General features: G+C 36.6%; 1 protein-coding gene across 2 annotated transcripts; it reads left to right on the plus strand.

The window, feature by feature from the left end:
* Positions 1–9,482: 9,482 nt before the first annotated feature.
* On the plus strand, positions 9,483–70,543 carry LOC121183957. 2 transcript variants are annotated; one of them, XR_005894244.1, is made up of 6 exons: positions 9,483–9,765; positions 15,063–15,184; positions 18,935–18,982; positions 61,668–61,873; positions 67,100–67,866; positions 67,969–70,543. XR_005894244.1 is itself a non-coding variant. In XM_041041304.1 (5 exons), exons 1-5 carry the CDS (start codon positions 9,708–9,710, stop codon positions 67,323–67,325), a joined length of 660 nt encoding a protein of 219 aa, XP_040897238.1. In that variant the 5' UTR covers positions 9,483–9,707; the 3' UTR covers positions 67,326–70,543. The 2 variants fall into 2 exon arrangements, 1 of the variants encoding a protein (XP_040897238.1); XM_041041304.1 differs by having other exon boundaries at positions 67,100–70,543.
* The last annotated feature ends 59,724 nt before the right edge of the window (positions 70,544–130,267 follow it).

Consider the following 130,267-nt stretch of genomic DNA (forward strand, 5'->3'; position numbering starts at 1 on the left):
TGGACTTCAGCTCGGCGTTCACCACCATCGTTCCAGAAATCCTGTCCTCCAAACTCTCCCAGCTCACTGTATCCTCCACCATCTGTCAGTGGATCACCAGCTTCCTGACAGGCAGGAAACAGCAGCTGAGGCTGAGGCTAACTGTTCGTATGCGTCTGGTATACGTCTGGTATACGAACAGTCAACACTGCTCCCCCTCAGGGATGTCCTCGCCCCACTACTCTTCTCCATCCCAAGGCCCAGCGGAGGGTGTTCTTTCCTCTGCAGCTGAGGAAGTATGATCTGCCACAGGAGCTGTTGAGCCAGTTCTACACTGCAGTCATCAAATCTGTCCTGTGGCTTTGGAGGAGCCACAAAACAGGACAAGATCAGACTGCAGAGAACAGTAAGGACAGAAGACGAAATCATGGCTGTTCCTCTGCAGCCAGGACCTGTGCTCTGCAAGAACCAGGAAATGGGCAGGAAAATTCATTTCAGATTCCTCACACCCTGGATTCAACCTTTTGCAGCTCCTCCCGTCTGGTTGGCACTACAGAAACCAAAACCACCAGACCCAGGAGCAGTTTCTTCCCTCATGCCATCACCCTCATAAACACCTGACCAGTATCACCTGCCATGACAGCAAGAGCTCTGTTGTTTGTTTGGCTGAACGACATGAAAAAGTGAAAACAAACTATGTGTGCCGAACAAGAGTAGGACAAAGGAAGTAAACAGTACATCCGGTGCAGAAAACAATGATCCCGTTCTCTGGTGTGACGTGTGAGCAGTCGGTGCACTCACAGTGTTTGGGCTGGAGCAGACGTTACGTCTGCGTGGACCCTCAGGCTCAATTTATGTCATGAGGAGATGCAGACATGTAAAGCATGACTTGGCCCTAATACACTAACATCCAGGACCCTGGTTTTTGAAATACTACACAGTGCATGCCCATCCTGAACAGAGCTTTGTATTAAGTAAATTGTGTGGTGAATAATAAGCTCCTTGGTTTTGGGAGTAAGTACTGCTGGTGATAGTAAGCTAACGCTAAGCTAACCAAACACACTGTTTAATCCTTTCCTTACACTTTTAGAAAAGCAGGATGCAGGTGTTTGGATCATGTGACTGACAGAACGAAACGTAACCAAGCGATTTCGAACAATTTGAATTCTTAGATCGTATGAATATGAATAATTTTAGTATTTGTTTTTGAATATTTAATATTTCTGTCTGAACCCTTTTGACCCCTGATGGCTATTGAAAGATATAAAAATGGGTTTCTAAGTTAAATATTCCAATAATATAAATTGAGTGGTGTTTGAATTTCAGCCTTAAGATACATTTTCTTTCTTATTCAGAAGATTCAAATTCTTATAGCCGTTTTTGCCTACATATCTGTGTAGTCCTGGCAGTGTGTGTGTGTGTGCGTGCGTGTGTGTGTATATATATGTATATATGTATATGTATATATATATACACACACACACACAACATAATGTTTTTGTTCCAATATTTTGTGGCAGTATTAAAAGTTATAGTAAACGAATGCAGCACATAAAGAGCTTTAGTTACTGGAGGTGAGACCATCTGGCAAGTCTGAAATAAATGACTTCATTCTCTAACTACCTGTTCACCAGTTTACCATTCTGCTCTATTTTACGACAGCTAATTAGGCAGGTTTTATAACCAGGTTTACTTAACTCTGTCATGCAAGGATAAATTACCATTTTGCACTTCTCACTTAATCATTCTAATTACCACAGGCAATTTATCAGGCTGTCTTCAGGGTATGAATAATTGGAAAGATTATTAGATGAGAGTATACGCTGTACATATCAGGATATACAGCGCGTGTTAGAATTTATCCTAAGTTTTGAGATTTGAGATTCTGATGGGGACAGAGAACGTTAATTTTTACAACAAAACAAAATACACTTCTTCATATTACAGTCAATAGCTTCACAGTCTAATGTGTCAGATGCAGCCATTTTACAGTTATTCACAGAGTCAGTCCTCCTTCACACAGATCATCAGCAACAGACAGAAGGCTCGCTGTTATGCAGGTTTACACATTTTAATGCTTGTGTGCATTGGGAATGTGTTTGGGAGGGGCTGGCCCTTTGCTGACTTTGTCCTGACATTCATTGCCACACTATATCAGCAGTGAAAGAGGGATGCATCAGACGCCCTCTCCACACAGATCAAAGAGGGGTGTGCCATGCTGCTGTGGGCTTACTTGAGAGACTACCGACATGAAAATACCACATCCCGGTCCTCAGTGGGGGGCCGGTCTATAATTGTGTCTTGTCAGACCTCCAAAGTCCCTCTCACAGCTTCGTACCTGACATTTTCCTCCAATGAATTTATTTTTCATTCTTTGGTATTTTGGCAGTGGTGCCACTTGTGACCAAATTTAGCTCTTTTCTCCCACCGTGTGTACTGTGAGCCAATGATAAAAGTGTGTGAAAATTCCACTTTGTATGAAAAAAGAATGTTCACCCCATCAGGAAAAGGTCACATCAAGCAGCTGATGAACGGCCAAATGCACCAGCATTGTAAGAGTTTATGATTCATTGGTTTATATGAAAAGATTTAGCGAGAATAGAAACTTCAGTGTAACTCTGAACACGAAGAGAGCAGCCACATCAGTGATTCATCTACAGAATCAGATTCACTATGAAGCCATTTTGTGTGAAGCAGGACGTCTATGTGGCAGATGTTTGTTTCAACTGCATCAATTTGAATAAAATATGAAATAGTGAAATAATTATCCACAACAAAGATTTCAAACTCTATTCACAATGATGGACATTTAACTGTTTAACATACATAACACAGGCATTAAGGTGGCAATGTAAGTATTTTAGTTTAAAGGTGCCATATGTTTTTTTTTTCCATAGCCAACGTTAGCATTAACAGCTCTCCACTCACCAAGAGCTTCAGCCATCTTTGGGTTTACAAGGCAAGAGTTTAGAATATTGGCCAGCGGCTTCCTCTTCATCCTATCATGGCGGATTGGGGGCAGACTGGAGCCCACAGTCACTATACAAAGTCATTAGGCACTGGTGCGTAAATTGCGTGCTGACGTACAGCAAACACAGTGTTTGGGTCAAATAATCACAGAACTGACCAAACAATATAATTTGAATTATTTCACCTTTATTGATGAAACAATGGGCCAGGTGGAGCTGAAGGACAGCCTTTAGCAATGATGAAATAATCTTTCAGAAATATTTCAATTTTACTTTGTACTATTGTTTATTTTATTCTTCTCTTATTTTTATTCCTCTCTAAAAGTCATTTCCTCTGACAGCATTTTTCAGACTTCAGTCTTTTTGATCTCATCATCTGTCACAGCTGTAATTCTTAGCTGTTTGGCAGATTTTCTCCCTGGTTCGTTTCTGCAGTAAAGATGTTGGGAGGCGCTATGAACTCATTTTCACTCGTCATTCATTTATTTTCTCTGTGGCAGCAAAACGTGTTTCACCAGCATTCAGAAGCTGCTGCAAGTTAAACTGGGCTCACGAAACACATTGACTAACTGTGAAAGACTAACTACCGCCAGACTAGAAAACATTTGCCAGCCTAGCAACACTAAGTATACAGACAACCCATAATGCAACACTCTGTAAAGGGCGAGTTACCCTTGTATTCTCTCCATTCAAAAAGAATATCTGATGTAATGAACATGAAATGAGTATAAGATGACCCCCCACACTTTTTCAAACCTAATTTACAGAGTAAATGCAGCCTTAAATTCAGGCCACAGGGTTATCCCTTCGCTCTCTTCTTCTTAGCCACTGCACCAAAATCTTAAAAGGGTAGGAGGATGTGAAATCATGTGCTGTAAGGCCCTACAAATTCAAATAGTACAAGCTGCTAAATGTACTCAAGCTGCTAAATGACCTCAGTCCAGTCTCATCTTTGTCCTTTTTTACTGTATAACAACAAAAATAACAGCACCTGACATACTGAAACTGAACTGTATGTCGCTAACTGTATCAACACCGTGATCATTTCATGCTGTAGCTTGTCTCAGACTATTCAGTGCTTCAGCCCTTACTTACTGTATTGCTCCTTGAAATCTCCCCGCGCTAACATGCTGTATGTTACTGAGAGGACTGAAGATTAGCATATGACATGACAGATTACATTAAATCATGTCTGCGCCGTACTTTATGACATTAGCCTCTTAGCCCAGGCATATAGATGCATGCAAATGCTCCCCCAAACCCTCTTATTTAAATCTGCTGCATGACATGGCACCTTTGATATGATTATTAGTCATCTAAGCGACTTGACTTCACCCTCATCTGATAGGAGATGTCAGCGAAGGTGAGAAATGATGGCCACTTTGAACGCAAACCTTGACAAGCTGCGGTGCAACGCTGAAAAGCAGACGTCTGACTGAAAATGTTTTCAACAAAGGATGTCCACGTAGGGACGTTTATCTAGATGATTTCCTCAGAAAATGTTTAGGGCTGTGGACGAAAAGCGTCACTGTCTCCTCAAATGTCTTAAAAGAAGAAAGTTGTTGAGAATGTGGTTGTTCTTTTCATGCTGCCCAACTCATTAGTAACAGAAGTCAGTCTGTCTCAGTCATAACTGATGCCCAGATGGCTCTCCAATCTGCCCCATGTAAGGAGTGAATCATCATAATCACACATAATCTGCTGTTTAACACATGCCTTTTGCTTCAATTTTTAAAAATTATGCACTAAAGTAATACATAAATCAAACTCTTCCTTTTTTAGATCCTGAAATGACACTCATCACGTGGACTGAAAGAGTTCAGCGTTCTTGATATTTAAAGCATGTTCCATTGTCAGTCACATCCAGTGTTTGCATATTGTGATACCCAGTCCTACGTCCTCGCTCTTTGGGGAGGTAGGGATTGTAGATACTTCTCTCCAATTATTCCCAGTGTCATTGGAGAAGCCCCCAACACCACTCGAGTGTCTTGTCTGTGCTCTGTGGTCTTTAATCTTAATTATAAAGCTATCATTACAGCATGAACCCTGGGCTGCCAACAGTGGAGCCCTGGGCTCATCTGCTCCGAATCAATCAAACTAAGTTCTGCACTGGAGGACTTTTTCTCTTTTTTCAGTCAGGTCATTTTGATTCTCCCTTATCTCATTTTCATAATTATGCTTGTCCCTTCTCTAATGGAGTGAAAATGCTCTACCTCCAGAAGCTTTACATGGTCAGGTCTGAATATTTAAACTGTGCTGCAACCTTGAACATCTGACCTTGCTTTAGCACTTTGTGACAGTGAATAATCCAAAAGATCAGAGCTGGTTCCCTGCAGTACTTGTTAACAAAGGCTTGTTAATAGAGGAGGATGAGACAGGAACAAAATAACTTCAGCAGTTTATTGTTTATGAGAAGGTGTTAGATATGGAGTTATGTGTCGGCGAAACGCCCTCATTCACACTCAAATTGTCAGCCTCTGCTGTAAATCAAAGCAGTTAAATTGGATGACAGAGAGAAAGTTGGCAGCAGTCAATGACAAATTCTCCCTATCTCAAACGCGGCTGACATCTTAAAGCTGTGATCAAGTGGAATGATCAAAGACATTCAGAGCTCCATTGAGAAGTAGGCTGCACTGTGTTTGTGGTGGGTGATGGTGTTGGTAGGTTCATAAAGTAAAACTGAAATCAAAATAAATCTTTTGCTAAATAAAAAAAAAAAAAAAATCAATAAATAAAAACTAAAAAAAGTAGTATATATACATCCTCCATCAAAATAGTAATTACAATATAGTAAAAATTCTTATTATTATTTTATTTTTTATTTTTGCTGTGGTAACGCCCCTACATCCTAGTTCTCCAAGTGTTGTAAAGTTTTTGCTTATGAATGACAGTGTTGGTACTGTAATTTTGTTGGTGCCATATTAGAGTTTGTAATATGACAGTTCTACCGTCACACAGGCAGCTAACTAGCTGGGCGCGAGGTTAGGGGATTACTCGCTGTTGTGACTTCAAGTCTGGTCATTTACCACAACTGAACCCATGAACCAGAGACAGTTAACGTTAGCTAGACTGAGTGCTGGTGCATATGGGCGTAAACAATCTCCACAGTCTGCCGGAGTGAAACTATGGAGCGCCTTTAAAAAAATGAGTAAAACTCTGAACTCACTTTTAAAATCTAGCAAGCTCGCAGCTTAAAATCAAGCTGTCTCCTGTTATTTTGATGTTAACTTGGCCAGCTAAAATAACAGGCTTCCACTTTCTCAATATGCTACAATAACTAGCTAGCCTTCCTCGTTAGCTGCCACTTTGCAAATGTGATTCAAACGTATGAGCAGGGCGGGTCCTCCCAAATGTTGAATGTTATAATAGACAGTTAATAACCAGCGCTACAGTATTTATGCTTGCTGAATACAGTATGATGTGCTCCAGTAGAAATGCACAGTGACAGTCGACAGTGTGTTTTCCAGAAATGCCAACGCTCAAATGTCAGTCAGCTGCTGCTGAAGGAAGCGTCCAGCCAGTGGCCTGAAGCTCAGACTCTGTTCCCATAAATATGTCCAGAGACGCTTTTGTACTCTTTTGATTGAAAATGTAAATATATAAACAATAGCTTCAGTATAATTACATTTCCTGTTCCCTTTTTACCAGAAGTGTGCATGTTACATATCTGTGAACCCAAGAAAAAAATGCTTTAATCAGTTCTGATGTTTGAAGACAGAATTTATGTGTGTGTGTGTATCCTCCTAGACTCTTGTCATAATTTTCATGAAAGATTCAATACCCAAATATCGAGTCACAGTTAAACAGATCAGTCTGTGAACTGACGAACTTTGAGTCTACAGTGGAGATACTCAAACCAAATCCTGCACAAAAAAAAGCTGTAAGTCACATCAGTTCATCATTAAAGGCGATGAAACAGATCAAAGAATAGATGAACTGAGCTTTTCAACTCTGAACAGGTGCTGCAGGTATGGTGCTGCTTCCCACTGTCCATGCCACCGAGTCACAGCACAAAGGGAAAAGAGCCTGACAAGTGAGCATGTGACAGAAGATTATACTGAGTTCACAGGTCAATTTCTTTAATGCCCAAAACCTTCAAAATACCTTTTACTGCTGTCTGAGAGACAGAGAATGCCTCAGTTTAATGCCGTAGAACCGAGGTCCTCATTGGTTTTAAAATATGCAAAGAAGTACATGCTAACATGAACCACTGCCTACATTATTTATCCTCCTGAAAAATGTTTTATCAGCACCAGGCCTGCTTTACTTTACTTTACTTTACTGTTAAATATTCAAATTAGGGCGGAACTGAACAATCTACCACTCAAAAGGGCTCTTTTACATTTGATTTTAAATTAAGCTCACAATTCTCATATGTTTGGTTAAAGATGATGTTTGGTTCATTGCAAATTCTGCAGATCTGCAATTTCTAAAGGAACAGCCGAAGGCTGAGCTATCTACAGAAATCGATATTTTGTTCATGTGACTCACATACAAGCAGGCAGTGATGATGAGCGATTAATCCAGTGATATGTTCAGTTTAGAGCAAAGAAAAGCTCAAACTAATGTTGATTGACAAAATAAAATACCTTTAAAATCCCTTGTTAGCGTCATGAAATCAAAACATGGTTATTCTGTAATATAATAACGTGAATTCTGAGATTACAATGTGATGTAAGGCGCACTTCACTGTATTTCATAAATTTAGTTCCACTTTGAGTAATTACTTCAGGATGTCAAGGCGTGAGTGTGAACTTGAAAATGCACTAAAGACAGTGTGTGAAAAAACATGTTTTTCACAGTAACAGCAGCATAAGGTCATAAACTAACAGATTCATCTCTCACCAGCGACTTTGTGTCCATCTCTTGGTTTTTGCTGGTTGATTCTTTCCCTGATGTGGATGTTATTTACATGGCAGGAGGTTTTAGAGGGAGAGGGAAAAGCTTTTACTGTGGTTTACATTGGCCATGTATCACTGGTCTTACTAAAAACTAAAGAGCTGTTCCTTGCTTTTTAGCACTCAGTCTTTTCCCCCGCTCTTTATTCCCTAACACCCATCACAAATTTGGTCTGGTATGTGACTGCTAATTTATCCTTTCAATGTATGATATCCTGTCATCTCCTCATTTGTCCCTGAGTGTTTCTAATCTGAGATAATCCCAGTCAAATCCTTTGATTGTGTGTTTGGACCTGATCCATCTCTGAAGAAGCAATTTAATGGGCTTCATGGCACTTGGTGTAAAGTCATTTATCTAGTGGATTGGATGTGAATGCTTGTTTTAATAAGTGCTCTTCATGAATAGTAGGAGACGTGCCATTTAATTAGGCAAAGTATAGACGCATTCCATCCCCTCAACTTCTCCAAGGATCTTTTTTTTTTTGTGGGGGGCGCTAGAGAAGAAGGTGGGAGGAGGTATGAGACTCCTCAGATTTTACATCTGTATAAAGAAAAACCTGTGAGATCTTGGTTTTATAATAGTTGTTATAAGAAGAAGGGGACAATATAAACACTGTCAGTGATAGAAACATTTCCTTGATAAGAAAATGTCAGTCTTTTGTTGCATTAACATTCATTGGTGACGTATTAACAACACATTCTGAAGCAAAGCAATTTTTAAGGAAATATATAGCAAAAACAAGCACAGCAGGGTTGGTGTACTCAGCTAAACACACCAATTGCTATTGTTTTGGTATCGAAAACCGAACAGACAGGTATGCAGTTTACAGCTTGAAATCCAACACTGGGTTTGATTTCTCCCAGAAGTAAATAAAAGCAGGCTTCTCATTTCTAGCTGATGACTGTCAGTATTATCGGCTGAAGTGACAGCTGTCGCAGGCAGATTCGATGAGCTATAGTTAGCTCATGTTAGCTAATCACCTACAGCTAACATTAAAAAAACATTTCACTGTAAAATACATTGTGCCTTTGATTGTGAAAGGTGCTAGTTTGAAAACAAAGTACAGGATTTGTTGATATTAATACTGATAAGACTGTTTATTTTTGTATGACTTATTTGTTGAAATGATCGATTGATTGCTTTGACGGGTTGCTGGGGGGCGTTGCTGGGGGAGCGTTGCTGAGGGGACGTGGAAACATAAATTGGTAAGGGGAAAAAATCAATGGCACAACTGTTATAGGGGAACTTATCTGTACTCAATCAATATTTAGAAAGATGTGTGGGGAAATTCCAAAATCTGCTCATCATTTCCCGGCAGTGAGTGTACATGATGGTTTGTTGCAACACAGAGTTGTTCACCACGTTACTCACACATTTTCAAACCTTGCCAAGCTTATACCATTTTCCCCTGAAGAAAGCAATGCATGATGTGTCTGAAATTAAAAAGACTCTACCTCTGTGCTGTGGTGCAATAACCACTTTCTCACCCACAACATCTATTTTTAGACAGTCTTTACTGAGACCAGAGAAAGCTCTCTGCCAACTTCTTTTTTTTTTGGCTTTTTGGCTTCCTGTTCTGACGTGCCCCAGTGTGCCGCCGTGATTGGCTGCTCACTTTCACAACTTCCTCAAAAACAGAAACACACAGCGATCAGCTGACAGCGAGTGCAGCAGTAGAAAGTGCAGTTATAAGGTTGTAAATTTGGGTTTTGACACACTGATTTGTCTCTAAGTGTTTGTATAACCCCAGCGAGAGAAAACAGAGGAATGTGAGCAGGAAGTGGGGGAAACTGCTGGTATCTGGAAGCACTCAGGAGTGGGTGGAAGAAGTCGTCTTTCAGCCACAGCACAGAGTAAAACATGAGCAGTGAGTACCAACCACTGTCTTCAGCAGAATCATGCAGGAGTTTATTGATAGGTACGTATGTTGCCCTAAAGTGTTATTTACTGTTTCATAAGTAACATGGAATTGATTTGTTCATACATGGTTGGTAGTTTTATCTGGACATGCCCAGTTTCTCTGCCACACAGATGTTACTGCACTGAGACCAGCGTTTGCATCTGTCAAACAAATTAGACTTCCTCTGAGGAACTGTGTTGGAACTTACTGGAACTAAAAACACTCGTATGTCAGAGTAGGACTTGAGAGTTGTTTACAGATCCTATGCTGACTTTCAGCAGGAGAAGGATTACTCCTGAGAGGGAGAGCGTCACTGCTGTTTTACAATATTCTCAGCTGCAAACTACAAACTCTGACTGTGTATCATAGTTTTCTGACAGCTGTGGTTTGAAATAATCGTGTTAAATTATTCTGTCATAAAACCGCAGTGCCGTTGTTTGCGAATGTTTTGGCCATATTATGTATTTTGAAAGTGAAAGTGAGAAGAAGCAAATACATGTCCTGCAGCAGCACAACATAAAAAACATGAGCCTCTCTGCAGTTGTTGATGCTCTGTTGCTTTCTATTTCCAAAACTTTAAAAAATAGAGAAAAAAAAACTGAATTTGTGGTATGTACAAAAATTACAGCAAAAAAAAAAAAAAACAGCAACAAAAGACCCGAGTTGAGTCCAACATGGACTGCTGACGACTGAAGACACACAGAATACAACAAACAAACAAACTCTGTTATCCATAAAACTGCTGCAAGGACAAAAACACTTAGAGATTATTTAACTGACTTCATAGCTGCTGTGCCTTTGCTGCATTACAGACTTACATGAAAGTAATGACATGCACATTTCATTACAGTACATACCTTATATTGAATACATGTGCATCTCTCTTCTTTCAATATCAATAAATTCACCCCTATTTTTAAAAGCTCTAACAGAGTCAGAGTGCCTGACGTCATCTGGCAAGTTCTTGTGAATTTTATCACCCACACACTGAAAGGATGTCGATCCATAACCAGATCTCTGAATTTTGAATATGCATAGTATCATACGTACGCCTTTCTCTGGTACGCCCAAACACCTGGAAATACTCAGAACCACTTTAACCATTTAATAAACTGCTCAATAACCTGTTTAAATCTCGTAATGATATTTACACATAATCCATCTGCATAGTAAGTAAGTACACATGCACATACATACATTTCTCAATATCACTAATATAAGAGATAATTATTTTAAATAAATTCATAATAACTGATGATTTTCACAAATGCAGCTTGTTGAAGTGAATGAATCTGTGCATTATCTGATGTCTGAGGGGAGTTAGGTTTGATTCATCGCTTCTTCTTTTAATTGTGGTCGTTACAAGCTCAAATCATCATTGTTGGAAAGTCCATCCTGTCCATCACACTAAAGTTGCAAGGACCTTAGTTTTTGTGGAGAAAGTTTCTTCTCTTTTGCATCTTGCACAAGGTCAGTTTCAAAAATGAATGATTTTTTTTTTCTTTGCCAAAACAGTATCTTTTAATAACCTGAGAACTTTTGGACTGATTTCCTTTTCTGAGACACCTGATAAATATGGGGCCAGACACATGAAGTGAATCCACTTTAAGCCATTGTCCCTTATTTGTTTTTCCCCTCTTCCTTTCATATCAGTCAAAAGATGAAGATAAATGTGGTGGATGAACAAACTGCAAACTTTTAGGCTTGGACAGAGTTGTGGGTGGTGGAAAGGTGCAGCTCAGTACCAGGCAGATGTCTGTAATATTCAGTCCTCATCATCTCTGCAGTCTCATTCTGTGACTTGGTCCATATAATAAACAGAAAAAGAAAAGGTGGATTTACACTGAGTACTAAAACACTAATCCCTGCTTCCGTGTAGAGGTGCTGTAGCCCATGTGCTTGGAAGTCGTGACAGCCGTGGTGTTTGCTTACCAGTCTCCCAACCCCCACCCAACCCCACCCCATCCCCCACACCCCCATTGTAGCCAGATGGCTGTCACACAGGCGGTTCCTCGCCCAGACCATGCTGATTTCCCATCATTCTTTTGTTAATGAGGTCGTTAGCAATGCAACAAACAATTAAATTATCCCAATCTGGCATTTTCCTCATAGGTTTACTGTATAGCATACTGTACATGAGATGAGATTGCTCAGTTTGACTGCTTCTGTTGAGATGATGGCTTCTATCCTTTTACCATTTTGTTCCTTATTATTCATGTCAGTGGTACTGTGCAGCAGTGGAAGTGAAAGCCATTTTCAGACAGTCAAGTAGTATAAACAGAGCTCTTGACAGGGTTGGTGTTGGTGTTCTCCTCTGTGATAGCAGGAGATCAGTGTCTCCAACTGACAAACTTTGTTTTAGTACATCCTCACCCTGTATGGAAACAACACAGCCCAGAGCTGCCGCTGCTGCTGCTGCTGCACAGAGGAAGTTTTGTTAGCTCTTAAATCGTGTAGAGGGGGTGACTTCAGCCAGTTAGTCGAGCGCTCACCTTCATGTGAAACGCTGCCGAACACTGACACCGCTGACAGTTAATTATGGGAGTCACAGATCACGCAGACCTGTCAGCTTGGCTACGATTGACATGCCGCATGTTTACATCTTTGTTGTAATGTTGTTTTCTAGTTATTTTCACAGCAGCAGTGCATCTGTTATTTAGCTCCAGAAGTGCCTCGGGGCTTGCCATAATGATTGTAAAAGCAGTACAGATTCGGGGGAATGAAATGTTAAAAATGACTTGTGGGTATAATTGGTGAACCTGCCATCACAGTAACTTTGGAAATATTTTTGGTCAGGCTGTTAAAACATGCAGACGGCCTGTTAGCTAGACTGTCATAGTCTATAGGAAAGTCTCTGCATGGCTTCATTATTTTCCTCAAACTCCTCCACACACAAAAATTATTTTGACAATGAGTGAAAGCCGTCTAAACCTGATATACTGTTAGACAGGCAGACGAAAAGGAAGCAAACATATACCTTCTGACACGCAGTGGTGTTTGGAGGTGGTTGGTGTCAGTGACAGGGTGGTAAAGCGAGCGGCCTCCAGACTCCACTCATTTACCAAAAAATGCCTGATTTTTAATTCAACCAAAAAAAGTGTTGAGAAAAAGAAGCTCATCTGGTTTCTCTGTTTTGTGGCTTGTCTCAGAGACATTAATGCAAGCAGAGAAATATGCCGGGTCAGTAATAAAACCTGCTTACACAGATTCTGAAGGGTTACATTAAAAACCTACCCTCTGATTAAAAGATTTTTCAGCTTAAGATAGATTTTCACCTGAAGCAATCCGGTTCATCGAGATCCCCCCAAAGAGACAGGAGCTTCTGAGGCAGCAGTTTATCCCGCATTCAGGCGAGCGCACACATGACAGCCAGCCCTCACTGCTGTCTCCCAGTGTTCTTATGGGATGAAACCAGCGAATCTGGCTCCCAGCTACTGTCCAGTATTTGGCGTCAAAGCTCCTGTTTGGGAATCAACACTGACGATGATATTGGTGAAGTTTACTGTTAATTTAAAGATGCTGGTTGCAGCACAAAGGAACATGAAACAATGGAGGGATCTTGTGGCTAACTCCAGCCTTGGGCTAAGACCACATCTGGCAGTTAGCACATGATGTATTCCACTGCTCACCTTTTATGTCCACTCCTGACTGAACCAGGACGGATCATGTTACTTCTTGACTAACTTGAGTTCAAAGCAGCTGTTGTAAGTTTTGATGGTAGAAAACGACGTGTTGTCATTAACAATTAACAGCTCCTGAGCTAATTCAGAGAAATGATGAAATGTTCTACAACAAATTGTAGAAAATCTTGAAACTGTAGTCGTCATGTTGGTGTGAGTGCACACACCTTCCTGTCTTTGTGTGTTAGACTGATGACCTGTCAGGAAAGTACCCTGCCCGTGGCCCAAGGCACACTGGGATATGTTTTATCCCCATGCAACCCCACACACGACACAGTGTGTGTAGACATTCTCATATTGTCCTGTTGCTGATAATGTTAATGGTCCTGTATCACTGATGCAAGTTTCATTCTGTTTAAATTCTTTTCACCAATAATTGTTCTAAAACACAGAGTAATAAAGGGCATGGTATGTGGCACTTAAAGCTGCACTGATGAATCTTTTGATTTTAACAAAGGGTCAAACTCACAGATAATTATCACCCAACTCTGCAGTTCTTCTCAGCTCAGCGGAGCATTTTAGCATCTTTCAGCTCTTCGTTTCAGTTTTTCTCAGTTTCACTTATGTGGTCACAGGTCATCAGAAACGGATGTCACTGTGAGTCACCGGGCGTCTGCTGCATGTGGAGCTGCTTAATGCAACTTGTAGTCCAACAGTGTAACGAAGCATCGTAGACGTGTGAACTTCCAGTGCAGTGTAAAACAGATTGGCCCATGTATGACTGCTGAACGGCTGATACAGGAGGACAGCATTTACTTTACTGTGCCATCTGTCTGTAACAGGCAGTGTTTCCTATATTCTCTCTAGCTTATCGAGAACAATTCAAAATTCCAGTGTAAGAGATCAGGTTATTTGATAAAGACCCGTCAATTTAATCTTCAATCAGTCCCTAAATGCTTTTTTATGGCAAAGCAGTGAAAATTTAAGCCATGTTGTCCTGTGGTATCTGGTCAGTGGAAATTAAGTCTGATAAATTTCTCTGACATTTTGACAGCCGATGTGTAAAATTACCCCGTAAAGCTTTACAGATTAGCAGAAAGTAGAAAGTGGTTTTTGCCAAAGACAGTATTTTTGGAATCCCTGATGTTTTTTTGTCATGGCTTGTGATATGTCTGCAGAGTAAAAGACATCATTGTGTTCTGAGGTAACAAAATGGCATATGACTCCGGACAAATGATGGCAGGGTTAGCGACGGAAACATAAATAATGAAGAAGATTCAGGCAGGCTAAAGTAACAATCAGATAGAGTGTAGAATTTTATTTCTCATTATCAGTCTCACATCTGCACTGTTGTGTTTACTGTCTTGTCGGGAATGTCAACCTGTTCCAATTACTTTTAAAGCCCAGATTCACTTTGCCACGCTCCCACTGGGAACAAAATAAAGGTCTAATGCTCAAGGGAGCGGTACAGTGTGTGCTGAATGCTGCAATAGGAAATAAGTTGCAGTGTAAGTGGGAATATTTGCAAAAGTCTTTCTCAAAAGAAAATACAGTGATACTAAGATCAACCCTGAGTCAGCTAACAATGTCCTCACCAGCAAGGAATCTTAATGTGAATCAGGGATTAGCCTTTGATGTGATGTGAAATCAGTGCTAAACCATTCATAACCTCTATCTTCTCCTCTTCTTCTGCAGAGACACCAGAGTGCTTTATATGCAGGGATGTTGAACTTCAAGCCAGTGACCCACTGAGGAATTTCTGTGACTGCAAGAATTTACTTGCCCATCACGTGTGTCTGTCCACATGGATCCAGAGGGTAAGAAAGACTCTCCATGTAGGGAACCTTGATATTTTGAATTTCTAGCTGTTTTTCCTCGTCAGCCATTTGTCAAAATGTGAAGGGGGGAAAAGTCTGTGTTGGATTTCTAACAGTGAATAAATGTGTTTGCTGTGGGAGCGTTCCTTATTGAGACAAAATGTTGCTGTTTGCCTCAAGGTAATGAGCTACCTTTCAAATAGCAATACCAATTAGTTTTAATGAGGGCTGCTAACAATGATAACACGTCATCATTATACAGATGAAACACAGAGGCTGAAACAGTGAGAAGTGCCTCATAATGGACTGGCAGAAATCCAGAGAGCTATCATGCACCTGACACCTGTCACCTACTGCAAAATAATTCATTAACATCTGTAGTACTCCTTGAACCAGCAGTTGTACTGACGCCGGCGTCGCTGCTGTGGTGCTTTCACACCTCCCAAAAAGATCACTAACACAGTTCTCTTAGTTAATGAAACGTACATTTCTGTAGGTGGCACACATTTCTTTCTGTGCAGTCATGGTCCTTATTGCTGCTCATGCTAATTACTCCACCACCATTAATTCCCAGCAACCGCTGCTGCTACTAGAACAGTAAAACTGTATAATTACCTCTGTACACTGAAGCATTTTCCCAGGAATAAAAAGCAAGAGTAAGCGAAAGTAAGTGAAGACGTGTGTTGATGTGAAAATGAAAATGAAAGTACAGACTTTAACGCCACAGCTGCTATTTTTCATATAATAAACTTCCTCCTTATGGACAGATCTTATATTAATATACAGTTCATTTCTGAATACATTTCAGTTCAAATGTGTTGTTTTAGCTTGTTGTGGCTTTCTGCCCCATGTTACACAGAAGAAGTATCTGATGCGGTCATGAGCATAATCTGGGTTTGGCTTTTACCAGATAGGGAGGATTTAACAAAGAGACAGTCCAGTTGCATTGTGGGAAATGTAGGCTCCAATGTAGGGAGATTGATCCATTCTAGGGACGAAGTCAGGATGTCGCAGAATCTGCTGCAGAAATTGTGAGCATTTTGTTTTAAATCTGTTGTTTTAATTCAACCAGCTTTATGGAAGAGCAACATTAAAACACTCACCTAAAGATCCAGAGAGCAGACTGTGCACTTCTTTACAATATCTGCACTCATGATTTGTCAGAATGTCCTGCTTCCCAGCGAGGTACACACACAGTGCAGCTCTCAACAGTAACATCTAGATCTAATTCAGAATACACGTCGTATATATGTAAATAGAAATGTATATATAAATGAGTGACTTAGTTATTATCACATGCAATCACTGTATATTGATCAAAGATAAATGTGTGTGTGCTGTTGAAAGGTTTGCTGTGGTGCTGTCCGCTCCTGTGAGCTTTGGGTCTCTTTGGAAACTCCACAAGTGGTAGACAACATGCTACAGCAGACCTTTCATCTGCACCACCCAGCTGTCAGAGTGAAGAGCCACTTCCATTAAGTGTGTGTCTTCCCACTATACAATTATATACAGACTCACACGCTCAGGCTCATGAAGCAGACACACACTGTGAGTGTGTGCTGATGCTACGCGACTACTTTAGTTTTTGTGTGTGAGAGAAGCAGACAGAGGGAAAAAGAGAGAGAGAGAGCGTGCGACCTTTTAGAGTGCTCAGGGTGGGGAGCCCCTTTCTCTTTTACGGAACAGAAATCAGCAATTGACCTGTCACTTTTGCTCTGATAGCCATCTCTGGAAAGCAGGTCATGCACATATGTCTAAAGTGCCTCTTAACCGCATTTTATGAAGCCAGAAAATGTAATCCAATAATGATTTGACTTGCAAGAGAGAAAGCCAGCCAGCTGGGAGTGATAGCATGCACTGTTACCACTCCTGAAAGCAGAGGAACAAAAAAAAGGGCAAATTCCAAGTCCTTATTTAATTTCTCGCACAACAGTATGACGCTGATGTTGTCACTAAACAGTAGGAAGGCTGAATTCAAACACAACAAAACAGCACTGACATTCATTTCCACAACTGTTGACACATACTTCAGCGTGTTTGCAGCAGAGGAATATCTGAATGATTATCATCTGCACCGAGGCAAACCATACGCTATCTGTATTTAGACTGCCTCATTTGTGCCCCCCTCCCATCCTTCCCCATTCAGGTTCCCAAAGACAAATAGCATGGCACAAAACTAATTAGTAACCAGGAACTAGTTAGGAGATGCCCTTTGAAAAACATGTCCTGAGGCAGGATTTAAATATAGGGACAGAGTCAGTGACTGAGTGTGCCTAGGAGATCCCGGCCTCCAGGCGCGGCAGCACTTTGACCCCTGACCCTCATTATAGGGAGTGCATTCCTAGAGGGGTGAAACCCCTCGCAGCACAAAGTACAAGGGCATGGGAGGACTGTATGGCTCGTACCGCACCAGCCGAGTGCGGCCTGGTGTGTCTCACTACAACCCAACAACAGGCTTGAGAAAATACAGAGCAAGGATGCAGGCTTTTGGAAAGTAATGGAATACACTCACTATCCCAACAGATAAATACATTTTTCATTATTAAACATCTGGTTTCACTCTATTGAAGTTAATGGAAATGGAATTCTGGGAGAAAAAAAAAAGCTCTTCAGGATTTGTCATCCCATCCATCTGAAATTGAATCCATAGTAGTTAGAGGAAGAAAAAGAAGTGAGAAGAGGAGCAATGAAAATGCTAACACCTTGCTAGCTGAACATTGCATTGATTCAGTAGAAGGTGAGGCATTGACCAAGATGTGAACAGATGAAAAACATAATGAAAGGATACGTTTAAATGCTGGCGTGTATTAGGTGTATGTTTCTTATATGTGACATATATGTGTGTGTGTGTGTGTGTGTTTATGTCAGCAAGCATGTCCTCGACTGTGTGTGCATGCCTATATATCCCTTTGATTACACACACACACACACACACACACACACACACACACACACTTACCCTGTCTCTCTCTCATGGGTTGATAATTCTCATCATTGCAAACAGACTTGGTTTACATTCATTAGTTCAACACTCACAGCAATCAGGCCACGGTGCCAGGGGCAATGGTCCTCTTTATAAAATCACATTGCCTAATAGCAGTGTTCTATAATTATATGCCATTAACATCTATCAAAATGTGCTCCTACATGCCATGCATATTAGCAGTGGATTTGGCACTTAGTGTTTGTACAAATGCTTTTCTTGTTATTAGCATCTTCAGTTAGTTAGAACCAGCTGGAAGATTATTGCCAGCATGTTATTTTTGTTTCATGTGCTGTTCTGTGATGTGAAGTGGTGCATTTAGTGTATGCGTTAAAACAACATCCAGTTCTGTGTGTTTAACAGAACTGGATCTGCGGTGGCCCCGAGCTGGAAAAGACATCGGACAAAACACAACAACATCTTAAGAAACACAACAATGTGAAATGTTGTGTTTTCTGTTTTGTTGAGTTTGATGAAATTATGTTGTGTTTCCCGTTTTTTTATTGTGTTTTGTCCAGTGTTGTTGTGTTTTACACCTCAGGCCCACTGTATTTATACAGGATCGTAGCACTGTAATTAAATTAGCATTATTATGCATAACGCACTTTCGCCTTAAAAATTTCCAAACAAACATAATTAGTTTATTGATCAAAACACAAACAAATGACTTCTCACATGCGTCTCGTTGTGCACTAAGTCCAGCTTTAGATCTGTTGTTTTGATGCTTCACTGTCACTAAAGTTCTTTAAAATATTGTTTCCTTGCAGGGATGTGGGAGTGAAGACAGGCTGCGATGCATTATCTGCAAAGCCAAGGTAAGTGTATTGATGTGTGTGTGTTTTGAGCGGGGGTATTATACAAACTCAATGAGACATTTGATGATGTCTCATTCTTTTAATCTGTACTGTGTGAAATGTAGGTAGCGAGCATTTAAACAAACACCGTTTAAGTCATTAAACAGTGGCTGCATCTCACAGAGCAGATTTAAACAGAGCAGATCCATAATACTAATGAGCAATCAGGTCTTTGTTTTGCTCTGTGATTTAGCTGATTTGCCAGCAGTTGTGTTTCTTATGAGCTGTAAGCTGTCTTTTATTCCTTATTATTGCGGCAGAACACTCGCTGTGGAAAAGGAGGGAGAAACATTACAATATTTGGCAAAGGATACAAGCCATGTAATGACAAAATCTGTATTCATTTCATGAGCAGAAATTAATCACGCTTTCCTGTGGTACATTCCTAATGCAAATTTTCCATCAACACATTGTGTCTTGTGTTTGTGAGTTTATTCGTATGAAATGGTGGGGCTGATGTGTCACCACAGATGGGGTTGCATGCTGGATAAGGTGGCCACATTACTAACCATCTCAGATTAGGAAGTATACTGCTGATGTGTTGTATGTATTCATGCTTGCGCTGTGGGTCAAAGCATCACGAGCATCACAAGCTGTCTGCTGAGTGTTTTATTCATTGTTTGTTCTGCAGTGACGGGTTGAACATGTGATCTCTGCTGTCTGCTCTTGCGTGTATGTATAGGGACGGATCCACTCTGTGGAAGAAAATGTCACAGTAACTCTGACAACGACCTTTCAGGATTTTAGGATATTTTAAACATGAAATCATGCACAGGCACACAGAATCACACACGATTGAAAGTTCAGTGAAACAGTGTGTGGGAGGTTTCCACTCACTGTTTTTACTCATCTAGGACTTTGTGTTTGTCTCCGTTTGGGGTCAAAGAACAATTGGTCCTGAGATGTGATGCTTTGGAACCAACAGGTTGATGATGGTGAGGCTTTTAAGGTCCAGGTGTTAAAGCTGAACTAAACTTTTAATTCTTCTCAGTTTTTTGTTTTAGGAAATATAATGAGACCGTGGGTGTTGTGCATATTTTTTTCATTTTTCTAAAGTGGATAAAACTGTTTTTGGACATATTTGTGGAAACAGCATTTAAGATCCAAGCTTTGTGGTGGGTGTTTCCCGTGGCAGCAGCTGACTGACATCTGAGAGCCCAGCTTGCTAGGAGACGTGCTTTCGGGGTGTGCACGGACTGGAGGTCGTCATAATTATGTCGGCAGCTCCCATACACTCAGTGTTGTGTTCGTCCTTCTTTACATGAAGGAGGGGGTCTAACTGTCCCACTTTCATGCGTCCAGTTGTCACGATAGCAAATGACCAGACTGTCAAAACTCACAGCAACGTGATTTCAGCTCCCCCATATTTCACAGTGTGCTTCAGTGACATGGAGTAATGTACCCTGTTCCTGTGGAGCTGTTGCAATTTAAGTGATTTTATGAACTTTTAGTGCCCACCCACACAGATATTGCCCCAGTCAAATTAAAGTACCAGCACCACTGGTCCAACAACAATTCACACCCCCTGGAGAACACTAACGTGGGCGCTGTGATTGTAGAAATATACATAAAACTTATTTTTTTTACAAGTAAAAGCAAATTTTGTGGACATACTTTTGTTCTGTTTTCTTAGCAAAAAATTTAAATAAATAAAGATCAGTAAAGATCTTAGATATTATACTGTCACTATTGTACTATCAAATACTCTGCATTGAATCAGAGCTAAGATAACCCTAATGATTCTGTGCCGTACTGATTTTCTGTACCAAATTGAGGTCCCCATGACATGTCAGTGGAGGTTGTGGAAACACTACCAGAAGCTGTCATGCTCACCTGCACACTGTCCCCCGACTGGAATAATGTAAGTCAGTGTTGTTTAAAAAAGAAACCATTTTCATTTTCTCCTGACTCCCTGACAGTATTTGGCTGCAGGCAAACACATTTTTTTAGGTGTTACAACCATCTCTGCTCTTCTTTTATCTATGAGAGGACATTTCTTGCACTTTTGCAGCATCTCCAACTGACTGTTGCACTTGTCTTCGTCCATTATACCGATGGCATCATCATCAATTATTAATGGTGAGCAGTAAATGTCTGAGAGACATCCCACTTTGAGACGGAATCGCCATGAACAGGGCTTAGTGGCAGGACTGGTGACTGCTGCGAGTGGCAGCTGTGCCATTTAGAGAATGATTGTTGGGAAGCTTCTACTGTATATTAATATGAACTCTGCTACAGTAAGTTAATGCATCAGTATAATAACATTTTAATGTCTGCAGTGGCACGACCATTTAATATTTGTCCACAGAGAGATGTATATGTAGATCAGCAATGACTGTAATGATGATAGTGATAATCATTTGGTCCTGCGCTGCTATCACTCTGTAATGCATTACTGCAATCACCCTTGGTTAACATTAAGAGGCTCCAGCCATTAAGACTTTAAGCTAGCAGAGCTCATCATACACTTTCCAGTTCAATGTGCTGGCCATTTCATTTTTCTAGTTTTTCAGTTTTTCTTTTTTGTTGTTGTTTTGTTGTTGACGATGATGATGCTGCTTTTACTTGCATGTTGTTTTCCCTTTTTGCAATGGGGTCTCAAATGTGGGCCATTTGTATGAGTTATGCTAATTTGTTGGGGCAATGAATGCATTAATTTCATTAGCACATGGCCTCAAAGCAATAATTACCAGAGTAGGTGTGTCACAAGCAATCATGTTAAAATTTGCCAGTTAATTATTAAGATTTTGTTCTGAGGGACCTGGATTTGACATGAGTCGCCGAGGGAAAAAAAAAGAGAGGAGAAAGTTAATGCATTCCAGTGGCCGAGGCAAGGTGCTTGTTGTGAGGGTGGCTGTGGCGTTGTGGGCCTACTGGCACGATTTTTGCATGTTGACAGCTCACATTCTGGACTAATTACCGCAAATAGCAAAGGGCTAGCTGGTGCTCGGTCAATCCAGGAGGGTGTAATTATAAAGAAAAGGGGTCCAGAGCTGCCTAATGGCCTCTGCTCCCTTTGACTGGAGTCCGGTGGAGAAGATGTTGGTGGGGAGCTGTGAAGGAGGAAGAGATTCACAGCTCCCTTCTTTGGCCCTGATTAGCCCTTGTCCGACAGAGAGCTGGGGTCAGGGGGACAGACTGTGTGTCTAATAATGCACACTTAATAAAAAATAGTGAATCTTGGTAGCAGGAGGGGTTTTTCGGCTGATAACTGCAGGAGCCTTATTGGTATAATCGAGAACTGTTTCAAAAGACAGAGGATGCTTTATCCGTCCTGCTGCTGGTGTGCTGCTTCACATCTACAGTAGTTGTCTGGTAGTGAATTTTAATTTTAATTTTCCTGACAGAACACAAGGCTTTATAACAGTAAGTAATGTTGCAAGTCAGAAAATCAGTTTGATTTGTGAGCATGCAAACAGTATATGGCATGTCCTGCTAACGTGAGTGTGTGTGGTGGTGGGTCGAGCTGACAGGTCAAGTTTTGAATCCATTGTATGGAAAAGGAAAGCACTCCAGTCTTACTTGTTCATCACTTGAAAATAATAATGTGTATCTGAAATGGTAGATTATATGTTGCTTAAAGATATGAACACCCTTGGACACAAGCAGTTAACTGTTGATGTAAGTTAACTTTATATGTAATGACTTTATGTCATTTTCTATGGCAACCACTACAAAGCAGATGTTGACAAGGACCGGACCATTTGGAAAAAGTACTTGTAGCAGTGCATCATCAGTGAATACTGGAATTTCTGCTGCAAGCAAAAATGTTATTCTGAGTGGTCTCTGACCACACTGCAATTTCACTGTTTCAAAGTAAAGTATCAAGTAGTGGCACCCAAATGCATGTTTATACTCAGAGAATTTTAAAATAGAGACACAATATACACACACCCACAACCCCCCCCCCCCCCCCCCCCCCCCCCCCACACACACACACACAAACACATTTCTCTGTGATTTTCTTGCGTAGCCAAACCCCAGGCACTACAGCCTCAAAATTCCATTATGCAGCAGGCCTGATTTTAAACACACTGAAAAGGATCTGGAAAAATATCTTTTATCTAATTTGTCTCTAGTAAATGAGTCAATGCACTGTCTTTGCTGGTGTTTACACACAATATAAAAGTAAAGTAATGTGCGACCCAGCATGAATGTACCAAGGCAAGATGTGAGGACGTGGAGCACATCAGGTTAAAAAACACTATACCTTTAACACTATAGACCAAATGCAGGCACAAGTTACATTTTCTAAATAATTTATATTTTTGGTGTCACTGAAATTATTAAAGTAAATGTAAGTTTCTATGTTTCATTAAAAATAAAATGCATTTTTTGCATTGCAAAAAAAAAAGAAAGAAAGAAAAACGATTTATTGTGCTATATATGGCACAGTGTTTGATTTTACAGATTGTGTGCTGATTTTGTGGATTATGTCTTGGCTTTAAATAAATTAACAGAAAGGGCTTTTTGAGGCCAGTCGACTGTTCAAATCTTAAAAGAAGAAGTCAGTTCAGACAGAGCAGCACTCTAACCTGAAATCTTGGTTTCTACTCTACTTTCACTCAAATTAAAATCCTGACACAATTTCCGAACCTTCCCCGCCCCGTGTCTCTCAAGTGTCTCCTTATAGGTGCTGGCATTTCCACTCCCATCCCCCTCTTTGAAAAAGAAAAAAAAATGTTAATCATCACTTGATTTCATATGGAAAGCAGATTATCCGTCGATTTTGATGAATGCAGCAGCTGCCAGACTCTTCATTTGACTAAAAGCAGGACATTCTGCCGAGGCCTCTCGTATGTCACTAAGCCTCTGTCAGGACAGCACTGTGACAGGAGATGACACATGAAAGGAATTCCTCCTCATGGCTTTCCCAGGACAATGGAACATGGCCTTGAGGTAGTACATGTGTTTGTGTGAATGTGTGTATGCGGGCATGTGCACATTGCTTGGTAGAGAACCACTTCAGTTCAACAATGGACACACGACTGCAGAAAGTTGTTTTCTCACCATAAATTAAAATTTAAAATTTAAAATTAGTTGTTTTTTTCTGTTATTGTGAGTAAGTTTCCAGATGGCAAAACTCTTTTTGGATGGATTTTCAGAAAGCCTCTGGGTGGGTGTTTCCAATGGCAATGGTTGACTGACATTTGGAGCCAGGGTTGCTAGGAGACGAGTGCTGATACAAGCCCATGTAGCATTGGTTATGAACCTTTAGCAAGTCGCCGGTCCGTTTGCAGCCTTCAGTATTCATTAGGACCCATCATGCTGTTAAGTTCACAGTCTGCACAGAAAGTGGAAGCTACTTAGTGGGCTTGTTAGCTAAGTAGCTAACAAGCACGTACATCAGACTGAAAATCCCACAAACATGTTTGTATACCACTCAGTAAAACGGGCGCTAGCAAACAAGGCTAACCAACTTGAACACAGTGAAAGTTCCCATTGGAAAGTGGAAGCAGGTTAGCCTAGCTTGCTACTGTTAGCGTTGTAACTTTTGCTAACTCTGCTAAGTCATGCTCAGTACTGCGTTCATTACGTTCATACATACAAAGGAGGAGGTTTACCTCGTGCTAGGTGTCTCTCCTTCATGGGTCCAGCTGATGGCAGCTGACCAGACTGTCTACTGTCTAACAGCAACACATAGTCCTATCATGAACTGCAATGTCCCCGATTTGAGTCCAGCTGTGGACCTTTGTTGCATCTTCTTTCCCTCATTTCCAGTTGTCTCTCTACTGAAACTTTGTAATGAAGGCATAAAATGATCGTCCCAGCCCGAGAAACAGATTTAACAACAGTAAAATAAAAAAAAAGAAGAACCCACCACAGACAGATATTCTGATTTCATAGCAAAAATTATCTTTCATTTCATTTCATTTCATTTTAATTTTCATTCTATAGTCAGGGTTGAATGTAGCGTCTGTAGCTATTTGGTGTGAATTCTAAGCTAAATTTTGGCTGAAATTTCCGTCTGGTTGAGAGTGAAGAGTCACAGGGTCAGCAGACAAACAAAAAAAAAAAAAACTACAGCAACTGGTTTGGTTGGATAAGGTTGTGAAGATTTAATTTGCATCATAGCATGATCAGTCTGTAGCTTTTATTCCCAGCAAGGACTTGGGCTCTTGGTAATTTCAGTCATTTTATTTAACCTTTATGCCCTCCTTTCCCTTCCTGCCATCCGTCCCCAAGCACAATTCATTTGAGTTCCTGTTCGGGAGGGTCCTGAGGCTGATTCAATTAAGTTCTCCTTTAATTGGCTTTCAGGCATCTAAACTGAAACTGATGGAGAATTAATAACAGCTCCAGTTGGTCTCCAAACTGTTTGCAACCAAGGAAACATCCTCCCCAAAATGGAGGCAGTCAGTCCCAGTTTTCCATGTGTTTTCCATGTGTGTTTTGGTAGTGCAATAATACAGCTGTGAGGAAAACGTGGTCACAGTTACTGTGTGGTCCCCGCTCTTGGTATGCAGTTCATCTCTTTGTCAACACCCTTAGACATTTGGTGCAAACTTTGCACCCACAAAAACACAGCAGAGGCCAAAGACATCTCCACACAAGACAGAATATGTGACTGTTCCTTCTTTTGCTATAAGATGCATGTGGTTTTAAGATGTTTACTGCTGCTCAAACCCATCAAATCTATCAATTAGTGATGAAAGATTAACACATTCTATGCATTCCAGTTGCAGTATGTTCTCTCTTATTTGTTCTGCACATGTACAAATTAACCATAAGCAAAAAAAGAGCTATTTTTTCTGTCTGACAAGTAAATCTCTGTGGGTATGGCTCACTCTTTGTCCAGAGAAAGAGAAATCATTTGCAGATGCATTACTGTTTAGGTAGCTAACAAAACACGAGTTGTGAAATGGCAGGAAATGATGGCTGCTAAAATTAAGGTTTGAAGTTCACATATCATTAACAGCCATGAAATCAACTTTTCCTCTGACTATACTCTCCCCCCAGAGTCTGCCTTTGTCTTCAAACAGCGCCAAAGCAATCATTATGCTCAGACATAATGCACCATAATGACAGTAATTTCAGTATCAAATTTTCAAATGTTAGGCCTTAATTCATTGTGGTTAAGTAGCTTAGTTGTAATTCACATTTTCTACCCTTCTTAGCAGAGTGCTCCAGGAATGAGACGTCTAAAGAAGGACAGGCGAGCACCGCATGCAGGAACGTTTGAAAGCCTGTGTTCATTTAACTTAATTTACTGTCTCAAATACATGAGGTCTGAGTAACATTCAGGGTTTATTAGCAGCAAAACAAAAGAAAAATCATTCTGTCATGTTTTTGTTTACATCTTTTAGAGTGGTATCAGATTTATCTATTTTTAAATAATTTTAGCCAACTTCTTAATGTGCACAGTAGGTCAGCACATGGCAAGAAGCAGCTTCGTAAACCCTTAAGTACAGGATCATTTCCAAACAGACCTGCAGTTTAGATTTCTCTAAAGCCACAAAATGTCACAGGTTCAGCTTCTCAAATGTGACGACTTTGTTTCTTTAGTTTTCTATGATGACCAGCTCTGGGTTTGGAAGTGTTAGTCAGACAAAGCAAAACATCTGAAAATGTCTCTGTGGACTCTGAGAGATTATAAGTTTGCATTAGTTTCTGACATTTTATGGACCTTTATTAACTGAGAAAACAATCAGTAGGTTACTCAAAAATAAATAAATAAATAAATCAAAATCAAAATCCTTACTTTCAGCCTTAATGTTTGCACAGAGGGAAATATTCAGTACCGGGATTTCAGTTTTTTTATGGTTGCACCGTTCCAACAAATGGAAATTTTCTTGGTGTCCTGCACATCATTGTATACTCACTTCATTAAATTTAGCCAGTCGTGTGCAGATATGCAGACATGCAGATGACTGCGGATTAATATACAGCTGATGTGATAAAAAAAAGTATTAGCTGCAGTAGGACAGTGTATGTGGGATTGAGTTAAAATACAATAAAGTGCCCATGTTCGTGGTGATGATGGAATAAGGTCAGTCAGTGCAACAGTGTGCAGCATTGATGTGTTTAATTGTTCTTGGCCAGCAGTGGAGCTGTATGGCACAGAGGAAGGGAATTCATTCATTGTTAGTTTTGGTCTTTTCACATTATCTGTTGAAAATATAGAATATAAGCAGCCTTATTACTTTATAATGATTGTCAGCATTAAAAAAACTGTGTGTAACATCTCCTTATAATTACCTTAGTTTCATACTCAGGCAGTAAACCCAAAGCCTACAGGATGTCAGACATCACTCTATTTATCATTTGTCTTTAAAACTAAATCTTAAAATAATTTAATAAAGGAAACTAACAGAAGCTGCTGTTTCAGGTCCGTGTTTTTGCTCCTTTTGACCAATGCTAACCTTTCACATATGTAGCTGTTCATTAATCAACATTTTCCTCAGAGCAGACCTCGCTAGTGAGGATCAGTATTTTCATTATAAGGGCGCCCACAGCCATTATGCACAGAATCTTTTGGTTCCAAACTGAGCTGTAAATTTTGAGAGAATCTGACACCCCTGCCTGGGGGTTACAGCAGAATGCTAACGAGGCCACAGCGACATTTCCATCACCATACAGTCAGTCGCACCATACATCAGCTCTGTGCTGAACATCTCCCAGCGACGCATGATGTCAGTGACAATTTCAGACGTAACACTTTATTAGTATCCCTCCCATCTCCGCCGTATAATGAATAAGGCCATTTAAACAGGATTTACGATATCTTTAAAACTTGATTGCTTAGAATTTGAGAATTATTCATAAGACTAAAGCATCATTTGTCATACAGCGAGTGCTGTTTTGGTGGGAACAAATGGTTTTGTTGTAGTGTTTCAAATGAACTCCTTTTCATCCACTCTTCAAATAAGCCATTTGTATGCATATCTGTCCATGCAAAGGCTGTAATTAAAGGGAATGTGGCTCGGGTGACAACTCACAATCAAGTTTTCTTCATAATGCATTGTGCCACTACAGAGCTGAAGTAACAGATATGGATGCAAATGATTAAGAACACATGCACGTATTGTATTACACTGCAACTTTTACTGAAACAAAGAGTTCATACACAGACATGACTGTGGCTCTGAGGTGTGAAGTGATATACAATACATGTCAGATTGTAGTTTGCTTAAAGGTAACCTCTGTTTTTCTTATTGAACAATACACTTAAGGAATTACATGATCTCCCCTTGAGTTACTTTTCCTTACTTCCACTATGAGAGAGGAAGAGGCGTCCTCGCCTTGTTACAAAGATTATTGTGCTCACATCCTCAGGCAGTGTGACCATGCTTTGTGTGCGATGCCCAGATCATCTCTCAATTACACTAGGATCCTGAGGCAGAGGGTGGGGACCCAAGTGAAGGACCAGCTATGTCCACACACACACATACACGCTGCTATAGCTTGGAGGCATGGCTTACTATAGCCACGGCCAAGAATGAGGCCTCTCAGGATAGATTTACACACAAATAAAACCAGTCTTATCTTGGCCCACATGTGAACGAGAACTGATTACACGGTCTACATTTCTATGCTCAGATTAAACGGAGTCAATTTCCTATGGCCTATTTAAACCAATTTCAACCTGCAAACACAATGAAACCAAATCTGGTTTTATTGCACTAAGACCTCATAAGTTAAACTCTGACGTTGGAACAGCCTGTGGTCCGGTTCATTTAAAAGAATTTACTTTGTCTTTTCAATTGATTCTAAAATATATTTTGAAGGCCAAAGTCATTGGTTGTACTTAGCACAACTCGCCCACTGATCATCACAAGCTCCATCTGATTGTTAGAAAGTTGTTAGAAAATTAATGAAACAACCTTCAGAGGTGGAGAGTATGTACATTGCTTATTAGCTATCTTAATAATTGGGTTTAATTAATTTAGTTGGAAATCACAGAGGTTAACGCTACTCCTTTTTTTTTGATGATATAATTTTATCCCATTAAAAACAAATTTATGTTTAAAATAAAACCTTGTACATGTTATTAACTGAATTGTGAGGAGTTATTCCAAAACAAAAACTCTTTATTATCCATTAAGTCTCTCCAAACTAAGTGTGTGTGTGGGTGTGTGGATGTGTGTGTGTGTGTGTGGGGGGGGGGGGCGCACATGGACGCTCGCACATACGTGGGTGTGTTTTTAAAATCCCACACAGCCATATTGCAATGCCTCAGCAAAGCTCTTGATTAGTTGTGGTTTTATGTTTGGATGGTCCATTTAATTAGGTTATGTACGAGATAAAGGCCAGCTAAAAGTAATCACAAGGATTATTTACTCTTGTTAATTGAGGTTCCATCTTAACACCACAACTAAAGGTTAATGTTCTCTTGGTATATTATTTACTGTCCACACTCCAGAGGCTGGCTCACACCACACACAGTGGAGGAGGGACAGGAAACTCCACAGGTACGGGGGCAAATGGAAAATGATTTGTAGCATAATATTGACAGTTGTTGAACTTTGGATACTTAACGGCCCTGCTCTAAGCCTTCTGAATTACTGTACAACCTTCATTTTAATAATCCTACTTTCGCTCAGGTGTGATGCTCAGGTTTCCTGGAGCTTTAGGTAGGTGCAGCCCATCGCCACTCCTGATCTCCTTTAACTAACCACAGATAATTCTCCATGCACATGTGAATCATAGAGCAAGCTTTAAAGTGAATTGAAAGGTAGATTTGAAGTGACATTGTGTGATTAATTCTGCCGCTCTCTAAATGACCCTTAAGTTCTGTCTTCATAGGAAAGCCGTTCTAATAGTCTTTCAATAGTGATTAAAATTACAAAAATGTGAACCTGTAGGTTAATAAAAATGGTAATTTAACTAGTATCTGATTTAATTGGCTCTGAAGAAGTACTTCAACGTGTTTGCACTCTGGAAAATCTACATGGCTCAGCGGCAAAGAAATTGGAATATCCAGCTGTCAAGATAATAAATTTGACTATTTCATCACTATAATCTTCATACAATCTCCCTTTGTGCTGGTCTCTACTGCCTGGCTCTAATGTAATAAATCACCTCTATATTTGGAATTCTTTCATGTGTTTTAGAGTAATGGAAATATACTCAACAGAACCCAAAGTGTGGTGATCCACGAGAGTTCTTAACCTTAGTAGATTTAAGATTTGGAAAGTTTAATTCAACCTTCCACCTACATCAAACTTCTGCCACGTGACCATAAGAATGGCACATGGTGTCAGTGTGTGGTGGGTTGGAATGTACAGCAAAATATTTGGATTCAAGCATTGAAGAAGCTTTTGGAAGTAAAGTAAACTTTGTTCTGGTTTGAACTAAAAAAAAAATATATTTTTCCTATTTAACTTTTTAACTTTTACTTTTAAATGCAGCTGTATTCTGTCTTTTTTGTACAGTATATATTACCTTTATTTAAAAAAATAGAAAAAATGTCAGAAAAATGTTTTTCCAAAGCTTCTTCCTGCAGTTGCTAAGAAAGGTCTAGTGAGATACTGATATTCTATGAAAAAAAAAATCATAGTATCAACTATAATCATTCAATCAATCAAGAGTTTTATGAAATCAAACCTGCATTCTATTCTTTAATTACTTCTTACTTCTTCATTACTTCCATACGTAGTAGTTTTCATTGTTAGTGGACTTTAATGTCTAATAACCGTTTATTACGCTATTGCAATTGTGCAAATAAGGTTATATCATATATTTTGACAAATACATTAATAAACACAAATATTCTTATATCTGCTTACAGTGAAGTGTGTTGTAGTGTCTTACCATTTATTATTTGTTTGTCCTGAAATAGATAATAAATAATGATAAATGAATGCTAATAAACAGAAAATTTTACCAGCATGGTTTGGTATCACATGCCTGTGACTGTGAATCCATGCAAGGCCTGTAAAGCAGATAATTCATTCAGGAGTATAATTTCTCTCTTTTTTTCATTTCTTATTTATATGATGCCAAAAATATGCTCCCAGGGCTATCATTTTTCTGAGGCTGTTTGCAAAACCAGAGCGGTAAGAGGATTTATCTTCTTGACCCATCACACAAAGACAATGAGCTGCAGAATAGTGGTGTCCAACTGGGAGGACTGAGGGAGGGCACACCCACACACCCACCCATCCTCAGGCCTCCCTCTAAAGACAGAATCATGTTACAGGTGGAGAGACCCATTACTCTTGTCTGTATCAACTCTCCCTGCCTTTCTAAAAAGCCAGTGCATGTGTGTTGGTTGCAGGGATTACTGTATGTCAGTGTTATATCTCTGGCTTGTTTTGACCAGCCTGGGCTTCAGGTTTCCGACAGTCCACAGCATTATATGACTGTAATGGCAGTGGCAGGACAAAGCAGCTTGTCCCTCTCTCCCCAGTTAATACCAACACAGTATCAGCCTTTGCATGGAGACTTTAGTAATAAAACGGTGTTGCAGAACTCTTCACTTTTTAGGAGTCGTTTGCCCCGGGGCTAGGGCTAATGGTTTACTCACACCCCGACAGGCCCTCGGGCACCAGGTAGTCTCACATTGTCAAGCTGCTCTCATTAACTCCTATAACTCCTGGAGAGATAAGCGTCAGACAGTCACATACTGGAGGCCTTACAAGCGGAGGTGCAATACACTGACAAACACGTTTACAGGCTGAAGTACACAGTCAAGTTATAGGTTTGTTTTTAGGTTGGAGACAACTTTTTACACATGAACTTCAGATCGGATTCGGATATTATACAGAGCATTAAGCATGAATTATTTTCACGTTTGCTGTAAATCTGTGTTTTATTTTGGAAATGATGGAAGAAGTTTAGAAAGTGAAAGTACTAATGTGCCTTATTGTTATAAATACTATATTATTTATTTATGTTATTATGGATGTGTTGTAGTTGGTGTAACTGTTTTACAGTGTTTGGGTAGTTTAATCTTCAATCATTCAAAATATTTTATAAACAGATTTTGTTTTACATGTGAAATCTTGAGTAACTACAGAACAACATAAATACAAAATTTGGCTCTGAATTGTAGTGAAGCAGCAGCAGCATAAAGTAGCATGAAATATTCAAATCAAGTACATACTTGAGTACAGTACCTCAGGAAACGTAATAGGTTGCATTCTACTGTCAGGCATTAGGAATGTTTCCATTAAAACACTGTGCAAAAGTGAATTTCTAAAATTTCTGAGAACAAAATGTAAAACCTGTAAAAATTTTGAGGTAACGAGATCATTGGATCTGAAGCCTGTGGTGTTTTTATGGGCCGTGGTAGAGAGGGGGATGACGGGGCCTAAAAATGTGAGTGACAGCTCAGTGTGACTGCTTTGTCTACAGTAGTACGGTGACGCAGTAGCAGATACTGTGGCGTCAGGTTAATGAAGTCTGGTGTATGTTGCTGACAAACTATATTTTCAGCTGTTCAGCGACATACAGCTCATTGATCTCATTGACAGCCACATAGACTGAAAATACTAAATTTACTATTGCCAACTAAATAAAAGTGACATCAGCTTCTTAGACATGTAGCTCTTGTTTGAACATAGCCACTCTGACACAGTCATTTAGCTTCAGTCTCATGAGTTCTGAATATAAGTTTGACCTGTAAATGTCCTGGGTTCTCTCACAGTCACCTGTTCCACCCTTCCTCCTTTAATCTTGATTAAATATGGCGTCTCTCTGTTTGACAGTGTTTGAGCTGCTGGACCGTCCAGTGAAATATGCACCCAGGCCTATAGGACTGCTTTATTACCGCTGAGTTATACACCGCTAAGCCGACATGTGTTCATAAGACACGGTCTCAGATAGAAGCAGTCACTTTGTTAATCTACTCATCTATTTATAAACCTTACAGGCGACGCACATTAAAATCTTCTGTTCTGATCTGGACTCTGGTGAGAGTAGACATCGCCGTCCAAACTGTGCCACAGATAAACAGGAGGAAAAACCCGCAGGCAGACAGCAGGTGAACACAATAAACACAACACCTGTACAATCTGAGTGTTGTTGTAGAGTTCAGTAAATAATCCTGTCATGAAAACAACTGTGTGATGCTCTTAATGTCAAAGTGTGTGTGTGTGTGTGTGTGTGTGTGTGTAAAACAAAATGTAATGAGCATCTAAAAAAAACCAAATAAATAGAATTAGACAGATCCTCGTGACCTCAGTATTTTTAAAATCCTGGCTACAGCCTCTGTCCCATGAAGTGCACAGTAAAGCACTTGGCAGCTATAGCTGGCAACAAGTCAGTGTTTTTGTTTGTATGTTTTTATTTTTTTATTTATAAGGAAGGACATATTTGGCATATAGACATTAATTTTTAATTATTTGAAAAAGTTAGCTTTTTCAAATATGCAACAGAGGAGCAAAGCAAGTGAAATGCATTAATTAATCTATATTCAAAGAGGCGTGATCATGCTAGCAACTGTAGCACCAGCAGGATGAACATTACTCACATTACCCACATTTTCTGTGCTTCTCCTCATCTTTCAAAATTTGCAAATACATTTAACAGAATATAAAAATGGAAATTAATTAATTTGTTTAAAAAAAAATTTTTTTTTTCTTAAGGAGCCAAAACCCCCCACACACCTATTCACTCACTGAGCACACCTGATAATTAGCAGACGTAGGATGGAGTCAAATAATTTGTTTCACTTCATTACAACAGAATGCAGTTGTATATAAAATATACATTTTTTGTACTGTGTATTTAAGATTCCTTAAAATGGATTTCTGAGTGATCACCTTTGTGTTTTATTGATAATATTGATAATACTGACAAGACTCTCTCTCTAACTCCGATCCAGGATGAATCCCATAATTATTATTTTTTTAATGTCAGTGCTGAGTTAGAAAGAAACATATTTTTATTGTTACATTGCAGCTGCCTAAACAAAGCCCTAGACCTCCATTTTGTCCATAAGGCACTACACAGCTATGTCTCTGCACTCAAATTTCACAAGAGTAAACTCTCCCCCCTCTGTCAACTAGTCTGCAAGATTTTCTCTGGAAAGACCAGTGTGTTACAAACATAAAAAAGTACAATTTTGTACCCATACAACCCTTTTTTTCCCCCTCCTTCTCTTCTTCCCTTTGCCCTGTACTTGTGCTTGTTGAGGTTGAAGAGATTAGGGGAAAATAGTGCATCATAAACTGGCTGCAGGCCTCAGGGCAACAGTGTCTGCTCTAAAACTGGATAATCTCATATCAGTGTGGCATGTTCATTTAGCTTAAAAGATAGGACCGTTTTAGAAGCACCTCCTTAGGTTATTATGAAGCTTTTCATACTCGAGATGATAAACTCATTCTGGCACCTGTGTAATTTACTAATGACACATGATTTTAGCCTGCACTGACTGTGAGCCAGGGAGGAATTACAGTGCACTGCAGAGCCTCTGCAGATATGCCAGCCACTGACACTGAGACAGAACCTGGTTGGGTTGTGTTTTAACTTCTTTAATTAGGTGTGTTTACTCTGTATTTTATTTGCAGAGATCATGGAGGAGCCTGGGGAAAGGTAGATTTAATTAAGGGACACTGATGAAAGCACACAGCTCACACAATCTCCGAAGTGTTTCCTCTGATATTGCTGCAAAATATCCTGATGACAGGTGGTGCTGGGGAGGAGTTGACACGGCTGCGAAATAGAACGATTTGGATTCATTCTCACCATGTGTAGGTGGGAAAGTGTTATAGGTCTTCTGTTATATATCACTGAACTCCATTTAACTGCTAAATAAAATCCATTTAAATACACAGTCTGATTTATGCAGGAGAGTCTGATTTTAGGAGTGGAAACATAAAAAAATGTGATTACACATAAAGGAATTCTGATGGTCGGTGAGATAGTGGAAATGTACGAGCAGCTTTGCAATTAGCAAGTGCAGGCCTGCCACATTGTCAAATGCCCTCACGCTCTGTCTCTGCGATAATTGTCACAGCCCCTCTCTTTTATTACAATCTGTCATAGAGTCAACCATATTCATTATGAATTCTTATCTGCTTGTGCTTTAACATTTGCCAGATGGCACATTGGTATCAAAAGCTAATAATGATGTAGTAAGGAAATTAAGACTTTATCAAAAGCTACTTAATGCCGGAAAAAAGGAAAATCAAAACACACTGATGCATCAGTTGATCCTTGATGATCCCATCTGTGAACGTGTAAAAGGTGAATCATCCAATCTTATAGCCACAGAATATGCAAATGAGTGTAGAGAGCAAAACTGAAATTAGATTGGGTTTAGTTTAACTAATCTCCTTTCGTCACAATTTAAGTTTGATGTAGAGAGAAATCCCATTTTATACACACAGATCTAATCTGCTTTTTTTTTAACCTACAGCACAGAATCCACTGGTAGGAAATATGAAGGCCGTAAAATGTGTAGATTAACATGTTAGAACACTGACAGTGACACCGACCAGTTCCCAACCAGCTGCAGGTGCACCAGTGAAATGAATACATGCACAGAATATCTAACTTTGCTTATAACAGAAGCAGAAAAGGCTGTATGTTATTCAACACGTGAAACCATGTGATTTTTAAAGGCAGAAGACAGACAAAGTAAGAGGAAAGAGAAAATAGATTTAATTTGACTGGTCTGGTGTCTGCCTGAATTGGTAATTGGGATGTAGGTGTTAGCTTGTCTTTAAATAACATAGTGAACCCTAGTGATGGGACCACGGGATAGCTTTTACATCACTGAATAAAAGGAATGTAGGTTGGGCTTGTCAGAGGAAAATCTCTGCTGTCCAATAACGTGTGGGGTAATGGATTCCTGAAGCATGTGTGCATCAGTGCACCCACATTTCTGACCCCACAGCAACAACCTTATTCCTTATATCCTTATTTACCCAAAGTTCCCCACAGCTTCCTCTGTTTTGACTGCTCCAGCTTTTTGTTCCCTCTTCGGTCACAACTGTGGAGACGGATTTTTGTCAACGGTGTGACTTTGTGTGTCAGGTTTTATCAGAGTTGAAGTCAACCCAAATTCTGGGATTGTGCCATTTCCATTAAAATGAATTGATTTTGCAACAAAATGTGGATTTAAATGCAGATGCAGGTGAACCTGCTTTGAACCTTAATTCTAATTTAAAAGCCTAAAATCCAGACCATGTCCTTTAAGCAGAAGGAATGATTTTAATGTGAATTATCAGTGTAGGAAGTGTTGAGGTTCTCTCACAGTAACTAAACCACGACTAAAAAAAACTGCACAACTGTTGTACTGATGAAATTAGTGGTGTGGAAATGTACATTATACTGAATTTACTGAGACAGCAGGTAAACACAGAGGACGTTATGAGTTTGTATTCATAGCAAGCAGCATAAGCAGCAAATCAAAATGTGAGCAGATGAGAAAACATTTAGGTTTCTTATTAATATATGATAAAATAAAACAGGGAAATTAGAAAAAATGGCCTCCTTGATACAGCGCGTTTCAAGGCTTTGATACTTCTGTGATGCTACCATTAATCTTCTCTTAAATGCAAGTAAAGTCCGTTGTTAATATGTCTTTCCTCTTGAAAAGTAGGCCCAGAACAGAGGGAGGATTTCAGCAATGCACAATAAATAGCTAAGAAGATGAGGCTCATGGGAACAAGAGGTATGGTCCTAGTTTTTCCTCCCTCAGTGACATCTTGAATAGTTCAGGAGTTATGTGCAAAAGTTGTGGAAGATAATGTCTGGTGACATAGACTTGTCACATTTTTCATCCACTACTATCCAGTCCCATTGCATTCTGATCACACCTCTTCAGGCAGATAACTATTTCCTCAGGATTAATGTCCCAATTTCTGCATCCTCCAACACATCACAGTTAATGACCTTGATTTAAATCACAGGAAGGTATGTAGGAACTCATATTACTTCCAAACAAGAAAATAGATCAGCCTTTAGGTGTTGTTTTTGTCTGGCCCTGTGCAATGCAACTTTTGCCCTGCAGCTATCAGTGAGATAGGCAATCGCCTCCACTCTAGCTTTGATTGATTCAGCTCTGGTTTACCAAGCTGGGACATCTCGCTCATGCATACGCTGCTTCTTATTTATGCTTTTTTTTTCTTACTTTTAAAGTCAAATACTTTTTGCTTTTGCTCTTTGATTGCTGAAGCTTAAACAGTTTGACAGTGAAAAATCATGTAGGTTATGTGGCTTTACAAAAGTGAATGGTATGATAAGCTCAGAGGATGAATTAGTGCTACTTCTAAAGCTTTTCGTGTGTTTTCAAAATTTCCAATAATTCCCAGCATCTCTAAGCTGATGACAACATCACAAAAGTGACAAAAGTCAAGGCAGCCTTAGGCTCAGAAAGGGGGTGAACCTTGAAATGTGTGACAGTTATATTGCACGCACACCACCCCCTCAGAAACCACTAACACTCTTTCTGTCTCTTTTTTCTCTCTTTCTTGATTTCACATCCACATATTTCCACTGGATGGCTTTCTGCAGTTATTTTAAACCTGACACCATAAAAATAGTATGATTTACACAATACTAACTGCACAAGTTGTAGGAATGTCACAATACTGATTACACCTTAAACTGTGGGTAGCAAATTACATGAAGGTAATTAAAATCATTGTTTCTAACTGCACCATGCTCGGTATAATCTGAGTCACTCCCCTGAATTCATTTAAGTTTTCTTAAAAAATCTGGAACTACTTGTTTAAGATGTGTTTTTACATAAAATTAACATAACATGGGAAAACAAACACCTATTGAGCCACTGCAGGTCTAGTAGTAATTCTTTATACTTTTCTTATACTTTATAAGTGAATATTTACATGAATAACAGGAAGTCCAGTGTTAAATTAAATGTTTAAACACTAAAAAATGATCTTTGCAGGTTCATGTTTCCTGTGGAATTAAGGCCTGGGCACATCAGCACTGAAATCAATTTCAATAGAATCATTGCAATCAATGAATTTCCTTGTGGGGGTGAAGTGAATCTCCCGTGGTTTTATTAAGAGATGGTGAAAAATATTTTCAGGCTTCTGCGTTTTTAGGCACAATCCACTTTTCTTTAATACACCTCTGCCAGGTATTAACCGTCCCATGAAGTGGGAATGGGGCGTAGGCATTAATAAAACACAGGTTAATGGTACAAATATGTCTCTAGAGTTAACAATGTATTGTTCTGTTAGCGACTGAGCTAACAGCTCGAGGAAAAGATGTTTTGACTGACTAATGCTAGCATATTAGCAGCTAACTCACAAGTGTAACCTGCCCTGTTAGTATTCACCACGTCGCCAAGCTTCGAGCACTGCCTATTTCTCAAGGACACGCAGATGAATTTTGCTGTGCCTCTTTCTGATGTGACCAGGCTGTAACTGAACTTCCATTTCACTTGAAGATTTTTAGCTGTACTTACTAAAGAGATTTGGACTTTCTGTCGATGAATGCAGGAAGGCAAATCTCAGAGTTTGACCAAGGAATCAAAGTCTTTTGTGTCTGACAGAGTTGAGGTTAAATGGCCCAACTCTGCACACAAGTGCATAATCATGTGTGTTTTGGACACAGTACACATGCATTGGGGTGGGGGTGGGGTGGGAGGTACAGCTTTGGCTGTGTAGAGTTATCAAGTCCCCCGGTGAAAAGTGTTACCTAGTGCAGCATTTATCACGTTTCAGCAGCGTAACAAATTGAAGCAATAATAAACACCTTTTATTTTGAGTCCCATCTGTTGGAGACTCACTGAGAATGACATTTCTCAGTCCATCAACAGACAGTTTGTGAAGACATCCCACTGCTGCTGCTAAGGTACATCATCATAAATGTGAAATTAGTTGAGCAATGGAGGAGGAGAAAAGACACGTCTGTCTTTTGCAATACTGGTGCCAATGGAGGAGTTTTTGGATACATATGTGTTTTAAAGGAAGGAAAAAGCCTTTTAGTATTTAAGGTATTTCAGTTTAAAATTTCCACTCACTTAAGATCAAAGCCTGTTGAATACCAGTGGAAAACATACAGCAGATCTGCTGATAAAATGATGCATTGTTTATCAGCTGAAGCGCAGCAGGTTGCAGTGACGCAGGTGTGACGAAGCCGAATGCATCCCTGCACAGAGCCAGTAGACAACAGCTTTAACTGATATAAGAGCATTTATGACATTTATTTCCATGAGACAAATGACTAACAAGCATGAGTCACATGTGGTGTAGAGTGGCTTTAGCCTCCAAATGTGATGTTACTGAGATACAGTGTAAATATCTCTAATATTACAAATATGAGATCAGTTACCCTCATACAAGTCCATTTCAGTAGACAGTTTGTTGTGTAAAATGATTCTTAACAATGGGAATCTTTTTTGTAGTTCGTTAGATAGATGCACAGATGTGTGTTGTTTCTATTAAGCTCTCATAGCTGTAAACAAACACATCTGGATTTGAGCACATAAGGCCTGAGGAGTCTGACTAATCACCAGAGTAATCCAAGTAATCTACTGCAGATGTGAGAAAATTACAGAGAAAGGCTTTCCAAATAACTTCACGTAGATTTGCAGGAGTCGCTGTGTCAGTATGAGGAGTGATAGGCAGGTTGATTGGCGACTGACCTATCTGAGTTCAACATGACGTGCCACGGTCTGTGAGGAGATATGCTATTACTGGACATGAATCTATGTTCAAAGTTTTGTGTCTATGTACTAAATTAATTAAACACACTTTAAAAGTGGGTCCTTGTTAGGTGAAGAATATGTGCTGACATACATGCAGGAGATTTTGAAAGACAAACGGGTACAGACAACAATACAGCCTGGACTTTGAAATGCAAGCTGCAACGTATCCTCATTAATTGTGTAAAATAGGTTTCTCTCCAAAGAAGTGACAGAAATAGTGTAATGCTGGGCTTCATGGGTAGATATGCTGGCTAATTGGCTCTTTAAAAGAAGGTTAAGGCATTTTAAAAGCCTCAAATTGGCCTTTTTTCCTTCAGAACAAGTTTGGGGTGCCAGAAATAATTAGGGTGGTGCTGATTGTTATGGACCTCATATCACACTGAGGCAAAACAGACAGCAGGGAGGGGGCCAAAGGAAGCTTTATGAGTCTCATTTGACGTAAGCTGAACTGACGCTCATCATAAACTGTATGAGTCTTATGAGAGACAGTCATCAATACAGATTATGTAACAATCCGGAGCTTTTAAAACAACCATTTTCAGTTTGTAAGTTATTAGTGGAACTGAATTTCTGTAAGAAAACAGTTTAATTCTGTGCATAATAATGTCCTCAGCCATACGGAGACCTAAATGCAGGATGAAGAGACCGTTTTGTTCTTTGTTTTATGTTTTGTTTTCCTTTTCCATTTGGGGGCCATGCAGCTAGCTGTGAGTAAAACGTTAACATATTATCACCTTATAAATTTACTGTTGCCAACATATTAGCAAATAGTTGCTGTACACATCCAAAAGACACAGAAGAACATTAGTGCCTATTTGGAGTGAGGTTTCTGTCAGCACAATGAATGTAAGTCAAACACTCAGTGTTTTTAGCTTTGTTTTGGCCTCCACCAACACCTGAAATTTAAGAAATGTTTTGGTCTTTAACAGCTAAATGCTCCATAGCCAGTCACAGATGATGTGTCTGCTACTGACTGTGTCATTTATTGCTGGACAGGTAGCAAACAGTGGGTTTATGAGAGCCCTTTCACTGAAAACAGCTGCCTTGTGCTGAAAGTGATGTTGTGGTGAGAGTAAACCAAAACGGCTGAAAGATGCTAAAACGCTCCATAGAGCTTAGGGGATCTCTGCTTTAAAACTTTTCTGATAAACAACCTTGTGGTTGTGTAAAAAAAAAACAACTATCCTCTTTCAGGAGCAAATGTGGAGGTACACTTGATGTATTGTGCCACAAACCCTCATGTCATGAAGGCACTGACAAACCAGCAGATGAGAAAACACTATTGTCATTCTTTTTGATAAGCAATAGCAAACAGCCTATTTTATCATTAAATTCTGAGGGCTTGTTGAAATTATTCCTCATTTATTAAAAGTTCAAAACTGGACTATAATTCTGGATCACAATACAATGTTCACCAGCTGGTCAGTAACTCTGCCCAGTATTTGGTGCTGGTGAGGTTGTGTGCAGTGCATTAATCAGATTTTTTTTTCTGGAAATAACTTTAACACGAGTGAAGCTGAACCCAAACAGTAAAGAACCTGGTGAAACCAAATCAATGAGCTGAAAAAAAAATATTCCATGTCGACTGTGGAGGTATTGCTAAATTGAGTAATTATTCTCTGTTAATTTGTCAATAAGAACAAAACCTTTAACATCAGGCACAGTAATTTAAGCCATTGTCAATGTAAAAATTTAGATCGGCTCAGTTTAAAGGCTGGATTTGGTTCAACACTCTTCAAATGAAACAGGACTTAACTCACCACAAAGACAAAGAAGTGATGATCTAATCTGATCTAATCTAATCTTTTATTCATTATATAAAACTGAAATTTGTTTTTGTCAACATGAACGTGGTTCAGGAATACCTACAAATTTTCATTTCATCTCCATTCTTTGGCAAAGATCAACCATTAATAGTCAGATACCCCTCCGAGCACTCAGTCCTCTGTTGCAGCTGTTTGGGGACTTCCATATTACGAGGTTCTGTAACGCTGACATGGAAGCATGGTGAGCAGTCTGATGTCCTAGTAGCCTCATTCTCCCTGCCAGCAGAGCATGTCTCAACTGTTGTCAATTTATCAATGTATTGTGCACTAGTGGGCACAGTTTGAGCCACCATTAGGACAGGTGCCTTCATCCATCATAGCCAAGTCACTTATTCCACCTTGTCAGGGGAAACTAAATGGTGCTGTGGAAGAAATGTAAACAACTCTCAGTGGACAATCAGAGGAGCCATCGCAACACTCCAACTGGAGAACTGAGCACAGGGAGAGTTCAGTCTGCCATTAACATCCAGGGCCTCTTGTGCTCACGCTAATTTTTTCCCATATGTCCATTAATTGTGCAGACACACTGATACGCAGTGTACGAGCTGCTGTTCAGATTGCACTTTAACTGATGCACTTTTTCTGCAGCTGTAATTATCTTATTGTCTTGATTACCCAGAAAATCGCTACAAGAACTTTGCATCTTAGAAATGTTTTCAAAAGCAACAAATCTTAGTTTATTTATGGTTTAACATGAGAACATTTCTTCTGTGTGTTTTCTTCTTTTTTTTCGGAGGGTGGGCTTTTTGGTGTTGTTTCATCCAGACACTTATAAATAATGGATTAAGAAGGAGGGAAAAATCTATGAAAATATGTCTCATTCTCCAAGACACTTACAGTGGCATTTATGATTAATAGTGTGAATTAATAATACAACACTAACAAAATATTGTATGCATGTATTCACTGTACAAGGGAATGCACTATCTAATTCATGTTTGAAAATTTGTTTCGCTGAAGCTTGTTTAGGAGAGTTTCGTCTTGACAATTATAATCTTATGAGGAGTGCTCTTACCCTCAGGCTGCACTTCATTCATTTTCGTTATACTGCTGCACAGTACAGCCAGAGGTGAAGTGAACCGGGTTTTAATTAAAAGACAAAAAGAAATGAGAAGTTGGGGGGATGCACAAAGCTGTTAATCAATCCCCACCAATCAGTCAGGGCGACAACGGCACAACAAGCGTCAAGAGAATGAAGTGAATCCAGAGCAGGCAGATTGACAACTGTTTTCTAAATAAACATTTGCAGTCACGACGAAAGCACTTATATCTGCTAAATTAGCTTTATTTTGAAGGTTACACCGCACCAACATAGCACCCACACCCCGAAAACTTCAGACTTTCTTTTTTATCTCATATTAAACAGAGGAGACAAATGAGAGACATGGGGACATGGAAAACATTTTGACATGTCACTGTACGAAAAGAAAGGGTGTAAATCATTTCAGGCTCCTGATGTTGTGCACGCTGGCTCACTGACATTGCTTACTGAGACGCTTGAATAGAACTGAGCCGTCGTTAATGTTATTAGTAACATGACAAGTCAGAATGTGTGCCATGAAAAAAGTCTGCTGTAAAAGGTTAATTGTTGGTGTTGGAGTTAAAGGGCAAGGCCAGAATATATTTTTCCTTTTGTGAACAAATTTCATTAAAAGACAAAAACTATTAATGAACTGATTCTACTCACATGTGTAGCCAAAGCCTAATATACTGCTGTGTGTCCCTCTGTTAGTCCCTCTGACTGTTAGAAACACATCAGTGAGTCACACCGTTGCACATTGGGTTACATGTTCCTTCATTACCATGAATATGGAGCTGAGGGCTGTCACTTTTATTTGAAATTCAAACTGCAGATTCAGTTGCTAATTGAAACGGTTAAATATTTGATCTGGAATTGTTTGAATTCAGATTTAATATTTCAATTCAAAAAGCACAACAGGCCATGTCTCCAGCAGGGGTTTGATTTTGGTGAGATTTAATTGAATAATTGAAACTTCACAGTGGGTGCCGTACATTGTTTACAGTGAAAATAGAAGGCAGCTGTTACAAATCAGTAGATTACCAATCGCTGAATCGTTGGGTCTAAAGATATCACTTAAAATGGCTTAAGAACCTCCAGTACTTCAGTGAAGTACAGAAATTCACTGTTGATTCAAACTGCTAGCAAGTTCCTGAATAACGTTGAGTGACAGACTGTTTAATACATAATAAGTCATTGTCTCATTGTTGAAAATAAGAAAAATAAATGAAGTTGTTTCAGCATGAACATGTGTAATGGAAGGACTGCTGAATGGTTGATGTTAATAATGAACTCATTCTGCTTCAGCTTCATGGTGATAATCCTTTAGGAAGTCACTGCTCCGAGCCGAGGGATAGCATCACGCACAACCCTTACAAAACTGCATCTGTACAGATTAAACAAAGGATGTATAATGTCTGAACCCCCATCCCCCACTCTCTAGTCTTTATGCTAAGCTAAGCTAACCATCACCTGGCTCCAGCTTCACATTAAACAGAGAGGTATGAGAGTGGTATCTTCTCCTCTATCTCTCAATAAGACGGTGTAGAAAGTTTGCTGTCAGGTTGTTCTGCATCTGGTCTTTGGTTCAGATTTTAAAAACTGCTTATTCACTCAATAACAGCTAGTTTCTGATTTGTTCTGCACTCAGTACTTTACAGCTACCCAAAACTTTGTGGGCTTGATTGTTAAGTGTTACCTATAATATCCAGTAACCATTTCTACACATTTTATTTTCAATGTGTATTTTTTTCTGAGTACAGTTTGTTAAAGTTGAAAGTAATCATGTTATTATTCACACAACACTATTATTATCCTCATGAGTGTAACAGATGAGATGGTGTACTCAGATGATATTCTTGATGGCCACTGCATTTGTAATCCATCCTATCTTTAAGAAGTGGGAGCTTCTCCAACTTTAGACTTTGCTTGTAGTAGTAGCTCTGTATTAATTCAAACCAAAACAGTACTTGAGAAGGAAAAATATGTTAAAAAGCAGCTTAGCACACATTATTTGGCTCATTTCCAAACACAGAGCATATCTGAAGTGTTAACATTAAATTAAAAGGAGCCACATGTGTTACTATGAGAGGAATTCAGTTTAATGAGAAGTTCTAGGGAGCAGCAAATTTACCAAACCTCATGAAGAGCACTCCTGTTGATTAGCTCAGACGCTCTCATGGGGTCAGTGGAAGCCATTACACACATCATACATGTTGAATGATCTTGCAGGACCTAAGTATTTTTTCCTCTGTCAGTTTGTATGTGTGTGTTGATGCAAGAGCAAAAAAATAATTAATCTCATTATCACACTTTTTAAAAGACTTTTCTGTGGTTATAAAAGTAATAACAATAACAATAGAGTGCAATATGGTCTGCATTCACTCTGAGCTGCGACATGAAAGAAAAAATATCACACTTTTAATCCAGACATATTTCACCTCATTCTGATATATTGTTATGAAATGAATTCAATTCAGCATGAAAGTAATTATATCTATTATATTCAAACAAAATGTTGTAAACCTTTGGCCATGCTAATCACATCTTCTTTTATTCCGAGTGAAGACTCTAGTTGGCTGTTTCTTTCCTTTCATATTTTATATGCTTATTATCTAATTTTCTTTTGAAGGCCTTGATTATTCCCAGTCTGAAAATGAACAATAATTGCTGCCCTACTGCTTACAAAGTCTGCTGAACAGAAGAATAAAAGAGTAGTCTTTTCAATGGTCAATCAACAATAAAGTACATTAATCATTATCTTACATTACAGTTTCTTGTTTTGTGCATGAAACATGGTTCTGGAAGAATTAAAATGTCTTTTACCCTCCCAATTATGCACAAGATTTGTATGGTTACTCTGAGACATAATATGAACAACAAGCATAAAATAGAATTTACAAAGAGGAGAGTGCTTTGATCACATACTGTATGCCTTGAGGAGTCTTGCCTGAGAGTCTTTGATGTGAATCAGTGCATGAAAGACAGGTCCAATTGGCCCGGGGTGACCCTCAAATTTGCACTCTTTAATCATGTGTTCCGTGTCAGGTGTATAAAAAAATGATCCCTCGCGGTTTATAATTTTTTACCATTATTGTATGAGGCACATTTCCTGACAGAAGTGTGTGAAACAATTTGCTGCCCTTAAATATAGTTTTAGTTATTGAACAAAAACACTACTGCTTGCTGTGAAAGACTTTGTAGAGGACAGAGACAGGATGGGAGGAAAAGCCCTAACAGTTGTTGTGTTAATACCTTCATAAACACTGGGATTGTAGCACCTAATTACCATCAGATGGATGGAACGGAAAGGTCAGTCATAGCCTTTTTTAACCACGCTACCAACATGGCTCTAGGGATATTGATGTCGGTTTGCCCATCCCTCAGTCCAACGTTTAGTCCAGAGTGAAATATCTTGACAATGGGGATGGCCTGAATGGATTTCCATTATATTTGGTTTAGCCATACTGAGTCCTCAGAGGATGAATCCTAATGAGTTTTTTGCCTGACATTTCAACTAGCTCTACCAGCCGACTGTAATTTCCACCTGCCCAACTCTTTATCTCTTCATACGACTCTGCAAAAACGTATGACCAGTTTCCCAGCATCCTCATCTGGATTTTTAGGTCGATGCTGATATAGCTTAGTGACACCATGATGTTTGTGTTACAGACTAATGTTCTAAATGTTACCATGTAAATATAGTAACTGTGAGCATCAAGTTTAATAGAGTTTAAAAATTGTTTATCCTAACCATGATCAGTTGCAGGAATCTTAACATGCTGTCAAGAAAGCTGAGCCTGGCAAGTTGTAACTGAGACTAAATGCTGAGCTAAGCCAGACAAAATTCATTTTTATTTAATTCTGCATTCACTGATTATTTGGCCACTTGGGGGGATAGTGAAACAAACTGTACATCGCCTTATAAATATACTTATAGATATGGCAAACATTTAAACAAACTCACCAACACACCTAGCAGGCACACAGCAATATTAGCATTCATTCACATGGAGTCTCTTAGAGCTCTGCTCGCCATCCTCCAAGTCCTGAGACAAATGTCTGGCTCTTTAGCTTCTAAGTGTTCCACTCTAGCTAGCTGCTGATCTTATCTGTCAGCTGTTTGGTGCTAGAGAGGTAGTGTACAGTGGGTTTACCAGTCCTGTTTGACAGCCAGCTTCACTGTGGAGTGTGTCTCACCACCAAATCGTGACCAGTTAACAGCATTTTCCCTCTTCAGCGACAATTAACCATGTGGTTAATTATAATGGACAGTCCATGGCAAGCAAGACAGTCCACCTACACTGAACCAGTCTGGTTCAGATCATTAGCCAGAGAGGTGCCTGGTTCAACAATGGTTAGTTATGGTTCAACAATATCACTGTGACTGGTTCAGTAAGGTCTCAGAGAATGTCTGCGTACAAGAACAGGAACACCAGCGTTCCCTAAGAATGATGTTCTCTGGGGATATTCTGGTGGCCAATTAACCCTTAGTTTAACCAGGCAATGACCTTATGAGCCAACAGCAGGAAGAACATTTAAAGAAGAATTATATGTCTTATTCTCATAACCGTGTCTGTCTTCCTACCATCCTGTCTTTCTATGGGTCATGCTAACTGGCAAATACATATATGGGGACTAGCAGTGCAAGGATCCTAAAACTTCTTAAATAAACTTAAATGGTGCATAAATCATTTCACACACTTCACCAAAAATAAATTTTTAGGCCTCTGGATTAGTTATTGTAGACAAGTGCATGATAATCTAAACAAACTAAGCACTCTGGTTCTAGTGTGTGTAAATGTTAAATTGATAAGAACTCACAGCCTCACACGTAAAGCCAGTGTTGCGGATGAATAGACTACCAATAAGTGAATGAATCATGTAGACATCATAAAATTTCTCCAGTTCTGATATGTCAGGGAACAACTGGGCTACTCTTAACCATGTTAGCATAACTACAGAAACTCTACAACAAAAGCGGCAGCAGTAGAGCTCAGCAATAAACAAGATGTTAGCTCCCTTTGCTCTTTGTAGTCTTGAATAAGTAAGAATTTTGGCATTTAACAGGCTCCCTCCTAGTTCTTAATAACACAATCATGAGGCATGAAAGTAGATCTGTGAGGGAGAGAAACAGTCAACTCAACATCTGATTTCATTCCTTTGGCCTTCATCTTTATTGACCTTGCTCTGTAAGTGGCAATTTGTAAGACATGTCACATTTTTATTTACCATTCCTCTGACATATTTATGCTACACATTACCATTGTTACCTAGAGCTGGTGAGGCCCAAACTTTTATAAGAGGTTGGAGACACTCCGGCTGTAGGGGAGGAATTTTTTGACCCAGAGAAAAACAGAGAACCAGAGAAACACTTTACTGAATACATGAAGTTTCAGAAACTTATTTTTGCTCATATCTTTAGACCATTTTATAATATTTTTGGCTAGTTTGTAATGAAAAACTTACATATTGTACCATAATCTTGACATGGCAAATGCAAATTGTTAGGCTATCTGTCTGTAAACTGAATTCCACTGCTCCTGCTGTATAGACATTCCTGTGTGATTTAATAGGGTCTTCTTATTTCTATATGGAGATAGAATTTGAAGACAAATAGGATTTAAGGAAACATATTACCTCTTGTCCCTCTCTGAATACAAAGGGCAGACCTTAGTGCTATCACAAAGAAAACAGCTTAGCAGCAGTGCATTTGTTTTCCATTCAGAGAGAGAAGCACTTTGTCTTTCCAATCGTTACCTGTCTGTGAATCAGTTGCTCCATTAAGGAGGGTCTAAAGAGGGAGGTGCTGTCTAGGGCTAAATTGCAATTAGCCGGCCTGCAAGTGAGGCTGGAACCAGTTAACTTGGGATATTGGAGTGCAAGGGCCCCGTAATCAGGCTTTGGTCATGTAGAACAATGCATAAAATTAAATTGACATTAATGAATAATTGTGTAATGAAAATGGAGGAGTAGAGTTAATTGCATGTTACAGTGAGTGTAATGCCCAGATAACCTTGTGTCTAATGCTATTCTTAGTCTGACTGCCAAGGCTCTCACCGTGGCTCCTCTCGGCAGGAAGTCATTAAAGCGAGGGAGTAGATAATGCCAGTGTGCCGAAACCCAGAGTAGCTACAATCTTGCAAAGACTTTCTTTCACAGGCTTTTTTTTCTTAAGTGGGCTATGCTGAAGTCATTTGTACACAGTCTGAATGAAATTAAAGGTCACCAGTGCTACACATCTATGTCTGGATGGGCTTTTAGAGTGGGGCCCACTCACCTACAGGGGCTGTCACACAGCAGAAGAATGGTAGAAAATACTTAAGCTAACTGAGGAGTAGGATATTTGCCACAGATGAAGAGGACTTGAGTGACAGCTGCTCTGACTATTTCCCAAATGAACCCGTGATGAAGCTTTTCATTTAGAACTGATTCCAGCAATTAGATGCTTTGTTCAGAATTTCAGTTTGAGGTTCTCTCCCATTACCTGATTTAAAGCCTAGTAATACCCTATGTTTTGAAAATGTCAATGATTTTTCAGGATTTGTTCATGTGGAACGATGGGAGAAAAGACATACAGTATATTATGACACTACCTATGTCAACCTGAGAGTGAGGACCCCCCTCAAGGGGTTCAAAGATTAATGTGACAGATGGCAATATGATTAAAAGGACTGGTAAACATGAAAAACATGTTATTGGCTACACAAAATGAGATTTGTGATATTTGTGGTGCTATTTATTCATATTTTGATCCTATATATTCTCACACTGCAACTCTGGGATAGAGTCTAATGGGATATGCTGGTCAGTAAATGATGGTTAGTTGTAACTTAGGTGTCCAGAGCGCATGTACTTGCAGTCCTGCATTACGTAGCCCTGCTACTGTCACCATCTTATTGATAGACAGTTCAATGGAAACGCCTGGAATCTGTAAAGAGCCTGTGCAGAAAGCAAAGTGCAAACATTTTCCTTCTAAGAGTCAGATGGCCTCAACGTGTGGCTGGAACAAGTGTTTGGTTTTTAACCGTCTTCATCGTCCAGATCAGAATTCCACGAGTACTGGAGTGAAAAAGCGTGTTAGAAACAAAAGATAAAGCAATGACACCTGCTGAGGTAGCATCAATAGCATGATGTCACTGTATTTAGTTTCACATCCCCATGCTCTGCAGGACTTCTGTCTACTTTAAGGTGTGGCCTAGATTGACTTACCCTAAACACATCAGTTACAGACATTACAGACATTGACCTGCGTGTTGATGTATCATGGCGTGATATAAGACCTTACTGTATTTACTGTATGTGTTTGGTTTCATTATAAATGCATTATAAATGCATCTTGCACAGTTTAACCGTTGCCTTGTTCCATAAGTGAAAGAAGCAGGATGTCACAGTGGAGGAAGTAGGCCATTTAATCTACAGTATCACCCCCACATTCTTCACTTTTATCCACTAACCAGGAGTTTCCCAAAGTGGAATCCCTGGAGAGTTTCCAGTGGCTTGACAAGCCATTTGCTTGGGGGAGTATATTGATGTGCTGATTTGGGGCATGCTAGAGTTTGAATGTTGTCCCCTGTCCAATCCAAACAAACAAGTCAGGCGTTTAAATATATAGGTCCAAACCTGCTCAGTGTCTACACTCATTATGTAACACATTGGTCTTGTATTACAGTCATCACCATTGTAATATCAGCCACAAACAAAAAATCTTCTACTTAAGGAAATAATTTCAGTAATTACATTTGCTGAAGGCAGTTCATTTGATTTATCTGAAGTAATTATTCCCCACTTTTTACACAGTGTAAACATTTACATGCTTGTTATCCTTGCTCTACCTTTGAGTGCACCAGTGGTGTCGCCCCCTGTTAGTTTACAGGACAGTAAATCACACAGATTGCCAGATCTTGGTATCAGCTTTTGTTTGACAGCTGCACATGAGCATCAAACACGTTTGAACCATAAATAAAATATTTATTTTTGACTGAAATACAGTGAACCTGTATTCTCACATGGCATAGAGATTTTTCTCAATAATCAATGCACTATGCCCATATGCTGTACAGTGAGGAGAGTCTGTCTGATGCCATATTTCATCCATTTTTGAAGCCGTTATCAGGGGACTACAGTACATCAAAGGGGCCCACTAGTGGTCTTTAGATTGACTGCCTGCTGGTGTCCACATTGTTTTTAATAGGGTCTTCACAGCAGGCAGCGATACAACCATTTGTGTTGCTCAGCCCTTTCTTTAGACTCCCTGATGCGTGCTGGTTTCCCTTTCTATAACTAAAACAAACCAGGAGTTTTCCTTGAGTCTTGTGTGTTAGTCTGATCAGGACAACTGTCCATGTCTTGGTCACAGATAAGAAAAACTAACTATACAATGGTGGATTTTGAAGTGAGGTTAACTTATTCTGTCATCATTGCAGATTTTCTGATGGCTCACAAACCCTGAACAGTCGCATGATTCAGTGACAATATGAGGACAATACTGTAACTTACAGCAGATTTCTTTAGATTGACAGAATCAAAATGTACGTGATCAGAAATATTAAGGCTCAGTTGCTTTACCTTTGTGTAACAAAGCCACAGGCTTCCTTCTCAATATGAGCAGCACATTGCTGTGAGTTCTGAACGTGCACTTTGATCAGTCCACTGCATACTTTCTGTTGCCTGAAGCCCATTTTCTAAATGTCTCAACTTATGCTGATCTCCATAAATAGATAAATTCTAACTGATCGGGTGGTTAAATTGTTGATGTCAACTTATAATTTCTATGTATATCAAATAAATTAAAAAGTCAGGGCTTAAAATCTTCATAAGCCTTAATAAACTTTTGCAGCACACTGACACTCGGGGCTATGCTGACTTACCTGTCTGAAAGGGAGCAATGAATAATTTGATCACATTTTTCATTTCACTCGAGTGCTGAACAAACAGGAATCTGTGATTAACAGTTTTAATTAGGATTCTAACTTGACAAATTCTTACAGCCTCGCAACGTGTCTAAGATGAATAAATCACTGGCCTGGGATCATCAAGCTGCCTCCTAAGTGAATGTGCCTCAAGATTACTTTGTGATTCCACAAACTGTGAGTCAGCCAAGGCTGAGTGTGTTGAACTAATCCTCTTCCCACCACATGTCAGGTGGAGGAAGTTTATGTCCACTCAATGAGCTGACTACCCCGCTCAGGTATGGGACCCCCATGCTTTCCAGTGTTTCTTCTCTGACTCTTGTGAAAGCTGGATGTCAGAACTGAGTAGACCCAGTGTTAGTTATCCTCACAGCGTGTAACACATCTGCACACCTGGGTTATGAGGGTACTGGAAAAATAACAGTATAACATTCAGAGGAATAGTTTATGTCAAGCTAAGGTTCATATACAGGTGATGCTGGCAGCTAGTCAGCAGGTAAAGAAAGAAGATAGCCTGTTTCATCACTAATGTGATTATTTTTTATTTAAGTCCACTGAAATTAATTTTTTTTTTTTTTTTTTTTAACGGAGAATCCTCTGTGCTTGTTTGGATTAAAGTACTTATTTGTCCAAAACTGTAATTTTCTAAACTTTTTTTCTAAACAACAGACAACATAATATGAAAATGATTCTCAATTCATTTGCACATTCCTACTACTTTTTCCTGTACTCTTATACTTAAAAAATAACACTTTCAGTTAAAATTTACAATCAGTAATTTTAAAAAGAACTTTTGTGATCAACCAGATAAGCAGTGTCTCCTGCAGTTAACCACAGAAATATTAAAACAATAAACAACACATTTTGTTAAAAGTGCCTCAAGAACTGTAAAATCAAATGCAGCACAAAAATAAAATATAAACTACACAGATCTGCACCATTTTATTTCGGTCTATATCACTCAACCATTGACTGACAGTCTACATTAGAGTTGTGTGAATAGTGACCCTTTTTCACTGTGATCTTCACAGTTCATTGAAAAGTAGTGTGTAACTTGAGGGAGGGAACACTGACAGGACAACTACTGGCACCTTAAAATGTGTTTCTCAATTGTAATTGTTTCCAATTAAGGTTATTGTATTCAGCTAGTTTAAGACCTAAACATAATGTGCTTGTACTAACAGTTTGTGTCGCATGAGAAGTTTCATAAAGCACTTTGTTTATAATGGTTTCCTTTTAACCACGAGTGAAGCCTGTTCTTACTGCGCATCAACTGTAAATTTATTGCCACAAAAAGTGCTGCAGTGTAATTTTTGTAACTGCAGTTTGGTTAGAGTTGTAAATGGAGATGCACACCATCCCTCAACCCCCGTGACCCGCCCCAATGCCAAATTTAAACATCAGTAATGTGCACTGGTGTCTGAAATTCCTTTGTGAAATGTTAAATTTAAATCTTGATGATATGCATCGTAACTATTGTAATCAGACATCCCAAGCTTCGCCTCCATTATTAATTGTCCAAAGCATAATGATTTATTGTAGTCCTGCAGAATGATTATTAATTTTCTGGTTGATTATACCTGTGGGCGGAAACAACACTGTTCTGCATATAAGCATCTGCTAAATGAAAAAGTATTCTTCACATAAAAAGATGTCCTTGGAGAAACAACAGCTCATTTTTACTTTAATCAAACATATGTAAAAGTGCTGTTGATTAAGGGTACTGTGGCATACATTCACAGGGGAAATATGCAATAAACATTATCTGATGATTTTCTTTGTTCAGACTTGTAAAGGAAAAGAAAACTTTATTGTGCATGCACTTAAGATTCTTTTGAATCATTTGCACGCTGTAACTTGGCAAAGCACTTCAGTGCTGCACCCCAAACTGCACCTGCACTGCAACAAAAACGTGCAGCCTCGGTATATCACAGCGGTGTGACACTGGTGGTTTACATTCCAAAGGAACAGCGGAGAGTGACAGGAGTGTGTGTACAATACAAGCTGCTCTCAGCCAGGCATGTCTGGGTACGCCTGAGCCGCAAACAGCAGGCCAAGTTCAAACTTCATGTCAAGAATCGCTGAGATCTCAACACTTAGAGGAATGCACAGGTGCAGACACTCTGCAGCAGACAATCCCAGCTAACACTTGATCAATTTGACACTTTGCAGGGCCGAGGCCAATGGCAAGTTCCTGTGGGATTGGGATTGGGCCTCGTGCAACAAAAGAAGCTGTTTTTTCCTGCATCCAGTCTTTCAGTATCATGGCCTAGTAAATCACTTTCCTCTTGCTCATTTATAGCATCACAGCTGATGGTTGTGTAATAACACTTTTAGTCTGATAAGCTTGGCATGGGTATCCAGTGACATGTTAATCTATCCATGTCAAATTAATCAATGTTGCATCATACGCTTGTGCTCTTAACTGCAGGCTTCCACTTACCTTTATATCATAATAATATCAGCTAGCATGTTTTATCAGTGATCACCTTCCTAAAGAACACAGTACACTGCCTATTTCTTTAATAGTAAAGAATAAATAGTCGTTTTGCAGTTGTTTTAAATAATATTCTGTACTAATCAGTTTCACTGTTAGTCAGTCAGACATAATCTGAGAAGAGAATATCTGAAGAGCCCTATTTGCAGCTTCAGTGATCACAAGAGAGATCAGTGTCCCTCAAACAACATTTCCCAGGACTTTCATTATCTGAATTAAATTAAATATCCAATTAAAGCTCATCACTCATAAAATTAGAGAGGAAAGACCTGATGTAGTATTTTAATGATACTGATTAGAGATGTCGCTTAACATCACAGGAGTCTTATCTTAAATTAGATGTGTATTTATTTGGAATAGTATACGTGACACACTTCTGCTGTGGAGGGAAGGAGTGCTCTGTTCACCCCGTCCTCTCCGGACACTGAGAAGGAGAGGCAGATTAATTAACAGACCTTTGCAGCCAATGAAGACAGGTGGCAATAATCCTGACAAGAGACAGATATGAAGCCTCTCATACAAAACCAATTTCAACCGCACTCCATTTTTCAAAAGCTCATCAGGGTGAAGAACGACAGAGTTGAACCCGTGTGGCTGCAGAATTTGTTTCTCTCTGATTGCCTTGTCAGGATATCTTATCCGATGGCAGATGACCAAAACCCCACCCTTCACAGACAAACTCTCCCTCTTTCTCCCTCTCTGACACACAAAGTGTTTCACACAATGCATTCTCTGTTTCTCCCACTCACACACACTTACACACATCCTTTCATACTGTCTTACTCTTGCCCACAGTGAGCCACGAAGCCACAATTGACTGTTCGCCAAGTTTCTGTTGGTGCGCCTGTCAAGCTTTCTGTATTCACACGACGCATTTGCAGTTTACAATAACGGGTCAGATTTACCACTTCAAATTCTTCTTTATTAATATTTGAAAAAAACAAGTTTCTTATCTTTTTTCAGTGGTGTCTTGTTTTTTTTTTTTTTTGCTGGCTGAAATGACATCTGTCATTGATTTTACCAACCATAGTCAGCTAGCTAATTAAGCTAACATTCGCTCCATGAGTGGTTATCCAGGATGGCCCCTAATGGATTTATTAAGGAGAATTGGGCACATAGCACATTTCAGGATGTTGTCAGTATTTCCAACTTTGCAACTTCATTGTAAGATTTAACAACTTTTCAGAGCCCTTTAGCAACTTTTTTTTGAAAACAACACAAATTCAGTGACTTTTTAGAGAAAACACAGCAACTTTCCATTGAAGGGAGTTTTCATTCTGCCCATCGAGTGAGAGGCAGAGTGAGGGAGTAGCACATTCAGTCCGAACGACAGCGCACATAGACATGAATGAGTTGCTCATGTGCAGGCTGCACTCTGTGTGAGAACAAAGACATTCTGTCGCTTCTAACCTTCTCTTTCAGTGATCATTTTACGTGTAAACTATAGCTTTCCAGCACGGCCGTTGTCTTTAAATTATGTGCATCATGGTTTTGTCAGATGAATTTGAGATTATGAAAGCAGGATTTTAGCAGTGCAGAACAATGGCTTGGCAATGGCTTGGAAGTGACTGCTGGTTAACATGTAGTCTTAATGAGCCGCATTTGAGTCATTATTTCATATTTGTTCCGTTGTCTAACGACAGAAACAGAAAAAAAAATATGTACATGAAAACAGCTTTATTGGGAATAAAATATAGTACATTTGAGGACAGAGAGCAGGACGGAAGCAACCAGCTGCAAAGGACTGACACCATCGGGCAATGACGTCACAAACAAAACAACATTTAGCGACTTTCAAGCATCTTTAGCTTCTTTCCATTGAAAGTAGTTGACAGTGCTGGATGGCAGCACATTCATTCCTGTGACAACTGCTCGCTGGGAACATGCACCAAAAAAGGCTCTGTAAGACCGCTCTCAGACCACTCAATGGGACATTTTCAAAGAGGCAGCAACATACGATAGTGTGACAATGGTCAAAACCATCAAGAGGCGAGCCAACCACAAACCATGGATAACCAGAGAAGTTCCCTCTCTCCTGAGAGCCTGAAATTCTTTGTATAAACCTGGGGACACTGCAGCATATAGTCTGGCAAGGAAAAACCTACAGGCACAGACGCTCCCACTACCATCTAGCGACCAGGCACTCCAGCTGTGGACAGCTGACGTGAGAGAGGCCTTTGCCAGTGTCAACCCACGCAAGGCAGCAGGACCGGACAACATCCCTGGATGCATGTTGAAGGATTGTGCAGAGCAACTGAAAGATGTCTTTGCAGATATCTTCAACACATCACTCAGACAAGCAGTCGACTTGCCTCAAAAGCGCTGCTCTAATTCATCAAAAGGTCTGCCTCTAAAACTTTTCAGTTGATGCGCAGTTTAGTTTGTGCTGGAATCAGCTGCAGCACAAACTAAATTGTTTACATATAGGCCATTGATTCTGACCCTTTGTCTTGATTATGTCTTAGGTACAATGAGGTTATTTGTCTGAACAGAATGGACCCCACTCAGTTTGAAGCAATACAATCAGCAGCACATTACAGTAATGTTATTATCCATTGGCAATTAGTACATAATGTTGTGCTCCACTTCCATTATTGTGATTGAGCATGTCTGCATTAGCGTTATGCATATGTAACGTCCTTTCCTTTCCTTTTCACCACTCCAGTTAACCCTCCTCATGAGAGCCTCAGTGGTCAATGATAGGATCCACCCTGACTGTCCAAACACTGCTCCCTCAGGGACATTAATTTTCAAACAGTCCCATGAGTAAGTCAAAAGAGAGAAAGCTCACTGAGCATGAAGAGTAGGGAGTGGAAACCACACTTGTCGATTAAAAAAGTCTATTTTTTTTTTTCTCAGGGAGAAGGTATAATGGCAAATTAATTTCCCAGAGATTAATGTACAAGGTAAATATTTTACTGCAAGTACTTATCTTCTAAAAAGTCAGAGGATAGACACCTCCTCACTCCCTTCCCCCTGCTTTGCTTTCCCAGTGTGTGTTGAAACAGTTTAGATGCATAAGAAGCCTAATAAGAGAAGAGATTCCAAGTTGCCTGATGGCTCTCATCAATCACCTTTCTCCTTTGGAGGTGTGATGCCGGCCCGGGGGAAGGGGCCATGGAGGGACGTGTAGGAGGGAAGGCATCAGCCTTTTAATCTCAATAAGTTAATAGACTTTCTGGTTCAGGTCCTTCTAAGTAGAACTTCATTCCTGTTGTTAGCAAACAAGTAGCATGTACATGGGAGACTGTCTCAGGAGCTGCTTTGCATTCCCACATTACACAGTTAATTTGAGTTGCGCCTGAAATTAGGAGAGCTAACTACAGTTAGTCAATACACCGATAACCAGTTAAAGGTTACTGCTGAGCCATTTAAGGAAAACAAATCTAGATCTCTGCTGCAGCAGGTATACATGGTATAATTTCATCATATAATCAGCAGATGCTCTTGTTTATGTGTTTGGTTCCAAATTTAGTTTAATGCAGTAATAATCACAAAAATAATCCCTAACCTGAACCACGCAGAACACAATACTATGATTAATAACTCAAACATGTTATTAATCATAATCATATGCACAAAGCTAATGTTTAATGTTGACGTCTGAGGTGGAACTGACCGTCAGCTACACCACATCCATCCCTGAATGTCTAATCATACCTCAGCAACTGTCACTGTCATTTATTCGTCTTTCAAAACCATGTGAAGAACAGATTAAACAACATGTCTGCTCTAAGGAAAGCTGCTTCTGTTAGCATGCCCTGCTAACTAGAGTTGAAGCTAAGTTAAGCTCATGCTCTTTATTAGATTTGGGGAAGTTTGGGGAACATATTGAAGTCTCTTCTCTAGTAAAAGTGAAAAATATAGTTTGAAATGTAGTTTGAGAATACAACAGCTAAAGCACAAAGCAAACCTCTGTGTGAATGTTTTTCTATGACATCCAGAGTGACTTTAGCCTCTGATCTGTTAGCTTTAGTTACACTATCATATGCAGTCTTTAACCATCATCATTAAACCATAGTTTAAAGGTTCTCTTCAAATGAGTCGCCTGAAAACATCAAAGTCAGCCAGAGATTAAATTTACACACAACTCACACACTTAATGTTAATTAGTTAGCTAGATAAACATTTGTAAACATCTGTAATTTCAGACCCTCACTTCCATTTCTGTCTACTTTCGTCTGAAATCAAGGGCACATTGTTCCCAGCATTACTTTGAATTTCTGCAACTGTTATCACTGTGGATGGCAAACAAAAAGCAGAGTCCATAGTTTAAAAGGCATAACAAAGAGGATGAAACTGAACATTACACAGTTGTTCATCTGAATCGGGTGCTATATCATCTTTATTTTCTGTTCCACCCTGAGCGTTACATCTGAGAACATTACACTAAAACTTTTATGTTATGATCGCTGGTGTTTGATTTTATATCAGATGGAGTGTTACAGTCATTTAAATAGCAGGTCAAACATCTGAACATGACTTTAGAAGGATAATATCGTATTTGTCCCTTTATCCCCTTGCTGTACTAATGTGGCAGCTCAGCTTAATTAATCATCTCCATGCTGGACAACGTGTATGTGATAGTGGCTGTACTTCTAAAGGGAGAGGAGGTAATGTGGAAAATATGTAGAAAATGTATTTGGGTTGACTGTCCAGCTATTAATAATGATTGTGTTTGGATAAATAGTGTCCTACTTTCAGAATCTGTGGATCTAAATATTCCCAATAGGCTGCCTCCCTCCTGTATTGATTGATTGGTATAGTGTTTAAAGGTCACAGTCATAAAACATCAGGATGTAATTAACACACTGTGATTTTTAACCAGTGGTTAATGTATGGAGTGTTGACTTTTTAAGTTATAGCTTGCTTCTCAGTGTAGTGTTTGGATTACCATGTGTTATTTGAATTTAAGATTAGGTTCAGAGCAAATGTAGCTTCTGATGAGACAGTGTTCCTCACCAAAGAGGGGCATGTAAGTCTGCCAGGCCTGTGATACATATACACATATAGGGTGTCTTTAATCATGATTTCCTAGGAATAGATGGACCATTGTGTCTCCTTTTTCCTCTAAACCACTCACCTCCAAAACACAAAAAGCCCATTCCACGCAGAGTCACGTGGAGACAGGACAGATGTGAGGGTCTGTCTCATTATGGTCACTTCGCTCTGTGTCTTCACAGATAATGAATTTGACTGGAATACAATAAATACAGTAAACATATTGAGCTGCTTTTAACCTGTTTCAAACTGGCTTGACCTTGAAGTGAGTAAAAGCTGAGATCCCAATGATGGATGTGACGCTAAGAATTTCATTTAAACATGCTTTTTCAGGATTGTCACCATATTGTGTTCAGTTGCTTTCAGTCGCCCAAAACCTTGAGGACTGACCAGCACATTTAGTCCCAATTTTTAAAGCTTGTCTGATCAGGTTCTAGTCCCCAAATTACAAAAGAAAGTCTTCACTACACAACACATTTGCTCTGTTGTTACTTTGGGAGTTGAGCCTGTTCATATTTCTTTTACGATTGAAAACACATGTTTTGGTTTGTGAAGACATTTATCTGAATGTCTGGGCTTTCTTTGGCAAAAAGGATGGAATAAGCTCATACGTTAGCTCGTCCACCAGCAGAAACATAGAAGAAATTGGTTTGTATTATGAAACCAAATGCAAAAAAAATTTATAAATTCAACATTACCCTTTAATGTATATATGATTAATTTCATAATTAATTTGATAAAAATCTAATTTCAATTGTATTCATTTTTTAATTATTAAATGCCATGTTCTAAATGAATTGAAATTGATTTTTTAAAGTAATGACCTGACTGTAATCTACAGTTTTAGATTGTCAAGAGTAACGTTTCAACCAGAATGTTTAAAATATTTTGTTTCATAGGCTTCATTTGAAAAATGACCAGTTTCACTGACTTGCATGACAACAAATGCTCAAACCTACTGATCCAGCAGAACAGGATGTGATGCACATTAATAAGGGTTTTACAGATTAACTAGCTGTAATGTTTACCTGACCAGTTCTTAGTGTGCATTCATAAAGATAGTTTCTGAAAACACAAAAAAGGGGTTTGGTTTTTATTTGGCAGCGCCGCTGCTCCACCTTCTAAAGGAAAAATCACCACAAAACAACCTAATATGAATTGGAAACCACAACTCAGTAATTTAATCAGAGCCACTAAAATCAAAGGAGGCAAAAGTTCAGCATCTGAATGCAATGAAATGGATCAGTTCCTTAGAACCTACTGACATAGCTCACTTGTGGAGGAGCAAGCCTGGACAGAAAGGGCTGAGTAATGAAGATGGATGCATTCTGTTATCAGGCAGCCACTTACTGGGGTCTGATGTAACCTTAAACACTGAGGATAGCTCAGTTGCACAAAGAATCTAATTAATGAATAGCAGCCATGAAAGAGGACAAGGCAAGTGTGCATTTGTAGATGAATTCCAGACACTAATCAAACTCTGTTCAAGTGGTTTGGTTTGTCTCCAGAGCAGGACGATATTTGGCGAGGATTTAGGGCAGTGTTTGCATGCTGGCTTAATGACTGCATGCAGTGTTTTTATGTATGGGCCTGTGTGTATTTGTATGTGCTTTTATATATATATATGTCTGTTTATATGTTTTGGGTTTTTTTCTGTTTTAATGACTGTATGACTGTATACAGAACAGGTGTGAGGTTGTGTTACTGAGTTTGTTTACTCTCCACTGTAGGGTCACACTGTGAGCACTGGGTTTTACTTTTTGGCTTTGTAGCTCAGTGTACATTGACTTTTTTAGGGAAGACATTGCACAATTACCCAATTACAAGCACAATCAGGCCACCACACTAGTTTGTGTAAGACAGCAGGTCACATAGACTGTCGATGCATATTATCTTGTAATGTGAGGGTTTAGATAGCACAGCTCTGGCCTTAGACAAGTAGGAAATTAATTTAATGACTGAAATCTGGACAAATCTGGATGAGATCCACTCTGCACTTGTTTAGAACACAAATCTAAGCGCAGTGTGCTATCAATGTCTGTAATTTGCCAAAGTTAGAGATTAATTAGACCAATTCTTTTCACAGTTGGTGAAGATTTTAACAAGACTAAGAGTCATCATAGCCTGGTTCCACACCTCTAAATCACTACCCACGACTCCTGTTTGTTCAGCGATTCAACTAGGCCTGCTGCTCATTAACAACTATTTCAGCCAGTTGAAGATACGATTGATCAGAGATTTGTACGTGGGATTAAGAAAATAACTGCAACAACCCTGAATAAAATTGTTACAACTGTTATAGCTGTTGTTATTAGTCAACAATGTCCAGCAATAATAGCAACCATTAAATCAGCATATTTCTTTCTCATAAAATAATCCAATTTTTATAATAACAAAATCAAATAAAAATATGTAAACAATGTGAGAGGGGAGAGAGAATTATTACCTGAATCTGCAGCTCACTTCATGGGGCTAAATACTGAGTATCAGCTCACGCGGCTGCTGTGCCAACACTGAGGGCCCAGCTTCAGCTACAGCGTCATCAGTGGCCAGTCAAATACATGCAAGTGCACATTCTTGTTGTATTATTTTGTAAAATGAATGTCATGTTTCTAATTCTTAATTTGTGACCATCATGACAAAAGGTATAATAAAATAACTGATGACTGATGTCAGTGTTATTAGTTTTGCATGTATGTGGTCATATACTGAAGTTTGATCATGGTGTAAGGTGAACAGTCGGGGATAAAACCATTTTGATGTGACTGAACAGTTTGACTCAAACTTGCGTTGTTGTGTTTCTCTCTTATCGTCCAGTACCAGCTCCAGTGGAGTTCTCCATTCCGGCTGCTCAGCCTCCAGTGGCAGACGTGGCTTGTGCTGATCACTGTGCTTGTTTTGCTGGGTCTGGTGCCTTATGTTGTTCACTGCATGATGACCACCTTCACCAGCCCTCCTCCTCCCAGCACCTTTAAAGTGGCAGCGGCCTCTTTTGGTCTCCTGACAGAGATCCTGCTGATGAAGTGAGTATTAACATTTTTACTCATTTACCAACATTCACATCTGTAGTTTTTAGAATTGAAGTAGCCTTGGTCTGATCTTTGTATACCATTCCAAACAGTCAGAATACTAATGACTAAAATGATGATGATGGTCTTTCCACACTGGTTGTATTCTGGTCTCAGATGTGTTTTCATCTGCAAAATGCAAGCAATAGTTTAGAGAAATATTTTATTTTTATGTGAGTTTCAAAACAAGAAGCAGTGAGCGTCCATGTCACCCAAATAATTATCTCTGAAAACATGTTGTTGTCCGACCCCCGATGCCCCCCCACCCCTCTTTTCACTTAGTCTTCTTTCCCATTTTGATATTGCTAATTGGAACAATGCCTGCGGTTCTGTAAACCATTAGTAAATGAACAGTCTGTTTTTATTAACATCGAACGTGTAAATAATGCATTAGATTCCTGGCATAAACAATATCTACTCTGTGATTGGAAAGCAACATATGACAAATACTGTAATCAGATTAGAAATACAGGCTATGTAATCTGCCGAATGCAGTAACTCGGTCAGGCTGCACCCTGCTGAGAAGCTGCTTCACATATTACTTAGAATTATGTTTGAAAAAAGAGAAATTATAGTCCTAAGAGTATTTTTGAAAATAAAACCACATTCTTAATGTGACTTTACAGACTGACCTTAATCAACTGAATGCTGGGATTTAGACAAGCTCCCCTGCTTAATAAAATTCATTATGATGGTGTTGGTAGAAGTGATGTAACTCTCCAATCACCCTAAACTCCTTTTCAGGCCAAAACTTTGTGTTCTACATCTCTCCTTCCTCCAGTATTTGTCCTAACTAAAATAAGAGGCTGTTTGTAATTAACTCAACAAGGCTTGTAACTTTTTCCCCCATTAACTGCCTTTGCAAGGAATGTGGCTAGTGAACTGCTAATTAATAAATATGGTTGCACTGGTAATGTGCTTCTGCATCATTATGTTGTTGAAGCCCTTATCCACGCTAGTAATGAGCTATAATTTCACGACAGGAAATTGGTTTGTTTACAACACGTTCAGCAGCTTCAGACGAGCTACATTCTTGGCAGATCTCAGCTACAGGTATTTGCTCATTGTTTGAGTTGAAAGAGTTGAATATGCTGCCATACCAACAGTTCTACAATTAAAACACTTTGTAAATGTCTATGAATCATTGAAAGTAATTTATTATTACATATTTATGTTGTTTTGAAGCATCAAAGCCTAAATCTTACATGAAGCTCAGATCAAGCACTGTATGATATGTGAACATCGTTATCAACGGCACATACATCTGCCTGCTTTACGTGAAACTTATCCCACTGCATTAAACAGGTTTGCTGTCAGCTGATGCTGACATTATTACTGGTGCGGTGGGAAGGTTGGTGGGTGCCCTTATTAGGATTGGTGGGCCTCACAGACTTGTGCCCCATGGTGCTTGTGCTGCCTGGGATGTGCCAGCCTCCTGCTGCCCCCTGTCAGGGTGCATCTCAGTCACTCTTGAGCCTCAGGGGGGAAGTCCTAGTGAGGCACAACCCCTTCATCTCTCACCCATCACACACCCTGTTCATCTCTGAAGCAGGGCTTTAAGACAAACATAAACAAGTGAAGAGCTGGGAATGACCTTTTTATTGTGTTGGACCTGGGCTGTGTCCTCGTGAGCGTGTACACTGACTCTTGATGAAACGGTAACATGCAGTAATGCCTGTCTGATGGCAGGGGGGCCTCCCAGTGACTGAGCCTCTGTGTCTGTGTTACCTGTTGTCATGACTACCACACCTAAGAGACAAGTTTTATTTTGCTGTAAGGCAATTAAACACTGTAGTCATCTTCTTTATTTTCTAAAGCAGGTCAAGGTACTACATAAATACTGTGGAAGTATCAAAATGGTCAATCCACAGAGAAACGAGCACAGAGAGTGCACCTTGAAACGAGTCACCAGGACTATACAGTCAGCATCCTCAGCCATGACCCCAGCATGACCCCAGCACGATCCACTCTAATGTTTTTGTTGTTTTTAATTTATGAATGATGCAACACCAGGCGGTCGTCCCATCACTGATGCACTGCACACCGTTTCTTGTCAGGAAGCCGATGTGTCACTGTGCAACCTTCCTAAACATAATGATAGCAACTTTTCAAAAAAGTGCCTGGTGACAAATCTGTGACTTTTTGGACGAAGCTCACTGTCGAAGTCTCGAAATCTCTCTGTAGAAGAGTCACCAGTATTGTCGCGTGATCCTGGGCTCAGGATGACATACATGTGAATGAATTTTCTCTTGTGATCATTTTACGGGTAAATATATTTGAAATCTCAGCACAGTCGTGGTCTTTAACTTATGTGTGTGGTGATTTTTGTCAGACGATGTCAAGGTTATAAATGTAAATGAGAACAGCTTCATCGGGAATTCAGCTGTGTTAAATTACTGTACATGTGAGCACAGAGAGAAGCAAACAGATAAAGGGCTGAAACCAGCTGACACGGAGCAGAATGGAAATAACAGGATGCCGTCATAAATGTCCTAACTGGAGTATTACGTCATGTAGACACAGTTAACGACTTTTAGAGCAGGTTTCCACTAAAGGTAGCTGTTTACAGCTGATCCACAACAGTTTTCAACTGCATTCTCAATTTCACACATTGACCATAAACAGTCCAGCCATATGTTAGGTTTTAATCTAGTCTTGTTTAAACTCCGCCCCAAACACACCATTCTGCTGCTGTAAGTACCACAACAGAGCATCACATGTGTCAATCTGAAAAACCCAACCCAACAAATGCACTATTTCAAGTTCCCTCTGAATTAATCTTTCTTGTTTCCATCGAAGTCTGTGGAGCTCTGGCTTGCTTTCAGCAGTCTGAACCTCCAAAATCATTTTTTGCCCTCCTCCTCTTTTTGCAAGTCTGTTATTGGACAGATTCACTAAGTCACATGACATTTGTCAGGCTTGAACTGCCTTTCAGAAGGCTGTCACACAATATGCGCCCTCTCCTTCCTTTACTGTCATGGCAGGAGTCGCGGCGCTGAGACAGTGCCCTGACCATGCAGCTCTGCACTGTGAATTTTTATATGCCATTGCCTGGAGGTTAGAAACTCTCATTATGCCGTGTTAGATTTATTAAAATAGATTATGGAAATGTTAATTAAGTCATTAATTACATTATTTAAGCAGCATTGACAGATAAGGGAGTGTGTGTGTGTGTATATGTGCATGTGTGCGAGGGGGGTGTCAAGCTCCCTGGGTGGTTTAAAAGGATGTGATTGGTGACAAGGGACACTGTGGAGATGGCGTCTAACCGCTAGCGCTGACATGATACAAAGTGGCCTACACTGCTCTCTCACCTCACGCTACTGTCTGCAGCAGTTTGCAGAGCTGCCTGAGGATGAGTAGCTCATCGCCCTTTTGCAGATACAAGTCTACACAAGGGTACAAATGTGCTTTTTTTTTATTTTGAACTAACAGCTACACATAAGTTAAGAGAATTTAGAGAGAGAGAGAGCACAGTGCTTAAAGGATACGCATTTAGCATTCTACTTTAAATTTTCCTGAGTGAACATTTGAACAAAGCATTTGCTGTGACATTTGAGCAAAGGCCTCAAACCATATTTCCAAGCTGTTCCAAATGAAAACACAACGGCACAATTGTAAGATGAATTACCCACGAGTTGATACTATGGACTCTCTTATCTGTTGACAGTTTAGTTACCACAAAGCACAAGAAATGTGTTTTCCAATTCTCTGAGAATTGAGCTTTTCTTTGTCCCATCAAACCTATATTAAGGGAGGGAAAATTGCTCTGATCACACTTGATAAGAACAAATGATAGATGTTGTAAACAAGCAGAATGCTTCAATTCTGATCTGAGGCATTGATTTGCCTCAGTAGACAATTACTGTGTGGACTGAGGTTATGCATTCAGTCAGTCCACTGGGAGAGGGATTTTCTGCTTGCTGTCCAGTGTATTACGAAAATTTAAAACACTTGAATTCCAACGTATTATTGAATTTTATAGATGGGAACGTAGCGTATACGTACTGTATCTTAGTATTATTATTAGTCTTATTATCATTTTCATCATCTCTATGTGGAACCTGCATTTTGCTATGTTCTCCTTCCTCCTTCTCTCTCTCTCTCTCTCTCTCTCTCTCTTTCGCTCCCTTTTTTTTCGCTCAACCCAGCCAGTCGAGGCAGACGGCTGCCCACCCAGAGCTCGGTTCTGTTCAAAGTTTCTGCCCATTAACAGGGAGTTTTTCCTCACCACTGTCACCGAGTGCTTGCTCATGGAGGAATGTTGGGTCTATGTAAGGAATATTGTACAGAGACCTGCACTATATGAAAAGTGCCCTGAGATAACTTCTGTTATGATTTAGCACTATATAAATAAAATTGACTTGACGTGGAAATAATAAGCTTCCGTCTTGATTTCCACGGTCGTCCCTCAGGTTGCCAGGCAGTGCTGAGGTGTTTGTCTTGATATTAAGTGGCTACTGATTGAGGAAAATGATACAGTGTGAGGCCGTCCAACCACCTCAGAGTCAAGCTATCATGATTACCTCCTACATCAGTCACATGAGCCCGTGATAACTAACTCATTTCTGAGATTGTTGGTGTGCACCAACATGAAGAATCATATGACAGCACACAGATATGCAGATATGCACGTTTCTGTCCTGTAACAGCTGAGAGCATTGTCAGAGAATAAGCTACACCAACATACCTTCAGCTATGTCTGTATGTTTTTTACAGTTTTATGTTTTTGCTCAACATTTCTTTGTGTTCTTTACCTTGATATCTATCTTAATTTTAGAGGCCTTGTTATAAAAACCAGAGGTGAACTGTCCCCTGTGCCCCCCTCCCCTTTCCAAACCAAGAGACAACAGCTCTTGGTTTGGACGCTGCAGTTGTTCTTCTTCAATGTTTGTAGAGACAAGGTCTTATTAGACAGTATGGTCACATCATGTTAGGAAGCTAAGCAGCACTCAGGATTCAGCAGGAGTTTCCCACATGCACTAAAGACTCAGTTAATGGGAGGAGAGGGATTTCATAATAAGATTAGGATTATGTTATTATACTAACAAAGTTATTTGTGATCAAGTGTGAATGTAACTAATTGGACTTGCATGACAGAAATATGTGGGATGAAGCCGTCAAACACGGAGTCCCTGAGTCTGTTCTCCTAATGTTTGTGCTTGGGTGGTGTTTTCTCAGGTGTCTGTCGAGCTACCTCAGCAGTCGCTACCGACAGGCTGAGCAGAGCTCCTTCACAGTCCGGGCCAGGGGCTCTGAGGAAGACAGAACGAGCCCGGGCCGCTGGGATGGGTCTGAGGCCACTTCAGCAGCGGCAGGCCATGCTTCATCAGCGGCCTCACCCAGTCAACGCGAGGACGCGAGGAAAGTGGATGTGTTGAAGAGTGGATGTTTCAGCCTTTTCTAAACCACTAACAGAAGGAGTTTACAGAATAGAGAGCAAGAATAAATCCTTTGGGTATTAGATGTGTCTAACTGCAATTTAAGAAATTACATCAGTTTATCAGTGTGGCATTTATGAGATCTTACATTTTAAAACCTATTTTCAAGGTGTCAGATATTTTTGTTTTCCTCTAATATGTCAAACCCTGGATATATTCTTACGTATTGCAAATTGATGATAAGGAACAGAGCGCACGCAGCTTGCATGCGTGTGTTCAGGCTCAGAGAGAAAAAAAAGCCTGAAATCACTGTCTTTCCTTAATGATGCCCACACAGAGACAATGGGGCGCCGCTCTGATTAGTGTCACCTGTCCTTGTGCATCTCATCAGCTCCATTATGGCTCCATCTCCCATGCTTCTTCTGCTAATTGAATAGCCTGTGAAGTGGTGACGAGGACGGGGGCGAGAGCGGCGTCTGTCCCGCTGCTGCTTCGGAAATGAGAGTAAAGCTTCCCAGTGAGACACCAGTTCTTAAACCATAAACCATTATCATGCGGATAGAAAAGGTGCCAACAAGTAGCCCTCATATTATATTACCATCATATCATCTATGGATTATTCTCATATATAACAGCTTTTCCATTTTGCATCTACTGTATGTTTTTCAGGGGAGATGCAATGCCGTGCCACACATTTCATAAGCGTATCAGACAGAGCGTTCATGTTGGACGTAGCCATGAGATGCTCACTAATGTTTTTCAGGTGTGTACTCCATACTTCATACTACAGTAGCTGCAAATATAAATTCATAGCTAAGGTTGGGAAACTGGAGCATTTGGTTACAGGATCTGTGTTTTTCATAGCATCAACAATAATGAAGGAACTTGTCGACCAGTGGAACATGAATAAGAAATATCAGGCACAACACGTTTATTGTTGGTTCTGGTATTTTCATGGAATTTGTCAACCATACAGAAAGTTATTCCTGTAACTTTGGATCACATTTCATTTACCAGGTTAATGGTAGAGAATGACCCTGATGACATCACCAGGGTCATTTTAACTCAGACTGATGTAGCTCGTCCAGAGTTCCCCTTTCTTGTATATTAAATAATAATGAAGAATAAGTGAATGTTGTGTTACTCTGAACCATTATTGAACTAGTATTTTGTTCAAAAGTTTTCATACTGGAAAGTTTTATACGTGGAAACAAATAAAAACTGAGGCAGGCCTCAATCTGATGTTTACATTGAACGATTTTCAGGTCTCTCTGTATTTAGTCAAAATAAAATACATAAAATATTTTTCAGTTCTGCAAAGAAAAGCCTGAAATAAAAAAGCGGTCTTTTATTTTGATTGGATAAACATTGCCAGCTGTGATGCAGGGCTGTAGTGTTGGTGCCTCTCCTGCCAGGCAGCAGCTTTGCTGTTATCTGCATGTGCCTGAGGCACAGCTAATGTAAAAAGATCCTCCTCACTCTGCTCTGCTCTGCTCGCAGTGAGATCTGCAGGCTTATCCTGCCCAGTCCTTCTCCGTTTCACCTCTCGGTCACAGCCAAGTGACTCTCAGCTGTGCACCGCCTCAGTTTGGGCCTTTCTACAGACAGAATAGGAGAAGTACAGCAGTATCTCACTGCTGTATCTGGTAAATACCACAACAACAGGCTTGCAGAGGCTTCCCAGTGTCCCCATGCCTGTATAGTTCCGGGGCTTAATGTGTGCATGAGGGGCCAGATGGACACTTTCATGAGTGTATGAGTGTGGATTATTCTGCCAGCTACATCTGGGGCTCCACATGGTACAGCAGACTGCGGTAAGAGAGGCAGGTGGGCACGTGGGGAGGGCGCCCCTCCAGTGGGTTCTCTTACATCTATACTCACAGACAGGGCATCGCCGCAAATGGCAAACCGAAAGGTTACGAGACCAACCTGCAAGACAAATGCTCCTCTGAATCCTGGCAAGCTCGATGTCTTCTTCTGTCCTTTCCTCCCTGTCCTTCCCACCTGGAAACAGCCAACTGTTTCCAGGTGTACAGTGTGAAAATAGTGTTCTTTACATTACATTTATTCAGGAGGCACTTTTGTTCATAGCATTCCTCCCATATCCACACAATGGAACAATTTGGGGTGCAGCGTCTTGCTCAAGGACACTTTGTAATGTGGACAAGAGGAGCCAAGGATTGGACTGCCACTCCTATGATTAATAGCCTACCTACTCTACCACCTGAGCTACAGCTGCCCATAATATGAGCATGCCACCACCATTAACATATTATCACATTATGTTCTGATTCATTGTTGTCAGTGTTCATCACTGGGTCAAACAAGCAGATCATATGATAATGTAGCAGGCAGACAAAGTAAAGCTGTATTACACTGCCGCTGAAACGATTAGTCAATTCATCGTTTAGTCAACAGAAAATGAATCAAAGCAAATGACGATATGACCAATATAAAAATACCAGAAGTAAAAGTAGTGAACTGATAATGTTAGAACAATGTTAAGTATCAGAAGTTAAATAAGGCTGCTCGTAATTCAGACAAGTGAGTACTATACAGCCCGAATTATTATTTCCAATATATTAACGTGAATGCAGCATTTTACTGTAGTAGTTGGTCGAGTTGGAGCTGTTTTAACTAGTTTATATACAGTTGGGCAGTTTAATCTGTTGCAGTACATCATATTTCATCAGCTCATCATTTCTTTTGTGTGTAAAATGGTAATTTATGTGTATAATGTATTTGTATTGCTATACCAGTTTGGATGATGCTTGAATATTATCTCATTGTTTCTGACAATGACAATAAAGTAAAAAAAAAAAAAAAAAAAGTAAAGTAGTAAAAATATATGAAGAAAATAGAAGCTAAACTAAAGATGTCAAATAAATATAGTGGAGTAAAAAGTGAATCACTTCCCTCTGAGCTGTTGGGATGCTGAGGTGTAAACTGGCCTGTCTCTAACAGTATATGTTTGAGACAGGGTGTACGTAAAAACTGCAGATTATATCTGTGAGATACACGGCGTACAGTGTCAAATTCCATCTCAACATTATGTTGAGCATGCTCACAAAACTCAGCCCAAACTTATTAATGCCCCACACTCATATTAGATTGAACTCAAGCCAAGGCCTTTGTGAAATCAGAGCTCATTAGACGAGTCCACCTCATAATGAGTGGCCAGATCCATCAGGAGAGATAAAGCTCCCGCTCTGCGCTGACTGAGATCCAGTCAAACACACCCACAGTGCTTCAGACCACATGTGAACAAGATATTTGCTTTGAAGCACCAACACACAGATTTGAATCAGCGTGTCAGAGTGCCAAATGTCCTAGGTTGTGAGTGACAGGAGATCCGCTTTAGAGTTGGCTACCTGTTGAGGAGGATTAAACAAAATACAGATGGTGTTTACATATTAAACAAACAAAGCCAGTCTCTGTTCTGACGGTGGCAAAAAATGCTTTCATCAAGCGAGGCCTTAGTTAAAAGTAGAAAAAAACTGATTTGATTTTCATTTGCTGTAATGCATCAATTCTGTACCTTCTCACAAGCCATCAAAGTTCTGACTGAGACCTTTCATTTGTCCATGTCTTCCCACATTCGCTCTTCATGGAAGCAGAGTGTCTGGCTGCAGATAGGAAGTCATAAATGATGGTTTTCTGGCCTGCGATAGAATCACATATGACCCTCAGATCACCTCTGAAGGACGAAGGCTGCTGAGTGTCCGGCCGTGTATTCTGGCCGTCAACACAACACGAGCGTGGCGCGGTCTGATCCACCGCGGGTCGAGCCGAATAAATTAAATGAATTACCAGCTGCCTTGTGTAAGCTCGCAGGATGCAGGGTGGCATGAGCACGCCATTACAACAATGATAAGGATATCTGCATGGCCTTGTGTTAAAGGAATTACACATAGCACCCAGAGCCTTTAAGAGACTCTGACAGTTCTGCGCACACTGGCAAGTTAGTATGACATGAAAATGTGTGTGGCTCGGCTGCTGCTTGGCCTGAGTCGGGGGCAGTGTGCACTCGGTTTGCTGAGAAGTTAAAAAAACGAGTCTTATTGTGATGCAAATGGACACAGTACTGTGCTTAAACAATGCTTTAATACGTCTCTTTTGAGAAGATAACATCACAAGATGCACAACAACACAAAATGATGTCCTCCGAGGTTATTTAAAGAGATATGACATTGAATCCTGACACTGCAAGAAGTGCTCACTACCTGTCCAACTGCTTTTGTCTCTGGCTTTGATAAAAGCAGATGAAGGATAGAAGGCTGCTTTTGAATTCCAGCCACTATATAGGAGAGGCCATTTACATAATATTATGTATATTGTATTCCACTCCATTCTAATGTTTGAATGTGCACTGATTTTAAGTCTTTATGCAGGAACACAGGAACAAGTGTTGTAGCTTAAACACGAGACACGTGGCAAGGTGTCCGATAACTTTGTCTTCTACCTGTAATCTGATGTTGTGCAGAGAGGAGGGATCGGCCTCACTTCCCCAGGGTGATTTATGATTGAGGACATGCTAATAAAAATATCAAAACCATCTGAGCTCTGGTGGGGAAGATACGGGTCCACTACGTACATCATGCTCGACAGGCCTGTGCAGGGAATCGCCTGCTCGGTGATATTATGCTCATATGGATGCCCCGTTGCCCTGCTCTTGAATAGAATACACAGCTGCTGTTTGTTTTTTGGAGGGTCAGTGGGGGTAGCACTACTCACACAAGGTGACATTTACGTGAACATGTGCTCCTCTTAGCTTGATAGGTGAAGCATCTAGAAATCATGGTCCAAACAGAGGACTCAGGAAGGGTTTTCCTTCTTTAAAATCCTTTGCCAAAAGCTCACATGAGTCAAATTTAATTTGGAGCTACATGGGTCACCTGCCTTGTAAAAGAGCACAGTGTGCTATCATATTACAGCCGGTGGCAAAGGATTGAGGAACATGCTGCCATTCCTGAGTAAACACCCCTTCAAAATCTGCTGTTAGTAAAGTATGCATATCTGAACTCACTGCAGAGGCACATTCCAAATACTTCATTAAATGCTGAGAATGACTGGATGAAAAGCTATAGCACTGTGTTAACTTCTCACACACGTTTTTTTTTTTTATTCCCTGCTCTCGCCTTTGATGGATTTAGTATATCGAGTATGGGCGTGGACGCAGAGTAATTTAGTATGTGTTAAAAGCCGCTGCAGGGATGTAGCCTGTAATACTCACTCAATTCCACTTCCAATATCACTGTTCCTGAAATCTCAATGATTTTCTGTCTCTATGTCTTGCCCGAGCACAAAATCATCACAAAGTACACTGTCAGAAAGAAAATTCTGAAACATGGAATCCACTCCAAACATCCACTTATGCTGTTGCTAGAGAGCACGCAGAGAACTGATGCTGTCAAAGTGTCGCACTGATGCAGCATTAGGCCTCAGCTTATTCTGTGAAAAACTCCTTTACATTTCTGGATGTTTCTATAAGTGAATCAGACAAAATGCTGAAATCACAGTAATGATAGTATGCATGATGATAGTAAAGCATATATGTTGTTTTCTTCTTTGTCAAACACAAATGACTCTAGTACCTGGAAGCAGCCATTCATAATTCTTATCTATGTAAGTGGTGACACTCATGTGTCTTAAAGGTCCATGTAGTGTTAAGTGCTGCCTTGTAATCAGGATTTTTTTTTTCCTTATGGGAAATCAGTAAGTGAAGATTGTCAGATGTCAGAAGTGCATCAGTAAACAGGAAAGCAGCTGAAAATCACACAAAGAGAATGGTAAGATTTGCTCTGCTGGAGCAACTTATCAGCCTCTGAGTGTGAGATCAGCCGCTCTCAACACTGCTACAGAACATTACATGTGTTTGTTCGAAGCAAAACTTTCATTTCCTCTTGTAAAAGTTTTGTCAAATTGTCTTTGTCCTTTTAAAGTCTGACACATTGTGGTCTGCAGCCACAGGAGCAGCACGTGGCTCTTTGTTTGGGACTGGCTCACTGGCCTGTGCAACCTGCGACTCATTCACTTCCATCTCCTTCAAAAATAAAACAATAATCAGATGACCAGTGTATCTACAAAGGCAAGAAGAGCAGCAAGTAAAAACTACACACATTCTGTACAACGGCAACATACAATCACTGTAAAAGGAACTGTGTGTGGCAGGCGACTGTGTTCAGTTTTTCCATCTGTGGGATCAAATCCAAAATGCTCCCTCATATCAATCGGATGGTTTGGAGTCACTGATTATCTGCTCAGCTTACTCGCTGCCTTTTGCCATTTTTATTCACAAAGAGAACAATAGCATAGTTTACTGAAAGGGCAACCAGACAATCATCTATTATTAGCCAGTTCTAAGATCTCAGTGTTTTATCTGATGTTGTTGTTACCAACAGCAACAATGACCAAAATGACCAAACATAGGGTTCACGTTGTGATAAGTCGAAATTATCCGGGAATTATCCAGCTGCTAACGTGGACTGCATCTTCACAACAGTAGGCAGCTGATAATTTACAACAAGCTCCATGAGTGCAGTTTTTAAATGATATCAACACCCCTGTAACATGTCTCACCTTTCAGCTGCTATGAAAACCCCAGTTCTCAGTTTTCTATGGATTTCAAACACAGTTGTGGTTTGGAGTCACTGTCTCTTAACAGAGCAGGAAAACATTCCTCCAAGACAAATTTCACCCAACATGAGCTGCAGCACCCTGACACTGGCAAAGTTAGACTTGTATAAATGTCAAGAGAGATGTGTCCTCCTTTTGTTCGCTGCAGACTTTGCCAGCAGCTCATTTCCTCCAGGAACGCATTAACAAAGCAGTTAATTCTATCATTAATTAAAAGGAATCACAATTCAGTGAACACTTCAAATTAATCTATTGAGATTTGCTCTCACACAGTGCTCACATTCTATTTTCTTTGTCTTTGTCAAAGAAATTGCGGCTCGAGAGGCATGTTTTTTTGTTTTTTTTTTTGTCATTTACGTCAGTCTGGTCCTGTGTAGCTCCGTTAGCAAAGCATGTCACTAACACTGCCAGGTTTAACAGTTTGATTCCAAAGGGATCCATCCATGCAATAAATGAATAAACTCACAGTGATGGCAGGGGGCGAACACAGGAGTGCTTTGGCTGAAAAAACATCTTAAAGACATATTATGATGATGTAAATACTCATAAACAGTTTTTATGCATAATTAATTGTTGTTGTAATTTAGATGTTATATATATTACACAGATTGCCCTCTGGAGTGGTGAGTTCATGTGAAATTGATCTAAAAGGCATTTTTTTCTTCATGAATCCCACATTTTGTGAAGAATAATGTAGATAAATAGCTTCATAACGCGAGCAAAATGTTTGATCTGGCCATTGGCCACACCGAGCTGTTTATCTCCTCAGTCACTGGAGTTGGGTTATAAATACTTTGTGCTTGGCGTCTCCACAGTATGGAGCTACTTGGAGGGTGATGAGGTGCTAATTAGCAACTGTTAGCAGAAGTAAAAAACTACATCCACAGAATGAAACACATCTCGCTGTTGCCACCGAATGTTCCGCTGATAATCCTTTCTCCACTGCTCACAGACACCGAGACTTGAGAGATGTCCCTTATTAACAGTGTGTACAAGAAACTCTCTTTTTTTCTTCCTTCCAGGCAAGCCAGGTCTGACAAATTAAGGCTGTGGAGTCATTAGATTAAGATAAGAACTTATCTTTTACTCTGAGACAGACTTTTATCTATTGTATTTTCCCTCTCTCCCATCTCCCCCCCGTGGCCCCACCACCACCACCATTCACTGTGAGATTGTTAAAGTAATTGGGATGTTATGTGACCAGAAAGGCCAGATAAGTTTTTAACCCTGTCATGGATTAACCTTTCATGTCTGAGGTAGGTCACAAAAGGTGCAGTTGGAGACATGTTAAGACTCATTTAAGGGAATCTTGATGTACTATTGTTCGAAGACGGCTTGTTTTTCCGCAGGTACATGTGCCAGGAGGTCTGGAAATGACTCCTATATGCTGTCAGGGGTTATTAAAGCATAAAGTGTATTTTGGGGGTCGCTGAGCAACACTGGCGTGGTGTCTTCATCTCCAAGTACATCATTTAGAGACATTCAACCAGGTTTCATCACATGGTTCCTGAAAGCTATTTTAAATGACCTTTTAAAGTTAATCACTGTCATGCTCCGGTGAACTAGTTTAAAGAGAATCTGCATCAAAAAAGGAGAAAATAGCAGAATCTCTCTTATAAAATAATCCACAGCCGGATAATTAGGAAAGTAGCTCTCTGAACATCAAATAAACAATCACCATCAGATGCTTCATTTTTGTCTAAAAGCTGTGTATGTATTTGACCCAATCTGATGCTTCTTTATTTTTCTGTGTTATTAATATCTAAGGGAAGAATCACAGCCAGGAGCAGCGTGATTAGAGCTTTGAGATTTATTATTCTTCAAAGCAGAACATATGAAAACCACCTGAAATAAATGAGTTAGAGCCTTATGGCAGCAGCCAGTGCATTTCTATGATCCCAGTGTTTAGAATCCTTTGTTTTAAAGGTCATTGCACCATCTCGTTGATATCTAGACATTTCTTTGTAGCACTAATTGTGTCTACATTCTTGACCACTTTGTCAGACAACTCCACACTAGAGCTGAGAATTCAGAGGAGTATATGCTGCTTGTTTACTGCGATCAAGATAACAAGGACAAGTCTGTGAAATAACGAAGGCCGGGGCTGATGCAGAAAACACTATATTTTCCATTTTAATGGTGTTTAAGCGTGGAAGCTGGAGGAGAGATAGCTTGAAAAATGTAACTAAAGGATCGGATTCAGTTGGATCCAAATGGCAAGGGTAGCTGTTGGGCATGATGACGCTCCTTTGATGTGAGCTATAACTAGCTTTAAGCTCAGCTCGGGCGCATCATGGCTGCATCCTGACTGATGTGAGTATTCCTCTCAGATGAGGGCCACTTTGTCGTGTGAGCCAACTGTACCTTTAATTTCAAATTCTCTAATGTCTCAGATGGGATGACATTAAAGGCCCGGGTCATTAGTGTATTGTAATGTTTGCCCACAACTGTGTGAGCTGGACTGTCATCTCTTAGAATTTTGTCATATTCATCAATGCTCTGCATAATGGGATGAGAAACTATTTACATACTGGATCAAAATTGCCAGAGGAGAGCATTAATTATTGAAAAACTGACAGAATCAAAAGAGCAGCTTTTTCCTCTCCGTAGTTTGTTGTCTGCACAGACTGAAAGCCACTCTGTGCCCAGTAAACACAATTATCTCAATTTTAAAGGCATTGCAGGCTCTTTTTTTGAGAGAACATGCTCAACACAAAGGCCAGAGCATCTTCTGTCACCACAGTAAAATGAAGGTTTGCCCTTCATGCTGCACTCCTCCAACAGGCTGTAAGAAGCATCTGAGAGAGGATGTGGTCAGGGGCGTTTCTAGGAGTTGACAAGGTCTGGGGCTAAGCCCAGACCATCTGGGACTGAGGTCATGGTGAGTGTGTGTGTGTGCGTGTGCGTGTGCGTGTGTGTGTGCGTGTGTGTGTGTGTGTGTGTGTGTGTGCGTGCGTGTGCGTGTGCGTGTGTGTGCGTGTGCGTGTGTGTTTTTCTTTGGGTGTTCCCTGCTTTTCTGCCTGTGACACTGCTGACTGAATTTCATTTAATTTCACTGCATTGTGTGACTCCTGCAAACGTTACACTTCATTTGAAATGTAATTTTCAATGATAATTTTAAAACAATTGCTGTGGACAAAGTGGACAACTGCAGGGCAGCTGCGAATTTTTACACTTTTATTTGACTGTTGTAATATTTGGTTCTTTGTGTTGTACAAATGAACCACCTACTGTCCAGTCTGCATCTCTTTGTCTGTGTGTCAGGCTGCTGATGTGGTTAGTGGATCCTGAATAATAGAGATATATTGATCAGTGTCATTAAGCGTGAGACTTGTCCCGACTTAATTATTGAAAATAAAGCAGCGTGCTAACAAGAAGTGGACACCACAGTGCTGGTGCTCATTCCAGGTTAGTGTAGTGCTGCTGCGTGCCTGCACATTATCTTATTAATGACAGCACCAGTTAAGATAAAGGCTGTGGATGACATTTTTGCTCCTATGTGATAAGAAATATAAGGCAACACTTTGGAGAGTGAATTGTGGCATATTGTGTATCTGTGAATTAGTTGTGTAAATGATGTCTCTATTTAAGCTGACCTTAACTGTAACATAATTTACTGCAGTAGTACATTCACAAAAGTTATAGTACATTATGTGATATATTTTACCATCAGAAAAAGTATAGTAGCAGACTCATTGCACACTAGAACTGTTTTTCCCTATGGGGATCATTAAAATTTCATCTTGATCTTATCTTCGTAATCATAATCTTAAAATCTATTTGAATAAGTTTTAACCTGCTTTTCCACTGATGCAGTAATCTGTGTCTATTTTATGCTTAATGCTAAAATAAGTCTTTCAATTCAATTCAGTTTTATTTATATAGCACCTTCCTCAAAGCACTTGAGGTCTCCAGAAATATATAATAATATAAAATGAAATCATGCCATTTCTGATTTTTAAGGTGTCTCACATGTCAGACATCTGTTTAAAAATAGCCATAATGGTGGATAATGGAGTTTGTTTTACAGTGGTGCCCAAGTATATACAGTAAATTATATGCATAGGCAATGGGGACAGTAAAGACTTGAAAATGCAGACAGATACATTTTACTGCATTTCCCCCGTCCACAGTGTCATCCCTTTAAGCTGCCAAGAGAGTGTAGGGGGGTGAATTCATGAGGGTCTTCTGTAATAGGCTGGCATACACACAGGCACAGCCTGTGGAACCTTACAGGCTGCTGAAACTGGTCTTGGCATTGCTTTTGGCAGCTATGTGGTTATGTGCTCTCTCGCACTACACATTCTTTCTGAAAAAAAAGAAAGTTTTAACTAGCTGGTCTTACCACTCCTTTATAAATGAGGGAGCCCTTGGCATAAATAGATCTACATGTTCATTTGGTGTATTAAGAGAGACACACAGTTAAAGAGTGTTCATTACAATTGTAAATTTCTGCCCTCGGGCCCTTAGCCCAGCGCTAGATTACATGAGGTCTATGCTCACGGACAGCGCCTGGCATCTGATTGAGGGTCCAGTGCAGCTAATTAATTTCATTAGAAAGTGAAGTCATCTTCTAGCAGGAATTAATATTTGGAGCGTCATGTTGCTAATTTATTTCCAGATTTAATTAGCTCAGAGAAGAAATGTTGCTTGGGCAAGAGGACTTTTTAATTATCAGCTTGGATAAATTTGAAAATGTTGATGCCTAAGGGTTGAGTTAATTAAAACCTGCATTATTTTAACTTTAATTAGCTCCCATCTTTGTTTTTCTTCACCATATGGCCATGTCCTGTAGTCAAATTTAGTTAATTAAGCTAATTAAGCTAATCATTTTAATTACTCAAGACAATGTGATTGGATAGAGGATGACTACAAGTTTATAGCCAAGTACTTGTTTTTCATTAAGTTGAAGGGACAGAGTTATTTCTGATTGCAGTTGGCAAGCATGGCAGAGTAGTTTGAGAATGTGACAGCCTCTGAGATATTAAGGCTGAAGTCTAATTGCATTCCTTCATAAAAAAAAAAAAATCTTGTCACCAGCACAACTCTTTTAGAGGAGAAATGGTTTACTACGACGTCTTTAAGCTTTCTGCTCGTATGCTGATGTCGGCCCCTTGTACTCCATCAGATTAAATAATGTCCACACTTACTCACATTTAAGAGGTTCAGCGTCAGAATCGTTGCTCTGTTCAATAGCAGGAGCAGGTGGGACACACAATAACAGATATCATGATGTGCAGATAAAGTCGTTGTTGGTTCTGATATTGCCGTAAACATGTAAACTCTCCATATCCAGCTTGTTTCTTTTGACCGCAGCAGGTTATGAAATTGAAGTGTAATTGGGAAATAGGAGTCTGAGTCTGTGGTTGTGGGTGGGATAGGATGCTGCCCTTCCCCTTCATGACCCTGGAGTGTGGGGTGGCCAAGGCATAGGTCTATGTGAGCTGCTAGCAGCTGTGCATCAGTCTGGACACAAGCTGGGCCCATCCAGAAGCCAGGCCTAGCTGACAGATGCAGAGGCTAAACCCAATAATGAAATAATACTGGGAGACATCATGTCCGTGGTTTCCATCATTGTTAAAAGATTTTGGTAGTGAGTACCCCCACTTAGGTAATTTGTTTCCATGTATAATCCTATTGCTCAATATTAAATTAAACCAACTGGTCATTTCAGTTTGGAGCCTATAAATAAACTGGTTGCTATGTGCACGGGCAGCATGTGGGATGTCTCATCTGATTAGAGGGGAAGCACTTAATAATTTGAACTGAAAAAGGTGACCTTCAGTGTCAGGTGACCTCAGTGGTCTGCCACACATATGGCCCTGCAATATTACTAATGTCTATTCCTAATGTATTTTTACAACCCTGATCCAGGACCACTCTCCACAAATTGTTTTGGACAAATGTTGATGTGTGTTGAGATGGTGCTGCGGTGCACTACACTGGAGCTGTTTACATGGTCAGCAGCAGTAATGTTCTGGTCAAGAGAGATGATAGAGCCAGGCTGGTTAGTCATCAGTGTGTGTGTGTGTGTGTGTGTGTGTGTGTGTGTGTGTGTGTGTGTGTGTGTGTGTGTGTGTGTGTGTGTGTGTGTGTGTGTGTGTGTGTGTGTGTGTTCAGGTTTTGGTCAGCTCTGGGGAGGAGGAGCCCCCAGCCTTCTCATAGTTGCACTGTAACTTAGAATGCAATATGAGAGCAGAGTTAGTCACCAAGTCTCCAAAAGGCATTCGCCCACTTCACTAATGTTTCTGTCACCACCTGCATACTGTAAATGGTCCTGTCTCTCACTGCAGCTGCCCACTGAGATCCTCACCTCACCTCTGGCCCTCTGCTTGAAGGCAATCAGTCAAACCCTCAATCAGCAGTTTGAATCTTTCTGTCACTGTCACAGTACAGACGTTTTCTGAAGCACAGTGTGACTAACCTAATAATTCCCAGAGCTTTAATTATAATTGCAAGAAGATACTAAAAGACCACTGTGGTGAGCTGAGTCTATGACGCTGAGTCTTACTGTTTACTCTCATGTTAACTCTAAAGTAGATACTTGTCACTTAAAGAAGAAAAAGCCTCTAAGTCCATCCCTCAGGTCGGCTGAAGTGGCCAGCAGATTAGCATCATTAGCATTTCTGGCCTCCACCAGCCAGGAAGCTAACACGTTAGCTTTTGGCCAGGATTATAACCGTGCCTCTGTTTGTCAGTTGAGGAACCAATTTAAATGATTTCCCTCTGGTTTTACTGTCACTGTAAAGAACACCAACTTTGCGTTTACAGTTTATAGTGTGTAGCTGTTAGATTCCACCTCAGCTAAAGGTATTATTGCTATTGTTACTGTGGATTGTGTTCATATTTTATTTACCAGCTTATAATTAAGACATTAAAATGTGATGACAGCTATACACCGCGTTAAAGTGAAAAATAGACACTGTACTTAAGCAATTAGAAAGGTGTTAATGCTGTGTTCGCACAATGTGGACAGACAATCCACGCATTGTTCTAAAATCATTACTCCCATTGCTAGCCTTAGCTACAACATGTTAATATGATTAGCTAAATTAGCTATTTAATAGATATAATTTTATAGATATGCTTGCAGTGGTTGGTTAACAACTGAAATCAGATACAAAGAAATGTTATATATTTTATAACTAGCTGAATGAACTGAATTTAATTAATTCAATTAAAGATAAAAGATTAAAGAAAGAAAGAAATTAAAGAACATGGTAGCTCAGAGCTGAAGACACAATTAGTATAAGAGATAGAGAAATTGTTTAGCACACAGATTAGTTAATAATTTTTAGTTTTCCTTTGTTTTCACTTTCATAACCACAAAAATATGATGCCCATTAAAAGAAAAGGTTTAATTTTAGTTTAATTTCATCATTCCGATCTAATCACCTTAAAAAAACATATCACTCTTTGGCCCAGGTTTGGCCCACTGTCCAACGTGAGCCACTCCACTGGCCAAGGAGGCTTGGTGCGAAGCAGCTTAATAGATTTAGATGAAAGGAGGGAGTCGTGGAAGCCTTAACCAGCAGAGAGCGAGGAGAGCATCTGCTCAAAGGCCACCTCCCCACGCCCGGATCACCATCTCCAGAAGAACTCGGGCATGGAGCCTCCATCTCCACAGCTCCACACTAATTCCAGTGCCCCCACCACACGCAGGCTAATTAAGGCCATGCATTTATTTATGACTGAGCTCATTAAACAGGGAAAAAGATGGTCGCCGCTCTGAAAACACATTAGTCCCCGAGGAAACTGCCTGTGAAGTCGCTCTCCTCAGGCTGTTTCAGGTCGCAGATTCTGAATCTTTGTGACATATGAAGAAACAGCGAGCTGTAATGCCTAAAAAAAAAAACATCAGTTCTGAGGCGATGAAGTGATGGTACAGGACATTCTTCAGGGAAGCTGCTTGAACTGGTCCCATAATTACATGTATAGGTCATTGACTGGGGGATGATTAGAATTAATTCCACCTTCAGGTCTTGTGCTTTGCATTTTTGTCTTTGGGAATTTGTGAAATCTGTTGTGCTTTACATTCATGACGCACTTCCTGTAATACAGTGTGACAACAGCAGCAAAAAGAAGAGACACATTGGGGAAAAAAGCAATGATTAACAGACACAACTTAGATGAACACACCCTCAAACACACCCCACCGGCCCATCCTCTTTTTTTATAGCACTATGGTATTTAAGTTAATTTAGGACTTTGGCAGTGTAGAGCTATGAAATCAAAGACAGAAGATATCCCTCAGGTATATTTTCTCTTCCTGAAGTGCTTGTCTTTCTCACTCTCTCTTTGCATTTGTGTGCGTGTGTGTGCCTGTGTGTCTGTGTGTGTATGTGTGTGTAAAGGGCATAGACAGGGAGATCTAACGCAGATCCTACTACCTTCCTTGTAATTGCAACGATAATGCCAAATCACACAGTCCTTTGCTGAGACAACAGGCAACTTGATTTAGTGCTCTTTAATGGCTCCAGTTTCAAAGACTAGAGAAATTCCTGGTTTCTACTTGTACAGTTGAGCTGCTGGTCTGGACTGGAAATGTCTTTCCAGCTTTCATTCAAGAAATGCTTAGATCAGCTCTTTTTTATCATCAACAAAAGGTTGCAGGCGTCACAAAAACACTTTGAATCCATCCAATTTGTTGTCTGGCATCTTTGTAGTTTAGCTAGCTATCCAGAATTTAAGAAAGATTCCCCACCCACTCACCTTTTCCCTCTTTTTCTCTTTACCTCTACAATAAAAAAAAAAAAAGCTTTAACCACTCAGTTTTTATGGGAGAACATATATTTTCAGTTCATTCTTTTTTTTACAGGTAACCAATCATTGATTGTTAACATATCCAATAATCAATTACGGAAATTCCTTAAAATTTACAGCCCTACTTCTTTGTTTATTTTTAGGCAGTGTTTGTGTAAAGAGGAGTATTAGGATAATCATTATGGTGCATTTGCGATGCTGCAGAGGGGCTGAAATCAAACCACAGGATACCCACTCAGTGCTTCATTTTAGGATGTCTGATAAACAACAGCATTTGGTGACCTTTTGGTGTTCTTATGGGGGATTTAACCCCCTGCTCAGAGCTGCGCCATGCTGGTGGCTCCAGCAGACAGGAGCACGATGTGCACTGGAACTCAGGTGGGACTATTTCTGCAGGCATCACAGGACGCCTGCACAAAAACCATGATATCACATGTTGAGGTCTTCTGATTCACCGGACAGTGCAAGACCCTGAGTCTGACAGTGTTTTTGTTTCATCATCCAGAGTCACAGACAGTGTGTAGGAGTCTGGTGTGTGAGTGTGTGTGAGTATGAGACAGAGAAAGAGGGGTGGGGGTGTAGGGGCAAACTCTCCACTCTCTGTAGGACTCTGTAAGATGCTTTCAACAGCAGGCAAACTGGTTCTGCACTTATTGTGAGAGGAAGCTCTGAGTGTTTAGAGTACTCAGCCCACTTAATGCATTATTATTGTTACTACATTCTTGAGGAGAATGGGGGAAAATGGAACAAGGAATGCTTTTCAAGAGTCAAACCAGTAAAAGGAGAGAATGTGTGTGTGTGTGTGTGTGTGTGTGTGTGTGTGTGTGTGTGTGTGTGTGTGTGTGTGTGTGTGTGGGAGGGCAAACATAACATGAATGTTGACTATCTCATTCCTTTTGTATTTATGCTCATTTTTTCAATAACATCTCATAAAAGCTGCCTGAGCCCAGATGGCATGTTTGTAATATTCCCTAGTGAAATAAACATTTATGTCAATGGAGAAAGAGTGGCTCCCATTCCTTAGTGTATTTATTTTTTCTTTGTAAAAGATGATGAAGTTACTTGTTTATAAAATGATTAAATGTCCTAATCTTATAATAGTTGTTCTGAGTGTCATTATGGTATGAATGTTCAGTTTAAAAAATGAAAACTGATATTTTTTACACATTTTTAGAAAATCTAAGCAAAGTTTTCATATGGGAAGAAACTGATTTATTCACGTAATTTTTTGAGAAACACTACTGCATGTAAACAGTTTCCCCTAAATGTGGCTTTAAGAAGATAAGAGTCCTGGGCACAGGAGGTGCTTAGTTTCTCTCACTGCATTATGAGTGCACTTCCACTGAGAAGGACATCTGAGCGTAAAGTGAGCCTCTTTTCGTCAGGAGGTAAGAAGCCTTTTAACAGTAAAAAGGAAAGCTTTAACAGTGCTCCTTGCACTGGAGTTCACAGCATACATAATGGAGAGGATAGAGTTACCTGCTACTTTAGGCCAAACATGACTGCCAATAATTGCCTTACCAATATTTGCATGTCCCTCTCAGTGTTATCGAACACCCTGCTAAGTAACTGAGCCCCCCAACCCAGGCACTATTTTAAGTTGTTTGCTGATTCCACGGTGGGCTGACACAAGACAATTATGAACCACATTTCACACCATTATGGTGTTTTAAGGGGCTTCAGGTTTCATTGAAAGCCTGGATTCTGTCCTACTGAATACCAAGCACATGTACTAACTATAGTAAACTGTAGGTAAATCAGACTTTTACAGGAATATATTTTTTAAAAATACATTTATAGGCCCTGCTTAGCCAAGTACTCGCCCTGATCCCTGCAGTCCATAGTAAATTCCTTTAAATCATTATATTTTGACCTGCAATCAGTATGATTTAGGGGGAAAATGGAGTTCAGTCTAAGGTGGATAATTTGCCCAAGTTTTGTCAAAATGTGATAAATGGTTTATGAGATACAAATGAACAAAGGAACAGACAAAACCCCTTGGACCTCATCAGTGTAATTACAGAAATGCTGGAACGCGATGGTGAGATGCATAATTTTCACAGGTTTTGGCAAAATCTGATCAAGACTGGCCAAGAAAACAGATGGATGGATGAACTAATGAAGGAACAAATAAAGAAATGAAAGTTGAGTGATGGCTTGGAGGAAGTTTCATATAGGAAATGGTTCATACTAAAAAGGTTATTTATGATATGGTCTGGGAAACATGAGCTCACATAAAACGAACAATTATCCACGTTGTAGAACTGCCATGTTGTAATAATGTATGTTCTGTAGGATGTCAGTGCAGAACGAGGAGGAACTCAGTCTCATTAGCTTTGTGCTAAACTTCTCAAAGCGGTTAAAGTTAGCTATAGTTCAAAGGGGCAACCATGTTAAAGGAATGTTAATTATTCTCTTTTAAATGCTCATTAACTGTTATGGGAATGGTTTTCGAACCTATCCTTACTCGCTCTCTGGCAGACAGTCAAATGACAAGATGGGTACCACTCTCATTTCTGTCTGTTAAATACAAGGCTACAGCCAGTAGCTGGTTAGCATAGCTTGCCTCAAAGACAGGAACCAGCTACCTTGGCCTGATACTTCTGTTGAAGGGATTAAACAAACATGTTATAAGATGTATGTTAAGAACATAGGTGGGTTTTGTTACAGAGGCTAGATGTTTCCTCCTGTTTCCAGTCACTATGCTAAGCACAGCTAACCAGGTGCTTTTCCATCTCTGTTTTTGTTTTTGTCTTGGTGCCTGCTCCAAGTTTTGATGAAAAATATTGACCCCTTGCCTCCAACAGACCCTTGTGTGTGCACCACAAGACAAGCGTTATTTTGCTATTTCTTAGCAGTAAATGTTACTCCTTTGTAGATGGAAAACTGTCAGTACATGTGTTAAGCACAGCACTGAGTGTGGTTTCTATGAAACTTTTACCAAAATAAAACACCAAGTACTCAGTACAGCTGCATGGCTGTGGTTGTAGTTCCACTGGACCAGATCATGGTATGTACACTATAAGTTACGTGTTTCAGCTTCTTTATAGCTATTCGCTCACAGGAGCAAATTGAGCCTCAGGTGTCTCAGGATGGCTAACATCACTCTTCATTTTAATTTTTGAGGATAGTGCCACCTGTGGTGTCAAGCTGCTGTCCCACCATGTTTCTGTATGTAAACAGTTTTTCAAATGGAAGGAGCTTGTTTTCAAAGGGTAGTATATAGTATAATGGCTTAATATTCAGTAGAGGCTTTTGGTTCAGTTCATGAATGAGCAAGCACTGACATCTGTTACACAAGTAAAGAAAGGGGTTCTAGGACAAAAGCTGCCTATTCTCATAAACCCTTTATGTTGTCCATAGCTAAATCTATAAAATGTGTTGAAGTTATTATCATAAAGCATCAGGAAGGTGCTATGTATATTATTTCTGATACAGTACACAAAAAGAGAGAAAGCTGTATGGGCAGAAGCTGATATTTCTAAATAAAATAAATAAAGAACACAACATTTAGCCTGCCATAAAAATCTCCCAAGCACACTGAGGTAAATGATAATCAAAAGCGTGCGGCAGAATGAAGACAAACTAATTACAAATAAATACAAGGTGACTAATCATAAGTAATCCAGTTGTGGTGCATCAGCAGACTCCCCAGTGAGAGCAGGAAGGAGCTGGAGTTGAAGCAAAGTGATTTCCCTCAGGCAGACATGCCATTTAAGTGTGCTCCATTGTTGTGGGTGAGCTCCATTAGCCCTCACTCTGGTTTGCCACATCAAAGCAAATTCTCACATATGGATTATGTATAAAATGTGTGTGTTTTTTTTAAATTTCACTGAGTCTTGAAGTGAGCAATTTGGATCTGTGTGCACACACGTGTACAGCTTATGTATATATATTTATTTGTGTGTTTATGTGTGCATGAATGTGTGTGTGTGTGTGTGTGTGTGTGTGTGTGTGTGTGTGAGAGAGAGAGAGAGAGAGAGAGAGAGAGGGAGAGAGAGAGAGTAAACAGCTTAATGGAACCAAACGGATTTCATAATGGAAAAAGCCAATGTTAGTGTAGCACGACAGTGATGTTCTGATGTGGATTACTAAGGCCACTTTAAAGCAAAATCAAACCGAAAATCAACTTATCATTCATGTTCAAAAATTTGATTCTCAGGCTTCTTTGACCCAACAGACATTTAATAAGCAGGTGACAGTGGAATACATGTTCTAGTTTTCTGGCTATTACTTCAGAAACCTCAAGCATGCATGACAACTGTAACATGTTTCATAATTCATACTCAAATCATCCCAAACGTCCTTAAATCAAATGCAGCAGTTAAGCTAAATGAGGATGACGGTTTTGAAGCATTAATGCTGACTACATTTGATGATGTTTCAATAGCTACTCCCCCAAAATTCCAGTTTTAAGTAGTTCATAGAACCTCCAGCCAAAGCTCCATTTGAATGTCACGTGAAAGAAAAGAATTATCCCGTGATCTTTTTATTATTATTTATTTATTTTAGAAATCTAACTATATTTAGGGTCCGAGCACGAAATTCGTGCAAAGCCCTAATGTAACTGAAGGGATTATTATTATTGTCCTATTTTATTTTTCTTCCACCGCTTTGTCGGCTAATTTGACCCCCTGAACGTGCAAAGTCATCAAACTTTGCCAGAAATTGTCCCCCAATGAAAATTCTTCTTTGCCACTGTTCATACATCCGGACTCTGCAGCGCCCCCTAGAATGTGAAAAAATTCAGAATAAAACCTACAAACTTGAAAATAGGTACACAAATGCATCACGTCGAGACGAGAAAAAAAGCCTTACCAGGTTTACTTACTTAGGTTTTGATGCCTTACTATACTATGACCATTTTTATGACATTTTGAAGCTAAAAAAAATTTGACTTTTTTTGGCCAATTTTGACGCCTTACTATACTATGACCATTTTTAGGACATTTTGACGCTAAAAAAAATTTGACTTTTTTTGTCCGATTTTGACGCCTTACTATACCATGACCATTTTTATGACATTTTAAGGCCAAAAAAAATTTGACTTTTTTTGTCTGATTTTGACGCCTTACTATACTATGACCATTTTTATGTCATTTTGAGGGAAAAAAAAAATCTTGACTTTTTTTGTCCGATTTTGACGCCTTACTATGCTATGACCATTTTTAAGACATTTTGAGGCCTTAATATACTATGACCATTTTTATGACATTTTGAGGCCGTTCTAAAAAAATGACTGTTTTTGTCCAATTTTGACGCCTTACTATACTATGACCATTTTTATGTCATTTTGAGGCTGAAAAAAATTTTGACTTTTTTTGCCCGAAAAAAACGCCATACTATAATATAACGTTATTTATGACATTTTGAGGTCGAAAAAAATTTGGACTTTTTTTGGCCGAAAAAAACGCCATACTATACTATGACGTTTTTTATGTCATTTTGAGGCTGAAAAAAATTTTGACTTTTTTTGCCCGAAAAAAACGCCATACTATACTATGACGTTTTTTATGACATTTTGAGGTCAATTTTTTTTTTGACTTTTTTTGCCCGAAAAAAACGCCATACTATACTATGATGTTTTTTATGACATTTTGAGGTCGAAAAAAATTTTTGACTTTTTTCGTCCAATTTTGACGACTTACTATACTATGACGTTTTTATGACATTTTGAGGTCGAAGAAAATTTTGATTTTTTTTGGCCAAAAAAAACGCCATACTATACTATGACGTTATTTATGACATTTTGAGGTCGAAAAAAATTTTGACTTTTTTTGCCCGAAAAAAACGCCATACTATACTATGACGTTTTTTATGTCATTTTGAGGCTGAAAAAAATTTTGACTTTTTTTGGCCGAAAAAAAAGCCATACTATACTATGACGTTTTTTATGACATTTTGAGGCCGAAAAAAAAAATTGACTTTTTTTGTCCGAAAAAAACGCCATACTATACTATGACGTTTTTTATGACATTTTGAGGTCAATTTTTTTTTTGACTTTTTTTGGCCCAAAAAAACGGCATACTATACTATGACGTTTTTTATGACATTTTGAGGCCGAAAAAAATTTTGACTTTTTTTGTCCAAAAAAAACGCCATACTATACTATGACGTTTTTTATGACATTTTGAGGCCGAAAAAAATTGTGACTTTTTTTGGCCGAAAAAAAACGCCATACTATACTATGACGTTTTTTATGACATTTTGAGGCCGAAAAAAATGTTGACTTTTTTTGGCCGAAAAAAACGCCATGCTATACTATGACGTTTTTTATGTCATTTTGAGGCCGAAAAAATTTTTGACTTTTTTTGTCCGATTTTGATGCCTTACTATACTATGACGTTTTTTATGACATTTTGAGGCCGAAAAAAATTTTGACTTTTTTTGTCCGAAAAAAACGCCATACTATACTATGACGTTTTTTATGACATTTTGAGGTCAATTTTTTTTTTGACTTTTTTTGTCCGATTTTGACGCCTTACTATACTATGATGTTTTTTATGACATTTTGAGGCCGAAAAAAATTTTGACTTTTTTTATCCGAAAAAAACGCCATACTATACTATGACGTTTTTTATGACATTTTGAGGCCGAAAAAAATAATTGACTTTTTTTGTCCGAAAAAAACGGCATACTATACTATGACGTTTTTTATGACATTTTGAGGCCGAAAAAAAAATTGACTTTTTTTGCCCTAAAAAAACGCCATACTATACTATGACGTTTTTTATGACATTTTGAGGTCAATTTTTTTTTTGACTTTTTTTGGCCCAAAAAAACGGCATACTATACTATGACGTTTTTTATGACATTTTGAGGCCGAAAAAAAATTTTACTTTTTTTGGCCGAAAAAAAACGCCATACTATACTATGACGTTTTTTATGACATTTTGAGGTCGAAAAAAATGTTGACTTTTTTTGGCCGAAAAAAACGCCATGCTATACTATGACGTTTTTTTATGTCATTTTGAGATCGAAAAAAATTTTGACTTTTTTTGTCCGACTTTGACGCCTTACTATACTATGACGTTTTTTATGACATTTTGAGGCCGAAAAAATTTTTGACTTTTTTTGTCCGAAAAAGACGCCATACTATACTATGACGTTTTTTATGACATTTTGAGGCCGAAAAAAATAGTGACTTTTTTTGGCCGAAAAAAACGCCATACTATACTATGACGTTTTTTATGACATTTTGAGGCCGAAAAAAATGTTGACTTTTTTTGGCCGAAAAAAACGCCATACTATACTATGACGTTTTTTATGTCATTTTGAGGCCGAAAAAATTTTTGACTTTTTTTGTCCGATTTTGACGCCTTACTATACTATGACGTTTTTTATGACATTTTGAGGCCGAAAAAAATGTTGACTTTTTTTGTCCGAAAAAAACGCCATACTATACTATGACGTTTTTTATGACATTTTGAGGTCAATTTTTTTTTTGACTTTTTTTGCCCGAAAAAAACGCCATGCTATACTATGACGTTTTTTATGACATTTTGAGGTCGAAAAAATTTTTGACTTTTTTTGTCCGATTTTGACGCCTTACTATACTATGACGTTTTTTATGACATTTTGAGGCCGAAAAAATTTTTGACTTTTTTTGTCCGATTTTGACGCCTTACTATACTATGACGTTTTTTATGACATTTTGAGGCCGAAAAAAATTTTGACTTTTTTTGTCCGAAAAAAACGCCATACTATACTATGACGTTTTTTATGACATTTTGAGGCCGAAAAAAATAATTGACTTTTTTTGTCCGAAAAAAACGCCATGCTATACTATGACGTTTTTTATGACATTTTGAGGTCGAAAAAATTTTTGACTTTTTTTGTCCGATTTTGACGCCTTACTATACTATGACGTTTTTTATGACATTTTGAGGCCGAAAAAATTTTTGACTTTTTTTGTCCGATTTTGACGCCTTACTATACTATGACGTTTTTTATGACATTTTGAGGCCGAAAAAAATTTTGACTTTTTTTGTCCGAAAAAAACGCCATACTATACTATGACGTTTTTTATGACATTTTGAGGTCAATTTTTTTTTTGACTTTTTTTGTCCGAAAAAAACGCCATACTATACTATGACGTTTTTTATGACATTTTGAGGTCGAAAAAATTTTGACTTTTTTTGTCCGATTTTGACGCCTTACTATACTATGACGTTTTTTATGACATTTTGAGGACGAAAAAAATTTTGACTTTTTTTATCCGAAAAAAACGCCATACTATACTATGACGTTTTTTATGACATTTTGAGGCCGAAAAAAATAATTGACTTTTTTTGTCCGAAAAAAACGGCATACTATACTATGACGTTTTTTATGACATTTTGAGGCCGAAAAAAAAATTGACTTTTTTTGCCCTAAAAAAACGCCATACTATACTATGACGTTTTTTATGACATTTTGAGGTCAATTTTTTTTTTGACTTTTTTTGGCCCAAAAAAACGGCATACTATACTATGACGTTTTTTATGACATTTTGAGGCCAAAAAAAAAATTTACTTTTTTTGGCCGAAAAAAACGCCATACTATACTATGACGTTTTTTATGACATTTTGAGGTCGAAAAAAATGTTGACTTTTTTTGGCCGAAAAAAACGCCATGCTATACTATGACGTTTTTTTATGTCATTTTGAGGTCGAAAAAAATTTTGACTTTTTTTGTCCGACTTTGACGCCTTACTATACTATGACGTTTTTTATGACATTTTGAGGCCGAAAAAATTTGTGACTTTTTTTGTCCGAAAAAAACGCCATACTATACTATGACGTTTTTTATGACATTTTGAGGCCGAAAAAAATTGTGACTTTTTTTGGCCGAAAAAAACGGCATACTATACTATGACGTTTTTTATGACATTTTGAGGCCGAAAAAAATGTTGACTTTTTTTGGTCGAAAAAAACGCCATGCTATACTATGACGTTTTTTATGTCATTTTGAGGCCGAAAAAATTTTTGACTTTTTTTGTCCGAAAAAAACGCCATACTATACTATGACGTTTTTTATGACATTTTGAGGTCAATTTTATTTTTGACTTTTTTTGGCCGAAAAAAACGCCATACTATACTATGACGTTTTTTATGACATTTTGAGGTCAATTTTTTTTTTGACTTTTTTTGGCCGAAAAAAACGCCATACTATACTATGACGTTTTTTATGACATTTTGAGGTCAATTTTTTTTTTTAACTTTTTTTGGTCGAAAAAAACGCCATACTATACTATGACGTTTTTTATGACATTTTGAGGTCAATTTTTTTTTTGACTTTTTTTGGCCGAAAAAAACGCCATATTATACTATGACGTTATTTATGACATTTTGATGCCGAAAAAAAAATTGACTTTTTTTGTCCGAAAAAAACGCCATACTATACTATGACGTTTTTTATGACATTTTGAGGTCAATTTTTTTTTGGACTTTTTTTGTCCGAAAAAAACGCCATACTATACTATGACGTTTTTTATGACATTTTGAGGTCAATTTTTTTTTTGACTTTTTTTGTCCGAAAAAAACGCCATACTATACTATGACGTTTTTTATGACATTTTGAGGCCGAAAAAAATTTTGACTTTTTTTGGCCGAAAAAAACGCCATACTATACTATGACGTTTTTTATGACATTTTGAGGCCGAAAAAAAAATTGACTTTTTTTGGCCGAAAAAAACGCCATACTATACTATGACGTTTTTTATGACATTTTGAGGCCGAAAAAAATTTTGACTTTATTGTCCGAAAAAAACGCCGTACTATACTATGACGTTTTTTATGACATTTTGAGGCCGAAAAAAAATTGACTTTTTTTGTCCGATTTTGACGCCTTACTATACTATGACGTTTTTTATGACATTTTGAGGTCAAAAAAAGTTTTGACTTTTTTCGTCCGAAAAAAACGCCATACTATACTATGACGTTTTTTATGACATTTTGAGGTCGAAAAAAATTTTGACTTTTTTTGCCCGAAAAAAACGCCATACTATACTATGACATTTTTTATGACATTTTGAGGCCGAAAAAAAAATTGACTTTTTTTGGCCGAAAAAAACGCCATACTATACCATGACGTTTTTTATGACATTTTGAGGTCAATTTTTTTTTGGACTTTTTTTGGCCGAAAAAAACGCCATACTATACTATGACGTTTTTTATGACATTTTGAGGCCGAAAAAATTTTTCACTTTTTTTGGCCGATTTTGACGCCTTACTATACTATGACATTTTTTATGACATTTTGAGGTCGAAAAAAAAATTGACTTTTTTTGGCCGAAAAAAACGCCATACTATACTATGACGTTTTTTATGACATTTTGAGGTCAATTTTTTTTTGGACTTTTTTTGGCCGAAAAAAACGCCATACTATACTATGACGTTTTTTATGACATTTTGAGGTCAATTTTTTTTTTGACTTTTTTTGGCCGAAAAAAACGCCATACTATACTATGACGTTTTTTATGACATTTTGAGGTCAATTTTTTTTTTTGACTTTTTTTGCCCGAAAAAAACGCCATGCTATACTATGACGTTTTTTATGTCATTTTGAGGTCGAAAAAAATTTTGACTTTTTTTGCCCGAAAAAAACGCCATACTATACTATGACGTTTTTTTTGACATTTTGAGGCCGAAAAAAAAATTGACTTTTTTTGGCCGAAAAAAACGCCATACTATACTATGACGTTTTTTATGACATTTTGAGGTCAATTTTTTTTTTGACTTTTTTTGGCCGAAAAAAACGCCGTACTATACTATGACGTTTTTTATGACATTTTGAGGCCGAAAAAAAAATTGACTTTTTTTGGCCGAAAAAAACCCCATACTATACTATGACGTTTTTTATGACATTTTGAGGCCGAAAAAAAAATTGACTTTTTTTGGCCGAAAAAAACGCCATACTATACTATGACGTTTTTTATGACATTTTGAGGCCGAAAAAAATTTTGACTTTTTTTGGCCGAAAAAAACGCCATACTATACTATGACGTTTTTTATGACATTTTGAGGTCGAAAAAAAAAATTGACTTTTTTTGGCCGAAAAAAAACGCCATACTATACTATGACGTTTTTTATGACATTTTGAGGTCAATTTTTTTTTGGACTTTTTTTGGCCGAAAAAAACGCCATACTATACTATGACGTTTTTTATGACATTTTGAGGTCAATTTTTTTTTTGACTTTTTTTGGCCCAAAAAAACGGCATACTATACTATGACGTTTTTTATGACATTTTGAGGCCAAAAAAAAAATTTACTTTTTTTGGCCGAAAAAAAACGCCATACTATACTATGACGTTTTTTATGACATTTTGAGGTCGAAAAAAATGTTGACTTTTTTTGGCCGAAAAAAACGCCATGCTATACTATGACGTTTTTTTATGTCATTTTGAGGTCGAAAAAAATTTTGACTTTTTTTGTCCGACTTTGACGCCTTACTATACTATGACGTTTTTTATGACATTTTGAGGCCGAAAAAATTTGTGACTTTTTTTGTCCGAAAAAAACGCCATACTATACTATGACGTTTTTTATGACATTTTGAGGCCGAAAAAAATTGTGACTTTTTTTGGCCGAAAAAAACGGCATACTATACTATGACGTTTTTTATGACATTTTGAGGCCGAAAAAAATGTTGACTTTTTTTGGTCGAAAAAAACGCCATGCTATACTATGACGTTTTTTATGTCATTTTGAGGCCGAAAAAATTTTTGACTTTTTTTGTCCGAAAAAAACGCCATACTATACTATGACGTTTTTTATGACATTTTGAGGTCAATTTTATTTTTGACTTTTTTTGGCCGAAAAAAACGCCATACTATACTATGACGTTTTTTATGACATTTTGAGGTCAATTTTTTTTTTGACTTTTTTTGGCCGAAAAAAACGCCATACTATACTATGACGTTTTTTATGACATTTTGAGGTCAATTTTTTTTTTTAACTTTTTTTGGTCGAAAAAAACGCCATACTATACTATGACGTTTTTTATGACATTTTGAGGTCAATTTTTTTTTTGACTTTTTTTGGCCGAAAAAAACGCCATATTATACTATGACGTTATTTATGACATTTTGATGCCGAAAAAAAAATTGACTTTTTTTGTCCGAAAAAAACGCCATACTATACTATGACGTTTTTTATGACATTTTGAGGTCAATTTTTTTTTGGACTTTTTTTGTCCGAAAAAAACGCCATACTATACTATGACGTTTTTTATGACATTTTGAGGTCAATTTTTTTTTTGACTTTTTTTGTCCGAAAAAAACGCCATACTATACTATGACGTTTTTTATGACATTTTGAGGCCGAAAAAAATTTTGACTTTTTTTGGCCGAAAAAAACGCCATACTATACTATGACGTTTTTTATGACATTTTGAGGCCGAAAAAAAAATTGACTTTTTTTGGCCGAAAAAAACGCCATACTATACTATGACGTTTTTTATGACATTTTGAGGCCGAAAAAAATTTTGACTTTATTGTCCGAAAAAAACGCCGTACTATACTATGACGTTTTTTATGACATTTTGAGGCCGAAAAAAAATTGACTTTTTTTGTCCGATTTTGACGCCTTACTATACTATGACGTTTTTTATGACATTTTGAGGTCAAAAAAAGTTTTGACTTTTTTCGTCCGAAAAAAACGCCATACTATACTATGACGTTTTTTATGACATTTTGAGGTCGAAAAAAATTTTGACTTTTTTTGCCCGAAAAAAACGCCATACTATACTATGACATTTTTTATGACATTTTGAGGCCGAAAAAAAAATTGACTTTTTTTGGCCGAAAAAAACGCCATACTATACCATGACGTTTTTTATGACATTTTGAGGTCAATTTTTTTTTGGACTTTTTTTGGCCGAAAAAAACGCCATACTATACTATGACGTTTTTTATGACATTTTGAGGCCGAAAAAATTTTTCACTTTTTTTGGCCGATTTTGACGCCTTACTATACTATGACATTTTTTATGACATTTTGAGGTCGAAAAAAAAATTGACTTTTTTTGGCCGAAAAAAACGCCATACTATACTATGACGTTTTTTATGACATTTTGAGGTCAATTTTTTTTTGGACTTTTTTTGGCCGAAAAAAACGCCATACTATACTATGACGTTTTTTATGACATTTTGAGGTCAATTTTTTTTTTGACTTTTTTTGGCCGAAAAAAACGCCATACTATACTATGACGTTTTTTATGACATTTTGAGGTCAATTTTTTTTTTTGACTTTTTTTGCCCGAAAAAAACGCCATGCTATACTATGACGTTTTTTATGTCATTTTGAGGTCGAAAAAAATTTTGACTTTTTTTGCCCGAAAAAAACGCCATACTATACTATGACGTTTTTTTTGACATTTTGAGGCCGAAAAAAAAATTGACTTTTTTTGGCCGAAAAAAACGCCATACTATACTATGACGTTTTTTATGACATTTTGAGGTCAATTTTTTTTTTGACTTTTTTTGGCCGAAAAAAACGCCGTACTATACTATGACGTTTTTTATGACATTTTGAGGCCGAAAAAAAAATTGACTTTTTTTGGCCGAAAAAAACCCCATACTATACTATGACGTTTTTTATGACATTTTGAGGCCGAAAAAAAAATTGACTTTTTTTGGCCGAAAAAAACGCCATACTATACTATGACGTTTTTTATGACATTTTGAGGCCGAAAAAAATTTTGACTTTTTTTGGCCGAAAAAAACGCCATACTATACTATGACGTTTTTTATGACATTTTGAGGTCGAAAAAAAAAATTGACTTTTTTTGGCCGAAAAAAAACGCCATACTATACTATGACGTTTTTTATGACATTTTGAGGTCAATTTTTTTTTGGACTTTTTTTGGCCGATTTTGACGCCTTACTATACTATGATGTTTTTTATGACATTTTGAGGCCGAAAAAAATTTTGACTTTTTTTATCCGAAAAAAACGCCATACTATACTATGACGTTTTTTATGACATTTTGAGGCCGAAAAAAATAATTGACTTTTTTTGTCCGAAAAAAACGGCATACTATACTATGACGTTTTTTATGACATTTTGAGGCCGAAAAAAAAATTGACTTTTTTTGCCCTAAAAAAACGCCATACTATACTATGACGTTTTTTATGACATTTTGAGGTCAATTTTTTTTTTGACTTTTTTTGGCCCAAAAAAACGGCATACTATACTATGACGTTTTTTATGACATTTTGAGGCCGAAAAAAAATTTTACTTTTTTTGGCCGAAAAAAACGCCATACTATACTATGACGTTTTTTATGACATTTTGAGGTCGAAAAAAATGTTGACTTTTTTTGGCCGAAAAAAACGCCATGCTATACTATGACGTTTTTTTATGTCATTTTGAGATCGAAAAAAATTTTGACTTTTTTTGTCCGACTTTGACGCCTTACTATACTATGACGTTTTTTATGACATTTTGAGGCCGAAAAAATTTTTGACTTTTTTTGTCCGAAAAAGACGCCATACTATACTATGACGTTTTTTATGACATTTTGAGGCCGAAAAAAATAGTGACTTTTTTTGGCCGAAAAAAACGCCATACTATACTATGACGTTTTTTATGACATTTTGAGGCCGAAAAAAATGTTGACTTTTTTTGGCCGAAAAAAACGCCATACTATACTATGACGTTTTTTATGTCATTTTGAGGCCGAAAAAATTTTTGACTTTTTTTGTCCGATTTTGACGCCTTACTATACTATGACGTTTTTTATGACATTTTGAGGCCGAAAAAAATGTTGACTTTTTTTGTCCGAAAAAAACGCCATACTATACTATGACGTTTTTTATGACATTTTGAGGTCAATTTTTTTTTTGACTTTTTTTGCCCGAAAAAAACGCCATGCTATACTATGACGTTTTTTATGACATTTTGAGGTCGAAAAAATTTTTGACTTTTTTTGTCCGATTTTGACGCCTTACTATACTATGACGTTTTTTATGACATTTTGAGGCCGAAAAAATTTTTGACTTTTTTTGTCCGATTTTGACGCCTTACTATACTATGACGTTTTTTATGACATTTTGAGGCCGAAAAAAATTTTGACTTTTTTTGTCCGAAAAAAACGCCATACTATACTATGACGTTTTTTATGACATTTTGAGGCCGAAAAAAATAATTGACTTTTTTTGTCCGAAAAAAACGCCATGCTATACTATGACGTTTTTTATGACATTTTGAGGTCGAAAAAATTTTTGACTTTTTTTGTCCGATTTTGACGCCTTACTATACTATGACGTTTTTTATGACATTTTGAGGCCGAAAAAATTTTTGACTTTTTTTGTCCGATTTTGACGCCTTACTATACTATGACGTTTTTTATGACATTTTGAGGCCGAAAAAAATTTTGACTTTTTTTGTCCGAAAAAAACGCCATACTATACTATGACGTTTTTTATGACATTTTGAGGTCAATTTTTTTTTTGACTTTTTTTGTCCGAAAAAAACGCCATACTATACTATGACGTTTTTTATGACATTTTGAGGTCGAAAAAATTTTGACTTTTTTTGTCCGATTTTGACGCCTTACTATACTATGACGTTTTTTATGACATTTTGAGGACGAAAAAAATTTTGACTTTTTTTATCCGAAAAAAACGCCATACTATACTATGACGTTTTTTATGACATTTTGAGGCCGAAAAAAATAATTGACTTTTTTTGTCCGAAAAAAACGGCATACTATACTATGACGTTTTTTATGACATTTTGAGGCCGAAAAAAAAATTGACTTTTTTTGCCCTAAAAAAACGCCATACTATACTATGACGTTTTTTATGACATTTTGAGGTCAATTTTTTTTTTGACTTTTTTTGGCCCAAAAAAACGGCATACTATACTATGACGTTTTTTATGACATTTTGAGGCCAAAAAAAAAATTTACTTTTTTTGGCCGAAAAAAACGCCATACTATACTATGACGTTTTTTATGACATTTTGAGGTCGAAAAAAATGTTGACTTTTTTTGGCCGAAAAAAACGCCATGCTATACTATGACGTTTTTTTATGTCATTTTGAGGTCGAAAAAAATTTTGACTTTTTTTGTCCGACTTTGACGCCTTACTATACTATGACGTTTTTTATGACATTTTGAGGCCGAAAAAATTTGTGACTTTTTTTGTCCGAAAAAAACGCCATACTATACTATGACGTTTTTTATGACATTTTGAGGCCGAAAAAAATTGTGACTTTTTTTGGCCGAAAAAAACGGCATACTATACTATGACGTTTTTTATGACATTTTGAGGCCGAAAAAAATGTTGACTTTTTTTGGTCGAAAAAAACGCCATGCTATACTATGACGTTTTTTATGTCATTTTGAGGCCGAAAAAATTTTTGACTTTTTTTGTCCGAAAAAAACGCCATACTATACTATGACGTTTTTTATGACATTTTGAGGTCAATTTTATTTTTGACTTTTTTTGGCCGAAAAAAACGCCATACTATACTATGACGTTTTTTATGACATTTTGAGGTCAATTTTTTTTTTGACTTTTTTTGGCCGAAAAAAACGCCATACTATACTATGACGTTTTTTATGACATTTTGAGGTCAATTTTTTTTTTTAACTTTTTTTGGTCGAAAAAAACGCCATACTATACTATGACGTTTTTTATGACATTTTGAGGTCAATTTTTTTTTTGACTTTTTTTGGCCGAAAAAAACGCCATATTATACTATGACGTTATTTATGACATTTTGATGCCGAAAAAAAAATTGACTTTTTTTGTCCGAAAAAAACGCCATACTATACTATGACGTTTTTTATGACATTTTGAGGTCAATTTTTTTTTGGACTTTTTTTGTCCGAAAAAAACGCCATACTATACTATGACGTTTTTTATGACATTTTGAGGTCAATTTTTTTTTTGACTTTTTTTGTCCGAAAAAAACGCCATACTATACTATGACGTTTTTTATGACATTTTGAGGCCGAAAAAAATTTTGACTTTTTTTGGCCGAAAAAAACGCCATACTATACTATGACGTTTTTTATGACATTTTGAGGCCGAAAAAAAAATTGACTTTTTTTGGCCGAAAAAAACGCCATACTATACTATGACGTTTTTTATGACATTTTGAGGCCGAAAAAAATTTTGACTTTATTGTCCGAAAAAAACGCCGTACTATACTATGACGTTTTTTATGACATTTTGAGGCCGAAAAAAAATTGACTTTTTTTGTCCGATTTTGACGCCTTACTATACTATGACGTTTTTTATGACATTTTGAGGTCAAAAAAAGTTTTGACTTTTTTCGTCCGAAAAAAACGCCATACTATACTATGACGTTTTTTATGACATTTTGAGGTCGAAAAAAATTTTGACTTTTTTTGCCCGAAAAAAACGCCATACTATACTATGACATTTTTTATGACATTTTGAGGCCGAAAAAAAAATTGACTTTTTTTGGCCGAAAAAAACGCCATACTATACCATGACGTTTTTTATGACATTTTGAGGTCAATTTTTTTTTGGACTTTTTTTGGCCGAAAAAAACGCCATACTATACTATGACGTTTTTTATGACATTTTGAGGCCGAAAAAATTTTTCACTTTTTTTGGCCGATTTTGACGCCTTACTATACTATGACATTTTTTATGACATTTTGAGGTCGAAAAAAAAATTGACTTTTTTTGGCCGAAAAAAACGCCATACTATACTATGACGTTTTTTATGACATTTTGAGGTCAATTTTTTTTTGGACTTTTTTTGGCCGAAAAAAACGCCATACTATACTATGACGTTTTTTATGACATTTTGAGGTCAATTTTTTTTTTGACTTTTTTTGGCCGAAAAAAACGCCATACTATACTATGACGTTTTTTATGACATTTTGAGGTCAATTTTTTTTTTTGACTTTTTTTGCCCGAAAAAAACGCCATGCTATACTATGACGTTTTTTATGTCATTTTGAGGTCGAAAAAAATTTTGACTTTTTTTGCCCGAAAAAAACGCCATACTATACTATGACGTTTTTTTTGACATTTTGAGGCCGAAAAAAAAATTGACTTTTTTTGGCCGAAAAAAACGCCATACTATACTATGACGTTTTTTATGACATTTTGAGGTCAATTTTTTTTTTGACTTTTTTTGGCCGAAAAAAACGCCGTACTATACTATGACGTTTTTTATGACATTTTGAGGCCGAAAAAAAAATTGACTTTTTTTGGCCGAAAAAAACCCCATACTATACTATGACGTTTTTTATGACATTTTGAGGCCGAAAAAAAAATTGACTTTTTTTGGCCGAAAAAAACGCCATACTATACTATGACGTTTTTTATGACATTTTGAGGCCGAAAAAAATTTTGACTTTTTTTGGCCGAAAAAAACGCCATACTATACTATGACGTTTTTTATGACATTTTGAGGTCGAAAAAAAAAATTGACTTTTTTTGGCCGAAAAAAAACGCCATACTATACTATGACGTTTTTTATGACATTTTGAGGTCAATTTTTTTTTGGACTTTTTTTGGCCGAAAAAAACGCCATACTATACTATGACGTTTTTTATGACATTTTGAGGTCAATTTTTTTTTTGACTTTTTTTGGCCCAAAAAAACGGCATACTATACTATGACGTTTTTTATGACATTTTGAGGCCAAAAAAAAAATTTACTTTTTTTGGCCGAAAAAAACGCCATACTATACTATGACGTTTTTTATGACATTTTGAGGTCGAAAAAAATGTTGACTTTTTTTGGCCGAAAAAAACGCCATGCTATACTATGACGTTTTTTTATGTCATTTTGAGGTCGAAAAAAATTTTGACTTTTTTTGTCCGACTTTGACGCCTTACTATACTATGACGTTTTTTATGACATTTTGAGGCCGAAAAAATTTGTGACTTTTTTTGTCCGAAAAAAACGCCATACTATACTATGACGTTTTTTATGACATTTTGAGGCCGAAAAAAATTGTGACTTTTTTTGGCCGAAAAAAACGGCATACTATACTATGACGTTTTTTATGACATTTTGAGGCCGAAAAAAATGTTGACTTTTTTTGGTCGAAAAAAACGCCATGCTATACTATGACGTTTTTTATGTCATTTTGAGGCCGAAAAAATTTTTGACTTTTTTTGTCCGAAAAAAACGCCATACTATACTATGACGTTTTTTATGACATTTTGAGGTCAATTTTATTTTTGACTTTTTTTGGCCGAAAAAAACGCCATACTATACTATGACGTTTTTTATGACATTTTGAGGTCAATTTTTTTTTTGACTTTTTTTGGCCGAAAAAAACGCCATACTATACTATGACGTTTTTTATGACATTTTGAGGTCAATTTTTTTTTTTAACTTTTTTTGGTCGAAAAAAACGCCATACTATACTATGACGTTTTTTATGACATTTTGAGGTCAATTTTTTTTTTGACTTTTTTTGGCCGAAAAAAACGCCATATTATACTATGACGTTATTTATGACATTTTGATGCCGAAAAAAAAATTGACTTTTTTTGTCCGAAAAAAACGCCATACTATACTATGACGTTTTTTATGACATTTTGAGGTCAATTTTTTTTTGGACTTTTTTTGTCCGAAAAAAACGCCATACTATACTATGACGTTTTTTATGACATTTTGAGGTCAATTTTTTTTTTGACTTTTTTTGTCCGAAAAAAACGCCATACTATACTATGACGTTTTTTATGACATTTTGAGGCCGAAAAAAATTTTGACTTTTTTTGGCCGAAAAAAACGCCATACTATACTATGACGTTTTTTATGACATTTTGAGGCCGAAAAAAAAATTGACTTTTTTTGGCCGAAAAAAACGCCATACTATACTATGACGTTTTTTATGACATTTTGAGGCCGAAAAAAATTTTGACTTTATTGTCCGAAAAAAACGCCGTACTATACTATGACGTTTTTTATGACATTTTGAGGCCGAAAAAAAATTGACTTTTTTTGTCCGATTTTGACGCCTTACTATACTATGACGTTTTTTATGACATTTTGAGGTCAAAAAAAGTTTTGACTTTTTTCGTCCGAAAAAAAACGCCATACTATACTATGACGTTTTTTATGACATTTTGAGGTCGAAAAAAATTTTGACTTTTTTTGCCCGAAAAAAACGCCATACTATACTATGACATTTTTTATGACATTTTGAGGCCGAAAAAAAAATTGACTTTTTTTGGCCGAAAAAAACGCCATACTATACCATGACGTTTTTTATGACATTTTGAGGTCAATTTTTTTTTGGACTTTTTTTGGCCGAAAAAAACGCCATACTATACTATGACGTTTTTTATGACATTTTGAGGCCGAAAAAATTTTTCACTTTTTTTGGCCGATTTTGACGCCTTACTATACTATGACATTTTTTATGACATTTTGAGGTCGAAAAAAAAATTGACTTTTTTTGGCCGAAAAAAACGCCATACTATACTATGACGTTTTTTATGACATTTTGAGGTCAATTTTTTTTTGGACTTTTTTTGGCCGAAAAAAACGCCATACTATACTATGACGTTTTTTATGACATTTTGAGGTCAATTTTTTTTTTGACTTTTTTTGGCCGAAAAAAACGCCATACTATACTATGACGTTTTTTATGACATTTTGAGGTCAATTTTTTTTTTTGACTTTTTTTGCCCGAAAAAAACGCCATGCTATACTATGACGTTTTTTATGTCATTTTGAGGTCGAAAAAAATTTTGACTTTTTTTGCCCGAAAAAAACGCCATACTATACTATGACGTTTTTTTTGACATTTTGAGGCCGAAAAAAAAATTGACTTTTTTTGGCCGAAAAAAACGCCATACTATACTATGACGTTTTTTATGACATTTTGAGGTCAATTTTTTTTTTGACTTTTTTTGGCCGAAAAAAACGCCGTACTATACTATGACGTTTTTTATGACATTTTGAGGCCGAAAAAAAAATTGACTTTTTTTGGCCGAAAAAAACCCCATACTATACTATGACGTTTTTTATGACATTTTGAGGCCGAAAAAAAAATTGACTTTTTTTGGCCGAAAAAAACGCCATACTATACTATGACGTTTTTTATGACATTTTGAGGCCGAAAAAAATTTTGACTTTTTTTGGCCGAAAAAAACGCCATACTATACTATGACGTTTTTTATGACATTTTGAGGTCGAAAAAAAAAATTGACTTTTTTTGGCCGAAAAAAAACGCCATACTATACTATGACGTTTTTTATGACATTTTGAGGTCAATTTTTTTTTGGACTTTTTTTGGCCGAAAAAAACGCCATACTATACTATGACGTTTTTTATGACATTTTGAGGTCAATTTTTTTTTTGACTTTTTTTGTCCGAAAAAAACGCCATACTATACTATGACGTTTTTTATGACATTTTGAGGTCAATTTTTTTTTTGACTTTTTTTGGCCGAAAAAAACGCCATACTATACTATGACGTTTTTTATGACATTTTGAGGTCAAAAAAAGTTTTGACTTTTTTCATCCGAAAAAAAGTTTTGACTTTTTTCATCCGAAAAAAACGCCATACTATACTATGACGTTTTTTATGACATTTTGAGGTCAATTTTTTTTTTGACTTTTTTTGGCCGAAAAAAACGCCATACTATACTATGACGTTTTTTATGACATTTTGAGGTCGAAAAAAATTTTGACTTTTTTTGGCCGAAAAAAACGCCATACTATACTATGACGTTTTTTATGACATTTTGAGGTCAATTTTTTTTTTGACTTTTTTTGCCCGAAAAAAACGCCATGCTATACTATGACGTTTTTTATGACATTTTGAGGCCGAAAAAAATTTTGACTTTTTTTGTCCGAAAAAAACGCCATACTATACTATGACGTTTTTTATGATATTTTGAGGTCAGAAAAATTTTGACTTTTTTTGTCCGATTTTGACGCCTTACTATACTATGACGTTTTTTATGACATTTTGAGGTCAAAAAAATTTTTGACTTTTTTTGGCCGAAAAAAACGCCATACTATACTATGACGTTTTTTATGACATTTTGAGGTCGAAAAAATTTTTGACTTTTTTTGGCCTAAAAAAAACGCCATACTATACTATGACGTTTTTTATGACATTTTGAGGTCAATTTTTTTTTGGACTTTTTTTGTCCGAAAAAAACGCCATACTATACTATGACGTTTTTTATGACATTTTGAGGTCAATTTTTTGTCCGAAAAAAACGCCATACTATACTATGACGTTTTTTATGACATTTTGAGGTCGAAAAAAATTTTGACTTTTTTTGTCCGATTTTGACGCCTTACTATACTATGACGTTTTTTATGACATTTTGAGGTCAAAAAAAGTTTTGACTTTTTTCATCCGAAAAAAACGCCATACTATACTATGACGTTTTTTATGACATTTTGAGGTCAATTTTTTTTTGGACTTTTTTTGTCCGAAAAAAACGCCATACTATACTATGACGTTTTTTATGACATTTTGAGGTCGAAAAAAATTTTGACTTTTTTTGGCCGAAAAAAACGCCATACTATACTATGACGTTTTTTATGACATTTTGAGGTCGAAAAAAAAATTGACTTTTTTTGGCCGAAAAAAACGCCATACTATACTATGACGTTTTTTATGACATTTTGAGGTCAATTTTTTTTTGGACTTTTTTTGGCCGAAAAAAACGCCATACTATACTATGACGTTTTTTATGACATTTTGAGGTCAATTTTTTTTTTTGACTTTTTTTGGCCGAAAAAAACGCCATACTATACTATGACGTTTTTTATGACATTTTGAGGTCGAAAAAAATTTTGACTTTTTTTGTCCGAAAAAAACGCCATACTATACTATGACGTTTTTTATGACATTTTGAGGTCAATTTTTTTTTTTGACTTTTTTTGGTCGAAAAAAACGCCATACTATACTATGACGTTTTTTATGACATTTTGAGGTCAATTTTTTTTTTGACTTTTTTTGGCCGAAAAAAACGCCATATTATACTATGACGTTATTTATGACATTTTGATGCCGAAAAAAAAATTGACTTTTTTTGTCCGAAAAAAACGCCATACTATACTATGACGTTTTTTATGACATTTTGAGGTCAATTTTTTTTTGGACTTTTTTTGTCCGAAAAAAACGCCATACTATACTATGACGTTTTTTATGACATTTTGAGGTCAATTTTTTTTTTGACTTTTTTTGTCCGAAAAAAACGCCATACTATACTATGACGTTTTTTATGACATTTTGAGGCCGAAAAAAATTTTGACTTTTTTTGGCCGAAAAAAACGCCATACTATACTATGACGTTTTTTATGACATTTTGAGGTCAATTTTTTTTTGGACTTTTTTTGGCCGAAAAAAACGCCATACTATACTATGACGTTTTTTATGACATTTTGAGGTCAATTTTTTTTTTGACTTTTTTTGGCCGAAAAAAACGCCATACTATACTATGACGTTTTTTATGACATTTTGAGGTCAATTTTTTTTTTTGACTTTTTTTGCCCGAAAAAAACGCCATGCTATACTATGACGTTTTTTATGTCATTTTGAGGTCGAAAAAAATTTTGACTTTTTTTGCCCGAAAAAAACGCCATACTATACTATGACGTTTTTTTTGACATTTTGAGGCCGAAAAAAAAATTGACTTTTTTTGGCCGAAAAAAACGCCATACTATACTATGACGTTTTTTATGACATTTTGAGGTCAATTTTTTTTTTGACTTTTTTTGGCCGAAAAAAACGCCGTACTATACTATGACGTTTTTTATGACATTTTGAGGCCGAAAAAAAAATTGACTTTTTTTGGCCGAAAAAAACCCCATACTATACTATGACGTTTTTTATGACATTTTGAGGCCGAAAAAAAAATTGACTTTTTTTGGCCGAAAAAAACGCCATACTATACTATGACGTTTTTTATGACATTTTGAGGCCGAAAAAAATTTTGACTTTTTTTGGCCGAAAAAAACGCCATACTATACTATGACGTTTTTTATGACATTTTGAGGTCGAAAAAAAAATTGACTTTTTTTGGCCGAAAAAAACGCCATACTATACTATGACGTTTTTTATGACATTTTGAGGTCAATTTTTTTTTTGACTTTTTTTGGCCGAAAAAAACGCCGTACTATACTATGACGTTTTTTATGACATTTTGAGGCCGAAAAAAAAATTGACTTTTTTTGGCCGAAAAAAAACCCCATACTATACTATGACGTTTTTTATGACATTTTGAGGCCGAAAAAAAAAATGACTTTTTTTGGCCGAAAAAAACGCCATACTATACTATGACGTTTTTTATGACATTTTGAGGCCGAAAAAAATTTTGACTTTTTTTGGCCGAAAAAAACGCCATACTATACTATGACGTTTTTTATGACATTTTGAGGTCGAAAAAAAAATTGACTTTTTTTGGCCGAAAAAAACGCCATACTATACTATGACGTTTTTTATGACATTTTGAGGTCAATTTTTTTTTTGACTTTTTTTGCCCGAAAAAAACGCCATGCTATACTATGACGTTTTTTATGACATTTTGAGGCCGAAAAAAATTTTGACTTTTTTTGTCCGAAAAAAACGCCATACTATACTATGACGTTTTTTATGATATTTTGAGGTCAGAAAAATTTTGACTTTTTTTGTCCGATTTTGACGCCTTACTATACTATGACGTTTTTTATGACATTTTGAGGTCAAAAAAATTTTTGACTTTTTTTGTCCGAAAAAAACGCCATACTATACTATGACGTTTTTTATGACATTTTGAGGACAATTTTTTTTTTGACTTTTTTTGGCCGAAAAAAACGCCATACTATACTATGACGTTTTTTATGACATTTTGAGGTCAATTTTTTTTTGACTTTTTTTGGCCGAAAAAAACGCCATACTATACTATGACGTTTTTTATGACATTTTGAGGTCAATTTTTTTTTTACTTTTTTTGCCCGAAAAAAACGCCATGCTATACTATGACGTTTTTTATGTCATTTTGAGGTCGAAAAAAATTTTGACTTTTTTTGCCCGGAAAAAACGCCATACCATACTATGACGTTTTTTATGACATTTTGAGGCCGAAAAAAAAATTGACTTTTTTTGGCCGAAAAAAACGCCATACTATACTATGACGTTTTTTATGACATTTTGAGGCCGAAAAAAATTTTGACTTTTTTGTCCGAAAAAAACGCCGTACTATACTATGACGTTTTTTATGACATTTTGAGGTCAAAAAAAGTTTTGACTTTTTTCATCCGAAAAAAACGGCATACTATACTATGACGTTTTTTATGACATTTTGAGGTCAATTTTTTTTTGGACTTTTTTTGGCCGAAAAAAACGCCATACTATACTATGACGTTTTTTATGACATTTTGAGGTCGAAAAAATTTTTGACTTTTTTTGGCCGAAAAAAACGCCGTACTATACTATGACGTTTTTTATGACATTTTGAGGTCGAAAAAAAAATTGACTTTTTTTGGCCGAAAAAAACGCCATACTATACTATGACGTTTTTTATGACATTTTGAGGTCAATTTTTTTTTTGACTTTTTTTGCCCGAAAAAAATGCCATGCTATACTATGACGTTTTTTATGTCATTTTGAGGTCGAAAAAAATTTTGACTTTTTTTGCCCGGAAAAAACGCCATACTATACTATGACGTTTTTTATGACATTTTGAGGCCGAAAAAAAAATTGACTTTTTTTGGCCGAAAAAAACGCCATACTATACTATGACGTTTTTTATGACATTTTGAGGCCGAAAAAAATTTTGACTTTTTTGTCCGAAAAAAACGCCGTACTATACTATGACGTTTTTTATGACATTTTGAGGCCGAAAAAAAATTGACTTTTTTTGTCCGATTTTGACGCCTTACTATACTATGACGTTATTTATGACATTTTGAGGTCAAAAAAAGTTTTGACTTTTTTCATCCGAAAAAAACGCCATACTATACTATGACGTTTTTTATGACATTTTGAGGTCAATTTTTTTTTGGACGTTTTTTGGCCGAAAAAAACGCCATACTATACTATGACGTTTTTTATGACATTTTGAGGTCGAAAAAAATTTTGACTTTTTTTGGCCGAAAAAAACGGCATACTATACTATGACGTTTTTTATGACATTTTGAGGTCGAAAAAAAAATTGACTTTTTTTGGCCGAAAAAAACGCCATACTATACTATGACGTTTTTTATGACATTTTGAGGTCAATTTTTTTTTTTGACTTTTTTTGTCCGAAAAAAACGCCATACTATACTATGACTTTTTTATGACATTTTGAGGTCGAAAAAAATTTTGACTTTTTTTGTCCGAAAAAAACGCCATACTATACTATGACGTTTTTTATGACATTTTGAGGTCAATTTTTTTTTTGACTTTTTTTGGCCGAAAAAAACGCCATACTATACTATGACGTTTTTTATGACATTTTGAGGTCAATTTTTTTTTGGACTTTTTTTGGCTGAAAAAAACGCCATACTATACTATGACGTTTTTTATGACATTTTGAGGTCGAAAAAATTTTTGACTTTTTTTGTCCGAAAAAAACGCCATACTATACTATGACGTTTTTTATGACATTTTGAGGTCGAAAGAAAAATTGACTTTTTTTGGCCGAAAAAAACGCCATACTATACTATGACGTTTTTTATGACATTTTGAGGTCAATTTTTTTTTTGACTTTTTTTGTCCGAAAAAAACGCCATACTATACTATGACGTTTTTTATGACATTTTGAGGTCGAAAAAAATTTTGACTTTTTTTGTCCGAAAAAAACGCCATACTATACTATGACGTTTTTTATGACATTTTGAGGTCAATTTTTTTTTGGACTTTTTTTGGCCGAAAAAAACGCCATACTATACTATGACGTTTTTTATGACATTTTGAGGTCGAAAAAAATTTTGACTTTTTTTGGCCGAAAAAAACGCCATACTATACTATGACTTTTTTATGACATTTTGAGGTCAAAAAAATTTTGACTTTTTTTGTCCGATTTTGACGCCTTACTATACTATGACGTTTTTTATGACATTTTGAGGTCAAAAAATTTTTTGCCTTTTTTTGGCCGAAAAAAACGCCATACTATACTATGACGTTTTTTATGACATTTTGAGGTCGAAAAAAATTTTGACTTTTTTTGCCCGAAAAAAACGCCATACTATACTATGACATTTTTTATGACATTTTGAGGCCGAAAAAAAAATTGACTTTTTTTGGCCGAAAAAAACGCCATACTATACCATGACGTTTTTTATGACATTTTGAGGTCAATTTTTTTGGGGACTTTTTTTGCCCGAAAAAAACGCCATGCTATACTATGACGTTTTTTATGACATTTTGAGGCCGAAAAAAATTTTGACTTTTTTTGTCCGAAAAAAACGCCATACTATACTATGACGTTTTTTATGATATTTTGAGGTCAAAAAAATTTTGACTTTTTTTGTCCGATTTTGACGCCTTACTATACTATGACGTTTTTTATGACATTTTGAGGTCAATTTTTTTTTTTGACTTTTTTTGGCCGAAAAAAACGCCATACTATACTATGACGTTTTTTATGACATTTTGAGGTCAATTTTTTTTTTGACTTTTTTTGCCCGAAAAAAACGCCATGCTATACTATGACGTTTTTTATGTCATTTTGAGGTCGAAAAAAATTTTGACTTTTTTTGCCCGGAAAAAACGCCATACTATACTATGACGTTTTTTATGACATTTTGAGGCCGAAAAAAAAATTGACTTTTTTGTCCGAAAAAAACGCCGTACTATACTATGACGTTTTTTATGACATTTTGAGGCCGAAAAAAATTTTGACTTTTTTTGTCCGAAAAAAACGCCATACTATACTATGACGTTTTTTATGACATTTTGAGGCCGAAAAAAAATTGACTTTTTTTGTCCGATTTTGACGCCTTACTATACTATGACGTTTTTTATGACATTTTGAGGTCAAAAAAAGTTTTGACTTTTTTCATCCGAAAAAAACGCCATACTATACTATGACGTTTTTTATGACATTTTGAGGTCAAAAAAAGTTTTGACTTTTTTCATCCGAAAAAAACGCCATACTATACTATGACGTTTTTTATGACATTTTGAGGTCAATTTTTTTTTGGACTTTTTTTGGCCGAAAAAAACGCCATACTATACTATGACGTTTTTTATGACATTTTGAGGTCGAAAAAAATTTTGACTTTTTTTGCCCGAAAAAAACGGCATACTATACTATGACGTTTTTTATGACATTTTGAGGTCGAAAAAAAAATTGACTTTTTTTGGCCGAAAAAAACGCCATACTATACTATGACGTTTTTTATGACATTTTGAGGTCAATTTTTTTTTTGACTTTTTTTGTCCGAAAAAAACGCCATACTATACTATGACGTTTTTTATGACATTTTGAGGTCGAAAAAAATTTTGACTTTTTTTGTCCGAAAAAAACGCCATACTATACTATGACGTTTTTTATGACATTTTGAGGTCGAAAAAAATTTTGACTTTTTTTGTCCGAAAAAAACGCCATACTATACTATGACGTTATTTATGACATTTTGAGGCCGAAAAAAAAATTGACTTTTTTTGGCCGAAAAAAACGCCATACTATACTATGACGTTTTTTATGACATTTTAAGGTCAAAAAAAATTTTGACTTTTTTTGGCCGAAAAAAACGCCATACTATACTATGACGTTTTTTATGACATTTTGAGGTCAATTTTTTTTTTGACTTTTTTTGTCCGAAAAAAACGCCATACTATACTATGACGTTTTTTATGACATTTTGAGGTCAATTTTTTTTTTGACTTTTTTTGTCCGAAAAAAACGCCATACTATACTATGACGTTTTTTATGACATTTTGAGGTCAATTTTTTTTTTGACTTTTTTTGCCCGAAAAAAACGCCATGCTATACTATGACGTTTTTTATGTCATTTTGAGGTCGAAAAAAATTTTGACTTTTTTTGCCCGGAAAAAACGCCATACTATACTATGACGTTTTTTATGACATTTTGAGGCCGAAAAAAAAATTGACTTTTTTTGGCCGAAAAAAACGCCATACTATACTATGACGTTTTTTATGACATTTTGAGGCCGAAAAAAATTTTGACTTTTTTGTCCGAAAAAAACGCCGTACTATACTATGACGTTTTTTATGACATTTTGAGGCCGAAAAAAAATTGACTTTTTTTGTCCGATTTTGACGCCTTACTATACTATGACGTTTTTTATGACATTTTGAGGTCGAAAAAAGTTTTGACTTTTTTCATCCGAAAAAAACGCCATACTATACTATGACGTTTTTTATGACATTTTGAGGTCAATTTTTTTTTGGACTTTTTTTGGCCGAAAAAAACGCCATACTATACTATGACGTTTTTTATGACATTTTGAGGTCGAAAAAAAAATTGACTTTTTTTGACCGAAAAAAACGCCATACTATACTATGACGTTTTTTATGACATTTTGAGGTCAATTTTTTTTTTGACTTTTTTGTCCGAAAAAAACGCCATACTATACTATGACGTTTTTTATGACATTTTGAGGTCGAAAAAAATTTTGACTTTTTTTGTCCGAAAAAAACGCCATACTATACTATGACGTTTTTTATGACATTTTGAGGTCAATTTTTTTTTGGACTTTTTTTGGCCGAAAAAAACGCCATACTATACTATGACGTTTTTTATGACATTTTGAGGTCGAAAAAAATTTTGACTTTTTTTGCCCGAAAAAAACGCCATACTATACTATGACGTTTTTTATGACATTTTAAGGTCGAAAAAAATTTTGACTTTTTTTGGCCGAAAAAAACGCCATACTATACTATGACGTTTTTTATGACATTTTGAGGTCAATTTTTTTTTTGACTTTTTTTGTCCGAAAAAAACGCCATACTATACTATGACGTTTTTTATGACATTTTGAGGTCAATTTTTTTTTTGACTTTTTTTGTCCGAAAAAAACGCCATACTATACTATGACGTTTTTTATGACATTTTGAGGTCAATTTTTTTTTTGACTTTTTTTGGCCGAAAAAAACGCCATACTATACTATGACGTTTTTTATGACATTTTGAGGTCAATTTTTTTTTGAACTTTTTTTGGCTGAAAAAAACGCCATACTATACTATGACGTTTTTTATGACATTTTGAGGTCGAAAAAATTTTTTACTTTTTTTTGGCCGAAAAAAACGCCATACTATACTATGACGTTTTTTATGACATTTTGAGGTCGAAAAAAAAATTGACTTTTTTTGGCCGAAAAAAACGCCATACTATACTATGACGTTTTTTATGACATTTTGAGGTCAATTTTTTTTTGACTTTTTTTGTCCGAAAAAAACGCCATACTATACTATGACGTTTTTTATGACATTTTGAGGTCGAAAAAAATTTTGACTTTTTTTGTCCGAAAAAAACGCCATACTATACTATGACGTTTTTTATGACATTTTGAGGTCAATTTTTTTTTGGACTTTTTTTGGCCGAAAAAAACGCCATACTATACTATGACGTTTTTTATGACATTTTGAGGTCAATTTTTTTTTTTAATTTTTTTGTCCGAAAAAAACGCCATACTATACTATGACTTTTTTATGACATTTTGAGGTCGAAAAAAATTTTGACTTTTTTTAGCCGAAAAAAACGCCATACTATACTATGACGTTTTTTATGACATTTTGAGGTCGAAAAAAAAATTGACTTTTTTTGGCCGAAAAAAACGCCATACTATACTATGACGTTTTTTATGACATTTTGAGGTCAATTTTTTTTTTGACTTTTTTTGTCCGAAAAAAACGCCATACTATACTATGACGTTTTTTATGACATTTTGAGGTCGAAAAAAATTTTGACTTTTTTTGTCCGAAAAAAACGCCATACTATACTATGACGTTTTTTATGACATTTTGAGGCCGAAAAAAAATTGACTTTTTTTGTCCGATTTTGACGCCTTACTATACTATGACGTTTTTTATGACATTTTGAGGTCAAAAAAAGTTTTGACTTTTTTCATCCGAAAAAAACGCCATACTATACTATGACGTTTTTTATGACATTTTGAGGTCAATTTTTTTTTGGACTTTTTTTGGCCGAAAAAAACGCCATACTATACTATGACGTTTTTTATGACATTTTGAGGTCGAAAAAAATTTTGACTTTTTTTGGCCGAAAAAAACGCCATACTATACTATGACGTTTTTTATGACATTTTGAGGTCGAAAAAAAAATTGACTTTTTTTGGCCGAAAAAAACGCCATACTATACTATGACGTTTTTTATGACATTTTGAGGTCAATTTTTTTTTGACTTTTTTTGTCCGAAAAAAACGCCATACTATACTATGACGTTTTTTATGACATTTTGAGGTCGAAAAAAATTTTGACTTTTTTTGTCCGAAAAAAACGCCATACTATACTATGACGTTTTTTATGACATTTTGAGGTCAATTTTTTTTTGGACTTTTTTTGGCCGAAAAAAACGCCATACTATACTATGACGTTTTTTATGACATTTTGAGGTCAATTTTTTTTTTGACTTTTTTTGGCCGAAAAAAACGTCATACTATACTATGACGTTTTTTATGACATTTTGAGGTCAATTTTTTTTTTGACTTTTTTTGGCCGAAAAAAACGCCATACTATACTATGACGTTTTTTATGACATTTTGAGGTCGAAAAAATTTTTGACTTTTTTTGGCCGAAAAAAACGCCATACTATACTATGACGTTTTTTATGACATTTTGAGGCCGAAAAAAAATTGACTTTTTTTGTCCGATTTTGACGCCTTACTATACTATGACGTTTTTTATGACATTTTGAGGTCAAAAAAAGTTTTGACTTTTTTCATCCGAAAAAAACGCCATACTATACTATGACGTTTTTTATGACATTTTGAGGTCAATTTTTTTTTGGACTTTTTTTGGCCGAAAAAAACGCCATACTATACTATGACGTTTTTTATGACATTTTGAGGTCGAAAAAAATTTTGACTTTTTTTGTCCGAAAAAAACGCCATACTATACTATGACGTTTTTTATGACATTTTGAGGTCGAAAAAAAAATTGACTTTTTTTGGCCGAAAAAAACGCCATACTATACTATGACGTTTTTTATGACATTTTGAGGTCAATTTTTTTTTTGACTTTTTTTGTCCGAAAAAAACGCCATACTATACTATGACGTTTATTATGACATTTTGAGGTCAATTTTTTTTTTGACTTTTTTTGCCCGAAAAAAACGCCATACTATACTATGACGTTTTTTATGACATTTTGAGGTCAATTTTTTTTTTGACTTTTTTTGGCCGAAAAAAACGCCATACTATACTATGACGTTTTTTATGACATTTTGAGGCCGAAAAAAATTTTGACTTTTTTTGTCCGAAAAAAACGCCATACTATACTATGACGTTTTTTATGACATTTTGAGGTCGAAAAAAATTTTGACTTTTTTTGTCCGAAAAAAACGCCATACTATACTATGACGTTATTTATGACATTTTGAGGCCGAAAAAAAAATTGACTTTTTTTGGCCGAAAAAAACGCCATACTATACTATGACGTTTATTATGACATTTTGAGGTCAATTTTTTTTTTGACTTTTTTTGCCCGAAAAAAACGCCATACTATACTATGACGTTTTTTATGACATTTTGAGGTCAATTTTTTTTTTGACTTTTTTTGGCCGAAAAAAACGCCATACTATACTATGACGTTTTTTATGACATTTTGAGGCCGAAAAAAATTTTGACTTTTTTTGTCCGAAAAAAACGCCATACTATACTATGACGTTTTTTATGACATTTTGAGGTCGAAAAAAATTTTGACTTTTTTTGTCCGAAAAAAACGCCATACTATACTATGACGTTTTTTATGACATTTTGAGGTCGAAAAAAATTTTGACTTTTTTTGTCCGAAAAAAACGCCATACTATACTATGACGTTATTTATGACATTTTGAGGCCGAAAAAAAAATTGACTTTTTTTGGCCGAAAAAAACGCCATACTATACTATGACGTTTTTTATGACATTTTAAGGTCGAAAAAAATTTTGACTTTTTTTGGCCGAAAAAAACGCCATACTATACTATGACGTTTTTTATGACATTTTGAGGTCAATTTTTTTTTTGACTTTTTTTGTCCGAAAAAAACGCCATACTATACTATGACGTTTTTTATGACATTTTGAGGTCAATTTTTTTTTTGACTTTTTTTGGCCGAAAAAAACGCCATACTATACTATGACGTTTTTTATGACATTTTGAGGTCAATTTTTTTTTTGACTTTTTTTGGCCGAAAAAAACGCCATACTATACTATGACGTTTTTTATGACATTTTGAGGTCAATTTTTTTTTGAACTTTTTTTGGCTGAAAAAAACGCCATACTATACTATGACGTTTTTTATGACATTTTGAGGTCGAAAAAATTTTTGACTTTTTTTTGGCCGAAAAAAACGCCATACTATACTATGACGTTTTTTATGACATTTTGAGGTCGAAAAAAAATTGACTTTTTTTGGCCGAAAAAAACGCCATACTATACTATGACGTTTTTTATGACATTTTGAGGTCAATTTTTTTTTTGACTTTTTTTGTCCGAAAAAAACGCCATACTATACTATGACGTTTTTTATGACATTTTGAGGTCAATTTTTTTTTTTAATTTTTTTGTCCGAAAAAAACGCCATACTATACTATGACTTTTTTATGACATTTTGAGGTCGAAAAAAATTTTGACTTTTTTTAGCCGAAAAAAACGCCATACTATACTATGACGTTTTTTATGACATTTTGAGGTCGAAAAAAAAATTGACTTTTTTTGGCCGAAAAAAACGCCATACTATACTATGACGTTTTTTATGACATTTTGAGGTCAATTTTTTTTTTTGACTTTTTTTGGTCGAAAAAAACGCCATACTATACTATGACGTTTTTTATGACATTTTGAGGTCAATTTTTTTTTTGACTTTTTTTGCCCGAAAAAAACGCCATGCTATACTATGACGTTTTTTATGACATTTTGAGGCCGAAAAAAATTTTGACTTTTTTTGTCCGAAAAAAACGCCATACTATACTATGACGTTTTTTATGATATTTTGAGGTCAAAAAAATTTTGACTTTTTTTGTCCGATTTTGACGCCTTACTATACTATGACGTTTTTTATGACATTTTGAGGTCAAAAAATTTTTTGACTTTTTTTGGCCGAAAAAAACGCCATACTATACTATGACGTTTTTTATGACATTTTGAGGTCGAAAAAAACTTTTGACTTTTTTTGCCCGAAAAAAACGCCATACTATACTATGACATTTTTTATGACATTTTGAGGCCGAAAAAAAAATTGACTTTTTTTGGCCGAAAAAAACGCCATACTATACCATGACGTTTTTTATGACATTTTGAGGTCAATTTTTTTGGGGACTTTTTTTGGCCGAAAAAAACGCCATACTATACTATGACGTTTTTTATGACATTTTGAGGCCGAAAAAATTTTTCACTTTTTTTGGCCGATTTTGACGCCTTACTATACTATGACGTTTTTTATGACATTTTGAGGTCAATTTTTTTTTTGACTTTTTTTGGCCGAAAAAAACGCCATACTATACTATGACGTTTTTTATGACATTTTGAGGTCAATTTTTTTTTGAACTTTTTTTGGCTGAAAAAAACGCCATACTATACTATGACGTTTTTTATGACATTTTGAGGTCGAAAAAATTTTTGACTTTTTTTTGGCCGAAAAAAACGCCATACTATACTATGACGTTTTTTATGACATTTTGAGGTCGAAAAAAAAATTGACTTTTTTTGGCCGAAAAAAACGCCATACTATACTATGACGTTTTTTATGACATTTTGAGGTCAATTTTTTTTTTGACTTTTTTTGTCCGAAAAAAACGCCATACTATACTATGACGTTTTTTATGACATTTTGAGGTCGAAAAAAATTTTGACTTTTTTTGTCCGAAAAAAACGCCATACTATACTATGACGTTTTTTATGACATTTTGAGGTCAATTTTTTTTTTGACTTTTTTTGGCCGAAAAAAACGCCATACTATACTATGACGTTTTTTATGACATTTTGAGGTCAATTTTTTTTTTTAATTTTTTTGTCCGAAAAAAACGCCATACTATACTATGACTTTTTTATGACATTTTGAGGTCGAAAAAAATTTTGACTTTTTTTAGCCGAAAAAAACGCCATACTATACTATGACGTTTTTTATGACATTTTGAGGTCGAAAAAAAAATTGACTTTTTTTGGCCGAAAAAAACGCCATACTATACTATGACGTTTTTTATGACATTTTGAGGTCAATTTTTTTTTTTGACTTTTTTTGGTCGAAAAAAACGCCATACTATACTATGACGTTTTTTATGACATTTTGAGGTCAATTTTTTTTTTGACTTTTTTTGCCCGAAAAAAACGCCATGCTATACTATGACGTTTTTTATGACATTTTGAGGCCGAAAAAAATTTTGACTTTTTTTGTCCGAAAAAAACGCCATACTATACTATGACGTTTTTTATGATATTTTGAGGTCAAAAAAATTTTGACTTTTTTTGTCCGATTTTGACGCCTTACTATACTATGACGTTTTTTATGACATTTTGAGGTCAAAAAATTTTTTGACTTTTTTTGGCCGAAAAAAACGCCATACTATACTATGACGTTTTTTATGACATTTTGAGGTCAATTTTTTTTTTGACTTTTTTTGGCCGAAAAAAACGCCATACTATACTATGACGTTTTTTATGACATTTTGAGGTCGAAAAAAATTTTGACTTTTTTTGTCCGAAAAAAACGCCATACTATACTATGACGTTTTTTATGACATTTTGAGGCCGAAAAAAAATTGACTTTTTTTGTCCGATTTTGACGCCTTACTATACTATGACGTTTTTTATGACATTTTGAGGTCAAAAAAAGTTTTGACTTTTTTCATCCGAAAAAAACGCCATACTATACTATGACGTTTTTTATGACATTTTGAGGTCAATTTTTTTTTTGACTTTTTTTGGCCGAAAAAAACACCATACTATACTATGACGTTTTTTATGACATTTTGAGGTCAATTTTTTTTTTGACTTTTTTTGCCCGAAAAAAACGCCATGCTATACTATGACGTTTTTTTATGTCATTTTGAGGTCGAAAAAAATTTTGACTTTTTTTGCCCGGAAAAAACGCCATACTATACTATGACGTTTTTTATGACATTTTGAGGCCGAAAAAAAATTGACTTTTTTTGTCCGATTTTGACGCCTTACTATACTATGACGTTTTTTATGACATTTTGAGGTCAAAAAAAGTTTTGACTTTTTTCATCCGAAAAAAACGCCATACTATACTATGACGTTTTTTATGACATTTTGAGGTCAATTTTTTTTGGGACTTTTTTTGTCCGAAAAAAACGCCATACTATACTATGACGTTTTTTATGACATTTTGATGTCGAAAAAAATTTTGACTTTTTTTGGCCGAAAAAAACGCCATACTATACTATGACGTTTTTTATGACATTTTGAAGTCAATTTTTTTTTTGACTTTTTTAGGTTGAAAAAAACGCCATACTATACTATGACGTTTTTTATGACATTTTGAGGTCAATTTTTTTTTTGACTTTTTTGTCCGAAAAAAACGCCATACTATACTATGACGTTTTTTTATGACATTTTGAGGTCAATTTTTTTTTTGACTTTTTTTGGCCGAAAAAAACGCCATACTATACTATGACGTTTTTTATGACATTTTGAGGCCGAAAAAAATTTTGACTTTTTTTGTCCGAAAAAAACGCCATACTATACTATGACGTTTTTTATGACATTTTGAGGTCGAAAAAAATTTTGACTTTTTTTGTCCGAAAAAAACGCCATACTATACTATGACGTTTTTTATGACATTTTGAGGTCGAAAAAAATTTTGACTTTTTTTGTCCGAAAAAAACGCCATACTATACTATGACGTTATTTATGACATTTTGAGGCCGAAAAAAAAATTGACTTTTTTTGGCCGAAAAAAACGCCATACTATACTATGACGTTTTTTATGACATTTTGAGGTCAATTTTTTTTTTGACTTTTTTTGTCCGAAAAAAACGCCATACTATACTATGACGTTTTTTATGACATTTTGAGGTCGAAAAAATTTTTGACTTTTTTTGTCCGAAAAAAACGCCATACTATACTATGACGTTTTTTATGACATTTTGAGGTCGAAAAAAATTTTGACTTTTTTTGTCCGAAAAAAACGCCATACTATACTATGACGTTTTTTATGACATTTTGAGGCCGAAAAAAAAATTTACTTTTTTTGGCCGAAAAAAACGCCATACTATACTATGACGTTTTTTATGACATTTTGAGGTCAATTTTTTTTTGGACTTTTTTTGGCCGAAAAAAACGCCATACTATACTATGACGTTTTTTATGACATTTTGAGGTCAATTTTTTTTTTGACTTTTTTTGCCCGAAAAAAACGCCATACTATACTATGACGTTTTTTATGACATTTTGAGGTCAATTTTTTTTTGACTTTTTTTGGTCGAAAAAAACGCCATACTATACTATGACGTTTTTTTATGACATTTTGAGGTCAATTTTTTTTTTGACTTTTTTTGTCCGAAAAAAACGCCATACTATACTATGACGTTTTTTATGACATTTTGAGGTCGAAAAAAATTTTGACTTTTTTTGTCCGAAAAAAACGCCATACTATACTATGACGTTATTTATGACATTTTGAGGCCGAAAAAAAAATTGACTTTTTTTGGCCGAAAAAAACGCCATACTATACTATGACGTTTATTATGACATTTTGAGGTCAATTTTTTTTTTGACTTTTTTTGCCCGAAAAAAACGCCATACTATACTATGACGTTTTTTATGACATTTTGAGGTCAATTTTTTTTTTGACTTTTTTTGGCCGAAAAAAACGCCATACTATACTATGACGTTTTTTATGACATTTTGAGGCCGAAAAAAAATTTGACTTTTTTTGTCCGAAAAAAACGCCATACTATACTATGACGTTTTTTATGACATTTTGAGGTCGAAAAAATTTTTGACTTTTTTTGTCCGAAAAAAACGCCATACTATACTATGACGTTATTTATGACATTTTGAGGCCGAAAAAAAAATTGACTTTTTTTGCCCGAAAAAAACGCCATACTATACTATGACGTTTTTTATGACATTTTGAGGTCAATTTTTTTTTTGACTTTTTTTGGCCGAAAAAAACGCCATACTATACTATGACGTTTTTTATGACATTTTGAGGCCGAAAAAAATTTTGACTTTTTTTGTCCGAAAAAAACGCCATACTATACTATGACGTTTTTTATGACATTTTGAGGTCGAAAAAAATTTTGACTTTTTTTGTCCGAAAAAAACGCCATACTATACTATGACGTTTTTTATGACATTTTGAGGTCGAAAAAAATTTTGACTTTTTTTGTCCGAAAAAAACGCCATACTATACTATGACGTTATTTATGACATTTTGAGGCCGAAAAAAAAATGACTTTTTTTGGCCGAAAAAAACGCCATACTATACTATGACGTTTTTTAGGACATTTTGAGGTCAATTTTTTTTTTGACTTTTTTTGGCCGAAAAAAACGCCATACTATACTATGACGTTTTTTATGACATTTTGAGGTCGAAAAAATTTTTGACTTTTTTTGTCCGAAAAAAACGCCATACTATACTATGACGTTTTTTATGACATTTTGAGGTCAATTTTTTTTTTGACTTTTTTTGTCCGAAAAAAACGCCATACTATACTATGACGTTTTTTATGACATTTTGAGGTCGAAAAAAATTTTGACTTTTTTTGTCCGAAAAAAACGCCATACTATACTATGACGTTTTTTATGACATTTTGAGGTCAATTTTTTTTTTGACTTTTTTTGGCCGAAAAAAACGCCATACTATACTATGACGTTTTTTATGACATTTTGAGGTCAATTTTTTTTTTTAATTTTTTTGTCCGAAAAAAACGCCATACTATACTATGACTTTTTTATGACATTTTGAGGTCGAAAAAAATTTTGACTTTTTTTAGCCGAAAAAAAACGCCATACTATACTATGACGTTTTTTATGACATTTTGAGGTCGAAAAAAAAATTGACTTTTTTTGGCCGAAAAAAACGCCATACTATACTATGACGTTTTTTATGACATTTTGAGGTCAATTTTTTTTTTTGACTTTTTTTGGTCGAAAAAAACGCCATACTATACTATGACGTTTTTTATGACATTTTGAGGTCAATTTTTTTTTTGACTTTTTTTGCCCGAAAAAAACGCCATGCTATACTATGACGTTTTTTATGACATTTTGAGGCCGAAAAAAATTTTGACTTTTTTTGTCCGAAAAAAACGCCATACTATACTATGACGTTTTTTATGATATTTTGAGGTCAAAAAAATTTTGACTTTTTTTGTCCGATTTTGACGCCTTACTATACTATGACGTTTTTTATGACATTTTGAGGTCAAAAAATTTTTTGACTTTTTTTGGCCGAAAAAAACGCCATACTATACTATGACGTTTTTTATGACATTTTGAGGTCAATTTTTTTTTTGACTTTTTTTGGCCGAAAAAAACGCCATACTATACTATGACGTTTTTTATGACATTTTGAGGTCGAAAAAAATTTTGACTTTTTTTGTCCGAAAAAAACGCCATACTATACTATGACGTTTTTTATGACATTTTGAGGCCGAAAAAAAATTGACTTTTTTTGTCCGATTTTGACGCCTTACTATACTATGACGTTTTTTATGACATTTTGAGGTCAAAAAAAGTTTTGACTTTTTTCATCCGAAAAAAACGCCATACTATACTATGACGTTTTTTATGACATTTTGAGGTCAATTTTTTTTTTGACTTTTTTTGGCCGAAAAAAACACCATACTATACTATGACGTTTTTTATGACATTTTGAGGTCAATTTTTTTTTTGACTTTTTTTGCCCGAAAAAAACGCCATGCTATACTATGACGTTTTTTTATGTCATTTTGAGGTCGAAAAAAATTTTGACTTTTTTTGCCCGGAAAAAACGCCATACTATACTATGACGTTTTTTATGACATTTTGAGGCCGAAAAAAAATTGACTTTTTTTGTCCGATTTTGACGCCTTACTATACTATGACGTTTTTTATGACATTTTGAGGTCAAAAAAAGTTTTGACTTTTTTCATCCGAAAAAAACGCCATACTATACTATGACGTTTTTTATGACATTTTGAGGTCAATTTTTTTTGGGACTTTTTTTGTCCGAAAAAAACGCCATACTATACTATGACGTTTTTTATGACATTTTGATGTCGAAAAAAATTTTGACTTTTTTTGGCCGAAAAAAACGCCATACTATACTATGACGTTTTTTATGACATTTTGAAGTCAATTTTTTTTTTGACTTTTTTAGGTTGAAAAAAACGCCATACTATACTATGACGTTTTTTATGACATTTTGAGGTCAATTTTTTTTTTGACTTTTTTGTCCGAAAAAAACGCCATACTATACTATGACGTTTTTTTATGACATTTTGAGGTCAATTTTTTTTTTGACTTTTTTTGGCCGAAAAAAACGCCATACTATACTATGACGTTTTTTATGACATTTTGAGGCCGAAAAAAATTTTGACTTTTTTTGTCCGAAAAAAACGCCATACTATACTATGACGTTTTTTATGACATTTTGAGGTCGAAAAAAATTTTGACTTTTTTTGTCCGAAAAAAACGCCATACTATACTATGACGTTTTTTATGACATTTTGAGGTCGAAAAAAATTTTGACTTTTTTTGTCCGAAAAAAACGCCATACTATACTATGACGTTATTTATGACATTTTGAGGCCGAAAAAAAAATTGACTTTTTTTGGCCGAAAAAAACGCCATACTATACTATGACGTTTTTTATGACATTTTGAGGTCAATTTTTTTTTTGACTTTTTTTGTCCGAAAAAAACGCCATACTATACTATGACGTTTTTTATGACATTTTGAGGTCGAAAAAATTTTTGACTTTTTTTGTCCGAAAAAAACGCCATACTATACTATGACGTTTTTTATGACATTTTGAGGTCGAAAAAAATTTTGACTTTTTTTGTCCGAAAAAAACGCCATACTATACTATGACGTTTTTTATGACATTTTGAGGCCGAAAAAAAAATTGACTTTTTTTGGCCGAAAAAAACGCCATACTATACTATGACGTTTTTTATGACATTTTGAGGTCAATTTTTTTTTGGACTTTTTTTGGCCGAAAAAAACGCCATACTATACTATGACGTTTTTTATGACATTTTGAGGTCAATTTTTTTTTTGACTTTTTTTGCCCGAAAAAAACGCCATACTATACTATGACGTTTTTTATGACATTTTGAGGTCAATTTTTTTTTGACTTTTTTTGGTCGAAAAAAACGCCATACTATACTATGACGTTTTTTTATGACATTTTGAGGTCAATTTTTTTTTTGACTTTTTTTGTCCGAAAAAAACGCCATACTATACTATGACGTTTTTTATGACATTTTGAGGTCGAAAAAAATTTTGACTTTTTTTGTCCGAAAAAAACGCCATACTATACTATGACGTTATTTATGACATTTTGAGGCCGAAAAAAAAATTGACTTTTTTTGGCCGAAAAAAACGCCATACTATACTATGACGTTTATTATGACATTTTGAGGTCAATTTTTTTTTTGACTTTTTTTGCCCGAAAAAAACGCCATACTATACTATGACGTTTTTTATGACATTTTGAGGTCAATTTTTTTTTTGACTTTTTTTGGCCGAAAAAAACGCCATACTATACTATGACGTTTTTTATGACATTTTGAGGCCGAAAAAAAATTTGACTTTTTTTGTCCGAAAAAAACGCCATACTATACTATGACGTTTTTTATGACATTTTGAGGTCGAAAAAATTTTTGACTTTTTTTGTCCGAAAAAAACGCCATACTATACTATGACGTTATTTATGACATTTTGAGGCCGAAAAAAAAATTGACTTTTTTTGCCCGAAAAAAACGCCATACTATACTATGACGTTTTTTATGACATTTTGAGGTCAATTTTTTTTTTGACTTTTTTTGGCCGAAAAAAACGCCATACTATACTATGACGTTTTTTATGACATTTTGAGGCCGAAAAAAATTTTGACTTTTTTTGTCCGAAAAAAACGCCATACTATACTATGACGTTTTTTATGACATTTTGAGGTCGAAAAAAATTTTGACTTTTTTTGTCCGAAAAAAACGCCATACTATACTATGACGTTTTTTATGACATTTTGAGGTCGAAAAAAATTTTGACTTTTTTTGTCCGAAAAAAACGCCATACTATACTATGACGTTATTTATGACATTTTGAGGCCGAAAAAAAAATGACTTTTTTTGGCCGAAAAAAACGCCATACTATACTATGACGTTTTTTAGGACATTTTGAGGTCAATTTTTTTTTTGACTTTTTTTGGCCGAAAAAAACGCCATACTATACTATGACGTTTTTTATGACATTTTGAGGTCGAAAAAATTTTTGACTTTTTTTGTCCGAAAAAAACGCCATACTATACTATGACGTTTTTTATGACATTTTGAGGTCGAAAAAAATTTTGACTTTTTTTGTCCGAAAAAAACGCCATACTATACTATGACGTTTTTTATGACATTTTGAGGTCGAAAAAAATTTTGACTTTTTTTGTCCGAAAAAAACGCCATACTATACTATGACGTTATTTATGACATTTTGAGGCCGAAAAAAAAATGACTTTTTTTGGCCGAAAAAAACGCCATACTATACTATGACGTTTTTTATGACATTTTGAGGTCAATTTTTTTTTGGACTTTTTTTGGCCGAAAAAAACGCCATACTATACTATGACGTTTTTTATGACATTTTGAGGTCAATTTTTTTTTTGACTTTTTTTGCCCGAAAAAAACGCCATACTATACTATGACGTTTTTTATGACATTTTGAGGTCAATTTTTTTTTGACTTTTTTTGGTCGAAAAAAACGCCATACTATACTATGACGTTTTTTTATGACATTTTGAGGTCAATTTTTTTTTTGACTTTTTTTGGCCGAAAAAAACGCCATACTATACTATGACGTTTTTTATGACATTTTGAGGCCGAAAAAAATTTTGACTTTTTTTGTCCGAAAAAAACGCCATACTATACTATGACGTTTTTTATGACATTTTGAGGTCGAAAAAAAAATTTTGACTTTTTTTGTCCGAAAAAAACGCCATACTATACTATGACGTTATTTATGACATTTTGAGGCCGAAAAAAAAATTGACTTTTTTTGGCCGAAAAAAACGCCATACTATACTATGACGTTTATTATGACATTTTGAGGTCAATTTTTTTTTTGACTTTTTTTGCCCGAAAAAAACGCCATACTATACTATGACGTTTTTTATGACATTTTGAGGTCAATTTTTTTTTTGACTTTTTTTGGCCGAAAAAAACGCCATACTATACTATGACGTTTTTTATGACATTTTGAGGCCGAAAAAAAATTTGACTTTTTTTGTCCGAAAAAAACGCCATACTATACTATGACGTTTTTTATGACATTTTGAGGTCGAAAAAAATTTTGACTTTTTTTGTCCGAAAAAAACGCCATACTATACTATGACGTTATTTATGACATTTTGAGGCCGAAAAAAAAATTGACTTTTTTTGCCCGAAAAAAACGCCATACTATACTATGACGTTTTTTATGACATTTTGAGGTCAATTTTTTTTTTGACTTTTTTTGGCCGAAAAAAACGCCATACTATACTATGACGTTTTTTATGACATTTTGAGGCCGAAAAAAATTTTGACTTTTTTTGTCCGAAAAAAACGCCATACTATACTATGACGTTTTTTATGACATTTTGAGGTCGAAAAAAATTTTGACTTTTTTTGTCCGAAAAAAACGCCATACTATACTATGACGTTTTTTATGACATTTTGAGGTCGAAAAAAATTTTGACTTTTTTTGTCCGAAAAAAACGCCATACTATACTATGACGTTATTTATGACATTTTGAGGCCGAAAAAAAAATTGACTTTTTTTGGCCGAAAAAAAACGCCATACTATACTATGACGTTTTTTAGGACATTTTGAGGTCAATTTTTTTTTTGACTTTTTTTGGCCGAAAAAAACGCCATACTATACTATGACGTTTTTTATGACATTTTGAGGTCGAAAAAATTTTTGACTTTTTTTGTCCGAAAAAAACGCCATACTATACTATGACGTTTTTTATGACATTTTGAGGTCGAAAAAAATTTTGACTTTTTTTGTCCGAAAAAAACGCCATACTATACTATGACGTTTTTTATGACATTTTGAGGCCGAAAAAAAAATTTACTTTTTTTGGCCGAAAAAAACGCCATACTATACTATGACGTTTTTTATGACATTTTGAGGTCAATTTTTTTTTTGACTTTTTTTGGCCGAAAAAAACGCCATACTATACTATGACGTTTTTTATGACATTTTGAGGTCAATTTTTTTTTTGACTTTTTTTGCCCGAAAAAAACGCCATACTATACTATGACGTTTTTTATGACATTTTGAGGTCAATTTTTTTTTTGACTTTTTTTGGTCGAAAAAAACGCCATACTATACTATGACGTTTTTTTATGACATTTTGAGGTCAATTTTTTTTTTGACTTTTTTTGGCCGAAAAAAACGCCATACTATACTATGACGTTTTTTATGACATTTTGAGGCCGAAAAAAATTTTGACTTTTTTTGTCCGAAAAAAACGCCATACTATACTATGACGTTTTTTATGACATTTTGAGGTCGAAAAAAATTTTGACTTTTTTTGTCCGAAAAAAACGCCATACTATACTATGACGTTATTTATGACATTTTGAGGCCGAAAAAAAAATTGACTTTTTTTGGCCGAAAAAAACGCCATACTATACTATGACGTTTATTATGACATTTTGAGGTCAATTTTTTTTTTGACTTTTTTTGCCCGAAAAAAACGCCATACTATACTATGACGTTTTTTATGACATTTTGAGGTCAATTTTTTTTTTGACTTTTTTTGTCCGAAAAAAACGCCATACTATACTATGACGTTTTTTATGACATTTTGAGGCCGAAAAAAAATTTGACTTTTTTTGTCCGAAAAAAACGCCATACTATACTATGACGTTTTTTATGACATTTTGAGGTCGAAAAAAATTTTGACTTTTTTTGTCCGAAAAAAACGCCATACTATACTATGACGTTATTTATGACATTTTGAGGCCGAAAAAAAAATTGACTTTTTTTGGCCGAAAAAAACGCCATACTATACTATGACGTTTTTTATGACATTTTGAGGTCGATTTTTTTTTTGACTTTTTTTGCCCGAAAAAAACGCCATACTATACTATGACGTTTTTTATGACATTTTGAGGTCGAAAAAATTTTTGACTTTTTTTGTCCGAAAAAAACGCCATACTATACTATGACGTTTTTTATGACATTTTGAGGTCGAAAAAAAAATTTACTTTTTTTGGCCGAAAAAAACGCCATACTATACTATGACGTTTTTTATGACATTTTGAGGTCAATTTTTTTTTTGACTTTTTTTGGCCGAAAAAAACGCCATACTATACTATGACGTTTTTTATGACATTTTGAGGCCGAAAAAAATTTTGACTTTTTTTGTCCGAAAAAAACGGCATACTATACTATGATGTTTTTTATGACATTTTGAGGTCAATTTTTTTTTTTGACTTTTTTTGCCCGAAAAAAACGCCATGCTATACTATGACGTTTTTTATGACATTTTGAGGCCGAAAAATGTTTTGACTTTTTTTGGCCGATTTTGACGCCTTATTATACTATGACGTTTTTTATGACATTTTGAGGCCGAAAAAAATTTTGACTTTTTTTGTCCGAAAAAAACGCCATACTATACTATGACGTTTTTTATGACATTTTTAGGTCGAAAAAAATTTTGACTTTTTTTGTCCGATTTTGACGCCATACTATACTATGACGTTTTTTATGACATTTTAAGGTCGAAAAAAATTTGGACTTTTTTTGGCCGAAAAAAACGCCATACTATACTATGGCATTTTTTTATGACAATTTGAGGTCAATTTTTTTTTTGACTTTTTTTGCCCGAAAAAAACGCCATACTATACTATGACGTTTTTTATGACATTTTGAGGTCGAAAAAAATTTTGACTTTTTTTGGCCGAAAAAAACGCCATACTATACTATGACGTTTTTTATGACATTTTGAGGTCAATTTTTTTTTTGACTTTTTTTGCCCGAAAAAAACGCCATACTATACTATGACGTTTTTTATGACATTTTGAGGTCGAAAAAAATTTTGACTTTTTTTGGCCGAAAAAAACGCCATACTATACTATGACGTTTTTTATGACATTTTGTTGTCGAAAAAAATTTTGACTTTTTTTGCCCGAAAAAAACGCCGTACTATACTATGACGTTTTTTATGTCATTTTGAGTTCGAAAAAAATTTTGACTTTTTTTGCCCGAAAAAAACGCCATACTATACTATGACGTTTTTTATGACATTTTGAGGTCAATTTTTTTTTTGACTTTTTTTGCCCGAAAAAAACGCCATACTATACTATGATGTTTTTTATGACATTTTGAGGTCGAAAAAAATTTTGACTTTTTTTGTCCGATTTTGACGCCTTACTATACTATGACCATTTTTATGACATTTTGAGGCCAAAAAAATTTTGACTTTTTTTGTCCGATTTTGAAGCCTATGACCATTTTTATGACATTTTGAGGCCGTTCTAAAAAATGACTTTTTTTTTCCGATTTTGACACCTTACTATACTATGACCATTTTTATGACATTTTGAGGCCGTTCTAAAAAATGACTTTTTTTGTCCGATTTTGACGCCTTACTATACTATGACCATTTTTATGACATCAGTGTTAACAGGGAATGCATGAAAGCTGACTTCTTTGTTGTAACGTGATGAAACGGTACATAACGGCACATAACGATGAAGTGCAGCCATTGGTGAGCAGTTGCCCTACTTGTCCCTAGTTTTCTGAACACAAATCAAAAGAAATACTAATACAACTATTCGGTAGGCCCGCCTCTGACAATCTCATACTATTCCTAACTTGGCAGCTGTCTAAACGTAGTGTCCGATAGTGATAGGTTATGCTTTCTCTGCCCTAGATTAAATTGTTTCTTCTGGTTGAGAAAAGTTAGCACCTTTTTCAGGGTGCCGTGTTTTGTTTTTTTGTTTTGTTTGTATGCTTTTCAACTAAAAAGCATCAAACGTTGAAAAAAACAACTGATAATTCTAAAACATCTACAGGACAACTGACCTAAATGTTAGCTACATAGCTACTGCTATGTAAATAAAATAATCTCTCTGTTAATGCAACTTGCTCTCGCTGTCTTCCGCTGTCGCTGTTAGATCACCGGAAGTTTTAACCGGAATTACTGACCCACACACTCAAGTTCTAACGTCAGCGGTTGCCATATTGTGCAAGAAGCGAGTGTCTCAGGATGGCTAACATCACTCATCATTTTTCACACACAACTTTTCACAGCAGACATTTTGACCAGTCATAACAAGCCCAGGTGCTACCAGCATTAACACTGA

This window comes from Toxotes jaculatrix, chromosome 6 (assembly GCF_017976425.1).
Source record: "Toxotes jaculatrix isolate fToxJac2 chromosome 6, fToxJac2.pri, whole genome shotgun sequence".
In the NCBI taxonomy this organism is placed as follows: domain Eukaryota; kingdom Metazoa; phylum Chordata; class Actinopteri; family Toxotidae; genus Toxotes; species Toxotes jaculatrix.

Coding starts and splice junctions, on each gene's coding strand:
- LOC121183957 (XM_041041304.1), top strand. CDS start 9,708: ATGAGCAGTGAGTACCAACCACTGTCTTCAGCAGAATCATGCAGGAGT. Junction 15,185..18,934: donor TGTCCACATGGATCCAGAGG/GTAAGAAAGACT, acceptor GTTTCCTTGCAG/GGATGTGGGAGTGAAGACAG. Junction 61,874..67,099: donor ACAGAGATCCTGCTGATGAA/GTGAGTATTAAC, acceptor GTGTTTTCTCAG/GTGTCTGTCGAGCTACCTCA.